A 123,622-nucleotide genomic window follows, 5' to 3' on the forward strand; every position below is an offset into this window, starting at 1 on the left:
ATGCAATGGAAACTTGCCTGGGAATTTTGGACACCAGCACATCCAGCAGAGGCAGTTGGCTTTACTTAATTAAAATGATCGTTGTGCTGAGATACCTAATTAGATTCAGGCACCTGTAGCCAAACAAGCACAGTACTGTGCCTTGGCTCTGGTGGCAGTGCTGCTGCTCTCCCTCCTGGCACCGTGTCAGATGGATGCTCTGCTTCCCTGGGCCTCTGCACCTGCTGGGCCCTTCTCAGGGCAGCCCTGCAGAGCAATTTTCCAGCAGGGACAAAAATGAACTTGACCTTTTGCGTGCAGCTTTCAGCCAAAGTGCTCGAGAGTCTGGGTAATCGAGAAAGATCCTCAGTCACCACCCTGGCAGCAAACACTCAGAGGCCACTGAGACAGCCCTGGCAGGGCCATGGGTTTCAGGGAAGTTGGGGTTTTAAACCCCCCAGGCCCGAGGCGGGAGGCTGGAGAGGTTGGATTCGTGAGATGTGTGCCTTGTTGGAAATGCTCAGCTGCACAAACATCTCCGGGCTGTGAGGAGCTGGGCTGGGCAGTGCTGGGAGCTGGGCCAACACTCCTGCTCCTGGGGTGGACAGGGCTCTGAGGTGGCCCCGTGCAGGCCCTGGGCTTGGTGTCCCTGCCTGCCACCACAGTGCAGAGCTCCCTTCTGCCCCAGCAGCAGCTCCCAAGCTGCCTGTGCAGCCCTGGCATTGCACACAGAGCCCCCCAGCACTGTGCTGCACCCTGCAGAGCCTCCTGAGCTGGGACAGGGTCTGCAGGGCCTGCCTGGGGTGGCTGAGCTCAGCCAGCTCTGTCAGGCCACGTGTGGGAGCTGGCTGGACTCAGGACCAGCAGATTGCCAGGTGCTGACACACAGCTTTATCTTCCAATTGATCCAGAGGTAGAGGGAGCCGGGAGTTAATGAAGCTGGCTGTGGATTTAGACAGGTGAGGATTGCTTGTGTTCCCTTAATGGGCATGAATCACCAGAGATGGCTTCCCCTGCCTTGCTGCTGGAATGCAAAGGGCTCCTGCAGCCCCACAGCCCCTCATGAGGTGCAACAAGGCCATGATGGCAGCTTGGGCCAGGCAGCTGCTGCCAGGGGGACATCCCCACCTCTGGGATTCTGCACAGAGAGCACAATTTTGGGTGCTGGGACAGAGAGGGGCACCCCTGAGCTGCTGGAACAATCTCATGTGTCACCACGTCCTGAATTTCACTCCAGCCCACCCATCTGTCATGGCTTGGCTGCAAGACAGAGCCGTGAATGAGTGATCTTCCCACACAGAGCAGAGCGGGAACAGACGGGAATCCACCCTGCGCTTCCAAAGTGGAGGTTTTGATTACCACAGAGCACAATAACTGACAAGCTCCTTGTGGAGTAATTATTGTTGTGAAAGTAAAACCAGCAGCGCCTGCCTTCGCACGTGCTGCGAGCGCTGCTGTGTCAGCACGAGGAGCTGCTCCAGGAGGGGATGTCTGACACAAGGAGGCCTGTGGGGAGGAGCAGCTCCAAGAGGGGATGTCTGACACAGGAGCATTTCCAGGAGGGGATGTCTGACACAACGAGGGCCTGAGGGGAGGAGGAGATCCAAGACCAGGATGTCTGACATGAGGAGGCTTTTGGGGAGGAGCAGCTCCAAGAGGGAATGTCTGACACGAGGAGGGGAGGAGCTGCTCCAGGAGGGGATGTCTGACACAAGGAGAGGAGGAGCAGCTCCAAGAGGGGATGTCTGACACAAGGAGGGGAGGAGCAGCTCCAGGAGGGGATGTCTGACACGAGGAGCAGCTCCAAGAGGGCATGTCTGACACAAGGAGGGCTGTCGAGGCCCTGGAGGGGCTTCTCCTAAGTTACACCCCATTGGCTCCTTCCTCTGTTCCTATGCCTGAACATAGGTGTTCCTGAGGCTCTCCCTCCCTTTCCCTGATTGGGCCTCACCTTGATACTGCCTGGAGACCAAGGTCAGCCAGGAGGCCCCTGGGGGAGAGAGCAGGACCTTGGAGGAGAGTGTGTGTGGGAGAGGAGAACATCTCACCACGCAGCTGAATTAAACAACTATGGATATTATGCAAAAGCCTTTTTTGCTTCTTTACCTTGGACTTTATAGCAGCAATTCAAGCTGCTGCAACAGAGGGCCTTTGGGGAGGAGGCACACGGGGCTAATGGGACAGGGAAGCGTGGCCACGGAGCGCTGGAGCCTTGGTGTCCGCAGGGCGTGTGAGCTCCTCCGGGAACGCAGCCAGGACGTGGCAGGGCTCCAGCAGGAGATCCTGTACGTCATGGTAATGGGCCTGTGTCTTACAACTGCACTGTGTGGGACTGGCTGAGCTGTGTCCTTCCCGGGGCTGGGAGCTGATCCATGTCCCTGCTGGAAGCCTCTGACAGCGCAGTGATGCTCACAAGTGTCAGAACCCAGGACATTGCTCTGGCTGCCCTGGATGGCTCCAGACCCTGGCAAGGGGCTCAGAGACCTTGGCACGGAGTCACAAACACCTGTGCCTTTGATTTTAACTCATGGAAACAATTACCAACTTTGTGTGAGGATTTACAAGCCACATGAGTTTGAGTAGAATGAGAGTGAATTTGTCACAGGGTGAAAAAGTAGAATTTTGGGGATTTAGAATGGGGGTTCAAGGGGCAAGATGGAAGAATCTGGGCATGTCCTGTCCTTCTTCTCCTTCTTCTTGTCCTCCATCTTCTGCTGTGATGGTGACACTTCTGGATTAGTTTAGAGTAGAGACAGACTGTCTAACATAGGTGATAGGTATTGGAAAATTATTGTAAATAAAGCACACGTAGTTCTTAGTATAAAAAGCCAACACCACCCCAAGGGCAGGGACTGTGCCACAACCCGACCTGCTGGACAGATCTCAGCAGGTCAGAGAAAGAATGGAACAGATAAGAGAAAATAAACAGCCTTGAGAACCAGAGCTGAGGAACCTCGACTTCTCCTTCGGTCCCAGGGCTGGGAACAAAAGAGACTTTTTAACACCTTGGGGATCATCTCAACCACAGAAAGCTGAGAACAAGCCCTGCTGCTGCAGCAGTGCACGGGGAGGCTGCAGGAGACAGGCATGCGGTTTGCTCCACGTGCCCAGCCCTCTCCTTCCTGTCAGATGCACAAATTGGAGTTATTGCCACAGTATTTCCTGGGCTTCTTTGAGCCAGAAGCACATCAGTACTTATTTTGTTTAATTTACGCTTAGTTTCCTGCACGGAGCTTCTTGCAGTTCTACGCCCAAAAATATGTTCGGAGGAAAAGGTCATCTCTTCAGGGCCCAGCACTCTATAAAGCCCACAGTAAGGGAATATAATAGAGCAGATAGAGCAAAATTGGTTTCTCTGTTGCTGAAAACCCCGCAGGTCACTGGCTTGTTTGCCAGGCTCTGAGTAAATAATTTCTTTCAATTTCAAGTGCTTCCCAAAGTACTTCCCAGGGGGTGCCCAGCACCTCCCTTGCCCAGCTCAGAGCTGCAGGGTGCAAAAGCCTCGCTCCCAGGTCTGACAGTAGGATATAACTGGCTTTGGAAATCGTATTTGACCTTCCTTGCTCGCAGAGGCTTTGCTAGTGGCAAAGTGATATTTCTGTGGGGGAGAACACCCTCTTCATTACTTGGTGAGCAGCTCACTCACTCACTGCTACTGCTTGGGTAGTACCAGGCAATTCTGGAACCAGTTCTTGTCCAAGTCCATTCCATTTCAGAGCAAATCAAACCCTGGCTGTTTTCTACCAATTGTGTTTCTGGCATGTGAGGAGCAGAGGCATTTCCAAACAGAGATCTTCCCCTTGAATGCCAATGAGCACTGGGTTTCACAGAGCCACCAGAGACCTTCCCAGAAGGTTTGACATACTGGGCTTTCTTGAAAGGGGTGGGGAGAGATTTTCCTTTTCCTCTCCTAGCTTGGGCATCCTTTTCAGACCAGCAGTGGGTAGGATGGCTCCCAACTCCCTGGCACACCCAAGGACACCTTGCCTTTCCCAAGAAAAAGAAGCTGGTCCATGCTCCAGTGGCTGCCAAGCTGGGGAGGGCTGTACAGGGAAGCTGGCAGGAGCCTGGGTGCTTGGGGGAAAAACTGTCTGTCAGGCTGGGTCCTGTCTCCTGAGAGTCTGGGTACAACCTTGAACTTGTATTCAGGAAGCATCCAAACACGGATGTGTTATCAGACAACTTCCCTCCCTGAACTCATCTGCAGAAATTAATTTCAAGTAGCATTCTGGAAAAAAAGAAATTCTTACTGTTGCAGTAACCAGAGATGTGTTTAAAAAAATAAAATCCCTATTTCACATTGAATGGAGCACTTGATTCCACTCATAAGCAAACACGTTGGTAAGCACTGCAGAACAAACCCATTCTCATTTAAATTTAGCTTGATTTCTAAATGAAACATTTCTAATAGATCACTGGAGCCTTTCAGAATTGTTTCTATTTAACATTATGACTTAGCAACTACCACATTTGGTGAAAGGAAAAACACTTTGCCAAATGTACAGTCATTCAGGCGAGCCTGGAATGGGGAACAGCCTCTGAACAGATGGCCGTGTTTTCTGAGCCTTGTTTGGGCCCACTGACACTGAGGTTGAGCTGTTGTCCTGGATGTTTCTCCCAGGCATGGAAAAGTCCCAGTCTTTCTCTGCATCCATTGGAGGCTGGGTGATGTTTGGCAAGACGTGCAGGCAGGGGACCAGTCATCGTGGGGAGGGCTTTAAACCTCTTCCCCATTTCTCCCCCTGCCTCCCACACCCATAAATTATTCACTTCATTGCAGAGATCTCATGAATTATTGATCTCAAATTTGGTGTCTCCTAGCAACATGTTTACTTATTCCATTGCCATCCTTGTCCATCTCCTGGACACACGGGATGCCTCTGGCCCCTCTCCAGTGGCTGCCCTCCCTCCCCTGCCCCAAGCCAGGTGTCCCAGCATGGCTGAGCCCCTCTCTCTGCCTCTGCAGGGGAAGACTTTGCTTGAGGCTCTGAGATTAAACTCTCTTCAAAACCTATGGGCTTTGTGCCATTCCAGGAAGGGTCAGTGCTCCACAGGGGATGCTCCTGCCTGTCTTGATCTGGATCCACTGCTCCAAAGCTGCTCCCAGAGCCCAGGTCACTGTGTTTGAGTCTGGAAGTTGCCTCTGGGAGTTTCCTGCCTCTTGAAAAACAGGGAAAGGAGGATCAAGGAAAACAAACCAGCAGGGTTCAATTTTTTCTAATAGTGTAGCTGGAAGGGGGGAAAAGACACCAAAATCACCTCTGTCTTTTAGCAAACTCTTTTGTTTGGTCATTTGCCTGGGCAAGCAGATGAGAAGGAGCCTTGCAGCATCTCCCAGCCACAGAGTCCCCCAGTACCTCCATCCCTGCAGCCTGCATGGCCACTGCTGAAAAACCTGCCTGCAGATGGATGGCTGTGCAGGTGGGCAGCAGCTGGATGCTGTGGAGCTGAGCAGCAGCTGGATGCTGTGCTGGTGGGCAGCAGCTGGATTGCTGTGCAGGTAGGCAACAGCTGGATGCTGTGCAGGTGGGCAGCAGCTGGATGGCTGTGCAGGTGGGCAGCAGCTGGATGGTTGTGCAGGTGGCAGCAGCTGGATGCTGTGGAGCTGAGCAGCAGCTGGATGCTGTGAAGGTGGGCAGCAGCTGGATGCTGTGCAGGTGGGCTTTGCAGGTGGGCTTTGCAGCTGGATGCTGTGCTGGTGGGCAGCAGCTGGATGCTGGGCAGGTGGGCAGCAGCTGGAGCCACCTCTGGCAGCTCCTGGGAGCCACCTCTGCACCCAGCTGTGGGGGTTCCTGAGGAGGCAGGGTGAGCACTGCAGGATGGAGCAGGCTCCCTGCTGAGTGCTGCTTCAAGCCATGCCTGGTTAGGCAGCTCCTTGGCACAGTTTTCTGCCTGCAGGCACCTCGCTCATGTGAGTGGGATCCAAGTTTATTGGGGCTGTCCCCGTGCCACACAGGACTGGTGGCCACTGAGCAAAGGGAACCTCACATCCCCATCCACTGATCCTTTGTAGTTCCCCTCTGAGCTTCCCTGGGCTTGAAGTTAGGCTTGGCTTTGGGGCTGGCATGGCTCTGCAGGGTGTACTGGCAGCAAATCTTTCCTTCCAGCTCCTGCTGGAGCAATCCCACACTGCTGGTACCTGACAGGACCCCCAGTGCCTGTGTTAAGAAGGGGCTGGTGCAGCCCCATGCTACAATCTCCTCTAAAATGCCACCTTCTCTCATGCATAATTCAGAGGTTCCTCTAAAAATAAAGTTCCTCAGGCAGCCTGTGAATCAATTTGCCTCCTGATCAGGGAGAGGTGAGGAGCTCTCTGTCCCTGGGCCCGCTTGCTCGAGGGCTGGCCGAGGTCCCAGCGCTGCACTCGGGGAGCAGAAACCCTCCTGGCCCCGGGCAGGCTCACAGGCACTGCTGGGAGGGGGCATTGCTGCCTCTGCCCTTCTCTTCAGCAGGGAGAGCAGCCCATGGCAAACACACAGTGACCCTTTTTATTTCTGGCCAGGCTGTGCTGTCCTGCCCGTGACAGCAGTGACAGCAACGCCCTGGGGGCTCCAGGGGACCCTGTCGTGCACAGCAGGAGCAGCAGAGGCTGTTTGCTAACAAGGCAGCAGCAACGAGATGGCTGCACTGGGCTGTTACACATTGAGTTATGCACACAAATGCCTGCTGCCAAATCGAGGGCTGTGCAAGGTAGAACACAGGACACCTGCCCATGGGAAAGTGTTCTGAGTGAGATGCACCACCCCCAGCACAAGGTTTAATAGCCCTAGATCAGTTTTAACCAAAAAGGAAATCCCAGCCTTCCTCCCATGCCTCCAGCTCCCCTGAGACAGTTTGATGGTGTTCTACTTTCCTGAACCCAGGAATGCACCTAGGTCCTAACCTGCAGCTAGTGGTGATCATTATTCATGTTTAGTGACGCTCAGTGTAACACTTAAAACACCAGAGAACTCTGTTCCCTCTCGTTTGGTTGGGGTTTTTTAGCATGCTGGCAACCCAGAGGTTATTGCTAGAAATCCTTTTCTGATCAATGGACTGATAAAGACCTTCCTTATGCTGTCAATTATGGCAATTACGTTTCCCTCTGCCTAGGAAGAGGTCCCTGCCAGTTTGCCTGTGAATCTGCAGCAATGGCAGGGGTTTCCATGGCTGGGAGGGACAGGTGGGCAGCAGAGAGGATGCCAGTTCTCCTTTGGTTTATGGCCTTGCTGGCAAATCCCAGGAAGAGCGGAGCATGACCAAAGCAGCCCAGCAGCGCTGCTCTGCTCTTTGGCCCTGGCTGTTTCCACCCTGAGCAGCCAAGAATGGGGGCATTGCTCAGGAGTAGGAAAATGATGGGCAGCAGACACAAAGCCCTTTGCATTTTCTGCCAGTCTGTTAGTCACTTCCTGATTTCCCAGAATAGCAAGCAATAGTTCTTTGCACTGGCATGGCAATAATGAATAGGTCTGGAGGGACTCTGTGCTCTGCTTGGGCAAGGTTGCTACCCTGAGATCCTCTGAGTAAAGCACTCTACTGCATGTGCCAGCATGTCCCAGGGCCAGCCCAGGAGGCTGTGCTGGGGAGGGAGGCAAGGGCAGGACAGGTCAAATCCCTGCATTTGGACATGCTGCCTCCTTTCCTGTGGTGGCTACAGCAGCCCTGGGCCCAGCACAGGGTGCAGGGAGTGCTGAGCATCTGCATGGCTCTGAAATCTTAGCAAGTCATTGAAAAGAACCCTGTCCAGAGACTTGCACACCTCCTGTGGATCCTGTGGGGCAGGACTGTGGGGATGGATCCTGTGACAGGCAGGGCTGTGGGAATGGCTGCTGCAGACTAACAGATCAGGGGACTGCAAATGTAGATGGGAAAGCACAAGGGGACTATGTAGACAATGACTCTTAATTTAAAATATTGTTTCCAGACTGTGGCTATTGGTGTGGGACTTCTCCTCCTGACACTTTTGAAGCTGACCTCATCTCATTTTTCCTGTTTTACTCTGATCTAACACCCTGGGAGACAGTGGGGTGAGCCAGGGTCTCGCTGGAGGTCAGGGGTCTCCTTGCTCAGCCTAATCTTGGGTCCAGAGCCCCCCAGTGTGGCCTCAGGGAGGCTGGGCAGTGGCTGAGATACATCACGTTGGACAGGAAATCAATACCCAGTTTTAAGATACTTTTCTATTGCTGTTGATTGCTGTATATTATATTAAGAGCCCTTGAGGGCTCTGTCTTGGAAACAGTGCTCTTTAATATCTTTATCAATGGCAGAGCCAGTGAGATGGAGAGCACCTCAGTGAGTTTGCAGATGACACAAAGCCAAGCAGTGCATGACTCAACAAAAGGAAGGAACTCCATCCAGGGGCACCTGGACAATCCTGAGGGGAGGGACAGGAGACACTGAGGTGTGGGAGAGTGTCCAGCAAAGGGCAACAGGCCTGGGGAAGGCTCTGGAGCATAAGTGTGAGCAGGAGTGACTGAGGAGGTTTTTTGGCCTGGAGAAAAGGAGGCTCAGGCGGGAAACCTATCACTCTCTACACACTCTTGAAAGGAGGTTGTAGCCAAGTGAGGTCAGGCTTTTCTCTCAGGTAATAAGTGACAGGACAAAAGGAAATGGCCTCAAGTTGTGCCAGAGGAGGCTTAGACTGGACACAATAAAAAATTCCTTCCCTGGTTGTCAAGCATTGGAAATAGGCTACCTAGGGAAGCAGGAATTCTTCCTCATCTCCTGACCTTCTCTGTTAGCCAAAATAATGCCTCTTGCTTTGCAGCTACTGGTTTCAGCATGGAAAACGTGTAACTGAACTGGAGACAGCTGCTGGGGTGTGCAGAGAGCCTGAAAGAGTTACTGCAGGACAGCCACAGCTGTGTGTACCTGGCTGTGCTCCAGCCACAGAGCAGGCAGCACCTTCCCTGCTTGCACTGCCATGGCCACAGGAGAGGAGACCAGACAGCAGGGCTGCAACACAGGGAAAGGAGGGAGGTGGGAGATGTACAGGTTCAGCTCACCATCTGGGACATGAAGATATTGAAGAGCATCCCTGGGTCCTTGGATGGTGCCAGGGTGGCCAGAGCTCCAAGTTTTTCCTTCCCCAGGATCAAAAGCACAAACCTTGTTGGGGTCCAGCATGATTGAAAACCAGAGAAGTTTCCAAGCTTTCTGCACCAGATAAGGAAGCAAAGCCCTTGGCTGTAGAGCAAAGAGACAAAAGCCAGGGTCCTTGGAGTGCTGGGTCATGAGGCAGCTGTTTGCTCCTTTATAATCTCAGCAAAGCAGGCACCTGATAGGGATGGCAGAGCACAAGGGCCTGGCTCAGATGCCAGGGGGCTCTGCAAGCAGGAGCACTGCAGCACCCTTGAGGGCTCTTTCATCTCAGGAACAGCAGGACTTGCCTTTTGCTGTATCTTTCCACATAATTACTGAGCCCTGCTGGCTGAAGCACTGTCAGGATCCCTCCCTGCAGCTCTCTCTGCACCTCTGAGGGGATGGGCAGCAAGGGCTAAATGCCAGAGCACTCAGATTGAGCTCACCTGGGGGAGGAAACAGCAGGTTGAGGTCTCCACAGGCCATCAGCCCCCACAGCCAGGAGGGGAAGGCAAGCTGTGGCTCACACAGGCTCTGGGCTGCACCTCTGCTCTCTCCAGCGAGACACAGCGTGGGCCAGGCCAGCACCTGACACTGGTTCCCATGTTTTATCTCCTGTGAAACAGGTGGAGAGGGGGAAATCCTGGGCCCAGCCCCTCCCCATGTGTGTGCTGGCTGAGAAGGAGGCTGTTTGTGCAAGCCCAGCTCCCTGCAGAGTGATTTGGGCAGGTCTGGTGAGACACTCTCCCTTTGCTCAGAGCCTCCTTTGGGCCTTTCTGAGCTGCAGACAAAGCCATCCCCTGTCTCAGGAGAGCATCTCTGCCACCCTGGGAACGTGCAGAGCATCCCAAGAGCCTGCCCTGGCAGCACACAGCTCTGCTGGCTGTGCCTGCAGGGTGAGCAGCGTGTTCTCCCAGCCTGGACACGCTCAGCCAGCGCTGGGCAGGGGCACCTGCACTCCTGGGCTGGGTCAGACCCAGCTGGCACCAAACAGGCTCATTTGGCCACTGGTGGGGTTCTCTGGGAGCACCACCTGCCTTGCAGTGCACTGTTGCCTTGCACAGGAGTTGTGTTTGCTCTGGCACCTGATGCTGCCAGTGACAGAGAGGCTGTGGATGCTGCAGCATTCCCACATCTGCCCCTCTGCAGCCCTTCATCAATTTACCTTGGGGATATTTGTTTTAGCAGGATGACCCATTGAGCACGTTCTGATGTCTCCTGCTGAAGTGCCAGGTTTAACATTTCCCTTTAACCAGGACAGATTGTTACAAATTCCCATTGTCAGCACTGTGCAATAAACCACTTTTACCTCGTGCTGGGAGAAGCCAGCGAGGCCTCACCGGCACCAGCCTGGTGTTAAAGCTGGGGCAGAGCTGGAAGCAGCTGATGGTGGCTGCCCAGCCCTGGGCACAAAGGCTGAGCCCCCGGGAGGGAGCTGGGGCTGCCAGGAATGGGACAGGGCTGTCACAGCTGCCAGGGTGCTGTGAGTGCCACACAAACAACCCTGGCACCCCCTGAGAGTGAACAGGGGGCAGAGGCCAAACTCCCCTTTGCCTCCTGCTCCAAAGAACCAGGGGAAGGCACAACAGTGAGCACCAAACTCTCTGGGGGTGGCAGCCCTGCCAGGCTCTGCTGCCTCCCCACATGCTGAAGGTGTCCTGACCTGCAGCTCCCGTCAGAGCAAAGTCACCTTTTGATGTCCCTTTCAAATCCTGGTGGTGAGAAATGGCACAAGGTACCTCAGGACCCCAAAGGAAGCTTGGCGTGATATATTTATTATTCCCATAAAAGTGAATTTCTCAGGTTTATTGCCAGATGGCTCCTTTGATAAGAACCTGTTTGTTCACTGGGGTGGTCAGATCTGTGTCACTTCATACCCTGGGACAGAGAATGAGCTCTGCAGCAGCACTAATGCCATTATATCAGTTTGCCTGACCCTAGCAGCCACAGGGTGTGTTTGCTGTTTAAGAAGAGGTTTTTAATGTACTTTGCATGCTTTAGCATCATTAATGGCTTAATGAACAAGGCTAAGAATGACTTTTGAGCTGGATAGAGGCTTCCATACAGATGTTTAGCACCCTCCATGGGACTGAAAAGATGATTTCCCTTTCCCTTGAGGCGAGCTGGGAGAGGAGGAGATGCACAGTGTGAAAGGAGCTGGAGATGTGCTGCTGTGTCAGCAGCACTGGTGGGTCCTGGCTGTCCCCAGGAGAAATCTGCAGCTGATGGACCCCAGAACAGCAGGCTGCTGCTGCTCCAGGGAGGCACCAGGGATGGGGTTGCTGCCTTCTGGGAGGGAGAGGGAGAAAGGAAGAGATGTGGGGGTCCAGCAGGAGAAAAAATGCAGGAGACACAGCCTGGGACCGAGGGGCTGGGGAGAGCAGCTCTGGTGGCTTCAGGTCCTGCTGGAAGAGCACTTGGATAAAGCTGCATGCTCTGCACCAAGGCAGCTTCTGGAGCATTGAACCATTGACATCTGGCACAGCTGGCCACGGGCTGTGATCCAGAGCCACGGGCTGTGACCCAGAGCTGGGCAGGTTGGTGGCCCAGCAGCCATGGACTGTGAACCAGACCCAGCAGGTTGGGGTGGCCCAGACCCAGCAGGTTGGTGGCCCTGCAGCCATGGACTGTGACCCAGACCCACCAGGTTGGTGACCAGACCCAGCAGGTTGGTGGCCCTGCAGCCTGGGCTGTGACCAGACCCTCCAGGTTGGTGGCCCTGCAGCCTGGGCTGTGACCCTGACCAGACCCTCCAGGTTGGTGGCCCTGCAGCCTGGGCTGTGACCAGACCCTCCAGGTTGGTGGCCCTGCAGCCTGGGCTGTGACCCTGACCAGACCCTCCAGGTTGGTGGCCCTGCAGCCTGGGCTGTGACCAGACCCTCCAGGTTGGTGGCCCTGCTGCCTGGGCTGTGACCAGACCCAGCAGGTTGGTGGCCCTGCTGCCTGGGCTGTGACCAGACCCTCCAGGTTGGTGGCCCTGCAGCCTGGGCTGTGACCAGACCCTCCAGGTTGGTGGCCCTGCAGCCTGGGCTGTGACCAGACCCAGCAGGTTGGTGGCCCTGCAGCCTGGGCTGTGACCAGACCCTCCAGGTTGGTGGCCCTGCAGCCTGGGCTGTGACCAGACCCAGCAGGTTGGTGGCCCTGCAGCCTGGGCTGTGACCAGACCCTCCAGGTTGGTGGCCCTGCAGCCTGGGCTGTCCTGTCCCTGCCAGAGCCCTCCAGGCGCATCTGTGAGCTCTGTCCCTGCAGAGCCTGCAGCTCCTGGCTGGGCTGTGGGCCCTGGGGTGCCCAGGGCTGTTCTGCCCCCAGGGAGGGCTCAGCTGTCTCTGCCTGCAAGCACAGGATGCTGCTGCCAGCCCTGCTGCCTGTGGGATCCTTTCCTCATGCAGTGAGGGAGAGGAGGAACCAGGCACTGCAAGGATTCTCCCCTCCATACATTTGGCTGCTCACTGACACTGGCTCAAACACAAGAAGCACATCAATGAGGAGCAGCAGTTGCAGGCAGGCTCTCAGGAAAGCCTTTCATCCCCAAAGTGGGCCTGGCTGCATGGCTGCAGGCTCAGAGAGAAGCAGTTCTGCCCTGGACACACAGGAAGAAGCAGAACAAGAAGGCTGTGGATATACTGGAGCCAGCCCAGTGGAGGCCAGCAAGACTTTGAGGTGGACTGAGAAGAGATGACGAGAGGCCAAGACCACCAGAAGGCCTGGGGGGTGCTGCTGCTGCCTGGAACTGCAAATTGGGAGGGTTATTGAGGGAACAGATGAGTGCCACACAAAGAAATTCAGAGTAAAGCTTTCCAAGGAAAAGACCCAAAGGAAACGAGTGCTTTCCATCATCTCTGCATCTCTGTGCTTTCTCCTGCCCCTCCTGAGCTGGCAGAGTATCTCACAGGGATTTTTGCTTCTACCCCTGCTGGTGCAATCTCTTTCCCTTTGAACAGCACTCCCAGCAGCCATCAGTGGGAAGGTGAGTTATGTGTGCCTTGTGAAGCTGCCAGCTGGAGCTGCAATGAACTTTACTTGCACCATCAATCTTGTGCCCGACCCCTCTCTCACCCACGGCTTGGTACAGCTTCTCTATTGCCAGAAAGAGTGGAAGGGAAGAGGCAGCACTTTGTCCTGCTCAGGAACAAGCAGCTCACAGCCTCCAGCTGGTACCTGGTGAGCACAGGTGAGCCCTAAGCCCCTCTTGGAGGCTTATCCCTCTAAAAATATCCCACTGGTGATTCAACAGGGCATTGATCATGCAGGCTTTTGTTAATGACCGAGGACTGTGCTGATCAGCCAGGTAGCAAATACAGTGTAATTCTTCTAAAGTGCTGTGCAGCTGGGGATGAAGGCACTGTCAGGATGCAGGGGAATTATGAGTGCTCATGAGGAGTTTAATGCTGTGCACAAATGGACTGGTGAGATCTTTGGATGAATAAAAAGGAAAAAGCTGAGGAGAGATAAGGCTGGTATTGGCATTTACTGATCTGCCTACACATCTAAAAGCACAGGTAGGAAAACCCAGAGAGCTCAAAGAAGGGTCATTTCTAAAAGCCACTTTACAGGGAGAAACCTAATGGTTTCAACCCATTTAGTTTGTCCTGAAGATTGAGAGGGTTTGCACAGAGTTTTGTAAAAATCTGTGTGAGGAGATTATACTTCCAAGTCTATTTATTTAAAGCCTTGTTTATATACAGGCCTTTTAAAGCAGGCAAAGCCATAAAAAAGATTAAGGACAGGATGCCCTAATGTTTTTTATGCAGGGAGTGTAATTGACCCTCAGATGTTCCACCACAACTCCAATCAAGCTGTTTCATCGTGTGGCATTTCAAAGACAGATTTTGATGACTCTTCAAAGAGCCAGGGTGTAGCTGGAACAAACTGTCTGGAACAGGCTGGAAATGGTGCTCTGGGCTGCTCTGAGCAGTGTCTTGTGCATGGGGTCTCTTGGTGCCTTTGCATGGAACAAGATGGGTGGTGGGGACTGTCCCCACACCCTGCCAAGGAGGGGCTCATGGCACAGCAGCCTCCAGATGAGTGCTGAGGAGGAGGAGGTGCTGATGGCCCAGGAGAGGCACCAGCAGGACAGCCACCCCTGCACCTGAGCCCACAGGACATGGGGAGAGCACAGGGGAGGGCACAGCTCTGCTCCTCTCCCCCCTTGCCTCCTGCTCCCTTTATTTTCCCCTGCCTTGTTGCCAGGTAACTCTGTTTGCCCAGCATGGAAGGACTCTGTTTTCAGAAGAATTCCAAACCAAAGCCTTTTTTCTTCAAACATAAGAAATTATTAAAATGATTAATCAGAAACTTTGCTTGGTTTTTAGGTTTAGATTTTTTTTATGCAACTACAGGCAGCAGGAAAAAAAAATAAAACAAAAAAAAAATCACCAAAGAAGGAATAAGCTTAAAAACTTTTGAGTACAAACCTGAAGAGATCTGTTTGCTGCTCTTGGCTAACCTCTTAAAATTAAATCTGACTTTGAGGTTTCAAAGCTGTCATAGGTGTGGTAGCACTTGAGCCAAGCAGAGAGTGAGCCCTTGATGTGGCATATGAGGGGAGAGTCCTGACCATGAGCTGATTTTACCTCAAGCACAACCCTCTGCTGCTGCTCCTCCTGCATCATTTGCAAACTCCCAGAGGTTCTCTATGTTTTGTACACAAAACCAGGGAAAGCTTCAATTTCTCTCTCCTTTCATGGCCTGCTCATGGGTCTTAGTGCAGGCTGAAAGTCAGCTTGAAAAATGTGCATCAAGTCAGAGCTGCCAGTGCTTCCTGAGGGAGCAGGTCACCTCTGTCACCTCTGTCACCTCTCTGCATGCTGCCTTCAGGGACCTGGGCTTCCCCCAGCAGCTTTTCCTTTCCCCAGTGCAGCCCAGATTTATCTCTTATCTCCATCTAAATGCGAGGGATTTCTCTCCTGGCTGCCACAGCCCCATCAGAAGCAGATGTTATATCACAACACAGCCTGTGAGACTCTAATCAGACACCTAACAGGAAATGTTTAGAATAATGAGCTGAGAAAATCTCTGAAACTCATTCCCTGTGGCAGAGGGAAAGCTGGAGGGAGGAGAGTTTGCTGTGGTCCAGGGAAGTGCTGTATTTCTCCAAAAGAGAGATGTGAGGCTGCCCCAAGCCTATCTGCAGACTGTTACTTAGCAGGCACTAAATCAGGTGCAATGAGCATGACAGGATTTTTCACAAGGCAGTGGGTCACTTACCAGCTTGCCTTGGGGAGTATAAATAAGAGCATGGAGGGAAGAGTCCATAAATAACAGCAAAGAATTCAGAAGCTGCAGAGACACAGCTTTGTGCCCTAACTCAGAGCATCATCCCAATGTCCAGGTGACCCCCCTGAGCTTTGGGGTACACCCTCCTCATCCTCCTCATGTTCTGCCTCTGCTCCTGCTGCCTTGGAGCTGCTCCCTGCCCAATCCCACCAGCAGGCACTGCCCAGGATCCATCAAAGAGCTGCCTGCTGAGAGATGCAGCCTCCTTGAGGTCATGCAAACTGGACAGAAATACATCATGCATGGGTTTAGACAGAGCTGCTTCTTCCCCAGGACATTTTAAAGCCTCCCTTTGACTGTCTGGGCCTTGGGCTGGCTCAGACAGGCCTGGTTTGCTGGCTCACCCCAGCTGCAGGTGCTTTCCTTGATGTTCACAGCAGTCCTTGCTTTTCCCCACCCACCTGCTGCTCGGGCTTCATCTTCTGCCTCCAAGGCCAACCAGAAGAGCATTGCACTGAGGAGATGTGTGTGATTTATTGCACCTCCTGCCGGAAGGGAAGCACCAAGGGGAAGCATGATTGACATTGGTGCACATAACTCACAAAATCTTTTCATCCTGCTGCTGATATCAGCAGCTCTCTGCTCCCAAATTCCTTGCAGAGGCTCTCCATGGGATGACTTCTCCCGTGTATGGCATGCCTGAACTGCAACCAGCTCCACCAAATTAATAGCTGAGTAAAATGAGAGGGAAATTTTTTTCTCAATGCCTAATGCTTCACAGTGCTGGGTTTGATCCCCTCCAGTGGGGGAAGGACAGGGGCCAGGTGAGCCAGCATTCCCCTCCATTCTCCCTGCTCTCCTGGCTAGACAGGGATTTCAATCCCTCCTTCCCCTGGGATCTGCTCCTTTGAACAGCTGCCCTGGCTTTGTGCTGCTGCCCAATCATGCTTGATTAGTTCCTGAAAATCCAGAGCATTATTTCCATTGCCATTTATTACAGCCACTGAGACGTAAACTCAGGAGGAAGGGAGCGAGTGGATACTGCAGGTAAAGGTTTTCAGAAGGCAGAGGAAAAAAGGCAAGAAAATTAAACCTTTGCCATCTAATAGCTCAGAAAAGCTCATTGTGAGGTAGTGCTGTTGAGGAGCCATGCCAGCCTGAAGAGAAATTAGCAAGGACACTGCTGGGAGGCAATCCTGAAGGGAAGAAATGGCAGGGCAGAGCAGAAGAGGGGGGCAGGAGCAGCAGGGCACAGCAGTGGGGGTCCTGAAAGGGCTGGCAGGAGCAGAAGAGCTGATTGCACCTGGACTGGGTTCAGCTGCTGCCTCAGCTCCTGTGGGATGCACTGCCCTTTGCACCTCCTTGGAGAGAGGATGAGAGGAAATGCACTGCTGGATATTGGAAATCAATGCTTCTGCTGCTCTTTAGAGCATTGCTGCCAGGTGCCATGTGCCAGCTCCATGGGACAAAACAGAGCAAAACGTGCCAAGAGTTGAAGCCCCAGAGTGCCCACCTGGGAGCACGTGCCCATCCCAGAAGCAGCATCCCACCTTGGCAGCATCATTTTTATCACTGCATGGATAGAGCAGCAGGAGCAATCCTTCAGTGGGAGGAGGAGGCACTGCTCTGGCACTTGGTTAAATTCAAACTGAAACCAGCCTGTGGGTGGTTGCTTGAATCCTTGCCAGTGGAGAAGAAGGTGGAAAAAAATAAAATTATTGCTTTGCAAATGACCTTTTTCTCTTGGGTTTATCTATATTCTTGATGCTATTCTTGATCAGCCAGAAAAAGGACAAAATGAAAGGAAAATTTGTTTAATTAAAATGTGTCTGAAAAAGAAAATGTAACGATAGTGTAAATGTCCAGCACAACTCATTTTGCAAAGCAGGAGGTGAATGGTCCCTCTGCAGTCCCTGTAAAAACTCCAGAAAAGGAGAGACACCTGTATGAGGGAATCCCAGGAACAGATTGAGCCTATTTTGGCTGCTTTGCAAGTGAGTCATGTCTGTGTGAGAGAGAAAATCTGCCTGGGACACCATGGGAACCTTGTGGCTGTGCATTTCCAGCAGCCATCAGCTGGGCCATGCTGGCCATCCCACTGGGGCCAGAAAAGGAATTCCCTGCCCCAAATTCATTCTTTCCACAGGGTCCAGCCAGGCAGGACAAGGGCTGAAGCGTGCTGATTGCTTTATGCCAACAGATTTATGCAGCAAAGAACTGTGGGGGTTCTGCTCAATAACGAGCACACAGGAGAAAAATAATTTTTTAAAAAAGCTATGAATTTTAAATTATTTGTGATTGAAGCACTGAGCTCCTTGTGCCAGGCTGGATCTTCAGGCAGGCACAGCTGTGACAGGCAGGTCCCTTGCTCCTTCAGCAGCAGCAGAGGCCAGGGAGGAGGAGTGTCCTGCAGGAGGGATGTGTTCTGCTGGTTTGGGCAGAACCAGCCCCAGTGCAGCAGGTTTAAGCACAGGGCTCTGTGCTGCAGATCACAGTCACATAATGCATGAAAGGGCAGAGGAATGTGAGGGTGAAAACTCTCCAGGCACCAAGAACAGAGCTGCAGGGGTCCTGCTGGAAGGGTTGGGTTACAGGATGGGGTGGCAGATGCTGAGGCTTTCAGGACTGACTGAGAATGAGCCACGTGGCAACCAAGCAGCTTGGAGGATGTGTGAGCTGCACAAGGTCCTGGCACATCACCCTTCCCCTGCCACAGAGAGCCATGGGGAGAAACAACCATGGAAACAGAGCCAGGGAGGAGGGAGAGGGACGGAGCCAGCAAGTGTTCCCAACATTCCCCAAAAGCTACAGCGAGGCTCAGCTGAAGTGAAGCAGGACATGTGACGAGGATGGAGATGCCAGTGGAGCAAGCTGGGATGCTCAGGGGGCCACCAGCGCGTGTCAGTGACACACCTGCAGTGCCCCTGTGGCCTGAGCCAGCCCTGGGTGCCAGGGGCCCGGGTCAGGGTGCCAGCCTGCACAGGGAGGCTGCTCAGTGCTGCGCAGAGCCCAGGTGGGACGAGGGCTGTGTGCCCGTGCTGCTGGGCACGGTGCCCTCTGCCAGGGAACTCACTCAGGGCTGGCAGGGAGGAATTGCCAGCGGCCTGCAGCACCCTGGGGCTGCTCAGGGTTCTCCATGGAGGCAGAAATCTTCTGAGCTGTCTTCCTGAAGGGTGAGGGGAGTGAAGAGAGCGGCCAGAGCCTGCCATGGCAACAGGGCTGGCACTGTGGGCTCCGAGGTGGGTGATGAATTGAACTGAGCTCCAGCCCCACGGGAGAAGCTGCTCTGCCTCATAGGAGATGAGCCTTGACACGGGGCTCTGACCAGGCCAGGCAAACCAGCACAGCCAGAAATGCAATCAGAGATGGTCCTGCTGGTGTCAGCCCCTCACCCAGGAGGCTGCCAAAGGCTCAGGGGCTTGGAAAGCCCAGGGTAACACCGTGTCTGGGTGGGCTTGGAAAGCCCAGGGTAACACCATGTCTGGGTGGGCTTGGAAAGCCCAGGGTAACACTGTGTCTGGGTGGGCTGGGTCCAATCCAGCCAGCTATGGACCCCAGCCCACACGGTCTTACACAGACAAAAGCAAAAGATCGGGAGCACTCTCCTCCACATGGGAATGGGTGTCCTCTGTTTATTGACTTGAGAACCACCAGAGGGGAAAACCCCGCATGGAAAAGAGCCCTGATGGCTCACGGAAGGAGATTTTTATACCTGGGGATGGGGGGCGGAGGAGGAGGGCCACAAGCAATGGGAGGGGCGGGGGGAAGGACTGACCTGGGAAGAGACCACCAGGGATGACACTGAGAAGGGGAGAAGGGGAAGAAGAAGAAGAAGAAGAAGAAGAAGAAGAAGAAGAAGAAGAAGAAGAAGAAGAAGAAGAAGAAGACAAAGAAGAAGATGACAACAAAGATGAAGACAATGAAGAAGACAACAAAGACGAAGAAGAAGACAAAGAAGAAGAAGAAGATGAAGAAGATGAAGAAAACTAAGATGATGAAGACGACGAAGACAACGATGATGAAAACGAAGAAAATGAAGACAATGAAGACAAAGAAGAAGGCAAAGAAGAAGAAGAAGACGAAGAAGAAGATGAAGAAGAAGAAGACAACCGTGAGGTTATGAGACATAAACTTTAAGGAGTTTAGGGATTTTAGAGGAGCTGAGGTTTTAGTTAGAGATAAGCTTTATTGGAGTGAATCAAAATAAATGGCTAGGCCTTGATGGAGTTAAGAGTCAGTAGTTAACTAATAATTGATAGCTTGTCAACATAATGTTTGGTTAGCTGGGTTTATAATGAAGAATATAGAAATAAATAGCTTTAAATGATAAATGGCTTCTAGGAACATGAGATGATTGTAGGCATCCTCTGTTCTGAAACCAATCGAAGATGGGGAATGGGAGTTCTACCAAGGGTTCATTTGTCACATTTGCATTGAAAAGGTAGAAAGGTCAGAACGAGGAAGACTTAATTTATTTCCTCATTTTGGGACCCCTCCCCATGAAAGGGACCACTGACTCATTTTGAGGAACAAGCTACGCATGCTTAACAGCTTTTGAACTAATTACCATGGGAAGTGGGGAATGGGATGTACCAAAGTTATGAATATGCATTTGTATTTTGGCTATTCAATACTTGTGTGGATAAAAGGACTCTGTAATCACCTGGAAATCACAGTGTGTATTTGGGAATTATCCCCAAATAAACACCCACTTTCTAATTTTAAACTGTTAGAGAGTCTTTGTCTGTCACAGTTGGATATCGGTACTAGATCAATATCCATATTTTTAATAAATCGGTTTTGGGATACAAACCGTGTGAACAGTGCAAATTACCAAAACACCCAGTGCAAACAATTAAATAACTATTTAGTGCAATATAGCACCAGGGGATTGCAGTGCCCGGGCTCACAGGGCTGCAGGGCAAGGTGGGCAGCCCAGGCTGTGGGCAGAGTGGTGGCTGGCAGGGTGATGGGTGCAGGGTGATGGGTGGCAGGGTCATGGCTGGCAGGATGGTGGCTGGCAGGGTGATGGGTGGCACTGGGATGGCTGGCACCAGCGCCAGCACCCACAGCCCCCAGCACGAGGCTTCCCCAGGTTTGGAGCCTGGCAGCACAGATGGCTCCACAGCTACAGCCAACACTCATTTATTCTGAAAGCTGAGCTCAGACCCTCTGTGGATAACCCAGATAACATCTCAAGGCCTGGGAAGGGCCAAGGCTGATTTCCATGCTCCTCTGTAAATTTAGTAACTCGAAGTTAATGACAGCAAACAGGCTCAAACCATGAACAGCGGCATGTGCATGACAGGTCTCTCTTCCCTCTGCAGAAGCAGAAGCCTCTTGTGGCTGAAATATTGCCTGAAAGGAGATTTTCTGTGGTTGAAGGGATTTGCATTTGGGGCTGTGCTTGGGGAAGCAGCTCAGAGCTCCCCAGGCTGCCCCTCTGGCCTTTGGGATTTGGTGGGGAGGGGGTTCTGCTGCCAGCAGCACCCAGGGGATGCCCCATGAGGGCTCAGAGGTGTTCTCTGCCAAAGAACAGAGCCCTGGAGTTAAGAACACACCGAATAATTCATAGGAAGAAATTAATTATTAAATACCTTCTCATTATTGCCACCCTAATTAGAGATCGTTAATTTCATACCTACAAGGTGCTGTAGTGCTCTTGCTGAATCATATTTCCCCCTCAGTCTGAGGGTTTCAACATGTCTACAGTGCTGGAAGGTAAAAGCAAAGCTGGGGGAGCCAGGGCAGGAACCTCAGGGGCCATTTCACCATTCACTCTGCAGTAAAACCAGTAGTTTCAAAAATGCCTTTTCCCCAAACCCCAGGCAGTTTCCAACACCTCAAATCACCTTTCTGTGCACAACTGCAATATATTATACCAGAAAGAGCACTTTGGAAGCCAGTGGGTCAGTCTGCAGGACACGGATCTGTTTGTGGGAAGCCAAAGTTTGTCCAAAGGCTCTAGAGGTGGCTGGGTACCCCTGGGAGCATCCAGGCTGCCCTGATGCCTGCTCAGCCCTGCCAGGGGGGCTGAGCCTCTGGGACCCCAGCATCAGCCAGCATCTCCTAGGAGTGCTGCTGATGGGCTCCACGTGGGTCCCTGCTGCTGGGAGCAGGAAGGATCATTCTGGGGAAGTGGCAGTTTTGCCTGATTTGTGTGAGTTTCCTTGTGCTTTTATGGCAGCCCATAAAATGGATCATCTGTCTTAAAAGAGATGGGCAGGTAATCAACAGCTGAGCTGATCTCTGCCTCTGGCCCTGCTGCAGCCTGGGGAGCCCAGGAGCTCCCAGGGGAGGCTCCAGGTCCTGGGCTCCATCTGGGCCCTGGCACTGCTGCATTTTCCACCAGCAGGCTGAGGGACCTGGGGGCTTCTCAGGGAAAGTGCCTGGGTGGGGGGAAATGCTCCTTTCTCCTCAGGAGAGCAGCAGACAGCCACAACTCTATTTTCAGTGGAGGTTTCCAAGGCACTTGTTTACCAGCACTGCCAACAGAAGCTGTTATCACATTGGCACTGCTGACAGCTCTGTCTGCAGCTGATTTTCCAGGGGAAGCACCTCAAAAGTGCTGGAGGCAGTGTGGAAGTGAGACAGCAGCTGCATGCACTTGAAACCCATAAATCAGCACCTGAGCAAAGGGATGCTGCTCTCCTTATCCTTGCTGGACAAAAGCTGTCCCTGGGGGTGCCCCTGGGGTGCTGCCTGCTCTGGGGCAGTGCCTGGCACCTGGATCCTCCCCAGCCATCAGCAGGGCTGGGTGTCAGGGGTGGCCAGGGCCATGATCATCCCCACTGAGCGTCTCCTGTCACATCAGCTGGATCCAAACCTGAGCTCCCTGCCACACCTGTGATGTGCAGGCTCTGGAGCAGCCCTCCTGGAGGCTGTGCTGTTCTCTCTGCCCTGTTTCTCACAGCTAGTCATTAAATAATTACCTGGCAAGTCAATTTGGCCTGCCTGGATCCATTTATTTACTGCACAGCCGTCCTGATGATTTCTCCCAGGCCCACGGGCTGTGAAGAGCTGCTGCCAGGCACTGATGCAAGAGCTGGCACCCTCAGGGTCTACACCAGGAGACACTGAGCTGCTGTGGCAGAGCAGAAAGCAGCACCCACCCTCTCTGTGCCCTTTTGCAGGGTGGCATCTGTGCAGGAGCCTTGTCCTGTCCTCCAGCTGCTGTTTCTGCCAGCAGCCCCGTCCTGGCTGCCTGCAGCCACATCTGGGCACACTGGGGTGCTGGCATGGGGCATCCAGCCCTGCCCTGCCCGGGGCCTCCATCCCTGCAGGGTGGCCAGGACACCCAGGGGACACTCGTCCTGCAGAAAGGGACACCTGTCCTGCAGAAAGGGACACTCCTCCTGCAGAAAGGGACACTTCTGCAGAAAGGGACACTCATCCTGCAGAAAGGAGCACTTCTCCTGCAGAAAGGGCCACCTGTCCTGCAGAAAGGGACACTTCTCCTGCAGAAAGGGCCACCTGTCCTGCAGAAAGGGCCACCTGTCCTGCAGAAAGGGACACTTCTCCTGCAGATAGGGACACTTGTCCTGCAGAAAGGGACACTTGTCCTGCAGAAGGGGACATTCCTCCTGCAGAAAGGGACGCACACTGTGGGGACAGGAGGGATCCTGGCACTTTTCTGGGTGTGAGCTCCCACTCAGCCTTGTCTCAGCAGCCCTGGCAGCACGGTGCAGGAGGCAGCTCAGGAGCATCCTGTGAAGATTCCAGCCTTGCGTCAGTCTCCCATCAATTTCCTGGAGTAATGAAGAGGTAATTAAATTTTGCAGTGGAAGGGAAGCTTCTCCAATGGCGAGAGCATATTGTAGCTGCCGAGCTCATCAGGGGAAATGCTGGGCTCCAAATTAAATGCATTTACTGTTTCATGTACCCTCACTTACAATCGTTGTAATGAATCTGGGAATTAATTGTTTGCCCATTTAAAACAAGTCCCCTCTTGCACTGAGCCGTGCTCCCCTCCTCCCAGCCCTCCGCAATTTGATATTTCAGTTAGAAAACAAATTGACATTCATTGGAAAATCAATCTTTTCATTGTTTAACTCTCATTTCTCTGGGGAACGTGTGGGAGTGGAATTACATCCTCTGATATGAGCCCTTCCTGAATGCCTGATTGGGGCTGGGGAGCAGGGAGGCTGCGAGCCCCCAGGAGCAGCAGGACCCGCTCTGGGCTCTGGGGACCCATCCCTGGTGCTGCTGCCTGAGGAGGGGCAGCCCAGGCCCCAGAGCACCAGCCTGTTGCCTTGGTAATGAGCCCAATAATAGAGCCTGTCACTATCAGCTGGGAGAAAATGGCAAGTGTGTTGTGGTGTTGTGAGGTCCCCAGGACGAGGTGAGAGATGAGAATCTGACTCCATGTTCTCAGAAGGCTGGTTTATTATTTTATGATATTCTATTGAAAGGAAATGATGGTCTAAGACTATACTAAAGAAAGAGAAAGGAGGCATCAGAAGGTTAGACAAGAATGATAATAAAAATCCATGACAGACTCAGAGTCCAACACAGCTGATGGTGATTGGTCATTAATTAAAACAATTCACATGCTGGGTAAACAATTCTCCAAATCACATTCCAGGGCAGCAAAACACAGAGAAGCTGAGGCTTCTCATCCTGTCTGGAGAAGAAATCCTGGCAAAGGGATTTTTCAGAAAACACCACAGTGCCAGAAGTGCTTGTTGTGCCGGGGGACACGGCATCAAGGAGTGCGAAGAGCAGCAAAGACACACACAAAGACACACACCACCTTGTATGTGTCTGGGCTGGGGGGGAAGAACAACCAGAATTTTGTGCCAGTCTGAGAGGAGCTGCTGCCACCAGGGTGCCCAGGGTGCCCTCCCAGCCGTGCCAGCCTCCCCTTTGCAGGAGGACACGGCAGTGCCCGCCCTGGGCTCCACTGTCTCCTGGTCAGTGGGCACTTTCTGAGCACCCCAGCAGCTGGCCTGGCAGGGATCCCTCTTCTTCCCATGGAGACACTTGCTGCTGGAATAAACTGCTGTTTTTATGGGTAATGTTGGTTGTCTTTTACGCTTACTGCCAGAAAATGAATAGCCACTTTTATGCAAAAAGGTTTTACTGCGGTATCAGAAAGTGCTAATGAATACACAGAACCCAATTGAGGGGTACCCCAGAGCCAAAATGCCTGGACAGAGATTTACAGTAAAACGAGTGGCAGGCAAAGATAAAAGCCTGCAACCAAAGTGGGTCATATAATTAATACTGGGGACAATAAATTCCTGAAAAATTGAGCTGTCAGTCCCTTCCATCCAGAGGCCCAGCTCCATTTCAAAGCTAAATAAACTGTAGTCCCAAGGAGTTAATGCAGCAGACAAACCCCACAGCTAAAGCAGCTTCTGCATTCACAAGGGACAAAGTTTCCTCTCCCAGAGCTGCACTGTCTGAAGGGGACCTCCAAGGAAGCCAAAGAGGGATTCTCCATCAGGGACTGTAGTCATAGGAGGAGGAGTAAAGGGCTCAAACTGAACCAGGAAAAATTTAGGTGAGATAGAGGAAAAAAAATCTTGACTGTGAGGATGGTGAGGCACTGGAAAATGTTGCCCTGAGAAATTGTGGGTGTCCCATCCCTGGAAGTGTTCAGGGCTAGGTTGGATGGGGCTTGTAGCAGCCTGGGATAGTGGAAGGTGTCCCTGCCATGGCAGGGGGGCTGGAATGAGATGATCTTTCAGGCCCTTTCCAATCCAAACTGGTCCATGGTTCTGCTTCAAGGGACTGCCTGGGAGCCACCCCACGGCCACCCAGGGCACCCAGTGCTGGCACTGGGGGGAACCAGCCCATATCCAGGTCCTGCTGAGGGTCCAGGAGGGAAGACTAAAGGTGCCCAGTGTTTCAGGTGCAATCCTGCTGCTGGCCCCACATCCAGCCTGCCCCTCTCCCCTCCAGCCCTGCTGTGCCTTTGGCACAGGGAGCAGGGCCAGTGGTGCTGTGAAAGACAGCTCTGCAGCCCCATAATCACATCCCCTCCCTTTTCTCATATTCTCACTTAGCAACACCATATGAGCATCTTTGTCAGCTGCATATTAGGAACCATTCATCATAAAAAATTCAGGGCTATGAAAATAAAGTGACCTCTCCGAGGGCTTCAATTACACTGGAAGGTAATTGTGTCTTCCCCAGGCCTCCATCAGGGTGTTTGGGAGTCCTCAGGAACAATTTATGTATTTATTACAGTTTAAGCATCCTTAGCCCTCAGCTCTTCCCAGTAATGAAAATATATAGTGCAGAACGCAGCAGATATAGACCGAGCCAGTGTAAAATGTCTCAGCCATGGAGAGAGGTGCCTGTAACCCCCAGCACCCCCACAGCTGCTCCCCCAGCACCCCCACAGGGCACAAAGAGGCAGCAGGACAAGGGCAATCACAGCAATGGGTCAGGTGCTGAACCATCCACTCTGGGGCTGGCACCACGGCAAGGCAGAAAGCCTTTCCCAGGGAAAAAATACACATTCATTATTGCTCCTGGCACTAAAGGTTGCTTGGAATTGGGGCAGAAAGGCAAAGCAGGCTTTATTTCTTTGTGGGGTGGGTTGGTTTCTTTCTCCAAAGGCTTTTTTTGCAGCCAAGGAGCAGGGACCAGCAGCAGAGGCTGGGGGCAGGTTCAGCTCGTGGCACACCAGGAGCAGGGCTGGGCTGGGGCTCTTTGTGCCTGGGGGTTCCTCTGAGCTTCCCTCCCCTCTGAGGTGCCACAGGTGAGCTGGGCTGAGCTGTTCCCATGGGAGCTGGTGGCTCTGGCACAGACACCACCAAAGGAGAGGAGATGCTGTGAAAAACGAGGTCATTCAGGTCCTCCCCTGCCAATCCTGGCCTTGAAGGGAGCTGAGCAGGTTGGCAGCAAAAGTCACCTGAAGGGCCCAAGCTTTCATTCCCCTTCAGCTCTGAGGAGCAGCTCTGCTTGGACCTGCACAGCCAAAATCTGTGCTGAAGATGCAACAGGAAAAAAAAAAAAATAAAAAAAGAGCCTTCTAAGATGCCACTGGAAAAAGCAAGACAAAAAGGGAATTTCTTTTTTCTTGTCGGAAAGACACCGAGTCCTACACCTTGGATGAGAAAGAGATGATTTAACAAGAAAAAGATGTCACTAAATCCCTGGGCTATAAATCATTCTTCTCACAGCCTTGCAGCAAAAACACTTAACAGGCCTGCTGAGCAACGGGGGCGCAGGAGCCCGTGTGGGGATTGCATCTGATCCAGGATAAACGGGCACACGGGCCCAGCCACTTGTTTTATGGCTGTAGGAGAGTTATACAGCACCTGGGAAATGTTTCCTGCTCCTGCTGAGTTGCAGGCTAACGTCATGGAGAGGATGCAGCTGGCAATGGATGAGCCTGCAAGATCCAAGGGCTGCACACCGGGCAGCCTGGGGGGATGGTGTTGCAATAAAACCTTGTGATCGTTCACGCACGTGGCTTCATCTGGCAATTTACAATTTATTTAAATTTCTGGCAAGTAGAAAGAAAGAAGGGCAAAATGTCTGCTGCGTTAAAGCAGAAATTGGTGCCAGCAGCCTCCCACCCACAGTGTCTGGGTTGTGATGCCATGGGGAAACCTCCTCTGGGCATGTGTGTGACCAAGGTGAGTGTCAGGAGAACTTCCAGAGGCTTCAGATGGACAAATCCTGATACAGAAACCATTAAGCCAGATGCAAGAGGATGCTCTGTGGCTGCATTGATTTAATTGCTGAAGAAGAGGTAATTGCTTGGGGAGTAGTGCCTGTGATCCGATTATAGTCAGGAGGAGCAGAGGGCAGCCCCAGCCAGCAATAGAGCCTCTCACTGCTTCAAAAATGCTGAAATAAATCAGGGGAAATTACCAGCAAAACTGACTGGGTGGAAAAAAACAATAACTAAACGGCTGTGAATGGAAAGTGAAAGAGCTCTTTAAGCAGTGTTGTAGAAACAGTGAAGGGAACAATTTAGCCAGAAGTTAGGCTGACAGCTGCTAGAAATCAGAAAATAATAGCTGGGAAACGAGAAAGGGAAAGGTGTCTGGAGAAGATGGCACGAGAAGCACAGGAAATTGGGATGAGAAGCAAAGCAATAACAAAATGTTCACTGTTAGTGGAGATGCCACTGTTCCAAGGAGGCGAATTTAAACAGAGCGAAGAAAAAGACACAGGATCCTCCTGTGGGCAGGAAAGGCTGGCAGTGTGCAAGAGGCAGGCAGGTGTGATTGAAAGAAGGAGGACATGCATTTATACCAGCTGAAGGTGATGGATGCTCTCTCTTCTATTTTCACCACAGAGGCATATTTAAAATTGGCTGACCTACCTAGCTGCCTGTCTGGAGCTGCAGCGCTGCCCAGGTCACTCCTGGCCCAGGTTCAGCTGCTGAACCAGGCTGGAGCTGCTTTCCACTGCCTGGAGCACATGGAAGGGGATGGAAGCAGAGGGGCTGGGACACCAACCATGGTGGGTGGCAGTGAGCACAGTGCCCAAGCCCTGGTGATGCCACCCTCCCCCTGCCCCTGCTCCCCACAGGTCCTGTGCAGGCCTGATGGCCCAGGTGGGGAGAAGGGGCACCGTGTGCCCACCAGTGCCTGTGAACTGGGTCAGAGAGGGCCAAGCTGGGAGCTGAGAAGATCCCACCAGAGTGCCAGCTATGGTCCTGATGCTGCTCCCTGGAACTGGGCTCTCCTGCTGCTTCAAGTCCCCACAAAGGCAGCTTCCACTCCTGGCTGCAGTAGGCAACATCTGCCTGGGGAGAGCCCAGCTGGTGCAGGTGAGGAGCCACATCCCTGGGGATGGCTGTTTGGGAGCAGCACTGCTCACCCACTCTCCTGCCAGCAGTTCTGCTCTTTTGAGGGACAGCACCATTGTGGTGAGTGACTGCTCAGCATCCCACTGCCCCTTCTGCCCGGCAGAAAGCATCACAGACCCCTCTGCCCCAACTTCCAGGTTCTCATAACCACCAGCAGGCAGATCTGCTGCCTATCCCCAGGCATTTGGAGAACTGCTGGTGTGGCTGGGGACATCCCCTCCTCTGCTCTCCGTTGGACCAGAACAACTTCATCGTGCTTTACTTTTGGTTCAAATCTTTCCACTGGTGATCCCAAGGAGAGCAGCCGTGAGTTAATGAGGGGTCTCTGTTTTCCTGAACTCTGAAAGTGCCCCAGCAGTGAAGGTGTAATTATTGAGAGCTGGACATTAACCTCCATATGAGCCTGGTCTCGCTGCCTTTCATTCCTTTGGTTTTATTGATCCTCCTTCCTTGACTTGCTCTTGCTTCCTCTCTTTTGAAGACTTAGAAATAAATGGGCAGCTCAAAGGAAGCACACATTGCTGCTGTAATGAAAAAGAATAGCAGTGCAGTGCTCTGACTTTGTGGCTGCTCTCTGGGGCCCTGGTTACGTTTGTTTCCATCCGAGCACCATTTCCGCACAAACAAGATTGCGTTAGCCTTCATTCTGACCTGGCTGCAATTCCTACCAGAGAGCTGTTCCAGCTCAGAAATGGGCAGATTTGCTCTTCAGGCCAATGAAAACAAGCCTGCAAGGTTGAAAAGAAGATGTCAAAATCAGGCACTAAAGATCACTTAAAATGATAACAGTTGTACTTGAAGCAAAAAATCATATACAAAGCTTTCATCTGGCAATTTTCATCCTCAGGCAGCATAGTGCTTTACAACAGAGTTCGCTGTCAGCAGCCCTGTTTGTAAAGATGAGCAGAAATATGGCTTTTGCTTTCTTTGCTGTGTGTCTCTGCCCCAGACCAGCTTGTTAACCAGGCTCAAAGGCTTTCCTGCCCCCCCAGGACGTGTCAGTGCCCACCTGCCTGAGCAAAGACATCCCAGTGACGGCACCACAGGGGTTTGCCCTTGCCTGATTGCCTCAATCCTCCTTTTTCCTTTTGTCCTCCCACTGAATCAAGAGAGCTGGCTCTGATTGGAGAGGGGGTAATGTCGGAACTCAGTGCATCCCTCCAGGTGTCCAGAGTTGCTGGGACCCTGCCGGGGGGCTCAGAGACCCTGGCATGCTGCCCAGAGCACCTGGGGATCTGATTTTGACCCTTGGAGCAAGCTGCCAGCTTTGTATGAGGACCTGAAAGTCACACAGGTTTGAATGGTGTAATAACAAAATGATCACAGGGTGAAAACGTAGATTTTAGGATTTTTGGTATGGTGGTTATGGGGACAAGATGGAGGAATCTGGGCGTGTCCAGCCTTCCTTCTTCTTGGTCTCCATTTTCTGCAGTGATGTTGGCACTTTGGGATTGGTTTAGAGTAGAAGTGCACTGTCTAACATTGGTGATAGGTATTGGGAATTAAGTGTAAATATGTTATACATAGTTTGTAGTACAAAAAGACAACACAGAGTGCCTGTGGCTGCCCCGTTGAGCAGACCTAGGCAGGGAAGAGAGAAAATTTTATAGATAAGAATTAATAAACAACCTCAAGACTGAAAAGTGAAGAGCCCAGACTCGTTCTTCAGCTGCTCAGGCCGAGGCTGAGACATCCTGCATATCTCAGGGCAACAATTATCAACAGCAACCTGAGAAGGTAACACAGCTGCTTGGCTCCTGTTGGCTCATCCTCGTGCTGCAGAGGTGGCTGGAGCCACCCAAACATGTCCTGAACCCCCAGCTCCTCAGCTGGGTGGCTTCCAGGCCCTCTCCCCTGTGTCTGAGCTGAACCTCGTGCTCATTTCGATGGGGAGGGTTTCCTCAGCTGCTGGACGTGGGTGGATTTTTCCCAGGGAGCCCATTGGCACCCTGGCACCTGCCCACTGCTTTTCCTCATTCCTCCTTGATTCTGCAGAGTATCTGGTGCACCAGAGATGCTGCTGAGATGGATTTGATCTAACCCTGAGGCTGGCCAAGGGGAGAGAGGCTGCACCTTTGGCTGGGCTCGTGCTGGGCTTCCCCTCTTCACCTCCTCTGTGCTGGAGGAATGCTGGCACCGCAGGGTTTGCTGCCAGAAAAGCTCAGCAAGGAAATCACTCCTGCAGGAAGTTTAATTGCAGCCATTAAGCCTTTAATCTAGCTGCGGTGTGCGTCTCTGAATGGTGATGCCATCCCTGAAATGCAGGCACACAGCCTCCTCAGCGCCCTGTTTACAGCTATTTTTAGTGACCCAGAAGCAGGTAGCTCCACACTTGACCAGAAAATTAATTTTAAAAAATTAATAGCTCACACACACATAGAGACACACAAGCAAAGCTCTCTATGCTTGGAGAATCTCCTCCCCCAGCCCACAGTGCCAGGACTGTGAGTGCTCTTTGTTCCTGTGCTGACCCTGGGACACAGAGCCCCCACCCTGCTGTAGCCCCTCCACAGGCACACGGGGACAGGGCAGAGGCCCCTGCTCTTGTGCAAACCCAGGGCAGAAAAGGGAATATTCCTGTGTCTGCTCTGGCGTGCCCTCACCCCTAGGGCAGCACTGACTCTGACCCTCATCCATGGAGAAAGTTTCCCAGACTTCAAGGTAGACTGGAACCCACAAAAGTGTGCAATAGATCATAGAGAATAGTGTAGGTGTATCACTTGGTGAGAAATTTAGGGTTTGGGATTTTCAGTGTGTTGTGGATGGAAGCAGATGGAGGGGACAGGGTGTCGTCCTGGGTTTCCTCTTTATGCTTCTTCTTCCTTCTTCTTCATGGGTTTGGGTGGCATTTTGTAATTGGGCAGAAAAGTCTGCATTGAGGGCTCTTTGGGATCAGTTACTGGGTTAAAAGGGAAAATAATCCAGGCGTCAGCTCTTAATTGGATAGTTTAGTCTTAGGAGACCTTGGAACAAGAGATTGTTGGCCATTTTGTGCCTTGCTGCTCAACTCATGGTTGTGAGACTGTTTTACTGATAAGAAATAATAAACATCTGAATATGAACATGAACCACTGTCACTGTGATATTTTCTGAAAAATCCCTTCACCAGGATTTCTTCTCCTGGCAAGATGAGAAGCCTCAGCTTCTCCATGTTTTGCTGCTCTGGAATGTGATTTGGAGAATTGTTTACCCAGCATGTGAATTGTTTTTAATTAATGACCAATCCCAGTCCAGCTGTCAGACTCTCTGGTCAGTCACGGGTTTTTATTATCATTCCTTTCTAGCTTTCTGATGTCTCCTTTCTCTTTCTTTAGTATAGCTTTAATATATCATTTATTTTAATATATAAATAATAAATTAATAAAATAATAAACCAGCCTTCTGAGAACTTGGAAACCAGCACGCTCTCTCTCAGCACTGCAGGCCAGCCCAGCCTGACCCTCCTGCTGCCCCTGTGTTGTGCCTGTGCCCCCAGCCCCTCCTTGCTGTCCCCTCACCCTCCCCACAGTTGCCCCAAGCTGCCCCTGGATGCTGCCATTGATCCCAGAGCTCAGGAGGTGTCAGAACCCAGGACATTCCTCTGGCTGCCCTGGAGGGCTCCAGACTCTGGCAGGGGGCTCAGAGGCCCTGGAACGGAGTCACAAACACCTGTGCCTTTGATTTTAGCCCATGGAAACAATTAGCAAATTTGTGTGAGGATTTACAAGCCACAAGGGTTTGAGTAGAATGATAGTGAATTTGTCACAGGGTGAAAAAGTAGAATTTTGGGGTTTTTAGAATAGGGGCTCAGCAGCCAAGATGGAGAGATTTGGTCATGCCTTGTCCTTCCTCTTTTTTTCTTCTTGTTCTCCATCTTCTGGGTGATGGTGGCACTTTTGGATTGGTTTAGAGTAGAAATACTCTGTCTAACATAGGTGATAGGTACTGGAAAATTATTGTAAATAAAGTACACGTAGTTCTTAGTATAAAAAACTAACACAGCTCCAGGGGTGGTCAGTGTGCCACAGATCGACTTGCCAGACAGATCTCAGCAGGTCAGAGAAAGAATGTTAGAGATAACAGAGAATAAACAACCTTGAAAAGCAGAGCTGAGGAATCCTGACTCCTCCTTTGATCTCAGGGCTGGGAAAAAGAGACTCTCTAACACCTCAGGTTTATCCTGACCACAGAGAGCCCGAGAAGGAGGAACACACCACGTGCTCCAGGCCCTCACGTTGGTGATGCTGGAAGGTTCTGGAAAAGGAGGAGCAGTGTGACCTCCCTGGGGGCTGGGCAAGGGCAGGGTGGTGCCATCAGGGCCTTGTCCACCGGGGCCACAACTGCCCTGCAGGTCCCTTCCTGTGGCTCCTTGAGGGCTCCATGCACAAGGACAGGGTGGTGCCATCAGGGCCTTGTCCACCAGTGCCACAACTGCCCTGCAGGTCCCTTCCTGTGGCTCCTTGAGGGCTCCATGCACAAGGACAGAGTGGTGCCATCAGGGCCTTGTCCACCAGTGCCACAACTGCCCTGCAGGTCCCTTCCTGTGGCTCCTTGAGGGCTCCATGCACAAGGAAAGGCCCAGGAGATGCCAGCAGAGCCTGTGGGGATGTGTGGCAGCAATGGAGCTTGCCCACAAGAGGAGAGGCTGTCAGAGACACACCAGCTCCCAAGGCTCCCCTCCTTTGTGAGGCACAAAAATCTCCTTTGGTCTTTGTCCAGCCACACCTAAATGAGCTGTCCTGTGAGAAAACTGACGCTTGGAACTTTTAGACAAGCGTGGACAAAGTGGGGTACCCCCCAAAAGGCTGCTTTCAATAGAGACTTCATTTCATCTGGATGTCTTATTCCAGCAAAATCTTATCTGCAAGTTTCAGGGCTGCCTGAGAAATCTTGCTGCCTCACCAGGGAAAAGGATATTTAAAAAGGATTAAATCTGACAGACTTATACCAAAAGTGGATTTTTAAGACATAAGCTAAGACTCGAGACGGAAAGGTTAGTGGGCTGTTGATAATGCATCTGCATTTAAGCTAATACAAGTGAATTTCTAGTTGGTTCTGGGCAGGCTGGGTGTGATGGGCTGTGCTGGGGGCTCAGGTGCTGAGGAGGGCAGGCAGGTGCTGGGAAGAGAGGGGATCACAGACTTTGAGCACAGACTGCCCAGGGGCTGCTGAGGTCCTGGCAGGGCAGCAGCACACATTGCAGGGCTGGTGAAAGCAGGCACTGAGGTTGGTGTATGGAATGGACACCCCACCAGCAGGACAAGTTCTGACCAAATCTGAAGCATAACAGGACACCAGAGAGCCCAATTCTCCTTCCAGATGGGAGTCTCATCACCCCTCCCCTCACCTGTGCATCAGGCTTGGCTCACCCCACAGCTATGAAATAACTCAAATCAATCAAACACATCCTCTCCTTGGCCATTAAGGCTTGCTCCAATTAGCTCCAGCTTTAAAGCAGAGAGAGCGGGATATAAATTCTGCCTCACAAAGCTCCCACCTACATTTCTCTCCTAATGTTGAAATGACATTTCCGCCCACTGGAAAGAGGACCTTGGGAAAGACTCTCTGGATAGTTCATTTGCTGGAAAATAGAACTGACAGCCCAATTAATCTCACAGCCTGTGACTTTTAAGCCAGGGCTGTGGGTGTGGGTGCTCTGGGATGAGAACAGGAGAGGCTGGATAAATATCACTGTAATGATGCTGCTGTCCTGGAGACCTCCAGCCTCTCCTGGTGCTCTGCCCCATGGTCTGTGTGGCTGCCAGGATGTGTCCCTGTGGCACAGCTGGCATGGAGCTGGCTGTGGCACAGAGACCCAAGCTGCTGAGCTGTTGTGCTGTGCCCCAGAGGCACCACTGCTGCCAGCCAAAGCCACTGTCCCCACCCAGAGCCCAGGGCCAGCACAAAAAGAGCCCCAAAACCAAAGTGCTTTGCTCCCATTTCCCTTCCCAGTGCTCCCAGGAGCTCCTCAGGCAGCCCTGGCAGCTGCAGACACACAGAGCCCTGGGCAGTACCTGGGCAGGGCTCCCACCTGGCTCAGCCCCACCAAGGGAGCCACCAGGGCTGTCCCTGCCCAGGGCCAGGCTCCAGCACAGCTCTGAGTGCCAGCCTGGGTTTAGGGCACAGCTGGCACCACCTGCCTGGCCCCAGAGCAGGCACTGAGGGCTCTGCAGGCAGCAGGACCTGCCTGTGACCTGCCCAGGAACCAGCCAGCCCTGCAGCTCCCACACAAATTACAGGATCAGCCTCACAGTCCATTCAGAGCACTAAGTACCCATTTCCTTGTGTTGCTCTTGCTATTCTTATTACTATTTATTATTACTACTATTATTATTATTATCATCATCTTCTTCTCGGCAGGCAGCACCTCAGGCTGCCAGGTTCTGTTGTGGCAGCAGCTCAATTCCCCTGTGCCTCCTGCATGGAATCCTTGCCATAAAAGAGGCATTTGTGGGGAATGACTTTCCTCAGCTCCAGCCCTTCCCTGCTGCCTTGTTCTGGCTGCTGTCCCCTGATCTGCACACTGAACACGTCACACTGTCACCCCCAGCCTTGGTCCCCAGGCAGCATCAGTGGGATTCAATCCCAGCTCTGCTCATTGCCTTTCTCCCCAGAGCCAGCTGGAATGACCTGTTGTGGTGTCCCTCGGTCCCCTGCAGCCACAGGTGTCCCCTGTCACACCCTGCCTGTCACACACACCCTGTCACACACACCCTGACTGTCACACCTGACTGTCACACCTGCCTGTCACACACACACCCTGCCTGTCACAACCTGCCTGTCACAACCTGCCTGTCACACACACCCTGTCACACACCCTGGTGTCACACCTGCCTGTCACACCTGCCTGTCACACACACCCTGCCTGTCACACACCTGCCTGTCACACACACCCTGTCACACCCTGCCTGTCACACCTGCCTGTCACACAAACCCTGCCTGTCACACCTGCCTGTCACACACACCCTGTCACACACACCCTGACTGTCACACACACCCTGTCACACACACCCTGTCACACCTGCCTGTCACACACACCCTGCCTGTCACACACCTGCCTGTCACACCTGCCTGTCACACCTGCCTGTCACACCTACCCTGTCACACACACCCTGACTGTCACACACACCCTGTCACACTTGCCTGTCACACCTGCCTGTCACACACACCCTGTCACACACCCTGTCACACACACCCTGTCACACACACCCTGTCACACCTGTCTGTCACACACACCCTGCCTGTCACACCTGCCTGTCACACCCTGGCTCTGCTGCCACCCCAGCAGGTTCCCAGGGGACACCTGGAGCCCTGCAGGTTCCAGACACTGAGATGTCACTTTGGTGCTCCAGCACTTAGGGAACAGAGCAGAATTAATGTTCTGACAGAGCTGGTGTGCTAAAATATGATACAAGTTAGGCCATAACTCACCTGACCTTGCATTTCACATAATTTCTAGTGACATTTGTTATGAATAAATAGCCTGTCATGTGTCTGTGTTCTGGGGCAGCTGCTGCAGAGCACAGGGAGGTGTAAACACCTCCCTCAGGGTTTACCTGGGCTGGGGTTCCCTGCTGCTATCATTTCCCATTCAGCAAGGGACAAAGCGCCAAAGGGACAGGAGCCCCCGTGCTTTGGGATGGCTGGGAAGCTCTGCCTGGGGCTGGGGCTGTTCCTGCACTCCCAGCTCACTCCTGGCTGCTGGGGAATCTGCCCATTGCCATGGAAACCGTGCTGACATCAGGCACTGCCAACGTTGTTCCAGTGACTAATTGCTTCAGGAGCGGTGAGCCAAATTGCTGAAACCATTCCCAGAACCCAGGATCTGCATTTAACACCAGGCACATGCCAAAGAGTGTCCCTCACCTGCAGGGACGCTGGGCAGGGCTGTGGGAGCACAGCTGGGCACAGAGGGGCTGTTAATTCCTAATTTTCTGTGCTTCTTGAGAGCTGTTTTGTACCTATTTAAGCTGCCTGGGTAGTGCCAGACTCCAGCTCAGGGGTTCTCCTGTTTTCCCTGCTCACAGGCTCTGTGGTTGTTGCTGCTGCTGACAGCAGCTCCCTGGTCTTTTTCTCTCTTGTTTTCCTCCTTTGGTGCCTTATTCCTCTCTGTGGCTCCTCGGGGTTGGAGGCTCACAGGATGAGGATCCCCCTCCTGGACAGTGCAGATTTCCAGCGCTCAATGGCCATTCCTGTGCTGCCTGCGCCATCGGAGGCTGCACACATGGCAATGCCTCCTTGTCCCATCCTTCATGGGAGCTGCTCCCTGTGCTCCCACTCCAGAGCCCTGCCCAGAGCCCCTCCAGGCAGGGCAGCTGTGCCTGTGCAGCTGGAAGGGAGCAGCAGCCCCACAGCCACACCAAAAGCTGATGCCTCACTGGCCTGCCCCTCCCAGTGCTCAAGGGTGGTGCAGGAACCATTGCTGCCTCTGGCAGAGTCAGAAATGGGGGCAGAGACCCCTCCTGGCTGCTGAGAGCCCCTTCCAGCCCAGCCTGGAGCTCTGCCAGGGATCCAGGGGCATCCACAGCTGCTCTGGGCACCCTGTGCCAGGGCCTCACCACCCTCAGATTGAACAATTCCTTCCTGACATCTAATTACACCTGCTCTCTTTCAGTTTGAAGCCATTCCCTCATCAGATGTCCCTCTCTCTGTTTTCTGTGAGTGCTGGAGGGTTGCTGGAAGCTTCAGGTGCTGGAGAGGCACCTGCACAGCCAGCAGTGAAGGCAGGCAGGGTCTGGGTGCTGCTCATCCCAGCACTCCATAGCTGGACAGCATCCACCAGACTGCAGAACAAGGCAGAGCTCCAGCAGGAAGGCACTCAGGGGCTTGGCCTTCCAATGGTTTCATTTTGAAATAACAAAGAGCAGAAAAAGCCCCAGTCAGAGACCTCTCACAGGGCAGGAGAGTGAAACTCCTGCCCTTGGCACACAGCCTGTGGGCTGCTTTCCTCTGGATCTACTGGATCCTGCAGCCAATCTGATGGGAAAAACACCCCAAACCCCAACCAGGCCAGCTCTGCATGTTTATTCACTTAAATATTTTAAATCCCTTCTTTAAGGATATGTGATGGGTTATTGCATCAGCAATTTATAACCCTGCCTCTCTACAGCATCCTGACTGTTTATGGCTCTGTGTTATTTACTGCCTGACACTGAAATAAGAAACATTATGCGAATTTGTTCAGGAGTTATTTGGGCACCCCAGAGGCGGGGGGCAGGCAGTGGCACAGCTGTGGTGGACAGAAACCTCAGTGCCCAGCCTGCAGCACCATGCCTGCCTGCATCCCTGCCTGCATCCCTGCCTGCATCCCTGCATCCTTCACTGTATCCCTGCATCTGTCCCTGCATCCATCCCTGCACCCCTGCATTCCTGCATCCATGCCTGCATTCCTGCCTGTATCCATCCCTGCATTCCTGCATCCCTGCATCCATCCCTGCATCCCTGCATCCATCCCTGCCTGAATCCCTGCATCCCTGCCTGCATCCCTGCCTGCATCCCTGCCTGCATCCATCCCTGCCTGCATCCCTGACCCCTGCCTGCATCCTTCCCTGCATCCCTGCATGCATCTCTGCCTGCATCCATCCCTGCATCCCTGCCTGCATCCCTGCATCCATCCCTGCATCCCTGCCTGCATCCCTGCATCCCTGCCTGCATCCCTGCATTCCTGCCTCCATCCCTGCCTCCATCCCTGCCTCCATCCCTGCCTGCATCCATGCCTGCATCCATGCCTGCATCCATCCCTGCCTGCATCCCAGCCTGCATCCATCCCAGCCTGCATCCATCTCAGCCTGCATCCCTGCCTGCATCCATCCCTGCATCCATCCCTGCCTGCATCCCTGCCTGCATCCATCCCAGCCTGCATCCATCTCAGCCTGCATCCCTGCCTGCATCCATCCCTGCCTGCACCCCTGCCCTGATCCCTCCCCGCCTCCTCCTGAGCCCTCCGCATCATCATCCCCTCAGTGAGTGGCAGACACTGATGGCACCCGTGCGGCTCCGGGGAGCGTTAATTACGTTAATTGCGTTAATTACGTGGGGCCGAGGCTGTGCCGAGCCCGCGGTGACACCGAGCTGGCAGCGCTCGGGAATTGGGAATTATTCCAGCGCGCTCCCGCAGGGCTCAGCAGCCGCACTCACACCTCGCCATCCATCCCCAATGCCAGGCCCTCCTACGGTGATCAGTCAAGAACAAACCGGCCTTTTACTTTTATTTTCACCGTCAGACAAAAAATACTAACATTTCTTTTTTTATTATTTTTCCTTTATATTATTTTTTCTTTTTTCCCTTTCCTTCCAGACAGAGAAGCGCGCCTTCCCGCCCTGGACAGACACACGGCTCTCCCTGGGCAGGACAGACACACGGCTCTCCCTGGGCAGGACAGACACACGGCTCTCCCTGGGCTGGACAGACACACGGCTCTCCCTGGGCAGGACAGACACACGGCTCTCCCTGGGCAGGACAGACACACGGCTCTCCCTGGGCTGGACAGACACACGGCTGTCCCCAAAGGGCAGGACAGACACACGGCTCTCCCCTTCCTGGACAGACACACGGCTCTCCCCAAAGGGCAGGACAGACACACGGCTCTCCCCGGGCTGGACAGACAGACGTCTCTCCCATTCCGGACAGACACACGTCTCTCCCATTCCGGACAGACACACGGCTCTCCCATTCCGGACAGACACACGGCTCTCCCCAAAGGGCAGGACAGACACACGGCTCTCCCCTTCCGGACAGACACACGGTTCTCCCATTCCGGACAGACACACGGCTCTCCCCAAAGGGCAGGACAGACACACGGCCCTGCCCGAGCTCTGGCTCATTAACGCGCTCATTTCGGCCGCTGTCCCCGCAGCGCCCATTAACACACACGAGAGAGAGCCCGAGGTGAGAGCTGCACTAATCCAATGTGCTATTAAGATCCTAATCCATTTCATTAGCCCATTTCATCTGACACTCAGCGAGGCTCAGAGATGCTCTGTGGAACGGGGCTGAAGGCGCACGGCCTGTCCTGCGGAAAAATAATCCTTTTTATGGCACCCGTAATTCCCTTTTATCTTGTGTTGGTTTGTTTCTGGAGCTGAAGGGATGCGCGGCTCCGGCAGAGATGCCAGGGATTTTCCCTGCGTGTGTGAATGTGTCAGCACACAGTGTCAGCCTGGCAGGGATCGGGGCAGCAGCAATTGCCAAAAATAAAATGAAAACAAACCAAACCAAAACAAAAAAAAACAACAACAAAAACCTAGCTGAAATCCAGGCTACCTGATTATTTGATTACATATTTCCAGACTGCATTTTGGGGGTGTTATCTGGATGACCCTCCATCAAATATTTTGGAGGCTGAGATGACTAAAAGCTTCAGGTCTAGCTGAAATAATTCCTAATTTCTCTCCGGCTTTCAATGCCAGCCACGTGAGGTGTGGGGGTGCACAGAGGGGCGGGGTGAGGATGAAATGCAGATTGCTGGGCTGAACCTCCCAGTTCCCTGCACACATCCCCTGCCTCCTGCTCCAGACAATGCACACGAACACGGGGCTGGGTGATCCTGCCCGGGGGCTCTGCACGGCCCTGGGAACTCTGAGTGTCAGGAAAGGTCCTCAGTTTTATCAGATAAGCAGGGCTTCCTTATCAAATAAGCATCCCTAAAGGTTTGTTCTTCCCACACAAAACCACGCTTGAAATGGCGTTAAAACGTGATAGTATTAAAGAAATATTTCATGAAACAATAACTTTGTGGGTATAATATTCGTCTCGAGGAGTGGATGGTGGCAGTTCTTCAGAAACAGCTGAGGAAAATTCCTCCATATCACACAGAACCACAGAATCACAGAATAATGAGGTTGGAAGAGACCTCTAAGACTATCGAGTCCAACCTATGCCCTAACACCTCAACTATAGCACCAAGTGCCATGTCCAGGCTTTTTTTAAACACATCCAGAGATGGTGATTCTACCCCCTCCCTGGGAAGAGCATTCCAGTGCTTCATTATTCTTTTGGTGAAGAATTTTTTCCTAATATCCAACCTATCCCTTCCCTGATGTAGCTGCAGACTTTGTCCTCTGGTTCTGTCAGTGCTGCCCAGTGGAAGAGACCGACCCCACCTGTCTGCAGCCTCTTTTCAGGAGCAATAAGGTCACCTCTGAGCCTCCTTTTCTCCAGGTTAAACAGCCCCAGCTCCTTCAAAAGCTCCTCACAGGGTTTGTGTTCCCAGCCCCTCACCAGCCTTGTTGCCCTCCCCTGGATGTGCTCAAGCATCTCAACATCATTCCCAAACTGAGGGCTCCTGCTGGCACCCAGGCTGGCAGGGGAGTGCAGCCCCTGTGCCACCCTCCAGCAGCCACAGCTGGGCTCCCATGCCCAGGGACTGGCACAGCACAGGAGGCACAGCCTGGTGACATCCCCTGGCCAGGCCCTGTCCCCACAGCCAGAGGGGACAATGGAGGGGATGAGTGGCAGTCACAGCATCTCCCACAGCAGGACTCTGAGGGGGACACGGCTCCTTTTGATAATTCATTAGCACACAGAGTCCCTGCAGCCAAAACAGCAAAATCCCTGTTCCTTGCTCTGTTCTAACCCACTTTTTCAGGACAATTTCTGAGCAACTGATGGGGAAAGAAAAAAAAACCCCAAACTTTAAAAAAGCATCTTTACTCTTAGCAATTCAATGCCATCTGCTCCCTCAGCATTGCCCAGGGCATTTGCCTCCGCCTGAGCAGCCAGGGGATGGAAGCTGGCTCCCACCTGTGCCCACCCCGGGCTGCCACAGGCACTGCTGTGCTCTGCAGGGTTCCTGGCAGGGAAACAGAGCTCAGAGCCTGGTGAGAAAATGGGGCTGAGAGAGAGGGGAAATGCAGGGCACTGCTGCTGGGCAGGGAGCTGCCAGGGCCCCCAGACCCTGCACTGCTGGGCTGCAAGGCTGGCACAGGGGATGCCCCCAGAGGCTCCTCAGGGCAGGCTCAGTATTTAATGCCCACATTTAAACACTCACAGCTTGGGTGCCTCAGGGGTATCTCTGGGAATCTCTGCCCAGGGTTTCTCCTGAAGGGGATGGGAGAGAGCTGGTTTAAAAGCACCATCATCTCCAAAGAAAATAAACCAGAGGGGAGAGAGGAATCCCTGCTGTGGGAGCATAGCTCAGTGCCACCCCTGTCCCTGCACTGCAGCACGGCCCTGGCTGGGGCAGCTCTTGCACAAAGCGTTCTCCAACCACTCTGGGGCTGGGATCTCCTCCCCAGCCCGGGGAGCTTGTCCCTGTCCCTATCCCTGTCCCTGTCCCCCTCCCTGTCCCCATCCCTGTCCCCATCCCCATCCCTGTCCCCAGGGGCACAGCAGGGCAGTGCATCCCCCCAGGGCTGGCTGTCCCCACAGTGATGGATGGCCCCTGGGGGTGGCACTGTCCCTCCCCACTGCCCTCCCCACCCCTCCATCCCACCATGGCTTTGCCTCCCCAGCAGGACCCAGCTCCGTGCTCACCCGTGTCCAGCCCAGGCTGGGACCCCAACCATGTCAATGAAAGCTCCTCCTGCCTTAGCAACCTGAATTACAGCATGATATACAGGCCTATTAAAGGCTGATTTCTAGAACAAATGCTGCCCCCGTGGCTAATCAGAAGAATATTTCCTTCATTGAGAGCCAAAATTAATATTGCTGTTTGGCAGCTGCAACGATGCCAAGCAAATATCTCGCAGTTGAGCTTTATTGTTATGATGCCTTTGATTGCTGGCCTTGGCCTCGAGAGGGTAGCAACAGAAATGGGGGAATACAAATGGAAACCTCTCCAAGCCTGAAATAAATGCATGCCCTGGAGCTGCAGGGGAGCTGCAGGGTTTAACAGGAGCCATCAGTGAGCACAGCACAGGCTGGCATGCTGCTCTGGCCCCTGTGGTGGCACCCAGCAGGCAGGACAGACACACAGCCTTGGCCAGGACATCTGCCCAGCCCCTAGGCTGCCTCACTGGGGATTTACAATGTGTTTTCATTTTTAAAAGGGGTTTGGGAAGCGAGAAGGCACTGTGTCAACACCATGAGAGCTAGCATTAATCAAGGGTGATAGCATGGTCTCCTTGCCAGTGGTTAGCATTAAAAAATACATATTAGCATTTTTAATATTAATCAGTGTAAACAAGAAAGATACTTCTATAAAAATTAATTGGAAAGCTCCTTTCCTTAGAGGACACTGATGAATTAATATCACACCTCAGGGCTGCACAGCATTCTTCCAGAGTGAGCCTCCTCAGGCTCCTGCTTCTCCCACCCTCACACAATGAGCCAAGGCTCATCCCCCTGGCTCAGGGGGTCACAGGCCAGCTTGTGCCACCACAGGATGAACACCAGAGCCACAGAGCCCCTGCTCAGCCCAAGGATCTGCCATGTCATCCATGGTGCAGCCTGGCAAAGCCATTCCAGGGCCTGCCAGAGGCACTGGTTGCTGTGTCTACAGAGAACACACAGCCTTCCCTTCCACCCCTCCCTGCCAGGGGCCACAGCAGCAGGAAGGAGCCTCAGGCTGGGTGTCTTGGTTTGGACAGACAGGCAGGAGCCTCCCCTGAAATGGAGAATGTAAAGCCTCCCCACCCCTCTGAATTGCTATAAATTTTAAATTAAGGGGCTTTCAGGCAAAAAATATGGGAGCAGGAAATAACAGTTCTTTAACAGGGAAGGAAAAAAATAAAAGGATAAAATAAACAGTGCAGTACACTAGAAAAACACTGACAGAGTCAGAACCCAGCCTGACACCCTGTGGGTCAGGGTGTTGGTGGCAGTCCCATTGGAATTGTGGCTGCAGCCCTCCTGCAGTGTCAGGGGTGGTTCTGCTGGAGCAGGGATCCTGTAGAGAAGGATGTATTCTTCCTCTGAAGATCCAGTGGAAGGAGAGATAGCTGATGTTCCTCTGGGGAATCCAGTGGAGAAACCCGTGCTGGTGTCTCAAAAACCTCTGGATTATATCTGGGTAGCAATGCTTGAAACCTCAGATTGTATCCAGGCAGGAATGTTTGAAACCTCAGATTGTATCCAGGTAGAAATCCTTGGCTCCTCCCTCTGGGCTCACATCTCCCAATGGGATGCTGTAGTTCTTATCAGCCATGCAGTCACATTCAATAGCTGTTATCAGCAATGTCCCCTCCCGAGGGAGGTGTGAATGTGGTCACTCAAAGAGAGAGATAAGGCAAACTGCCCACTTGTCAAAAGGGAATCTGCCATACAGATGGGAATGGAAAACATCTTGCATGGCAATCTTCAACACTGGGACACAGCAGCTCCCACCCACACTGCAGCCAGCCTGGCCCTACAAGGAGCCCTCATGGAACAGCACCCCAATAAAACCCCTGCCCCTGCCCTCCCACAGCCACATCTGCCATGCCCTGTGTCCTCCTGGCACCCCTTGGCTCAGGGCCCACGAGAGCTGCAAGTGCCACAGGGAGGACAAGAGGCTGGGAGGATTAAGCAAAGTCCTCGACTTAGCCCTGCCAAGTGCTGGAGATTTTGCCAGCTGAGCAGTTGGAATGGCAGGGAACACCAGCTTTTCCCTTGGATTTGTGTTTGTAACATCAAGGGTGTTTGGTGGCTCCTGCAGTGTAAGAGCCTGAATGAGGGATGTGGGACTGCAGGGGCTCTCCAAAATGCAGTTTATTCCATCCAAGGTGTTACAGCAGGACAGAGCCTGTGCCCACAGCTGTCAGCTCCAGCTGCAGGCAGCCCTGCAGACCCTTTGGTTTAGGTTACAATGCATTATATACTTTTATTTGCTTAATACAGAAGAACCAATCTATACCTTAACTTTTATCTGTAGCCTATCATAACTACTATAATTACCATATTCATGTTACTGTTCTCCAGTCACTAAAAGTTAGTACATTACAGTTTAAACTAGAAGTTGTTTTTCAGTTTTCTTGCAGTGCAAAATTCTGAGACCTTTTTTCTACTTGCAACTTTGCTGCCTTGTTTGCCTGTGCTCTCTTTCTGCTTGGTAAAAACATCTTCTTGTTTGGGGTGGGTTTATCCTTTGCTCTGAGCCATAAAAACCCCTTCTAACTAACACACCCTTTGCCTCCTTGGTTATACAGCAAGACTGGCTCAGCAATTCTTTTCTTCTATATCAAAACTTGCTTCCATTTCTATTCCTTCTTTAGGTTCTACATTCAAAAATCTTTCTGCTAAGCACACATATCTGTGAGACTTTCTTGTCAAACTTTCAACCTTCCCAGGACGAGCCCAGGGCTGGCACAGCCCTGCTCATGCCCCACTCCCTGCCCTGCTCCACTGAGCCCTGGGCTCTCCCCAGAGGATTCTCAGCTGGGGGCTGCTGCAGGGCAAAGCAGCATCCTGTGAAGCAGCCAGGCTGATTTAATGGGCTCAGATGGGAGAAAGGAGCATTAGCAGGGCCTGAGAGCCTGCTCTGACTCCACCCCAGTAAATCCCTTGCTGCTGCTCTCTGATGTAGGCAGCCATGCTCAAACATTTCCTAGCCGCGCTTGATGCTGAATGAAAGCAGGAGCCACCAGGAGAGCTCAGCTTCTCCCAGGCCAGGCTGATGGGGGGCCCTGCCTGTCCCCCCACTCCTGCTGACCCTCCCAGTGCCCAGGGAACCACGGGGGTGCCCTTCCCCAGCTGCTGCCATTCCCTTTGCTCAGCTTCAGTGTCTGCCTGCACCTCAGCTCTGGGCAAGGCAGGGGCTCTCCAGCCCTTCAGAGGGAAGCAAACCAGCAGGAACAGATGCAGACCCCAGGATTCCCACTGGGAAATGAGCTGGCACAGCTGCCAGTGAAGGTGACAGCAGTGCAGTGAAGGTGACAGCTCCTTGGCTGAGGGGGACAAGGTCACCTCACGGCTGGCAGGTGATGGTGGGGCTGGCAGAGCCATTTGTGAGCACAAATTTACACCATTTGTGAGCACAAATCCCATCAGAGACAGAAGCTGAGGCCAGGCCAGACATGGCCAGGCTGGGCCAGGAGCTTTCCTGGGTGACTGGATGCTCACACCTTTGCTGTCCCTGCCTCCCAATTCAGAGCAGCAGAGGAACAGAACACTTCAGGGAGAGGAGCAGGGCTCTGGCCATGATGGCTGGGACACGGGCTGTGTGTGGAGGGGCTGCAAGGACAAGGACCTTCCCAGCCTAGAGGTGAGACACCAGAAACCAGGGCTTGGCTGTGAGCCGAGGAGCAGCAGCCCTGCCAGACTGCTCCATAGGAGCTGTTGGCTCCAGGAGGTGAAGCAGGAGGGTGAAAGACCCCAGGCTCTCGTTGGAAGGGGCTGGGGGTCAGAGGAGAGGGAGCAGAGCACCAGGCATGTGTTCACTCCCACAGAGCAGCACCTCGCTGCCACACACATGCTCACACCAAATGCCAGCAGCTCATCCTCCAGCAGGGGCTGGGGGAGGAATCCCACAGGGAGCCCAAAGCACTCCAGGCTGCTCACAGCAGCTCTTATTTGGAGCACAGGTTGCTTTAAGCCCTTATTTTCCAGCAGGCTCAGTGCTGTCGGTGGCTGCGGGTGCCTTCCCAAAGGGATCCTCCTGTTTTGGCTGCCAGCTCAGCCAGGCTCAGTTATTTGGGGAGGAACATTTGCTCAGTTATTCGGGGAGGAACATTTCCAGCAACACAGCGTGAGCCAGAGTTATCAGCCAATAATTTATGGCCAATTCCATTTTCCTAGCAAGATGCTTGGAAAGCAAGCCCTAGTTCCAGCAGAACAATGGGTTAAACGGTGCTCTCCTACAAACACCTCCATGCTCCCCATCACAGCCTGAACAACTCCTGTAAAAACTTCTCTTAAGGCTCTGCTGGAAAACAATCCATCAGCAGTCTCAGGGTTTAGCTGGTCACAGTGACCCCAAGGTGTGTCAGAAAGTCTCTTTTCCCAGCCCGGTGGTCAAAGGAGTCAGAGCTCTTCAGTTCTTGTTCTCAAGGTTGTTTATTGTTTCTTATCTATAAAATTCTCATCTATAAAATTCTTTCTTTGGCCTGCTGAGGTCCGCTCAGCAGGACAGACAGAGGCACTCTGACCACCCTCAGGGCAGTGTTATCTTTTTATACTAAAAACTACATGTACAATATTTACCATAACTTCCCAATACCTATCACCTATGTTAGACAGTGAGCTTCTACTCTAAACCAATCTGAAAGTGCCAACATCACAGCGGAAGATGGAGGCCAGGAAGAAGCAGGAGAAAGGCTGGACATGCCCAGATTCCTCCATCTTGCCCTCTGAACCCCCATTCTGAAAACCCCAAAAATCTATTTTTCACTCCATGACAAACTATTATTCTACTTATACTGTTGTGGCTTGCAGATCCTCATATAAGGTTGGTAACTTTCTCCATGGGTCATAATCAAAGTCACAGGTGCCTTGGGCTCTGTGCCAGGGTCTCTGAGCCCCCTGGCAGGGTCCTGGCAATCTGGGGCAGCCAGAGGGATGTCCTGAGTTCCATCAAGCAGTGTGGGTTTGAGCACTGCAGCATCATCTCAGCATCCCAGCCTGTCTGCAGTGAAGCACCAGCAGAGCATGAAGCCAAGGCCAGGTGCTCCCAGCCCAGGAGGAGCAGCTGTGATGGGGCTCCACATGGACAGGCTGTGCTGTCACCTGTCACCAGGTGAACGTGGGACAGCTCTGCCCTGCCTGACCCTCGCCAGGGGTACCTGACAAGCACATGCAGCACCTCTGCCAGGTGCTGATTTAAATCTGCTCTCCTGCTTTTCCAGCACAGGCTCCTCGCTTTCCCAGAATCACTTAGCTCCCAGCTGGATCCAAACCCAAACTCCTCCCTTCAGGATTCACCTACAAAGCAGAAAGCAAACCAAACCACTGCTGCCCACCCCAAATGCTTGGACAGCATCACCCCCAGCTTCCCCCACCACCTGAGTCCAACAGTGAGACACTCACACAGCTTCCCCAGCCCACACCCTCCTGCTCTCCTGTGCCCCACTCCATCAACAATTCCAGGGCAGACTCCTGCTTCCACAGGAAATGTACAACCAGCATGGTGGGATGGCAAAGGGCAAACCTCCCGACAGCTTCTGGCTTTGCTTTCAGCCTGTGGGGGGGTGTTTACAACACTCTACACCTTCTGTGAAGTAATGCTTAACATTTCAGAAGCATGCAGGAGCCCATGGGTGGCATGAACTGCTTGAGTCACGCTCCTCCTGTCACAGCATCTGCCACAGAGGAACCAGACACGTGGGTGCTGCCTGTCCTGCTCTCCCAGGGCAGCCATTCCCCCTCCTGCAGCATCCTCAGCTGCTGGCACAGCACCAGGCCCCAGGCACTGACAGGAAAACACCACAAATTCCACGGTGACCCTGTGAGGTGACAAACACCTATTTGCTCCTAGGTTACACCACATTTAGTGTAACTGTGGTCACTCTGTTCACTTTCCTGCCCTCACTGCAGCTGGTGTTAATCCAGGGATGTTTTCTTAGGCTTTTACGTGGTGTTTGTCACTCATCAGCTCCCAGCAGTACTGGAGAGACAGCTGATGGCTCACCAAGCTCATGAGGACTGCAGAGCTGTATTCCAGATGCATGGATATGCCTCAAAAGCTGTGACCAGTCACCAGGGCATAACCAGAGCTCAGCCCCTGTGTGCCCAGCTCCTGGGGAGGCGCTGTGATTTTTAAAAAGAAAAATGATCCTCCAAAACTCTGTGTGGGAGAGCACCAAGCCCTCAGAGCATCTTGTGCACTCTGTGCTGAAAAAGAGGCAAAGGAAGGAGAGGCTGCAATATTTTATCTGAAACCACTGCCAGCTCAGAACAGACTGCTGACCTTCACCAGGGCCTGCAGAGTAGCTGCTCTGGTTCAAGCTAATTGGTACCTGAACCAAAAGGCAGGGTAGAATTGTCACTGTCACATTTTCTGAAAAATCTCTTTGCCCAGCACTTTGCTTCTGGGAAGCTGAGAAGCCTCAGAGAAAAAGGAAAACAATAATTATCTGATTTGCTTCTCTTGTGTTTTGCTGCTTTGGAATGTGGTCTGGACATTGTTTATCAAGAGGTGATTTTTCCATTGGTTTAATGTGAATTGTTTTTACTCATTGGCCAATTACAGACCAGCTGTGTTGAGGCTCTGGAGAGAGTCATGAGTTTTCATTATTATCTTTTAGCCTTCTGTCTGTATCCTTTCTGTATTCTTTAGTATAGTTTAGTACATTATATTCTTTAACATAACACAGCTGTCTGAGAACATGGAGTCAGATTCATCATTCATCATGTCATTCTGACATGGAGTCAGATTCATCATTCCTCCCAACGACAGGGGACCCCAAAAATCCCACACAGAGTGGGGGCCAGCAGATCCTAACAAGACCCACAGCACAGCAGCCCAGGGGAAAGGTGAGAACCTCGGAGCTACCTCAGGTGCAGCAATCCTGACGGACACTCCAGGACAGGCAGCTCCAGCTCTCCTGACAGCTCCCACGGGGCCACTCCAGCACAGTGGCTTGTGCCATGCAGGTCAGCGCCAGTCACTGTGCGTTGTCTTACATATTACAACAGTTCTATTAAAGTTATGGTGCAACATTGTCTTATATATTACAAGAGTTCTATTATCATTATGTTGCAAGGATTCCATAGCCTCAGAGTTGCATACCTCCTCAAAGTTTCTCGCAGTCACCTCCTCTAAGCACTGACTGTTCCTGGTCCTTGCAGCAGCCATCTGATTCCAGTTCTCACCAATCCACTCTTTTATGCCTCTTGTTCTTATTTTATCCTTTTGTTCTTACAGGTGTTGCCTGTTATCATCAGGCCTGCTCCTAATCTTTAGCAATAGGGTCCAGCTGCAACTCGTTGGGGGATAAGATTACATTCTACATTACCCATACTGTGTCCTCCTACAGCTGTGGGCACTTCTGCACATCACACACACACTGAGCACTGCCTTTCTCACCCTGAGATAAAACCACTTCTCCAGGGTGAAGCAGGGGCAAGGTGCTGCCAGCTGCAGTCCCTGCTGAAGGGGCCCTTGGCTGGACAGAGGCACAGGGCATTCAGTGTGTGGTGAAAGAGGGCTGACCCCAGGAAATGTCACTCCCAAGGGACTCCTGTCAGGGTCAGGGCACAGCAGATAATAGATCCTGGTATTCAGCACTGAGCCAGCCCTGAGAAGCCACAGCAGGCCATGGGCTGGAGCTGCACTTGAATCTGAGGGCTCTTGCCACGCTCAAGAATATTTGCCCACTCTTCTCTGCTGAGTATCCCAGGAGAAGGAAAGATCTTTTGAGGGCAATGTTTTAAGCCTAAATGTGATGCAGTATGAAAATTTCCTTGTATAAAAGCTAAAGGAGGATATAAAATACTCAAAGAGAGAGAGACTGGTGCTGGCACTCTTGTTAGTTCTGGGATATACTGCTTCACTCCCATTCATTAATAATTTTCTGTGAAATCTGTCTAAATGAGCGCTCTCATGCATTAAATGTCAGCAGTCCTGGAGCCAACACCTGCCCAAAGTTGTACCAGCCTGAAACAGGTGCCCTGCACCTCCAGAGATGCTTTGGAAAGCAGAGTGGTGTGCACTGGCTTTTCAAAGCCATGGAGATTCTTCCAGGAGCAGCAGCCTGGAGCCACCTGCACCAGACAGGGACCTTGCCAGCCCCACAGGGAGTTCCTGCTCCAGGACTGTGTCACTCCCAGTGCCAGCAGGAGCCCTGGCTGTGACTGACAGCCTTGCACAGCACACACAAACACCCTGCTCCCACGGGCTGCTTCCCCAGACAAACCAAATCCCACTGCTCACAGCAATTCACAAATGAAAAGCAGACAGGCTTCTTTAAATATTATTTATTCCTCAGAGTGTACAACTAGAACATAAAAATATTCCTTGGTGAAAGCAAAGCAGAAAAGGGTAGGAAATTAAGGCCAAAGGAAAAGCATTTCAACTGTTCCAAGGGAAGAAGCCTTCAGAGACAGAACCTGGAGACTCCTCAAGTGTGGAAGTTAGGGTTGTATTTCTGTACCACAGAAACTTCCTATAGCAGGCCCAGAAGTTATCCATCTCACTGTGACTCAGGAGCTGATGGAATGGTTTCTAGTTTGTTCTCTTTGAGAACCCAATTACTTCAAGTGCATCACACCAGTAAATGAAATCAGCGCAGTGCTTTATTTATTATTAGGCATTTGTTTTTCTTTATTGTGACTACATTACAGCTGCCACAAATACTCCGAGCAGCTGAATTAAAACAACACACTCTTGAATATTTCCAATCTCTCTAAGCCTTGATATTTTTCATGTTCTCCAATACTTGGATTTTTCTGACTAATGAACTCTTCCAGTTGCTGGGAAATATTGAATGCAATTAGTACTTCAATGCACAGCCTCAGTGTACACCGTGCCTCGCAGCTGAGCACTGTAAAGAGCCCAGGGCTTGGCAGAAGAACCAGAAATCCAGAAGATAAAAGGGAGATTTATGCACACTCCCACCAAGGCCTAATGCAGGATTTAATTGTCAGGGTTAGCAACAAAGGGGCTGCAGAGAGAGCACTGGGGTTGTGGCCCCAGCACAAGTCACAAAGCAGTAACAAGTTATGATTCCCAGGCTGCAGAATTAAAAATTCCATTTGGTTCCTCAGCTCACACACCCCCGTGCCAGGCTGCACAATGTGACCAAGCCACTCTATTCCTTTGCCTCTCCCAGCCCAGGTTTCTCTCTTCAGGGCGAGATACAAATCACTCCCTCCAAGCCCTCTGCAATGCCATCCAGCCTGGTCCTGCACTGCTGCTGCAGCTGCTGCAGCTCTCTCTGCAGGCTGGCCTCCCTCAGCTGCAGCTCTCTGATCACCTCTGCAGCCCTGAGAGCTGCAGCAGCCTCCTTGGACACACACTGACCAGAGGCCACTTTGCTGGCAGGCTGTTTGTTCCTCAGCACCAGCCTGCACAAACCATGCATTCTGGTTCTCTGTGGAGCACAGAGGGATGTGAGACCCCTCAGTTTCAGTTCAGTGCTTTCCTGTGCTTTTCTAGCAGTGGCAGAGAACCTCTCCTTCTGCAGCTCTTCTCTTGCTGCCACCTGTAGAGGGAAGAAAAAGAACAGGAAGGGAAGAGTAGGGTACATTTGTGTGAAAGAAATCCTCCCCCAGCAAACAACACCAAACATCACGTTTGGACTGGGATGTACCAAAAAGAGGAGCCAGCTGTGAGTGTGGCAGAGCAAAGAGGATGAAGCTGAGTTGTGCTTTCAGCCAGGCAGCAGCCCCAGGACCCAGAGTCACTTCTTGCACATTCCCAGTCCAGCAGCCCCTCCAGTGATGAATTACACACAAGGGGTGTGCATGCTTCCCTCTCTCTGGGGAGAGGCTGGGGTGGCTCCAGAGCAAAAAGGGAGAGCCAGCAGAGCCACCTGCATCCCTGCTGTGCTCTGAGCCACCAGGTTCTCATGACATATCAACTGCCTCGTGAACAGCAGCATTATTTTGGCTTGCAAATGTTTCCTTGCACTTGGCAATGCTGAAAAGTAGGGGTGACAACTGTAAGCAAGCAATTCCTTAATTCTCAGTTCTCATTATGGGATAACAATTAGGAAAAGGAAAATAATGGAGCAGAGTCAAACAGAGGCCAAGACCAAAATGAGTACCAGGCAGCACACTTTCACTGAAGACAAGTCCCAATAAAATAAAAGCTTCTCTTGTGACAGCATCACAGTCTGGATTATAAAAGCAATTGTATATACTGGGATTTTTCCAAAGCATTTGATTTAATGTTCTCCAACAATTTGATTTTAAGAACTTGCAAGATGGTAATTGCCTTGCCAATTTTACTCGTGGATTAAATATGAATTCAGTGACTCATCTCAAAATGCACTTGTCAGTGGAGAAACATCTGTAAAAGAGGCACCCTGCTAAGGCCTTCAGGGAAATGGCTCTTGGCCCAATGGGATTTTCTGTTTCTGCTATGGCACAAAGCTGCCAAATCAACTCAGTCAAAAAGCAGCAAAGTTTCCCCAAAGCGATGCTGCCTCTGCAACCTGCACAAATCCCAGAGCTCTCCTGAGACTTGTGCACAGTTCTGAAGTTTCTGCCTCAAAAACCACAGGGAAACGAGAGCAGGAGTCACAGGCAGGGCATCCAGTGACCCACAGCCCACAGAACAAACCTCAGAATATGATACTTAGAGAGGTCAAAATATTCCATTCATGGAGACAGACACACAGTTTGTTTTACTTCCTAAAAGGAAGTGGGGGAAAAAAAGTGATAAAGATCAGACTTTGCTGACAAAGCCATAAGAAGATCAAAATTGGAGTTAAGATATTCAGCTTCAGAGTAAGACACTGTTTCCTACTGTGAGGATAATGCACCACGAAATGCTTCAGTGCAGCTCCAGGGACAAAGCCTTTGGCCAAAGCTCAGCTCAGGTCAAGCTCAGTGCTAATGATACCCCTTCCAGCCCTGAAATTGCTCTGCAACCCCTCCCCTTCCAGCCTGTGGGTGAAGCTGAACAACTCCTTGGGGTTTGAAATCTGCAGATCTGCATTAAGATATCTGTGCCTCAGACAGCACGGCTCTGACAAGTTGCCTGTAAAGCCAGGGATGTTTTGGCAGCTCTCTGAAGCACCAGAGATCAGGCAGAGCTCAAAGCAGCCCCAGCTGCAAGGACAAGGGTCCTGAGGTAGTGAAGCACCTGCAGCATTTCCCCTGTGGAGCTGCAGCTGCTCAGGGTCAGAGAAGAAAAGGAATTTTATCCCCCAGATCAGGGGGAAGGTTTTATTACTGAAACAAGCTGAGAAGGGGATGGCATGCAGGGGATCAGTGTGCACTGTCTGACAGTGAAACCCTGCAGGTGTGACAGCTGCTGTCACAGCTAAATTCTTCCAGACACCAACTTCATCCCACATCTTCCTGCAGAATATCTTCAGGAGTTTTGCAGCCAAGTAATTAATCCTCTCCATAGTCTTCTGATGAGTTATTCTCACCCCTCAGCCCCGGCTTAAAGAAGATTAAGAAAATCAATCAAATCAGAAAAGGAGTAAATTTCTCTGAATTTTTACTAAGACATTAAAGGCTTTATCAATGCAGAACCATCTGTTAAAGGAGACCTCTGTTGATTAAGGCATTTGAACAGAGAATTGAAGCTGAGAGAAGTCTATCTTTGTCCTTGTCCAAGAACCAGGGGTCCCTCTTTATCATAATCCCCAAGGAATCCCAGGGACATCTCTCGCTGTTGCCTGTAAGAATAACTGAGGTGCAATCCTCTAACACCACTTCTGAAGGAACCACACTGAAAAAATAAATTCAGTGTTATTTGGTCTCCCCGCAGCCAATGAATAAATGGAAAATGATGTTTGCACAAAGTGGATTTAACACTGGAATCCAGGATGGGAAAAATTTCCCATCAGTTACAAACAACAACATCACTCAGCAAACAGAGCCCACAAGATGTTATTTATTTTTCACATTAAACTCCAGCAGAAGCACAGTAAGGCTGTATAAAAGCATTCTTAATGAAACATAGGTTTTCATACTCTCCACTAGTCAAAACTGAAGAATTTTATTATCCATTAAGCAAGGCACATGATGGAGGAGCAGCATGCTCTTCTGAGCACTGAGTGCATCCAGCTCTGACCCACAGCAGCAGCAGGGATGGGAATTACTCAGGCAAGCAGGAGCAGTTCTAAGGACAAGGACAGCAGCCCTAGAGCCAGGGAACAGAAGTGTAACAGCACCTGCACCCAAGCATCAGAAGGATGTTGCACATGCTAGCTTCTACAAAGAGGACCAGTGTTTCCTGAGATAAATTATTTAAGAGGGGAAATTTAAGAGGGCAAATCTTTAAAATTATCAATATTAAATAACATAAGTTCAGCAAAGCACTATTTATTTCCTATCAGCACAATCTGGAACTGCAAAGCCAACTCCAGTTCTGTTCTTGGAAGGCTCTGCAAACATATGCATGGCCACAGATACTCTTGTTGCAGTTTATAGATTTCAACTGCTAAAAATCTCCGAGGGTTACCTTCAAGCAATATCCTTTACTCTTCACACCCTAAATGCTTGTGAAAATACTCAATAATCTCCTCCTGTATGGTTAATTGATGCTCTTTAACAGCTTGCTGTCTCCCATTAGTCAGCACACAATGATTATTCTACTCTGCAAAACAATCTCAATAGACCACTTTGTATTAAACAAACATACTGTAAAAGATTAGGAGCCTCAGCATTTTGTGCCTGCCCGTTTCCATCCCACAGCTCTGCCTTTCAGCCTCAATCTACCAGCTGGAATTTGAATTCCCAATTAGGTGCGTGGAGCTGTCTGAAAACCGCTGCACATCCTCTCCAAATAAATACAACAACATGATAATCATCTTTTCACTTGCACAGAGCCATCCTCATCCCAAAGGGACCCGGTGCACTTGGAGAAATTCCACTGCAAACACAGAGGGAATCAGCTGATGGAGAATCAGCATCTCCACCCTGACACACATCCTGCTCTGCAGTGCCTTGGCCTCTCCCTCCCCAGCTCTTCATTTCATGGCTGCTCTTTGGCACACGACAATGGCCAAACTGCCCTCAGTGTCCCAGATGCTCTCCTTTAGATAACTTCAATCTTCAAAAGGTATTAGGAACTAAAAACTAACAGGAAAACTGTAATAATTTAGATGTTCTAAGAAGAAGCCAACAGACCAGTGGAGTTGCAGGGAGCAGTGCTGCATCTGGGAGCAGACTGAGCAGGGACCACAGTGACAGCCAGCCTGGGCTGTGCTCCCCAGAGCTGCCAGGGTGCTAAGGGCTGCAGTGTGCATGGGCACAGCTCCTGCTGGCATGCCCACAAGCAGGAATGTGCACAGGAATCAGCACTGTAATCAAACAGACCTCTGCAACATGGGCTGAGGGTGGGCACACAGCTGGTGGCACGGTGGCACCAAGGGCAGGACATCCAGCAGCTGTGGGAAGGACTGACCACCTCCCTGGGACACCACTGGGATGCTGCCTTCACAAAGCACCCAGGCTGATCTGACTGAGGAAAATGGCCAAAGCAGAAAAGGATGGGCCAGTACAGAGCTGGAAAGGGGACCAGCCAAAGGGGAGGCACATCCAGACACCAGGCTGAGCAGGCAGCTTGGCCAATCCACCCTGCTGGATTAACTCCTGCACCAATGCACAGGAGAGGCTTTGAGCCTGCAAACACCCACACACATGATTAACTCCTCCAGCACCTCCTCAGCACAGCCTGCTCTGAAATGTCTCCTACCCAAAGGCAGCTGGCTGGATGAAGAGAACAGCCAGTACTATCTCACCTGTTTTCAGTCCTGGGCATCCTCTGGCTTTGAATAAATCTTGTAACAATGACTTCAGTGGGCAAGTCATGGCAAAGGTAACATTGCATATTTTGACTGAGCTGCCTTCCAGTTTCTTTGCATGTTGCACAGCTTTCAGGCCACAACAGTGTTACCCACATTCACCTCTCCTGACCATGTCACAATGTGCCCTGTGGACAGCCCCAGCTCTCCTGCTAGTGAAGCTCTGCTTCCATCTCTTGCTTGGATGCCCCCCACACTCAGCTCACCTGATCCCTCCCAAAAGGAGACCTTCCAGCCCTCAGCTCCCTCACATTTGGCTGCACCTTTCTGGTAAAGAGCTTCCCAGAGCTCTGTGTTTCATTCCACAGGGTCTGAAATGAGGCTGACCTCTCTCCCATTTTTAATAACTCACTAATAAAAAAATGCGGTAAAAATTACACACAAATTATTTGTTTTTCTGCTGAAAAGAAAGCTGAATGTGAATTTATTCGGAGAGAATGTAACCAACACGCAAGACATCCCAAAGAGATGCTGAGAGATCTGGATAACCACATCATGTTCCTTAAATCATTCCCAGTAATGGCCTAGCTGAAGTGACAATCTCCCAAATGCTGGAAGTCAACATCTCAGCTTGTTGAAACCTCACATGGCAACCTGAAAGCCTCACAGTTGCACCCTTGAAGGAAGCCACTAGATAGAGATGCAGGTTTAAAAAGCAGCAGCAAGGAAAGGTCCAAACATCCATTTCCAGGAGCAGGAGGGGGAATTATAGGAGCATTTCCATTTTTTGATTGTATTGCTGCCAGCTTCAATGAAGGAATAGCAAAAAAAATGGCTGGAATTTCTTTTGAAGGGGATGATAAAGACCAGAATCATGTCATTACTTTTAAATCACAATCCCTTCACATTATTCTAGGAGTTCTGCAGAAACATCTATAACAGTATTGTTCAGAAAAAACACACTGCACAAGCCTAGGAATGGCACATTTTCTGTCTCCAGTCCTATCTGTCCACTCCTCCTCTCACATTTCCCTTATGAACAGGGAGAAGACCCCATATGCATAGAGGATGAAATACAAATTATCCTTGCCAAGCTGCACAGATACTACAGACTGTGATGACTGCTTTTGCCAGAAAACACAATGAGCCTGCTTTGTGCTCCCAGACACAAGGAACAAACAGAAAAATCTCAGATCTTGTCTTTTGGGGTTGAGGAGTGAAAGGAAATTAGGAAATATAAACAGACACAATATCCAAGCCAACAAGTCAGGCTCCTTTGCCATCCAGGGCATAATAACCCAACACATTTCATAAGCTCTGAAAACACCAAACAGCATCTGACTTGCAGAATTTTGTATTCCTGAAGGCTGCTCATTTCCAAGTTTTATTTTAAACCCATCATGCCTAAGAAGGTCCCTGTGCCTGGGCAGCTGAAAAGGATGGAGTGAAATATTCCATGCTGGGCAATACAAGATCAATGAAGGGTCAGAGTGCAGGAACAGAGAGCTGCCAGGCCAGCCAGTGCCCTCTCCATCCACCCTGGCTGCAAACAGCTCCACAGCATATCACAACATCTCCAGCAATGGCTTCACCAGCCTGGAGAGCTGCCCAGGGCTCTCAGCCTCCCTGCAAACTGAGCAGACTCTCATTCAACAGACAAGAATCAATTTTAGATAAAGATCTGCAAGTGAGGAATGAAAGCAGGATAAGCATGGAGATATCACTGGGATGGAGCAGAAATCCTGACAGCTGGGCACTGGAAACCAGGAATGGCAAATTAACACTGCTTCAGGAGCTCTCCCTTTCCAGAGTGGAACCCAAATCAGTCCAGGGGCTGAGCCTTACAGGCACTTGTCTTTAATCAGTACAAACACCTCATAAAGGATTATTATTTATACCTTGTGCTGCCCTACAGTTTAGTGGTTTTTCCCTACCACCCCCCAAGAAATGCCTTGCAGAGCTGCAATCCCAGCTGACAGTCTATCTGGGATACAGAAAACAGGATACAGGAAAAAGGATAAACAAGGATTTGCAGACTACTTTTAAGAAAGTCTTGCTTGTAAGCACTTACAAACCAGCACCAAGTACAAAAGAAATGAGCAAAAGGAAAGAATAAGCTGAAGTATCAATAACACAGTAGGGGGAAGAGCAGAGTCCCCTCTAAGTCCAGGAGAAATACCAGTAGATATGAACAGAAAGCAGAATATAACCAAAAGAGCCAGAGGGATGCCACAACTCCCACCCACCAGCCCTTTGTGCTCCTGTCCAAGGATTTCCTCACTGTCCAACATGCATTCTGTACCTTGCTGCACAGAGTGGCCATGAAGGCAGAACCCAAAGGGGATGCTCAAGCACAGTTTGTCTCAAATGTCATCAGAGATAGCAGGAAATGAACATGCCAGCACTGCTTCTCTCTGTACAGAACAAAAATCAATAACCCAGGAGGGCCTGTGTGACCCCAAAGCCATAAAAACAAAGCTTTTTTCACACATAAATAGGGTGAGGGCTTTAGCCTCCTTTATCAATAAAAAATAATTTGGTGGGGGCACCAGTTTCTTTTAACAAAAATGTTTGGTTTGGTTTTTTTTTTAACAATGATGGTTGAGAGTATGACAAATGCTTTCCTTCCTTAGCTGCAGACAGTGACCCATTCAGGCTCAGAGGAGCAGAGAAAGGCACGATTTCAAGGGATGCTGTGAATGCATAATTGATGGAAAATCAAATCCTGCAGCTCCTACTGCTGGGAAAAGTAATAGAGCAGGAGGGACAGGACCCTGCAGAGCCCATGAAATTCAGACTTTTGCTGAGAAGGAAAATCAGACCCCCAACTTTTAGAAAATAATCTAAAGGCATTTGCTGCTTGTATACAAAAGCCCACAAGTTTAAAGCAAAAGCAATATCTGAAATCAGCTGTTCTGGAAACACCACAACACTGAGTAAGCAGGTGTTCTACTATAAAAAACACCTTACCCTAATTTCAAATTCATGTCTTATAGGAACTTGCCCAAATGTAATTCCAAGCCTGTAAGGAAGTTACAGAGTTAGTACTGCAGCTCTATAAACCTTGTCTCATTGAATCAAGCTTCTCTGCTGTCAGCTTTCAAGGGTTTTAATTTTCAGCTGCAATTTCTACACATTCAAGACTAACCAGTTTAAAAAGCTAGAAACCATCGCTTTCTATTTTAATAGCTGAAGACTTCCCACACTGTCCTGCCTAAATGAGGTTTCTTTCTTCTTGTGAGAGCATTGATTGTACACAAAGAGACTTTAAATAGCCCATTTAATGCCAGTTTTCATGCACTGGAGGATTAAAGTCATAATAAAGTGTTTGAATAGTCTAATCTATCACAAAGCACAGGCTCCAGTCTCTCACCTGGTAATTTCTGCAATGTTCTGCTACATTTTGGTAAACTAGAAACGTATAGCTTTGGGTTTCTAAACACAGACTCCAGCAGATTAAAATACTGCCCTATCACTGCACCACCCCAGCAGTGAAATGCAGTTATGGTTCAAAACACACCCCTTTCCAGCAAGCTCCACCTCAGCCACTGGCTCTGCTCATACCATGCTCCATCCAAAGCCTAACACCCTCAAAATTCCACTTCTGCCCAGGAATTTGCAAAACACGGTCCAGCTATGAACTTTGCCTTGGTTGAATTACACTTTTCTCACTTCTCAAGAAGCCAGACCAAATTCATTCCTTTACTGCCTTTCCATTAATCCTTTCCAACCTTTCAGCCATTTCCCAGCTGTGATGGTGGTGTAAGTGGTGCCAGCACATTTCATTAAACTCTGAATTGTGATCTCTATCTTATCTGTCCTTCAGTGACCAGTGGCAGATAGCAACACTTAGCTGCCAATAACCTAACAACTTTTCCATGACCCATTACCCTCTATTTCCAAAGGCCATAAAATGGAAAGGTTTGCATGTAACCAAAATCAAACTGACCTGAGGTGCAGGAATTGGTACTTCTTTCTAAACCCAAGACCAGCAACAGGAAGAAACTGCAATTATGTCTTTTGGCTTAATAATTACAGCAGCTAAAGCAAAACCTCACCTTAATATAATCACTAATTTTTAACATTGTTTTTAGTTCAGCATGAGGAAAAATCTCAGTCCTTTGGAACTAGTGGTGAATAAATGAAAGGGGTGATCCCAAAGTAACATTAACAGGGGCATTATTTGTCCCATAAACTATGAAGATATTTTAGAAGGGCTGTAAAGCTGAGCTATAGCAACTGACAGAAGATGTAATTATATAAGCAGCTGCATTCCAAATTTTGCTGGGATCTGCAATTTCCTGCAATTAGGGAGGAATCTGGAATGTATGCATCTCCAATCTTATGCATTTTGAAGCAAGACATTCACCATCAGAATGCTGGCTCCTGGTGCACCTATTGTCATTCCAAACATGGGAATGCCAGGGAGAAGCTGGTTACCTATCTTACCTAGGAACAGATCTGATAACTAAAAATACAATTTTAATACCCAGAACACCCTTAGCTGCATCTGAGGAGAAGAGCTGGCACTGCTGCTCCCTGCTTCAATTAAACATCACATACTGCTGAGCACTTCCAAAGCCTTCAGATCCACACTGTTCTCTCCAAAGGAAAGGTGGTGAGGAAGCACAGCAATGGGAAGCCAGATGCTAATTAAACCATTTGACTCAGATAATTTCATAACAGGGAGTGACCTGATCTTGTCAGGATGGGTAACAGATTTTTCTTGGGGTTTGCTTGGCTTGTTTTGGGAGCTTTTCACTTTGGTTTTTCTTTAAGATAATCCAATGGCTCTGTACTTAAGACTCAAGTCTCTAAACTGGAGTCAGAAAAGTTAATTTAGCTTAAGGTAAAGGATCCAGGATTAAGGAAAGACAACAACATTACTATTTTTCAGGGTCTTTACCAGAATGCCCCCCCAAATATCAACACAAGGCACACAGCTGATAAAAAGCCCTGCCTGTGTGCTCAGCCTGCAAAGAGCTGCAGCACAGGCAGAGCCCAGGGGAGATGAATCCTCTGGGAGCAGCTGAGCTCTGTGAGAGCTCTGTGAGCCCGCGTGGCACAGCTGCCCAAGCTCTCCCCTGCTCTGGATCTGCAGAGAGCCCTGGGATGGATCCCTGGGGCCAGAGCTGAGGCAAACAGCCCAGACTCAGCCAAGCTGAGAGCCCCATACACCCACCCCTCTCCCACAGAGCCACAGAAAGGTGTCCTGCCTCAGGGGAGACCTCCTCACTCTCCAAAACTCCCCAAAAGGAGGTGGTGCCAGGGGGGAGCAGCCTCTTCTCCCAGGGAAGAAGCAGTAGACAAAAGAAGATGGCCTCAAGCTGTGCCAGGGGAGGTCTAGATTGGGTATCAGGAAAAATTTCTTCCCTAAAAAGGTTGGCAAATGCTGGAACAGGCTGCCCAGGGAAATGGCTGAGTCACCATCCCCAAGGAATTTAAAAAGACATGTAGATGTGGCACTAAGTGACATAGTTTAGTGTTGGATTTGTCAGTGCTGGCTTTGACTCCATGATCTTGGCAGTTTTTTCCAATGTAAATGATTCTGTAATTCCGTGATTCTATTCCATAATATTTTCTGTACTCTCAGTTTCTGATTTTTTGGCGTATGTACTTTGCTTCCCAGTGGTTAACTTTTGAGGAGAGCAACTGAAAACAAAGGAAAAAACCAAACAGGAGTCAAAAATGTAATTATATTACTGCAGCAACTCTGCAGATCCAGACAACGACAGGTCTTAAAATAATAAATGGTCTTCAAAGAAATTTCTGCACCACCTTGCTCACCTGAAGAGGATGCCAGCACAAAGAGAGCAGACACAAAACTTCAGCAAGAGCATCCAAGCTGAGCAGAATCCCTGTGCTCTGGAGGCAGGAGCTCACCTAAAGCTCCTCAGCTGCTTCCCAAGCTGGGCATGCCTGTCACTGGGACAGCCTCTGCCCTGAGAACTGGCACAGCCCCAAGCAGCATCAGCAAACCTGCACACTCCTCACCAGCCACTGCCAGGAGACACAGTCCAGGCTTGTGAAAGTCCCATGTCCCACACAATTCTGAATGCACACAACAGGAAATAAGAGGAAAAAAACAAAAAACAAAACAAAAAAAACCCCCAACAAAACAAAAACAAAAAACCAAAAAAAACCAAAAAAAAAAACCAAAAAAAAAACCAAAAAAACCCCCCACCCAACTATTTTCTTCTTCAAATTAGAAATCTCGAGCATTTTACAGTAATTTAAAAAGTTCCATTCTACCATTCCAGCCTTTCAAAATGCATTTCTTTTTCACTACAGTTTTATCTCTAGACTTTCCCAAACTCTTGAATTCTATTAGAAGATCACAGAAATTAAAGTAGGAATAGGCACATACTTAAAATATATGATATGAAAACCAGAATATGTCAGTGTAAGTAATTTAGACACTTGCAAAAAGGCTGCTGTGCTACTCTGAAAAAGACCCTGACAACTACAAATTACAAAGGAAGGCAACAGACAAGGATTGCTTTGGATAATAAATTGCTCACTTACTTTTCAATTTGTTCTACCAAACTTTTATCTTGGGCAGCAGAGACAAACACTGATGATAGATCATCTCAGATCCAAGTGGCCTGCAGAGGCTTGGAGGGTCCCACTTTGCTTTTAGAACACTTTTATCACTGCACAGCATGGAAGTAGCCACTTCAGAAAGAGTGCTGCTTGTGCCCTGCACTTGTCTGAATCATCCTGCTTTGAGAGAACAGGATGTGAAACTTGAAATCCAAGCAATGGGGTCCTTGTAAGGACAGCCAACAAAAGCAATGTTCCTACAAAGTACTCCTAAAATACCCAGATGAGAGGAAGGTATTACCACCTAGTCATACAAATTTTCAGAAAAGGGTTCTTCTTACCCAAGAATTACAAACAAAAACAAAGCCCAAAAAAACCACCATGACTTATAGGGAATTTGTTCATCCCCAAACTGGTTTTGTTCCCAGTTAGAAAATACACCCTTGTCCCTTCCAGGGGCGCTGCAGAACCTCCCCCAGCAGCCAGCCCTGCAGCTCCTATCCCAGCTTTTGGGATCCAGAGCAGTGAAGGTCATTCCAGCAGCACAGCCTACCCACAGCCATGGCACAAGGAAAAGAACTTCAACTCCAGGTGGAGATTTTCTACAGAAAACACTTCCAGAGGTTCGGTGCATATTTTCTAAAGCCGCTGCTCTCACAGTGCATCCACGGGGTCTGTTACCTCCCAGTCTGAGGGTGAGCAGCAGCTGCAGGTGGATGTGAGGCTGCCTGGATGGCCCCTGGGACTCCTACAGCAGCCAAAGGCCAGGTCCTACAGCCAGCCTGCAAAGGGAGACAATCAAACAGCTCTCAGGGCTGAGAGAGCCACTAAATTGCAGGGAAATGGTGAGCTTGGAGCTCAGAAGAGTACTAAGGCTTTATTTAGATGCATTTCTGGCTGGAGAGAAGATATGTGACAACACTAAATTACAGATGTACTTTTATGTCAGCTCTTCCCCAAGCACAAGGGACAAAGACACAAACAAGGTGGATGCTTTCTTCTCTTATGATCAAGTACCCTTGATTTCAGGCAGGCAACTGAGAGAACAAGGCCAAGGTTTCAAGAACAAAGGAAACAAGAGTTAAGCTTTGAATGCCTGGATGCAAAGAATCCTTCTAAAAGCACCTCTGTGAACTCAGCAAAAACAAAACCCCAAAACAAACCCCAGCAGCGCTGCGAGGCACTCGGTGACCCCTGCTGCTGCTGGCAGAGGGCAGCCCACCCCCACAGCCTGCCTGGAGCTGCAAAGGCAGCCTGGGGCCTCCTGCAAGTTCCTGCCCCCAAACCCACCCTAAAGGGGCAGTGAAACACCCTGACAGAGCTCCAGGTGGAGCTGGCTACAATGAGCCCCTGCCTGGGGTTTAACCCAGCCTCTGCCAGCCAGAATTAGCTGTGACCCCCCCAAATGCTGCCCTTGTGTGCTCTTGTGGCTCTTTTGTACAAGACAAAATCCAGTAACTCTGGTTTCTGGTGCCTCAAATCCCACCCATCAGCATTGAAGCTTTTCAAAAAATAGCAGTGCTGGGGGCTGTGCTTCCATATCTTGTGCATCTGAGCCCTGCAGACATTCCAAGCCTTCATCCTTGTTTTATTGTGTGCTTTAGCTGTGGGAGCCTAAGTGCTATACTTATTTCTTAAAAATGCACTAAAACATTTACAGTGGCTACAAAACAGTGGCTTCTCTCATTGCAATGGGGTTTTTTACACTGTATCATTAAATAAAGCTCATCTGAAATTTACTGGAGTATAATTCTTCAGCTGCATTTATTACATGTTTCATTGCCTTGGTCAGTAGCCAACCTCTTCATAAATAATGCAAGTAAAATATTAACCCTGGTTATTTATTATACTTTAACTGATCCTGTCACCTGAGCAAACATTCTGCATTTTGGCAAGGAAGGGAAAGCTTTTGGGAAGCAAGAAAAACTTTCACCCACTTTGCTTCCTTCAAACCCCAGAGTTCTGCACACAGGCCAGGAGACAGCACTCGAGTTTTTCATGATCCCCTCCTCCCCAAGGAGCTGCAGTCTTTTAGCCTACATAAGCCCCATGAAAAATGTCAGGCTAGGTAATTTATTTCCAGTTATGGTTTTTGTGTGTGTTTGAAATCAGTTTGCTGATTTAGCCACTGGTACACAGAGTGCCTCTGTGGCTCGCACTCAGAGCTCGTCACTCTGTCAGCAATCTGCACAAAAAGTTGCATCTGCAAATGAAGAAAAAACACTTCTCTTTCCAACCCTTGTTATGCTGCAAGCTCAACGTTGACTATTCAAGCCTGGCAAGCAAGAGTCCTTCAAACAATCTTCCAGCTCTGCTTCTGTACAGTAACTTTTCACATGCACCCCCAGCCCTAAACCAGGCCAATTGGGACTTCAGGTCTAAAGCAGATCTTAGACCCTGCTGTCAAAGGAGATCCAGGTGCACAGGTGTGATTCCCTTTCTCCTTCCATCAGGAGAGAGAGCACTCTGCCTTCCACCTGGATCTCTGCAGGCACCTAGCACAGACAAGCAGCCTCAGATCTCCTGCCAGGAATATTGATGAGTGAGGAACAAGCCAATGCAAGGAAATCCAAGAGCAAAGAGCAAATGTAAAGATCAGTATTTACTCCCTACTGTTTACAGCAGCTTCATGTTTTCTAATGGCCAAATCTGCTAGAGCCACAGCAATTCCACCAGCAGCAGATTTAATCCTACATTTAACTAAGAGCTGCACATAAGAGCCAGCAGACGTGTCCCTCGCTGCCGTCCCCCTGTCTGTGCCCCCACTGCTGCCTTTGATGGATGTTTGGGTTGATCTCTGTGGGTTCCCCCCTGCCCAGGCATCTGGGCCCAGCCAACCATGCCCTTCCCAAAGCTGCTCTTGTGGTCTTGCTACTTCTTCAATTCCTTCTCGCATGAGGAGCTCCACTGACAGCTGCTCAGGGCTCCAGATGGAGCTTCGCAAATACAAAGTGGAGCACAGAAACGCTCTGGGAGCAGGAAAGGGAATGTGCTGACTGAGGAAATCCACCAGCACTGAGCCATTCCCCAGCACTCCTCCACTTCCTGCACCCCAGACAGCATGGGTAATTAACTGCTCACTACACTAACATCTTCATGTTAGCAAAAAGCCCAGAGAACCAGAATCGACAGCAGCAACAGCAAAGATGAAATGGGAACAGCCTGCTCACAGAAAAATAACAGAAAAAACCCCCCACACCAAAAAAAGGTGATTTTGACAAGCCTCAGAGAGTTCTTCAGTGAGAGCTCAGCTGCAGCTTTGCCACAAATCCCTGGTTTAAGGCAGGGGAAACACAACCCAGCCCTGCAGCAGTGCAGGAAGGAACTCAGCCCAGGGAGCCAGCCCAGGTGCCCCTCACCATTCCCATGCTGCAGACAGCAACAAGATTTATCTTCTCCTAGCAGTGGCTACTAGGGACCCACAGCTCCTCAACCCCTCTACAATCATTATGAGGCATAAAGAAAAACTTTGGAACTGCATTTTTCTGAGTTGATAAAATTCAACTAAGTCTTGGTAAGAGAAACAAAAAAAAACCCCAACCACAAAGAGAAGTAAGATCAGGTTCCAGCATCAGCTCCTGGAGCTGCTTCCCTACTCTAAATATTGAAGCCTTAAATCAAAATGAATCAAAAACCATTTAGTCTTTTATAAATGTAAGAACCTTAGAAGAAAGGTCTCTCCTTTGCAGACTCTACAAGGTCTCTGTGCTGCAATGAGCTGGCAATGGCAAAACATTTATGTGAACCACAGAACTCCTGGGATGGACTGAAAGTGCCTCTGTGTTTCACCTGACTGGGCGCCCCTGGCCACTCCTGCCACCCCTGCATCCCACCCTGTCCTCAGGAGGAGAAAACAAAACATCCCTGTCCTGTCCAGCCCCTCCCCAGCCCACGGAGAATTCAAAGGGCAGCCCTGCATCCTCCCATCCCTACCCAGGACACAGCTGCTAGGGTTTGGGAAGGCTGAATCCATGGAGATGGATCAGGAGAAAAATAGAGAGACAAAATATAGGTTCCAGTGGCCTCCCACTGTGACTATGGAGGTCTGGTCCAGGTCAGGGCTGCAGTCTCACCTGGCTGCTCAGACACACCACCAGCCAAGCAAGCACAGCCACCAGAACTTGTGGGTGGAATTCTGCAGTGGAAAGAGCCCGTTCTAGCTCAGATTAATGGCTCCAAGCCTTCCTGCTCTGTGCCTCAGAGATGTATGCATGAGCAAGCTCCATCCCACCATCCCAAAGGAGCCTTGCTTCTAAATGCAGGAGAACACAGAGGCTCCCAGCATACAATATCCCAAGTCTCAGCAAAAGCTGGGAATGGTACCAGCATTTATGTGACAAAAACTGAAATAATTACCACTTGGAGTCAACCACTCTGCATTTCAGCTTGTGGATGCCAAATGTATTAACACAGACTGAAATCCAATCCTCCCCTCTAATAGAGGAGCAGGTAACAGAATATTCAGAAAGGACAAAGCAAACAAACAAGTTCTCTTCTGGGATTAGGAGATTTCATCTCTTAGAGTTAAATTTGTTTATGAGAGAAGAAATGTTCTTAAAGCTTAACCATTTCCCTCCCCTTTTTGTTCATTTCCAGATCCCCAAAATGTCACCAAAGAAATGATTATTTGCCCAGTACTGCACAGAAAAGGGCAAAGCTAACAGAAAGAAAGCCCCATATTCAGATCACACCTCTGTCATATGCCTTTTCTCCTCCAAGGCACTCAACACTGCTGCCTAGAGATGGGTATCAGTTAAAATGTCCTATTAATCAGGGTTTCACAAATCACCCAAATCCCATGGCAGCATTCAAATGTCTTCTAGTGAACGTCCCTGAAAGGTTAAATCATTTCAGAGTCATTCCAAGCACATAACCAAAGAAACAGCTGGGGGTAGGCAGAAACAAACAAAAGAAAACAAGAAAATGAAGAATTTTATTATAAAAAAAAAGAAGTAATGTAATTTTCTTAATTTTAAGAGACTTAAGATTGATAGTTTTAACTACCAGAATCACAGTGTGCAAGTGATCAAACTTCCAACAAATAGATTCATTCCCCCTGAAACCACATCCTGAATCATAAATCACATTCAGTGGTGCAAACCAGGCATAATGGCACAGCAATGACTTTAACCCATCTGAAGCACCTCTGCACAGTCCAAAATAAATAGATTAATCAACTTCAGGCTTTCCTAAATGAAGGACACTTCAACAGGTTTTCAAGGCCAAACCATAGTCTTGGAGCAGGTGGAGTAATTTCCTCTAGGTTCACCCACATGAAAACCAAGGAGCATCAGAAGAACATAAAAAATGCTTCCTCCTGCTCCATTGTGATGCACTCAGCATTCTCTCCTCTTCTTATGCAAGGAGCCCAGTAAGTTTCCTCAGAGAAACCTTTCACAACTCAGGTCATCTCTGCATCCCCTCCCTGCTCCTTTCCAGCTCAAACACCTTTTATTTTAATTTATGAATGGGACCACCACCACATCACATTCCAGAAAGAGAGGGGAATGTTTCAAGTTTTGCTTTTTTTCTGCTTTCCTAACAGTTTTAGGATCCAGTTTAGTGTTTCTGACCACTGACCCTTCCACAGAGCTCACTCACGTGCCACGACAATCCAAAGAAACACGTGTAAAATTACAATGCTTCCTTCAGATGTGTTAGCCTGGATTTATCTCCATGCACTTTTTCTGATGTTTTACCACTTCCCTACTCGGCACAGGGACCCTCAACAATCCTTTGCTGCTGCTTCTAGGGATTCAGCCCCACAGTCCACAGGGAACTTCTTTGCCTCAGCTAGCTAAACTAACTAAAGCAAAGAAGAGCTCTGTCCCGCTGTCTGTCCATCCACAGACACCACAGTACAGGAGCAGGAATGTGGAGGAGTGAGAGCAGTGTCTGAAAACAAACTGCTGCTTCTTCACTCTTTGGAAAAAGTCCTCAACCTCTTCACTCTTTGAAACAAGTCTTAAAGGTGCAAAACTTATTATTCAGCATAAAGAGAACAGATGATTTGGGATAAAAGCATCATATAGTCAACCCAGGACACAGGGCCTGCATCAAATGCCATTTGCAAATGGCACCAATGCAGCCACTCCTGCCCACATGCTCACCGGTCCCTGCAGAGAGTTCCAGCAGATCCCAGCCACCATTCCTCCCTCAGGAACTCAGCAGATCCCAGCCATCATTCCTCCCTCAGGAACTCAGCAGATCCCAGCCACCATTCCCCTCTGCAGGAACTCAGCAGATCCCAGCCATCATTCCCCCCTCAGGAACTCAGCAGATCCCAGCCAGCATTCCTCCCTCAGGAACTCAGCAGATCCCAGCCATCATTCCCCTCTGCAGGAACTCAGCAGATCCCAGCCAGCATTCCCCTCTGCAGGAACTCAGCAGATCCCAGCCAGCATTCCTCCCTCAGGAACTCAGCAGATCCCAGCCAGCATTCCTCCCTCAGGAACTCAGCAGATCCCAGCCACCATTCCCCTCTGCAGGAACTCAGCAGATCTCAGCCATCATTCCCCTCTGCAGGAACTCAGCAGATCCCAGCCAGCATTCCTCCCTCAGGAACTCAGCAGATCCCAGCCAGCATTCCTCCCTCAGGAACTCAGCAGATCCCAGCCAGCATTCCTCCCTCAGGAACTCAGCAGATCCCAGCCATCATTTTCCCCTCAGGAACTCAGCAGATCCCAGCCACCATTCCTCCCTCAGGAACTCAGCAGATCCCAGCCACCATTCCTCCCTCAGGAACTCAGCAGATCCCAGCCATCATTCCTCCCTCAGGAACTCAGCAAATCCCAGCCATCATTCCCCTCTGCAGGAACTCAGCAGATCCCAGCCATCATTCCCCTCTGCAGGAACTCAGCAGATCCCAGCCATCATTCCCCTCTGCAGGAACTCAGCAGATCCCAGCCATCATTCCCCCTGCAGGAATTGTGCTGTCTCTCCCCCTGCCCATGACATTTCAGCACTCAATTCTGCTGCTCAGAACAGTTCCTACCCAGTGCCCTGGCACAGACATCAGCCCTACTGGCAACAACAAACACAAACACTCTGTGGATTATCAGGTTCTTTGTCAAGTACAAGGTAGTGGACATAAGAGCTGTAATAAACTGTGCTGGCCCTCAGCTGGGCATGCCTGTAGGAGCCAAGATAATTTCCAGATGTCTCAGTACTGCAAGATACAAAGTGAGTGATAATGGCTTCAGCTACTGCTGTGCCTTCTCTTTGTTTGATTAAAAAATAATATAGAAGGAAAGATTTGATAAGCTCATTTCTCCAGGGAAAAGAAAGGGTCAGAAACGTGCACTTGATAGAGGAGCCTGCATTCAGCAGGCATCCTGGCTGTGGGAAAAAAGGACAGACCACAGAAAGAAAGCATCACAAAAGCAGCAGCACTATGCAAAGCAAGGCTTGATATAAAGTGGATTGATGGAGAGTCATCTGACCCCAAGCATTCCAAAAAATGCTGTCATGTAGCATTACAAAACAATTCTGTTTCAGGGCATATGCAGAAGAGAAGGCATTTGTGGTAAACCAGCCTTTTAACAACACACTTAAGATGCACTCCATTTATCACAGTCACAAACTCATATGACATCCAGAGAATCTCAGAAACACCGGAACGAGACCAACCATTATTCAAATCCAATCAGTGCATCTACTTCAAAGAAGAAATCATCAGTTAAATCTTTCTGGACTTAAACCCTGAATTTAATTATTAAAAAAAACAAAAATCAGTGTGATATTATGTAACACCTATATATATTGTAACATATAAGAGAAGTCAGAGCATATCTTGCTTTAGAAATCATGCACTGGAAATTTTATTTTTAGAATTCAAGGTCTGAGTGGTCCCACAACAGTCATGTCCATTTTGCCCAGGAACAAGCAAATCTGATGATTCTAGAGATCTGCCTAGTCCAGTATCCCATCACTGACAGTGAGTGACAGCAAGTGCCCAGAGAAGGCTCTGAGACAAATGTAAATACATGGATATGCTTCCTCAGGATATTCCCCCAGCCTGCAATGATTTGTTCTCCCACTAACTCATAAGGTTGCAATTTGTATCTGCATATTTTATAGTCTTTGATGGATTCAACTCCCAAGAACGTGTACAGCAGATTTCAAACCCATGTACAATGCTTATACCCACAGTGCCCTGTGGGAAGAAGTTTTGTACTCTGTGTGAAGCAGCAGCTCCTGGTGCCCTCCCTGTCCCACTGATCCTAATTAGCTCCTTATGCTTAAGGTGGAAGAGAGCAATTAGCTCTGCACACACTTTTCCCACTCCAGCCACCTTTTGAACTCTTGGGCAGATACTTTTTGATCTGACAACCTGCCATTTTCCATTGTGTCAGCTGATCTGCAATCCTGTCTACCAACACCCCAATCTAAAACCACACACTCCCCTCTGTCCTGAAAAGAAAAAAAAATCAAATACTCTGGGCTAAAAAAACCCTCTCCTGAGTTAAGACAGACACAAAGTGGTGATACAGCAATTTTATTACTGCTCTGTCATCCCAACAGTTTCTTTTACTTTTTCTCCACCCACAGGTATTGTGGATTCTCTGGCAGCCTTCTCTCCCCTTACTGCCTGGAAAGAATCACTAGTTTTTTATGCCTGCATCTTCATTGTTCTCCTTGTGCCAGGATGTTGGTACTCAGATTCACCTTCCACGCCTACATTACCTAAACCTCCTTTATTTATGCCCCACCACTGCTCTGGGTGCTTCCCAGTGTCTCCCCATCCTTGTACATCAAATACCAGGCACCCTTCCTTCATATCACCTGCTTTCCTCCACAGCCAGCCTCCCACAGCCAGGCTGTTCTGCCATCAAATCTTGGGCTCAGTCTCTTCCCTCACTTCACAGGTTTCAAATTCCTCTTCTTCCTTCCCCATCAGACATTTCAAAGACTCCTAATTCAATGAAAGATGACAAGCCCTGGCCTCTTTCCCTGTAAATACTTCATTTTCTCACTGTGACCATCAGCACTGCTTTCAGCCTGCTGCATCCATCCCCTCTGGGGGCTGCCATGACTCCTCCTCTTTTCTTTCTCTTTTCTCCTCTGCAGTGCCTGTGCTTTGAAGCCTGCCCTTCCAGGAGAACACTGGGTTTTTTTTGTCCTCTCTTTGTGTTTGTAGGAGCACTGGGCAGGCTGTGGGCACAAAGCCCCAGGGATCTGCAGCCCTAGCACTGTGACTGCAGCAAGGGTGGCACAGAGCAGCCACAGGGCCCTGTCCTTGGACAGGCCATGGACAGAGAGCTGAAAAGTGCAGGATTAAACCATCTGCAGGGATGATGAGCAGCACCCCAGCCCTTACCTTCTCCCACCAGGCAGCCTTTCTCTGAGCCACGAGCTGATGCAGCTGCTCCTGCAGAGCCAGCAGGTCCCTGGATAACCTGTCCATTTGCCCAGCCAGCCTGGCAGCCCAAGGGCAGCAGGAGGTCACCTCTGGCAGCCTTCTTTTCTCCACATCAGCATCCTGGGACTCACACATATTTCCCTCCTCAGCCATGTCATCCAACACAGTTTCCTAAACAAAAAACAATAAAAGTTACTTTTCAGCAGGAGCTAAAATGGTTCCCCCCATCCTTGTGGTAATTCTTAGCTAGGAATTCACTGCTGCCATCTCAATCTACAGTTGCTCCACAATTTCAGAGTTATTTTAAGAGAGAACCCCCTCAGTTCACTACAACATATTTCCAAGTTAACAGAAAACTTATGTTGCTAACCTAGCTTATTTTAGAAAGCACTGCACAGTCAGCTACTCTGCACTGCACTAAAGCATAAAGTAACACTCCTGAGATGGAGGTGATCAGCACTGCAGCAGCTCTAGACATGCCCTTCCTCTCAAATTCTGAGCTTGGATGCACTCCTAGGGCTTTTGGTAACAAAGTGATGAGCAGGGAGGTACATGTTCACACTGTTCAGGACAGCCCCCATTCTAACACCCACAGGGTCACTTGTGCCCATGGAAAACTCCACAAGCTGAGAAACACCCAGGGATCCCTGCTCCAGACTGGTCAGGAGCTGACAGCTCTGCTTGACCATGGCCATCGAGCTGGTTTGATAATTAACTGTGCAATTGCCTTCCAAGGTAGCAACTGCTATTTCAAATACTCAAGGTGGAAAAAAAAACCCACAGAAAAACCCAAAAGCATTTAAACAAAACATTCAGAGCCCATCTATACACTCTGGTGCACAGACTGTGCAGAAACACACATTTTTCAAGCCTGAATAGCACAGCATAACTAAAGGACATAGGCCTCACTCACAGAATATCAAATATTTATTTCCATACTGTTATCAAGAAGACATTCAATAGGAGAGGTCACAATCTCTTTTAAGGACATAATTTGCATCCAAAATTATCTTTAGCAACTGAAGGGGTAATTTAGAAACACTGGCAGGAAATTCAGCAGTTGAGCAGCGTGGTCTGTACACGAGCAAGGAAAAGCCAAGTGCATCATTAGAGCACAGCAGCAGCACTGCTGGAGGAGATGTCAGAGAGCCAAAGCCACCAATGTCACACTGCTCAAGTCAAGCACCGTGTCACAAACCATAACCACAAGTCCCAGGGAGAGAAGAGTGCTGACTGTAATGCTGACATGCAGGTGAGGCACTTGAAGTTAAACACAGACAAACAGGAGGGGAAGTCCCAGATGAGAGCAGCAACAAAGATCAAAAGCTGGAATGTATGGTCTACAAGGACACATAAAGACATCAAAATTTCAGCTTAGCCTAGAAACAGGGACTGGGAAGGCAGTGACATGCTAACAACCTTCACTTATATAAAAGATTGCTATAAAGAGGACGGGAAATTTTATTTTTTTCTCCTCTTTCTCTCAGAAGGTAGGTTAAAAACTGGCTTAATTCAGAGCAAGAGATTCTTAGACTCATGCAAGAAAAAGCTTCATAAGACAGCTAAGAATGGCACAGGACACCCTGCAGAAGCTCCTTTCTAGGCAAGCACTGGTGCTGGGAGTTGGCACAAAGCAGCACCATGGCCCAGCTCCTGAGAACACAGACGTGGCAGGGACATGGACAGGATAACAACCTGCAAAGAGATAAAGCAAAGGCCTTTGGCTGTTTGGGGTTCTTCTGTTTATGCCTTATTTTGTACTTGATTAAATGACAGAATTGTAAAGTAACATTAACATTCAGACAATGTTCTCAGGCACGTGGTGGGATTTTTGGGCTGTCTTGTGCAGGGCCAGGAGTTGGACTCAGTGGATCCCTTCCAGCTGAGGATATTCTGTGATTACTGCAGTTCATGCCATGCTCTGTGCAAGAACCACCCCATCCATCAGACCAGCAAAGCAAAACACAAGTTTGGTACAAAGAGAAAACTAGTGTCTTTTCCAGGCACACCTCATCCCCATACATCCCACTGCACACAGGAACAACCACCATCAGCAGAGAAACAAAAGAAAAAGGCAAATTCACCATCCAGCACACTGAGTAGCTTAAAAAGATGCTGCTGGTCAGTTTTCAAGTATTTCTTTAGAACTTAACTCCAAGAATCAGGCTAAAACTCTTCAACACGTCAAAGGCAAATGTTTTGGTGGATACACAGAAATAATTGCAGTTATATTTTCCCCCTGGGAGCCAGGCCTGTGCTAATGTTGATGCTTTCCAAAAAACCCTAAGATGGTAAACATGTAAAGCAAAAACCATTAGAGAACTAATGGAAATTGGAAGTACTCTTCCAGACAGGTGAGGCAATTTCACACTGCCCTTTGCCCTGCTTTAAGTGTAGAAAAAGGCACATGGGCAATTAGCAGTCAGCTCAACTGATTCTCAAAATTCTGTAAGCTCATAGAGCTAATGTGGTGTGCTAAAGAATTATTTCAGCAACACTGAATGGGCAAAAGTGGTAGAGAGAAGTGAGATGGATGGCATCGTTTGCACTCACTTGAGAAATCCTAAGATGCACAGAGAAAGGGTTATTGATTTTCTTATGATCATTCAACACAGTTCAAGGGGAAATCAGCAATGTCAACACACTATTTGGCTGGGGAAAAATGAAGTTGTTTTCAATATCATCTGCCAGCAAATTTAGTTGTTCTCAAGACTGCAATAAAGCTTAGAGGCCCTCTTCTGAAAAGCCATTTAATTTTACAAAAATGTGCAACTGCTATGTTTAAAAACTGTTAAAAAACATGAAGATCAGACCTTTTCATTTGTGTTAACTATATGAAATTCTGCCATTCTGCCCTGCAATTCCTCAACTTAGCTGGGTGAGTCCCACTGAAGAAAACAGGAATGAAAGAGAACTCTGGAGTTTACCTCCTCAGGTCCTGACTGGAGGGCAGGTGGTGCCACAGTGACAAGCTGACCCTCCCAGAAGTCCCAAACCCAGCTGTCCCCTGATAACAATGCAAGGGGTAAAACAGAACTATAAATCTATAAAACTTTTCTGAACATCTATACATGATATCTGTCTGTTAATTACGAGAGTCAATCAGTACATTACTCATCTATCACAGAACTATGAAAACATTCCTTACTTTACCAAGGTTTTTTTTTTCCTTTCTCTCAAGTGCTGTTGAACAGATAGTTTGCAACATTTAATTTTGTGGGACTTCAGGGCCTTTGGGATTAGCCAGCTATGGGAAAGTCAAAAACGATGTTCCCCTCAAAATCAGTTTGATTTGTTACCATCCACTGCCAGTAAACTGGTTCCAGTTGCTTCCATTCCAGAAAGGCTTCCAGCTGCGTGGTCTCAGACTCCAGGAGCTGCAACAGCTACAGGAGAGGAGACAAAAGAGAGGAAATCAGGTAACCTTGGCCTCTTGAGGACTGCATGAAATGTGTGCTCAGCCTGAAAAAGGTATAAAAAGAGTGTGGGTGGTACATGGGACAACACTGGGTGGCTTTACAAGAACATTTTAAAAACAGATGGGGAAAGGTGAAGTAAAACACTGCTCCCCGTAGCACTGATTTAACCCTCACCCCAAATGTACCAACTTCATCAGCCTTTCCACACATAAATGTGTTTCCTATTGTTTTGAGGGAACAAAGAGACACAGTTCTGATAGACATGCTTAGTGAATGACCAGCTTCAAACCTTCTACACTTCTTGCCCACCAAAATAAGCAGTTTCTCCTAAAGTATTTTTCCCTGTCCATCCCTTCACTCTGAAACAGCATAGAAGAACTCCCTGTAAAATGTTATGTATTTCATAAATTGTACCATCTGCTGCATGAGGAATCCCTCCCTTTGTCTGAGAGCACTCAAAGGAGAGATACTGCATTATAGGTACACCAATTATAATTTTTTCACAAATATATGCATGATACACATGTATGCACACACATATACAGTGAAGGAGACATTCCAAGACTAAATATTTACATATCAGTAAAAAAAAAGCTCTTGTAAAGAATAGTAAGGTGAACAAATTTGCCATAAGTCAGAGCTCACCAGCTTTAACAATTTTGGTCCTGACCATACTTTTGAAATGAACAATTTTAACACCAATCTGACACCAAGGGCAACTTTTTAAGATGACCACAAAGAGTGTAGGGCCTTGAGGAGAATGATAAAGACCAGACCAGTACCAGCTAAATCCATTTTATAGATTACATTTTATACAGACAACTATCTTCTACTAGCTTTGTTTGCTTTAGTTACCTAGTACATAACATAATTTAAGTAAGTACAAAGCATGAGTTGAGTTTGCAATTTTATTATGCAGATATTACTTGAAGATAATGGAACCAAAGAAAGGAAACCACTTTGCAAGAGTAACTGCTGGAAATTGTATGCAGTTTGCCCTAAAACACTGCTGGATCCAAAATACAATTATTACACATTTGCTCACACACCAGACACTTGGCATTACGCTTAATGATTCTGCCAGTTTCAAGCTCAGCTGGGATATAAAAGGTGGAAGAACGGCTTTCTGTCTCCTTTGTTCTTTTCTCCTTTTTTTTTTCCCATAGGTACATCTACAGCACAAATGGCTTACATTATGGAATCTGAGGCTTGCAAGAAAACCCAGCCAAAAAGTTGATTAAATATTCAGGCAACAGCGAAGTTACTTGACTTTAAAGTAGCTCTGTAATGTGGTCACGAGCTGTGTGTGATTGCAGTATGAATACTCTATTGCAGCTGAAGAGGGCTGAAGGTTGGGATGGGGAGTTTTTCATTCTGAGCCTTCAAAAAAAGAGTGATCTTAATAAAAACACAGTCATCATCTTTATTCTCACCAGAATGTTAGAAGCACCATATGCCACATGCTTTCACAGCACAACTGAAAGGATATGGTTCTGAAACTTCACCAAACCTCTACAGGATCTGCTGCAGTTAACTGACCTTAAAAACAATCAAAGCTTCCCCAGCACTCTCCTAATCTCAAACCCTTTGGGATCTTTTGCATTTGGGTGCTGTTGTTGCCTTTTTTTTTAACTGCTTCATTAGTTATACAAAAGTCGACTCACCCATCTGACTAACCCACTTACAGCAAACTCACCTTTCACTCAGGTATTAACACCCTCAGAAACAGCAGGCCAGCACTGTGTGCTGGAAAGCTTGAGCCATAAATCAGTAATGGGATGACTCCAGCAGTCCTTGGAGGACAGTTTCCAGCAGAGCTGCAATACACCGTGGCAGCCTCAGGCAGGCCTGCAATAGCCAACATTTGAGTTTCCACCCTGAGGGACTTTAGGCACTGCTCCTGAATGCCAATATCCTCTGCCATCCTTTTTTTACAGGCCTTGCAAGGCTTTGATGTTATTGCAGCATGGAGAATAAAGCAGAACGCAATAAAAAAATAATGTACTACGAATATCCTTGAGATACCTTAGCAAAAATCACAAAAACAAATAAATGTTCAAGGTTGGGAAGGGACAACGGATTGTATGTCCATGTGCCCAGAATTTGGTCACAAAGACAGGGTCCACATGCCCCAGGGGTGACAGGCTTTCACTCAGACATGCCTACACTTAGGAATGAACATTTCTGTCAGGCAGCTTCCTTCCCCCAAGCTCGTCCTTTGCACGAGCTTCTCATGAGCATTTTGTGTTCTTTAACAAACTCTGCTTTTTGAGACTTTGAGGCCACAACTGTCCATGTTTTCTTAGGTCACACATCCCAGAGCTGGCATTTCAGAAACCAAAGCCCAAACTGTGCCTCTGCATCCTGCCCAAACACGGCACCACTTCTTGGTCATTAACCCCCCAAACACAGCATCACTCCTTGTTCATTTACCCCCAATTACAGCACCACTTCTTGTTCATTTACCCCCAAACACAGCATCATTTCTTGTTCACTTACTCCCCCAACACAGCACCGCTTCTTGTTCATTTACCCCCCAAACACAGCACCACTGCTGGGTCATTTACACCCCCAATTACAGCACCACTCCTTGTTCATTTACCCCCACAATTACAGCACCTCTTCTTGTTCATTTACCCTCCAAACACAGCACAATTTCTTGTTCATTTACCCCCCAAACACAGCACCACTCCTTGTTCACTTACCCCCCAAACACAGCACCACTTCTTGGTCATTTACCCCCCACCAAACACAGCACCACTTCTTGGTCATTTACCCCACAAACACAGCACCACTTCTTGGTTATTTAGCCCCAAACACAGCACCACTCCTTGGTCATTTACCCCCCCAAACAAAGCACCACTTCTTGGTCATTTACCCTCCCAACTACAGCACCACTCCTTGTTCATTTACCCCCCAAACACAGCACCACTCCTTGTTCATTTACCCCCCCCAATTACAGCACCACTCCTTGTTCATTTACCCCCCAAACAGAGCACCACTTCTTGGTCATTTACCCCCCAAACACAGCACCACTCCTTGTTCATTTACCCATGGTGGTTTACAACACCACTTCTTGGTCATTTACTACCTACAGGAGTTCACACACATGCCAGGAGCAGTTCCACCTCTGATGCTACACCAACCTCTCAAAACATAAAACAAACACCCAAGCTGTAACTAAAGCTGCCAGCCCATTTTCAGTGAACTGAGGACCTGATGTCACACCTCCTAATGAAATTTAAAGACTGAAGCCTGTAGAAGAGCATCAATTTTGTTTCATGAAGAAAAGCAAAGCAGTGAGTCAAAAAAAGTGCCTCACGTGGGTATCTAAGTGATACTTAAGGATAATGCCTGAAAATTGTGTTTCCCTCTACACAAAATTAAGACAACCAAATCCATTTCCCTCATTCTTCTGGAGGAAGTTATTGCTCTAAAATATTTACACTGACTGAAAAAGTAACGACAAATTCAAATTGCTAATCTCTGTGGAGAGGCAATTCCATAATGAATGCTGAGAGCACAAGCTTTGCAGGAACAACTTCCTTGAGCCTTTCTAAAGAAACCACCCCTGGTGCAAGCAACAGCTTTGCTACAGAGGGTGAAGTGTGCCTGGCTGAGCTGGCTCAGAGCAGGCTGCCAGGAAACCCCAGTGTGATGCAGAAGGATGCTAACTCTGTGAAGAGCATGCCTTGCTTCCTCCAGCACGTGGCTGTGACTTCCAAAGCCAAACATGCAGCCCTCAGCACAGATCACAGACCTCAGGAAACAGGGGGAGCTTCAGGAGCAGAAGGTGACAAGAACAATGAAGTGGTTTTGGATACTCTGCACACAGCCCTGTAATGTGCTCCCTCCTTGAGCAGGGAGGTTGGACAAGGTACCTCCAGAGGTCCTTTCCAACCCTGCCCATCCCAAGAGGCCAAAGCTGAATCTTCCTCAGCATCCCCAAGTGTAATTCGTATGTTGTTTAAACATATTTGCAATTATTTCTTCTGTAGAGATATTAATCTCTTTCATATTATTTACCACCATATTAGAAAAATCATTAGTGCCTGTAGACTGTTATGGAAATCAATATTTCATAAATTTGCAGCATAATGCACCCTTTTCACAGGCTCAGTTCCAGAGAGCTCCCCGCAACAAGTATTTAATCTCTGATGCCCACAGCTCATAATTCAACATCCATAGCACTGGCAAAACTATTTTTAATCAAAAATTGCCCTGCCTAAATGTTCAGAAAATCATTTTATTGTTAGACAGACAAAAAAATGGTCTTTCAGCAATAAATTCTGTTTCTTGGCTCAGAGACAAAACACTGCTAATTCATCACTGTTCATATATGTCTGTAGACAGAAAAATTGCACTGGACTCCTGAGCCCTGCAAACCTCACCCAAATGCCATCATCTCTGGAGAATTACTCAAGGCTTGAGACAGGCTTGGCTTAGCAAGAAAGCTTGTATGGGGAAGCTACATAGACTATTCAATAACTGTTTAATAGGGAAGGACTTTATTCCATGTGCAGTTGGGTAATCTGAATTCCAGTTCTGAATATCTCACAGGCACAGGAGAGAAGCTAAGTGGAGAAGTCCATTCCAAAAAAATGCAAAAAGGGGTAAACATTCATGGAAGTTATACCATTTATGGTACCAGAAATAAACCATAACTGGGATTAAAGCTTTAGAGACCCAACCAAGCATCAGATGAAACAGAAAGAATTCAACACATTTTCTCCTCTACCAATACAAAACTACCTTAACTGAAAAAACCTGCAAACCTTGACAATTTAGAGTCTCTTAGCAAGCAGGTTTTCAGGTTTAAATTTGGTTTTAAATGGCCCACACAACCCAAATTGAACTTTGGCACGGCTAAGTTTCACCAAAAGAAACTGAGCAAATCTCAGTATCACAGCCATCTCAGGCTGGGACAAACAAACACCACTGTAGGTGGACACACTCAGTGTTCCAAGTTTCAGCTCCACACTGTGATTTTCCAGAAGCAAAGCCGGTTTAAGACATTGCCACATATCCCTTGAAGGCTAAAACAAAAATAAATAGGCCTGAAAACTAGAAAGTCACGCTAGAGTAGTGTGAAATACAAGCAGCTGAAGAGCACAAACCCACGGAACAACAAGAAGCCTCTAGGCACAAGGCCAGTAAAGACCTTCTCTAATTTCTCTGCCTGTGGAATACCACTGAAAGCCAAGACAGAGCAGGAGGAGCAGTGCAGCCCAAGCACCACGAGGCAGCGGATCTGAAAGGCTCTTGGAGGACAGAAGTGGATCAGAAGCAGGACTTCAATCTTTTGCAGAAGACACAATACATAAAATACAAAACAGTTTTGGGTGCCTGAGTATAATTCCAGATGCCTGGATATGTGCAAAATCTCCAACACTTAAACCAAAATATGGGACATTTAAACCCACCAACACCAGTATCACACCACCACAGCTCAAACTCCAGTTGAGCCATCTCAGAAAGCAGGAAATCAAACCACTAGTTAAAAACTTAAATGGCAAAGACCATCATTATAAAATGCAACTGCTATTTGTGGAGGGATTCAGAAAACAGCTGTTTAAAATGCAACTGAGAGAAAATGTTATTTAAAACAAACAGAATGAGGCATTTGGCAGATAAAAATTGTATTACAGTTTTCACATTGATAGGCAGTGAACTGGGATGTATCAATGACATTCATTTGCAGAGGAATGGGTCAATGAAGGGACCACTTGGCATTTTCCCCATGGAAACCTATTAAAACGTGGGGAAAATACCAGGAAAAAGAAGCCTGAAGTTTTACACTTCAACAGCCAAGATCAATAATGGAAGAATGAAAAAGGTACTTATTTTCTTCCCTAAAGGTACCAATGACTTTGGGTGCCTAACCTGGCATCCCTGAAAAGCCAAATTTTCAGGCAGTACCAAGTACCTGTAGCTCAGTTAAAGCACATCCAGTAGGTACCAAAAATCACAATTTACTTTAGAGGAATCTCAGCTAGAGGATTTCAAAGAAAAACATCAAATTGTATCACAGTACTGCCCGACAGCTGTTATTATTGTACTGCCAACCAAAACCCCCATGCAGCTGATGTCAAAAAAAGACCATTATTCTTCTGCTTTTATTCAGACTGTTTCTGTACACAGAACAAAGCATTATCTATCCATACTCATTTTTTTCCTTCCCTCCCCCATATACTTGCCCATTTCCCAGTATATATATATATATAAATTATATATTAATTTAGTTAAATTATAATATATATATATATATATATATATATATATAAAATTTAACAGGCCACAGACAATTAATTTAAAAATGTGTTCAAGATGTGGATTAGTCTAAGATTGCCACTTGATATGAGTACAGTTTCTTGCAGCCTAGCTCTTTGACAAGCCATCATCGACTGTTTGTGCATGCAGGTATTTTCACACATTTTAAAATGTGTTACTGACTAGAGAAACTACTAATTTAAAGTCTGCTAGAGTTCTTCATGTCAATTAATTTCTCTTGCTAGTCTCTTTCATACTCCTTTAAATTAAGCAACAAACTTTAAAAAGAACCACAAATCCAAATCTCTCGCAAAACATGAGTAACAGCTGATTTTATAACTCTATTTTCCTTGGCTATTTAAAAAAAACCAAAAATATCTGCCAGGAGAGCTGAGTTAACATTATGGGCCAATTGCACAAAAAGTTTAATTTTACAAGGCTGTAAAACCAGCTCTAGCAGTCTCCTCACAATCTGAGCTGCATTCTCACACCCAGAAAAGCAGCACAGTTCAGTTCAGCTTTCCAGCAGCAGTTCAGCTGTGGCCAGAGCCATTGCAATATATGAATTTAACTGTGGCCTGCTTCTTTAACGAGCAGTGAGGCTGGAGAGAGGAGTGGTCCTGTCCTCCTTGACTTTCTGCATGGGTTAAATGGCCCCAGTTAGGGATCACAAGATCATCATAGTTCTGGGGGCACTTCAGGATCAGCCCTCATCAATAGCTGCACTTTGGCACAAAAGAAGAGTGAGAAGCTTCTTTCCTGTCAGAAGCTGATAACTCATTTCCCTTTGGCATGAAAACAACAGGGTAGACTCCTCAAGCAGCTCTGCCCTTTCTAGTGACTACTGTGAGCTTCAAGGCACAATTCGAGAAATGAGTCAGGAGTTTTGAAGCTCCTCACCCAAACTTTTTTCCCCTGATACTGAATTTGCTCCTTCAGGGTCCAATACCCCAGATAAGATCCACTAGGCTGCACCAGCAAGATCCTTTCTGACTCCATCACCAAAAACTACCAGCAAGTAAGACACTCTCACTCTGAGACTCCTCTGCCAGAAAGGCACGAGGCAGCACAGCACGACCAGGGGATTTGGATGTGGATACAGGACACTCCTCTCACCACACCAGCTTCAGCTGCTCATGGCAGTTCCATCTTCAGCTTACAGGCATCAGGGATGATGCTGCTCCAACCTTTGCTGTAGCACATGGGACCACAGTGCCTGCCTGTCCTCCCTGTGCTGACCCAGAGCATCCCCTGAGCTAGACACTTGCTCCCCCCCCCGGGTTTGCCAGCACTTCCACCAGGAAAAGAACAAAAAAATGGAATGAAAAAAAGTGATGACAAAATACCTCAGCCTTGTCTCTCCAGCTTATTAATTCCAGCTGCATTGTCTCAGGTGGAATTACATTCTAGTATATCACTGTCATTGTCACTGTCACAGCATTCAAATTATGTTAAGTATGGCATAAAACAAGCAAAAGCACAGAAGCAGCAGTGAAGCTCAGTACCATTCCATCAGTTCTGCTGCTGGCAGTCACAACCACGTGTTCACACCAGTGCAGTATGGATATCCTGTGCTTCATGTGCCTCAGAGACACCTTCCTTTCCAGTGCTGGAGGAGTCTAACATATTGCTGCTACATAGTCCAACAATTTATGGAGTCTGTGATAAACCACTGCATCATTTTTCAAGGTCCAAGAACTCTATAAGCTTGGTCAGTAAAATGTGCTAAGCAATAACTCATCCCCAAAAAAATGGTGATGGCAACTACAGAACTGCAGCTCTATTAACTCCTTTCTTTTTGTATGGATAAGTTTAGCTGAAAGCAATATTAGTGACAAATTGCAGCCTGGGGATATTTTCAGATCAAGGTAATAATGCTATGAGGTAGAATGATTTGCTTTAGTGTTGCTATATAATGCTGCCAGCTCCCTCCAACTGGACACTAACTGCAGCCAGAGGCCACCTTGCTTAAAAAAATATCTAAAGAAATATTTTAGCACTAAACCTGTCTGGAGTAATAAAAAAAAAAAGAAACTCAGAGCATCCTTCCCAAGAAGGGGCAGTAGGAAAGTGAAATTGGGTAAAAAGTTCAACAACTAAGAGATTGATGGCTGATGATAAGCCAGTGCCTGGGAGCTGAGGGAGCTGGTTCCATGCCAGCACTGCTGAACCACACAGCTGGGAAGGAACCTCTGGAGGTCTCTAATCCTGGAGGTCTCTAATCCAGTCTGCTGCTCAAAGCAAGGTGCTCAGGGCTCTGCCCAGCAAGTCCAGGACACCATCAGCACAGATGTCACCCCTTCTGCAGGATCTGGTTCCAGAGTTTGATCAATTCACAGCAATTTTTTCCTGTTTTACCTGGCCAGAATTTCTCATGTTCCAACTTGTGCCTGCTGCCTCTTCTCCTGTCACAGAGCACCTCTGAGAAGGGCTTGGTCCATGCTCCAGCTCTGACCACTTCAGAGAGCTTACTGGATTTGTTCCTGGTCTTTGTGCTGGGACAGGGACACTGAGCACTCAGGCTGGCAGGGGGGCAGCATTCCTGCACTGCCCTGCCAGGGATGGGCAGAGGGGCAGGATTCCTGCCTTGGCCTCACAGGAATGTGGCAGAGGGGCAGGATTCCTGCCTTGGCCTGCCAGGGATGGGCAGAGGGGCAGGGTGGGCAGAGGGGCAGGATTCCTGCCTTGCAATCACAGGGATGTGCAGAGGGGCAGGATTCCTGCATTGCCCTGCCAGGGATGGGCAGAGGGGCAGGATTCCTGCCTTGCAATCACAGGGATGGGCAGAGGGGCAGGATTCCTGCATTGTCCTGCCAGGGATGGGCAGAGGGGCAGGATTCCTGCCCTGCAATCACAAGGATGGGCAGAGGGGCAGGATTCCTGCCTTGCCCTGCCAGGGATGGGCAGAGGGGCAGGATTCCTGCATTGTCCTGCCAGGGATGGGCAGAGGGGCAGGATTCCTGCCTTGCAATCACAAGGATGGGCAGAGGGGCAGGATTCCTGCCTTGCCCTGCCAGGGATGGGCAGAGGGGCAGCATTCCTGCCTTGCCCTCCCAGCGTTCCAGCTGGCAGTGCTCAGGATGCTGTCACTGCTGACTCCTGAGCCCCCAGCTACTGGTAAAGGGTACTGACCACCAGCTGAGCCCAGAGGGACCCCACAAACAGCCAGACACCAATCTGAGCTCAGTGGCCCAAACAATTTCCCACTGCTCCCTTATGCACACCCCTGTAACCAATCTGGCCACAAGGATGTTGGGATTTTCCTTCAGTGCTACACAAACACAGGCTCATTCTCTGGGCCTCCTGCCTTCCTCAAGGCTCCTTAATGACCTGTCCCTGCCTCCTCCTGGGATGGGACACTCCACCAGCAGCAGGATGCAAGGCACTGCAGAGGTGGAAAGTGCCTGTCCCAGAGCAGGTGGAACTGAACCAGCTGGGAACAGCAGGCATCAGAGGAGCAGAAACCATCTGATGCCACAGCCAGCTGCAGGGAAAGAGAATTGTTTTGATCATATTCATCTTTTGAGATTTAGAGCAGTTTAGCTCCTGCAGAGGATTCTTTCTTCCTACAGCATGAGGAAGAGTCATTTATACATTTCTTCACTCTCCCTCAATTAACTCTCCTTTCTCCTGTCAAGCCTGAACTTCCACTCTGACCTCCACCTTTCCATGGCTCTGGAAAGTGCTTGTCCATTTTCCAGACAGGATCTGGAAGCCAAGCCTCCCTGCTTCTGGAGGGTGAGTAAAACCAGCAGCAGCAGCACCACAGGGATGAACAAGGAACTCAGGAGAGAATTCCTCACCCAAGACAGCTGGTCCACTGCCTGCCCCAAGAGGAGACCACACAAAGTATTCAAAGGCAAGTCATTTATATTAAACTTATTTTCAGCCTTCCCTTCTAAAATCAACTTCAGTCTGCCTTAGACACTCCCAATATAAATTATCTCACACAATCTGACTGCTCTTGCTTCCACAGTGCACAGCAGGGCAGAGATTTTCAAGCCCTCCCTTTCTTAAGAAGGATCAGGAACTTGGCTACAAGCAGACACTGCCTAAAAGCAGCTTTGAAGCCATTTGACCTCTAATTCTTCCTGAATTTACACGGATGACAAGGCTGGAATCTGTTCTGCCTCAGTTTTGCAAATGAGTACCCAGATCCACTGTTTCCAAGAGGTTTTAATAACTCCTACAGCAAACCATGTTTTATGTTAAAATGTCAGGAAAGGAACTGAAAACCATTTGCCCACAGCATTTCGGAAGGAAAATGACATGGCAGCCTACCCTCTCCTCCTGTAAAGTGAATCATTATAAAAGGCAGGAAAAATATTCTTTGTTCCTGCCATGTAGCACAGGGTGGGCAGCACAGGCTGTCACTGACAGCTCCTTTGCTTTCTTAGCACTTACTCTTGCCTTGCAGTGAAATGTGAGGGAGAAAAATGATTTCTAAATTGCCCAGCATTCTTTGGATTTCTGCTTTAAATTGTTTTCTCAGTAGCCACTCTCCCATTCTGCAGGAAATACAGAACAACCACCAAATCACCTCTTGTAAAACAGCACCCACTGCTGCTCCAGGAAGGGTGGGGAGGGTTCCCAGGCACACAGGCAGAAGGAACAAAATCCACCAGAGCTGTTTCCAACCCCAACAACCTTCAGTGCACCAAGCTTCAAACCAACAGAGCCTTCTCACAGAAAAGCAATGAGTAGTAACTATCCTGAATTTTAAAGGGGATCAAAGCAGTCCCACTAGGAAGACAGAGCACTTCAAGGGATTGTGTTGAGCATCTTCACACACATGTAAATGTGGATTTCCAACAGAGCTTCCCCTTCCTGGGGGCTCTGCAACTCCACCCATCCCAGCACAGCAAAGTCACCATGACATTTTCTGAAATATCCCTTTGCCAGGATTTTTCTCCTGAGAAGCCTCAGAAAAGAAATGTAAACAATAATTATCTGATTGCTTGGAATGTGCTCTGGAGGTTGCTCACCAACAGGTGCATCTTTGATTGGTTCCATGTGAATTGTTTTTAATTAATGGCCAATCCCAGCCCAGCTGTGTCAGACTCTCTGGTCAGTAATGAGTTTTTATTATTCATTCTTGTTTAGCCCTTCTGATGTCTCCTTTCTCTTTCTTTAGTATAGTTTTAGAATAGAATAGAATAGAATAGAATAGAATAGAATAGAATAGAATAGAATAGAATAGAATAATAAATCAGCCTTCTGAGAACTTGGGAGTCAATTCTCATCTCTCACCTCATCCTGGGGACCCTCACAACAACACCACAGCACAGCAATTCTGGTGCACAGCAGCACAGCAGCCATTCTGCTCCTGACATGACACCACCAAAACACCAGAGACAGCTGGAGAGAGAGAATAAACCTTTCAACCACCAGAAGCCAGGGATGTTTAAAGCCCATTCTTCCTCCACCATCCATCTGGGTGATGGCAGGGCACCAAGGGGAAAGCAGCAGTCCAGGAGTCTCTGGCAGGGTCAGAAAAGGGCTGCCCACACACCTGACCCTGCTCACCACAGAGCAGCATCAAGGGTACACTTCATATTAAACCCATCCTTTCAACCTCCTGAGCAACCACCATCACAATTCCAGCACTCTGGATCATTCAGCTCCCTCAAGCTTTCTTGTGTGAGGCTCCAGGCCTCCTGCATTTAGGTGCTGGAGCCCCATATATAATGCAATGCATCATCAGATCTGCTCTCCTCTGCAATATTAATGCCAGCTCCCATGTTATTTCTCACCAGCCTGACTACCATGCATGTAAAATGTCTAAAGTAACTGTTGTTGGAAGAGCAACACAAAACATTAAGTCATTTAACAGGGGGAAAAAAGCATTGCCTTTCACTGGCAGTGCTGCTCAGAGCACATGGCAGGAAGCGTGTTTTACACCTCTAATGCACAGCCCAGCAGGATAAATGCTAAAGTTGGAAACTCTAGCATTCAAAGTTAAAAAGTGCCAGAATTCAAGCTGCCTGAACAACACCAATTTGACCCTCCCATGTGTATAAGGTCTAGCATTATGCAACCAAAATGTTTCCCTTCATAATCTGTCTCACCAAGGGCACAGATTGGCTGGTGCTCACTCCACATGCTATTCCTTTTCCTTTCCAATGGCATATTATTCTGTTTGTTCTTCAGAGGGAAACCACAGCCTTATTTGTCACACATCATTCAAATCCCATTCTAAAGGCAGAATTTTTATCTTGAAGATAAACAAGTTATCTTCCCTAATGACCCATGTGAGACAAGATAATAGCGTCGCTGCTGGGCCGCAAATGGGAAATGAAAACAAGGAGATGTAAGTAAAATGCTTCCATTGCTTTTGGATGCCTTAACTGAGACTTCCAAGACATGATTTTCAGGAAATTTAGGAGTTACTATAAAGCATTTCATGGATACATCTACCCAGCACAGCTCAACAATTGCAACCCTGTGCTCAGCCCTCCATGATGTTGGGTTTCTTTGCTCCTGAGGTATTGAAAAGTATTCCCAGCCCCACGACGGAAGAAGTGGAGGTTCCTCAGTTCTGCTTTTCAAGGTTGTTTATTCACTCTGATCTGTTCCATTCTCTCTCTGACCTGCTGAGATCTGTCCAGCAGGTCGGGTTGTGGCACAGTCCCTGCCCTTGGGGCGGTGTTAGCTTCTAAGAACTACATGTGCTTTATTTACAATAATTTTCCAGTACCTATCACCTATGTTAGACAGTCTGTCTCTACTCTAAACCAATCCAGAAGTGTCACCATCACAGCAGAAGATGGAGGACAAGAAGAAGGAGAAGAAGGACAGGACACGCCCAGATTCTTCCATCTTGCCCCTTGAACCCCCATTCTAAATCCCCAAAATTCTACTTTTTCACCCTGTGACAAATTCACTATCATTCTGCTCAAGTCCTTGTGGCTTGTAACTCCTCACACAAAGTTGGTAATTGTTCCCATGGGCTAAAATCAAAGGCACAGGTGTTTGTGACTCCGTGCCAAGGTCTCTGAGCCCCCTGCCAGGGTCTGGAATCACCCAGGGCAGCCAGAGGAATGTCCTGGGTCCTGACGCCATGGAAAGTTTAGTTAACCTGAGAATCCAAAGGCACAGGAGTCTGGCAGCACTCCAGGACAGAGGAGAACTGCCCCAGCTGCTGAGGCTTCCTTCCTCTCCCAAAGGTTCTCCCACCCTTCCTCACCTTCATCAAGGCCTTCTTTCAGCACAGCAGTGAACACAAACAGGCATTTCTCCTGCCCTCTGAACACACCATGGCTCCTAATAAGCACACCTCACACTCCAAAACTGTGCTCCCCTTCAGATCACTGCTAACTTTGATGGTTTTAGAAAGACACTTTTGAAAACTCCTCCTGCAGCATCAGGGGGAGGTTGAACACTCAGAGCATCACAGGAGGGGGATGACATTTCCTGCAAGAGGGTGACATCTCAGACTCCCACAAGGAGCAACACACCGAGCCAAGGCTTTAGACAGATCCTCCCCATTCATAGAGCAGCATCAAGGGTAATTTCCCTGTCCTAATTTCCCTCTCCAATCTCAGTCTTCCTGTTTATATTCAGCCCCTCATGCCTCACTTGGTTTCTTCTCACCCCTATCATCTGAATTCTTTCACATCAGAGCTACCCTGCTTCCAAAATGCCTCATTCAGGCTCCCTGTCCATGTGCCTCTCCCAGCTCCTGACTTCACTGGACAAGGGCCAGAGCAAAAAGGTTCTTCACTCTTCATCCTATTCCTCCCCAGAGTCCTGCTCCAGCTCCCAACACAGCCCACATTCCCTGTGTCCTTCAATGAATAATGTTGGAATGGCTTAGTAAAAGCAAGTTAATGACAGGAAGAGAGGAAAACACTTTAAAAGGACAAAGCATTTGCTATTTTTATTCCAAGTGTCCTAGTGAGCATAATTATGCAAATTCAAAAAACTTGTCATAATTGACCTTTTCAAAACATGTGTGTCCATGGGCCTAACATACAATTCTTTGGTGAACCTTGAAATTTATTAAAGGTCAGCAGCTCTAAAACTTAATTTCATTTAATCATTGAAGAACTTATTTAACATGCAGCCATCACTAATCATCAAGGAAAAACAAACTTGCTTAGAAACAGGTAAAAATTTTGATGCATTGGACCAGCAAAACCTGTAGCTTTAAAAAGCTATAAAAGAAAATTTTTAAAATGTTGTTGCTACAGAACCTAGCAGTTTAGTTGTTGTTCTGAAAATTTAACAATGCCAAAATCCAAGGGTTCAGGTCCATCTGAAGCCCTGAAAGGAGATCTGGTAAACAGTCAGAAGTCACTACTGATTCAAACTAAGTTAATTCCAGCAGTTTATAGAGTAAGTCTAAAATCTCATTGTGTTTAGATTCTCCAGGGCTTGGCTGTCTCTTCTGAGCTACTGCTCCAAGAACTGTCCCAGACCTTTGTGCTCCTTTGGGGAAAACTGTTCTCCACCCTTAGAATTTCATTTGCAGCAACACAGTCTCTGCCCACCTTGGAAACTGGTTCTTTGTGAGGAAAGCTCACCCAGAGCCTGGCACAACTCCTGGTAAAATGAAACTCCAGGAACATTTCTGAGACATCAGGACTGGCCAAGGAGGGATTTTGGACAGAACAGGCCCAAAAAGAAAACCAAACCAGGAAAACCTCAGGTTTTCACAAACACTCACAAGCCCCAGTGCAGCTACTCTTATGCTATCTTATTTTTTATGCAGGAGCCAATTGAGAAATTTCAGGTTGGTTTTTTTTTTCTTCTAGGAAAGTAAAACACAATTTCACTTTACAAATAGACAAAGCTGTCCTTAATTAGACCAGGAGCTACAACACAAAATACTGATCCCAGCCAAGGACAGAAAGGACAGAACTATGGCTTTTACCAAGGGAATGAAACAATGAACACATAAACAGCTGAGGGCCAGACCAAACAGAATTAGTTGCGAGAGCACCACAGAAGATCATGAATCTATGACAATTTATACCAGTGAAGGCAGCTTGCCCTTGAAGCTCAAGGACATTTTTTTCACTAAACACCAAACCTTTTTTCTGGAATTTACATGCAGTACAAGCCCTCATTTCCTGCCTTAAATCTTCTGCCCAGCAGCATCACAGCCTATAGAATGAATGTCATTTTTTCCCATTGGTATCTACACTCTGAGAAATGTGTTGCTTGAACTGCTTCTTGTACAACAGATGGAAGGACATTCTAAAATATCAGATGGCTCTCTAACAGGCTCTTTGAAATTCAAATAAGGTTACATATCCTTCACCTCACCATACAAGACCACAACAGGGCTGATTACAGAAATACCAGCACAGGTCTGTGTCAAATCAATACCGTGACACGGTGTCAAGCTTATCAGAGGGGCTGAACTGTTTATTTTCATTTGGCACCTGCCTACAGTGCCTGTTACCACCAGGAACATTCCAGGAAGCCCCAGGCAGCCAACACAAGGACACCAAATATAGCCTGGGACACAGCAGCTGGAACTGTCCTGCCACAGTTATTCCATTTTCATCCAAGGGGATGAACAACCTGGGGTCCATTTCTGGAGATAATGCAGCAGCACAGTGATTGCTCAGCAGCCAGACAAACACCTTGTGTTAGCTGACAGGGCTGATTTGGCAGCTCTGCCCCCACACACGTTCCAGGAGGTGGTGCTGTCCCTTGGATGCACTGAAATCCCTGCTTTGTCTCTTTGGCAGAGAAAAACTGCAGCAGATAAGGGGCACTTTATGCAAGTGCAGAGCCCATGACACCAACTGAAGACTTAACTTTTTGATGAAAAAGTAACTGTAAAATGCACATTCAACATTTCTGAGAATTCCAAGACTGTCAGCTCCTCATGCTTCCAACGTGAGTGCACTTGCTCTGGCAAGAACAGCAGCTCTGTAGTACTTTGCATGAATTCAAACCACGGCCTATTACTCACAGAGAATAAACCTGTTGTGTCACCCATCTGTAACAGCCATCTGGGACAGATGTTTTAAATGGAAACTGCAACGAGATTTAGGCTTCCCTGACAACCTACCTTACATCTTGATCAGTTATCCCTCAAATGACCCAATAAGAAATTATGGATGCCACCTGACTGAAGGAAGCAATACAGATACTTCACACTGGTGTCCTTTCCTGATAAATCACCAGCCCAGAAAGCAGATCAGTACTGTGCCTGCACATCCTACCCCATCCCACCCAATCCCTGCTGCTTGGAGAGCTAAAGCTCACTTGAATCTTTTATGGGCATGGAATTGACCATACATTATGTATGCAAAGTCAGACAGACTATTTGTTTACTCCCATTTACTTGCTACCAAGAACCTTAGCTTCTTATGCCAAATAAATCACCTTTAAAACATGTTAATGATCAACAAACATAAACATTCTTCATAAAATTCTGAAACAAAATTATTAGCTATTCACATCCAAGTTCTATAAATTTCACTGCATGTCCATCTGGCAGACATCTGCATTATTTATTTGCTGTCACACTCAGTAAATTGATTTACTGGCATTTAAAGGTGTCATCTTTACTCATTACAATTTCAGTGATCACTCCAGCGCTGCCAACATTGCACCAATGACCTGAGTTTCAACTTCTAATCTCTCCTAAGATTGAATTCCACATACAAAGCAGTATGTGAAGAGACAGAGGAAACTGAAGGACTAAGGTGCTTTGATTTAAAGTTCATTGATCTCTATACAGTAACAATAGGGTGAGAAAGTTAATTTAATGACTCAAGTGCAACACACACTTTTCTGAGCCCAAGGTAAACTTCAGAACTGGCAACACTGCTGTGCAGAGTTAATACAGGTGGACTTGATAGACAAGAAAGAGGAATGAGACCATTGGAAAGGATTACTGCCCTGGAAAGTTTGGGGCAGATGTGGTCACATCACCTGTGTGCTCTCCCAGTTGTGCTTCCCAGCTCTATCAGCAGCAGTGCCAGAGACCAGAACTCCATTCGTGCCCTGGAGATATTTCAGGCTGGCAAACAGCCCCCTGCCTCACCCCAGCTGCTGGGGGAGCCATTTGAACACAAGCAGTATCCATCAGCTTGGAAAATGCATCAGAACACAAGAGACTCAGGGTGCTCTGGACTAAGTGATAAGTGCAGGAGATTTCCACAAGAAGATGCAATGACCCCCCCCTTAGCTCCCTAACTTGTGTGGTCCAGCACAAGCTCAGGCCCACAGCTCCAAAACCATCCCCACTGACCAAGGAGCTTCTGAGCTTCCAGTGGAAACTGAGCTCCAGCTGAAATAACAGCACCTCCCCTCCTGTGCCAGCCCCAGGCAGCACAGGAACCAAACTCTGCAGAGACCTGCAGCTCACAGCCACACACATGCACACAACCACAGCCAAACCACAGGAGAAGCTGGAGTTTGATCATGCCTCACTAGAGAAAAACATAATTAAAACCATTAGGTTTGGAAGACTTCCAGCCCTATGAATCTGACAAAGACATTTATGATGATAGAGGAATAATAATGTCCAGTAAAATCCCTGTACATAAAAGCACTAAAAGTGTTTTACAGTCAAAAATCCAAGGAAAGAACATTTTAAGTAAGTTAATATGCATCTTCTATAGAAAAGGAGCAGCGTGACTTTTACATTTCATAAAGTGAAGCTTGACTTCACAGCTGTCTGTATCCTATCACACTTTTCCTGTCAGACTAAACATCTCTTGTTTTGATGCAAACAGAGCAACTTCTCTCGCAGGGTATTTTTGATTAAAATGAACTTGAGGCTTAAAAAAGAAGAGTCCAAGTCCCTTCTGTGATAGCAAATTTCTGATGCTGCAATCCACTTTGCACTGCTGGGCTTTGAAGGATGCCCAGGACGAGAAGGAATTCATAACCCTCTCCACCAAGAGGGCTGCATTATAGTAAAGCTTACTGACTCTTTATTCATCCATGCAGCAGGTTCTTACTTGAGGTAACATTAAGAGAAATGTCTCATTTACTTGAAAAGACAAAAAACCAATTTCACAGTTGTTGGAGAAAACATTTGGTGGAGTGCTGCCATCTGCACCAATATTTGAAAACCAAGGCATTCAAACACTCATAATTTACTTAATCTTAGCAAGATATTTGAAAATTAGAGGCTTTTTATTACATTTTCCAACCAAAGCAGGATCACTTTGCATATGGAGTATTAGATCCATCTGGAAAAGAGACACTCAAAACAACAATGCCTTTTCAAGCCCATACCACCTTGCTGCACCAGGCTCTTCATACATGCTGAGTATGTGACTTCCAGAAGCTGCTCTTAGGAAACAAGGGTAAGGGGAGACAAAATCAACAAAGAATGTTCAAATGGTGGCCATAACAATTATAAGGCTCTCAAAAGCATCTATACTCAAGTGTTGGGATGACTTCCTGCAATTTCTCCTGTTTATTTTAAAATCAGGCTCAAGGGAGCAGCTTACAACACCTTTCTTGAATAGGTCTGAGAGCTTTAAGAGGTTAAGAATTTCACAGCTGATTATACTGACAAATAATTCCAATTTTGGATCAGCCCGAGCAATAAGGGACATAAGAAAGGAATTTCCAACACACATGCACTGGAGCTGAAGCTGTTTGGGACTGCACCTGTCAGAGCCCAGAAACTGGAGACAGACTGTGGCCACCTGTAGTTTATTTAAAGAAAACATCTTCTGTCACCCTGCCTCTCAGTCATCACCCTGGTTTTGTTTCACGTATTTGCTGTTTAAGCCTGGGAGAGGTGGAATGAAGACTTTGTTCATTTTAATTAAACAACACAGCTGCCCACTAAACCTTCTTGACTACAGCACTCTACCTAACCACAATGCTCACCACACAGAAAAAACTCCTTCCACTTCATCCTGAGCCTGCCCTGAACAGAACACCTGGAGCAGGCATCCAGGAAAGGGAGCAGAATGCAAGGAAAAGCTCCTGCACTGATTCATTACCAAAGCAGTCAAAACCAAATACCAAGAGTACCATTAAGCTTCATTGCAACAGATCAGTGACACACTCAGAGTAAGGCTTTGGGGAAAAAGGTCATTGCAAAGTCCCTCTGCAGAGCTGGAAGTTTCTAATACCAGCCTGCCAGACCTTTACAGGCATTTGCTAAGATCTGGAAGACCACAGACTTCAGAGCAAGGTGCTGCTGTGTGCTCTGAGCTGCTGATTCAACCACAGGAGGGGCACTGTGAAGCACAAGTGAAAAAGAAATCTCAAGCTGACTTAAGGCCACTTGCTCCAGAAAAACAGTAGTTTTCCAGGAAAATGCTCTAAACAGATGAATCTTACCAAGAGGCTGGATATGAACTGTTCATGCAAGAAATACTCAGCAATGAAAGATTAACGTGCACTTTACTTTAGGGGCTTTGAACATAAAACTATCCTCCCACCTTCAAATCTACTTTCCTGAATTTCTTTGTGCAGAATATTTGCAATGCCCACTTTCATTCTTAAGCAAACAGCAGAAAGAATATCTCCTTTGAGCAAACAGGTGTGGACAGACTGCAGAAATTTGCCAAATATTGATTTTGTTAGAGATGAGCTTGAAATTTCCATCTTGTTTCAGTTTCATACTGAATGAACTTTTAGAAAGTGATTTTTTAAAACAAATGTATTATACTGCATTAAAAGAAGCGAATTAAACTAGTTCAGATAATGAACTGACTCACCAATGATAATTGAGTAATTGAGAGCAGTAGGAATTTATCCTTCAGGGTAAAAACAGTACACTGGGGAAAATGATGTTTTCCTAAGAGGTTCTGTCTTGCTCAGGCAGGGCCACAGGCAGACACTGTGCCTGACTGTGGTTACTGCAGGATACAGGAAGTCGGCCAACTTATCTGGAGTGTTTTATTCTACAAGCTTTTTCTCCTGTGGCACTTCCAGTCAGGTCTCTTCCCACTTCTTGTCCATCAGCTTTTATAAAACTTACCCTGATACCTTTTGGCTTATGTTCTATCAAACCAAATTTGGTGAATACAAATAAGTGAAGAAACTGAAAATTCAATATATAAGCCCTTATTTCTGCTGGAAACTAAGTTTAAAAAAATGTTAAAAGGAATGCAGTCTTCACAATGTTTGTGTAAAGCATACTGAGCATCCAAGAATTACAGGAGAAGCATTACCTGCTTGTAGTTCTCTGGATGTCTAATGAGATCTGCTTCTGTGACAGAGAAATGTCCAAGGTTCTGGTCCATGTGGGAGCCACTGGTGAATGAATGGATCTGGAACAGATTGATTTAAAAGACAGTTGTCAGTGCAAGGAGCAGATCATCAAGGTCATTAACTACCACCCAACAGCTGTGTGGGTTGGCAGGGTGATGTGACCAGTGCTCACAAAGCCTTTCCTGTGGACATGGACAAGCGTGAGTGCCACCACCAACAGAATGGAGAGGAGGAGCAGGCACCACAACACTTCACAAAATGGTGCATCTGGCAGCACTGCCAGAACCACAGGCAGGAATTGCAACCACTGCTGCCACAGGAAAACTGAAGGTTTCTCTCTTTATCCTGTCTTGAATTTTTTTTCCTTACAGCACACACGGCTGGGTGCATGGCATGAGAGGAGACACCATTTACACAGAGAGCAGCAGTCTGAACTGAGCTAAAGTATACTCTCAGAATAATTTTTATTTCTTTCTTTTAAGTAGAAAATGCTACCTAGTTACAGTAAGGTTCTCTTTTGCTGCTCTATACTGTTGGCTTTTGCTTACCAAGACCTTGTCCCAGCTGCACTGGTGATAGGATCATCAATTACTTGATGAAGAAGCTTCCGAAGTTAGTCAAGGGAACAATAAAAAGCAATTCCTCCTATTCAGAGCTGATCCCTTTGTAACTGTAATAACTGCAGCTGCCAAACAAGATAGCAGTGCACATTTGTCAGACAATCACTCATATTTCATTAATATTTCTGCCAGAAGACAGAGAATGTTTCCTGCTTTTCTTCCTTTATTCTAATACGAACTTTATCACACACTTGGGTATTGACAACTATTTTAAAGTTGACAGGCACTGGGTAATTATCAACCCTTCCATGAAACTTCAGAATATTTTAGCATTCCTTTCCCAAAACTCACTGCTGGTGACAACCATCTGTCACATGTGCAGAGCTATGCGAGTTTAAAAATAAAAGAGCACCTCCCTACACAATGTTCTTCCTTTCCACTGCCACTCCTCTCTCCCTGCTGCATTCTTGTGTAATTCTGGCTGCCAAACCCTTGGGCCCCGGCCCCAGCAGGGAATTTCAGCCCCTTCTCCAAGGCAGGTGGCAGCAGCATCCCTGGGTAAAGCCCAAAGCAAACACAGGAAAGCTGTAACAACAGAGGAGTAGGGTGCTCCCCTGAGACCACACTGGATGGATACCCAAATAATCCAGTATTTATATTTTTGCTGTCTAAATGATGGCTAACAGAAGATAAACAAGGCTTAAAGAGGGAAAGAGCACCAAAGCAGAAGCAGAGGGGAGAGGGTGAGAGGCAGAACATGCCCAGCTGTTGCTCCTGGGCACTGGAATCCCCTGAGGTGGAGGCAGCTCTGATTTAACCTCACACTAACCTTTGCAAGGGAGCACAGGCACAGCCCCCACACTCAGCACCAATCCTGAATGCCCTTGAGCTCACTCAAGCTGCTCTCCCTGCAGGGTGCCAAATTCACCTAGAGAAGATGAAAAGGGGGCTTGCTCATGGTTCACACACGTTTGCATGAGAGGAAAAAATTCTAATTCTACTGCATTAAAGAATATGCTTCTGAGATCTAATGGCAAATTCACCTTAGGGGAAAAAAGCAAAGATTTTCATACCAAATAGACAAAAAATATATAAATATATAAATAAACAAGGTAGCAATTCCCAGAGCAATGTGGTAGATTTTTCATGTCAAGCTACAGATGCATCTAACAATTGCAGTTTAGCTCACTCATAAATTACTGACAATGAGGTAATTACCCAGCACCAGTCCCTGCCCTCTATTATTCAGAGATCAAGACTTTGTCCTTGTCCTTTACTCTTTCTACCTCAGATACACAGATACAACCCATTCAATCTACTCCACTACATATTATTTTATACTGTTAACAGATAAATTATTTTATATTTTAATACCTTAGAGAGGCACAAGAAACCACTCCATTTGTAGGTAGTAATTCCCAGTGCTGCTCTGCATTCTTACTAACAATACAACTCTTGCTCTTAGTTTCCAAGCAGACTGAAACTATTTTTGTTGCTTTACCATGATCTGAAAATTCCAGTTATGTTAAACTCTTCTTCTATCATTGAGAATTCCATCTAACATTATTTTATTCTTACTAACCCATATGCACAGCTCACAATCAGATATCCACCTCCTTAAAAAAAAATCTCTGAGCCTGATCTAACCCTCACTACTTCCGGATGGAAAATATCCCCAGGATATCCAAACTCACCTGTTCCTCTGTTTTTTATAACATGCCAACTGTGGCACAGTGCATTTAAGCAAGCCCCCTAAAAATGAAAGTTTTAAACTATACAGGTTCCTTCCTGTTTTGCTGAAACCGTGCAAGGCTTCTTATTGACATTTTCTAAGGCAAAATGGCAACTCAAAGACTAAATAAAAACAACTGCTCTCTGCTATGAATTCAAGAGGGATCAAAACTCAGGCAGACAGATTCTTCTGGCATTTGACAGAAAGAAGAAAGAGAACAGAAGGAACCAAGAGATGTGCCTGAACACAGTAATTTATTCTCCACGTTCCCATGCATTTGAAGGCACACCAGGTAAATATGTACCACTGAGAATTTCCAGGGAATTAGAATGGTATTACTACATTATACTTTCAAAGCAAGCCAACCTGTCCATGTTGAGAAGCCATTAAAATGTTATTCAACAGCTCATTGCCTCAGGCTGCAAACCTCCTCAGAAACTGAGAGGTGAAGATTTCCCTCAGGAAGTCTCCCTCCTACAGCAGGACATGTGTGCTTCTGTGAGCTTCAACATGCCTGGTGGGAGCTGAAGTCACTGAACAGCAGCACAGAGGAACAGCCAGGCAGGCCACCTAACAAGCAACTCCCAGCACAGGAGCAGCTGTAGCTCCAGGGAGGTTTCCCTCTCTTGGGGACTGCACACCTTCAGCCCATCAACCTCAGGTGGCTGCAGGCAGGATGGAGTAGACAGAGGGCACGGCAATACTCATACTAAAAAATGCAGAGTGGAAGGAAGGGCAGTCATCTTCTGAGTAAGAACATTTTTTCCAGCTGTGTGGTGTTCTTCTCAGAAAGGCCCAAATAGAGAAAATGGCATTTTAGAGCTTGTGTGAGTCACAGAATGAAATCTGCAGAAGTGTCGCCATCAGTTGACAAAAATTCTAGCTCCTGATGAGCAGTAAATAAGATTGTTCCACAGCTGAGACACATAACCTGCTACGTTATTAAACAGAGAGAGTAAAAGCCTAATTATCATTTTGTACAGAAAGCCCTCTGTAAATCTGCCAACATAATTAAAAAACATAACACTCATTAGCCTTTTGCATACTGTGTTTGTGGTTTATTAGAGGAAAGCAGCAACTCATATAGAGGTCATACTGGGTCAGTTCAGTCTTCTAACACATAGAAGAGTTTAAAAGTTTTGAAATTAATGCAGTGGTAAAAGCAATTTCTCTAGAAAGAGTCAGGAAATATCAATTATTGTTTATACAGCTGTTAAATTGTGCAAGTATCTTATATTTTGTTACCCTAAATGCTAACATTAATGTGGCACTGTAATGATGTCCTTCCAAAGCCACATTTACCTTTCCATTCTCCTGCTTTTAATTCAAACTAAAGTATAAATCAGAGCACTGCACTTTATTACAGCTCTGAACAGAACTCCCACAGCTGCACACATAATGCCAGTGTGGGTTCACATGTGGAGGAGCTGGGCTCAGTTCCATCCTCCTTTGTGCACCCCCATGGTGGCACTCTGACTGTGACAATCACCACTGCTGCCTTCAGCTTCACCCAGCAGTGACAGCTGGAGAAGGCAGTAATGACAGCTTTGGGAAACTGGATGAACAGAGACACACACCTCCCTCCTGCTTATTCCTACAGATTCTGGAAATCATGGTCCAGGGACCTGCAGCATAACTAACCTGCCTCTTGCAGTTGTCTGACTGTCCTAACTTTAGCACACATTTGTCGCAGACATCTTTTTTTGCACTAAAAACCTTTCTTAGGATTTTTCTTCCTGAGAAGCTGAGAGGCTTCAGGAACAAAATGTAAACATTGATTATCTGCTGCTGTGGAATGCAACAGGTGCATCTGTGATTGGCCCATCTTGGATGTTTGTAATTAATGGCCAACCACAGCCCAGTTAGCTTGGACTCTCTGTCCGAGACACAAACCTTTATTATTCATTCCTTTCTATTCTTAGCTTAGCTAGCCTTCTGAGATGAAACTTTTCCTTCTATTCTTTTTAGTATAGTTTTAATGTAATATATATATATATCATAAAATAATAAATCAAGCCTTCTGAACATGGAGTCAACATTCTCATCTCTTCCCTCACCTGAAAACCCCTGTGAACACCATCACACACATTCTGCCTTAGCCAAAAGGGGGCAAAAAAAGTCCAAGTTTATTTCAAAGTGCAACTTCCACAGGAGGGTCATCATCTCTCATCTCCCCTGCCAACAAGTTTTTAGCATGTTGCCCCATCAGCACATCTCTCCATTAGCTCAGAGGCTCATTTGGACTGCTGAGAATATCTCTGTTTGTACTCAAGCCCCAGGTCTGACCTGCTCTTAATTCTTCCTCAGCCTCATTAACTGCAGGCTGAGGCACTGGAGCTGCCTAATGATTTGTTACTGTCAAGTCTCACATAAATCAGAGCACTGATGATGAGTTATGGAGGCCTTTGCCTCACCTACTGGAAAAACCAGCATACCTTAAATAGAGGTAGTTTATCGTGGGGGGGGGGAGATGCCAATCATTCCATGTGACATTCAGCTCTCCCAGCCCCAGCAGGGTCTGTGATCACAGTGCACAAAGCCAAGGGCTGCACGGGCACTTAGAGGGAATTGCCCCCTTTGTTCCCACACCAGGGAAGCACATCAGCAGTGGTCAGTGAGAAGCAAAAGGTTATTTTGGATGCTGCACACACTCACTAGGGTTGTCTATCAGACATCTGCCCTAGCAACTAGCTCATGGAAAGAACAAAATGTAACTTCATTATAGCTTTTAGCACTGCTGTCAGACACAGGATTAAAACCAAGAAAGCATCTTCATTCAAAGGTGAAGATGGTTCTGACAACTTTTTGATGTATACTTTGGGAAGAAATTTCCCCAAACCATTTTTAGTCTCAAAAAAAGGTTTTCTCTGAAGGTTTTGAGTACAGTAATAGCTGTCTCCATTTAAGTTATTTAAAGAGATATAAATGGAAAAGGGGAACCTAGGGAAAGCAATACATAATAACTTTTAGGACTATCTTAAGAACTTAAGAATTTTTTAATTTGTTTCTGGAGTCACCACCGCTGTTGACTTTGGGACTGAAAGCTGGTTCCATCCTAAACAGATATAATGCTCCCAGATATCTGTGATTAGACAGGCATCTAAACACTCATAAATGGGAAGATAACTGGAACCTTAGCAGTGTAGGGACCATTACTGATTCCTGATTTAAAAGCAGGTAAATTTTGGGTTCTGCTGAGATGTCCCCTGGTACTTTGGAGAGAGATTTTGCATTTTATTTTGCTATTACTTTCAATATTTATGCTTAACATTTTGAATCCACATTTCCCGTGAACTTGTAGTTCTGCATTGCTACTTCTTGTCTGGGGAGCCAGAATGCTCTGTCTTGTTTCTACCAGGCATTTTCTGAGAAAAACAGCAGCAGCCTTTGGTTGCAGAAGTGACTAGTGTGCCAACCTGCAAAAGAGACTTTTATACAATTACAGCCTTACCAACACTGAACATGCTACATTTTCTAATGGTTCTGCCACACTGGGGAAAGACAGAGGTGCTTATATTCAGAGTGATTCACTCTCACCTACAGAAAATGCAGAACTAGCAAACAAGAATAATTTGTACATTTAGCTCTAGCTGACAAGGCTTTTAAATAATCAACTATGTCATGGTGAGTTAGAAGAATCATTTACCTTGTGCAAAAGTTTGCATTGCTCCTGGTGCTGAGCGTGCAAACTGCACCACTGCAACCTCAGCCTCCCGTGCAACCACTGCAGGTACCGAACATCCACTCTGCCTTCAGGTCCTGCTTCACCTGGGCCTTCCTGGCTCTCAGGCACATCATCTTCACACTGAAAGCAGGAAAGGATACCAGACTGGTTTAATTAGTTTCAATATTTTCAAGTCATCCATCAGTGAACATACAAGATATTCAGGCCAAAGAAGAAAATCACCCTAAAATGAAGTCAATTCCAGCAGCACAGAAAAATTACAACACAGGACTGGGAACTGCCTAAACAAGTAGAGAAGTGTGGAATACATATCAGCTTCTCAGCTGTGATGTGGTGAGCTGTCTCCCCTCCCATCTTTCATTTTCCATACCCAGGAAGACACAGTGTTCCTGAGACAGCAAGCATGTTTTTTACCCAGATGGGAAAAACTGTATTTTGACTGCATTCTAATATGTCAAAGAACATAAATAAGATTTAGCTCCTGCAGTGTCTTCCTGAGACCCCATTTTGTAAATCAATAACTTATACAGGGACAAAATCATGGGCCTGTGCTTGCCCAGCTATTTTCTTTCCTCCATCCAGCATTTCCTGTCTGGCAGGATTGAGGAAAAGAAAAAATCCTGCAGCTGGCAGAGACCAGGACTCCACAGAGGCACTCCCAGCTACAGCTGTATCATCTGTCTTGCTTGTTTTGCCTTTTTCCAGAGTAATTTGGAAGGAAGAACAGAGAAGCCAAGAGTTTCCATTTGTTCATCTTGTCCCACTTTCCTTCTGCTGCAGATGAAAACCCAACACCAGCCAACACCTTCATCTTCTGCATGAAATTCCTGCAGCACATTTGTTGTATCTCTTCCCCAGGAACACGGGGAATTCCACCTCCCCCAGCCCCCTGCACAAAGACATCATTCACATGTACAGACAGATCTCTCCGTTTGCAGCTCAGACTCCTGCAGATTGCAAATTAAGAGGGGAAGAAGACATGGGTAGTTTTACCTCTGATGCCAGTAATGCCATTTAAAGTAGAGCTTTCCATTTCATGCAGTCTATAGGAATTACACACAAATAACACAACCCATCATTCCAAACATTTTTACCACAACATGTCATTAGAAGTAGAAATAACACAGAACTGCAAAGATTTGGTTATTCAGAATGGATGTTTGCCATTCTGAAAGTGTCTCCCAGTTCTTAGACTCTCAAGACATTTCTTTTAATTAGAAATTTTAAAAGCCTATTTGAAACATGACTGTTTGCAAGAAAACACTTAGGCAGATATTTGGACCCACAGACCTTGATGGTATTTAAGCATATGTGCTTCCCTGCTTCACAGATTTCCACGTTCAGGAAAATCTTCAAAAGATCCAGTTGGCAGGCAAAGCTTGGATGTAGTTCCAATTTGGATCCTAAACTAACAATGCAAACTGTAAAATGAAGATATTTAATCTTGCCTAAAATGAAGATTTCAACAGAAGTGTGTCTACAACCATGATCAAATAACCCCTAACACTTGTTTTAACCTAAATATCTCCAGCTGACAGGGCCTCTATTACAATGAGTGTCCCTATTATTCATAAGCACAAAAATGCTTTTCTGGTCACATACCAAACTGTATCAGTATTACAGGTCTGTTCCCTTTTGCTCTGTGGCTCAGATGAACAAATGCTATAAATCACAGAGGTGCAGGGCTGGAAAAGGGCTTCTACTTTAAAGGCACAGATTCATCTTTAACAAAAAAAAAAAAAAAAAAAAAAAAAAAAAAAAAAAAAAAAAGAGGAAAAAAAAGAAAAAAGAGTTTGTGTCAACTCCAACATCCCTCTTCTTCCTCTGCTCCTTTGTCTCCAGGCTCCCAAACCAAGGCACTGTGTCCTAGGACACTGCAGCCCAAGCCAAGTAGCTCCATGTAAGAGGCTGAATGAGGGATGTGGGACTCCAGGGGCTCTCCAAAATGCAGTTTATTACATCCAAGAGGTCACAGAAGTCCAGGGTTATGGGTGACAGAGCTGTGCCTACAGCTGTCAGCTCCAGCTGCAGGCAGGCCTGGAGACCCTTTGGTTTTGGTCACATTGCATTATATAATATTGCTTTTCTTTGCTGAGCATCTTAATACAGAAGAACCAATCTATACCTTAACTATTACCTATAGCCTATCATAACTGCTATAATTACCATATTCATGTTACTGTTCTCCAAGCACTAAAAGTTAGTACATTACAGTTTAAGCTAGATGTTTTTCAGTTTTCTTGCAATGGAAAATTCTGAGACCTTTTTTCTACTTGCAACATTGGCAGGCTTGTTTGCCTGTGCTTTCTGCTTGGTAAAAACATCTTCTTGTTTGGGGTGGGTTTATCCTTTTCTCTAAGCCATAAAAACCCCTTGTAACTAACACACCCTTTGCCTCCTTGGTTATCCAGTAAGGCTGGCTCAGCAATTCTTTTCTTCTATATCAAAACTTGCTTTCATTTCTATTCCTTCTTCAGATTTTGCATTCAAAAATCTTTCTGCCAAGCATCCATATCTGTGAGACCTTCTTGTCAAACTTTCATCCTTCCCAACACCTCCACAGTTCAGATGTTTTGCCCCAGCCAGGAAGGTTTCAGGACCAGGACACCATGCAGATATGATCCCCAAGCTGCCCATTAGCATGGTAGCTAAGCAGCTGGATATTAGTCATGGCAACAGAGAAAACCCACGTGTAAAGAACATTAAAACACCTCACATAAGCAGCTAGAAAGCCACAAGGCCAAAGACAGACTTGGGAATCCCAGATTAAAATCTGCAGTGTCCATAATTTACAGTCCTACTCCAACTTCCCTGGTTAGAGGTTTCAGAACAGCACAAATACTGCTCTCCTGGGGATTTATTTCAGGAAGGAATGGCATTAGACTCGATTGCTTTGGCAGTACAGTGACAAACAGCAGCAGAGCTAATTTTATTGTAGCAACCTGCCTTATTAATATTAAAATAAGGAAGCCAGCCAATCCATTTTTAACGGGATCTCTCCATTATTTATTTCACAAACTGCACAAAAAATTTACTTTTGCTATGAAATACTTAGCCCGGCATAAAGTAAACAAGGTGTAAAAAAAAAAAAGGTCTTGCATATTATACTGTGACCTCAATTTCCAGTCCCATCTTTACAATCTAAGACTATTTACTGCTCTCCCAGGGGGTGAAAAATCACAAAACACTGCCCCAAGCTACAGGCTTTGCTTTGAGTATCAATGTGAATTTATCTAACCTATGCAGCAGCCCAGGTACACACCTACACTCACTCTGAGATACAGAAGTGCATATTTTTTTAGTCCAGTTCACAGAGAGAGCAGCCAAGGCAACTACCCAGGGACCCCAATGGCCTTCCCACACTTGGGATGCTCCACACCACTTCTGGAAGAGATCATTCCATAGCCACTTCCCAGAGAATCATTTTGCTTGCAAACTGTTTGCTGCAATTAATGCTTCTCTCTGATTCCATTTCAGAGAAGGGACGAGCCTGGATCAGCTCGAGGAATTGGTGCCACAGCCCTGCAGTTCAAAAGCCACATGAGCAAACATCAATGCCCTCCTCATCACCACACTGGGGCTTGTCCCATCACTGTGATACCTGAGCTGGGCTGGTCAAACTGGGAGGTGTGGACCTGCCAGAGCACCCCTGAGCAGTGTAACTTAGGAAAACTGATTAAGCAGAAGATAGAATGAAGCTCCTCATTTCACTCCCACCATAACTCACCCCAAAGGAGCTTTCTATGCTAAAAGCTCCAAGCACTGCTGTTAGAATTTTTCAGTATCCACTCATTGGCAAGACTAAGAAAAGCAAGCACAAGCCTGATCAAAGTGACAAGCATATATTTACACGAGCTCCCTCCAAGCCAGTTTCTGAACTATCACCCTGCCCACACTCCAGCAGAACCACCTCTCCTGTGGTAAAAGAGCCAGGAGAAACAAACAGCTAAGCCCCAGAACAAATACACCATCCAAGATACCACCCATCCCCATCCCAGCTAAGGTAGCTCACAAACTACAAAACCTACCCCAAGCTCACAAATACACCTCTGGCTTAGCCAGACCTAAACGTGGTTTATGTCCCAAAAGCATATATTTAACAATTTTTGCAAGGCAGCCTAGAATTCAGTCTTTAACACACAAATTTTGCCCTAAACATTCCATTCCAATCTATTTCAAGTCAAATTATAAAAAAAAAAAAAGTTGTCAGATCATTCCCAAAAAGTGTGAATTGGCTTGTGGTTAGACAATGCAGCAAGTGCATTAAAAAAACCCCAACACTGCCAAAGTCCTCCTGGCAGAATTGTTCTGAGCAGACAAGTCAGAGTCATGAAATACAGTGAACTGAAAAAAGCCATCAGATATGAAAGTGCTCAGAGGAAAAGAATAAGGGGTGGGAGAAAGGAGAGTGTGAAAAAGACATGGTGCTTTATCAATTTTCAGCCACATTCCATACATCTGAGGAAACAACTTGCAAGCAATGTGCTTAGAGAGAAATTAAAGATTAAGAAGTTTCAACTTCAACAGCAGAAATGAAGCTGTTCTTTTTTGGTTTGAAATACAAAGCAATCCCATGTTATCAGAAATCAGAGAGCAGGTGTACCAACAGTGGACGGAGATAAATTAAACAAGTACTTCATCACATAAATACTTCATCAAAGAACAACACAGGCACCAGTGTGTTTACAGACATATGAGAAGGGAGCATTTTTTCCACTGCTTGCTCTATTTGAGGATTTTAGTGACTTGGTATGGAATAGATTTTGCTCTGCTCATACATTTTGATTTACTAAAACTCCAAAAACTGATTTAATGAAAAATTCCTTGCAGATCCAGCGATATGCCATTAGCAGGACTGCAGAGGAAACACTCTGCTGTGCAAATTCATCTAGACTTTCTACACTATTCCTACTGATATAGGAATCTTTCAGGCTTATAAATCCTTACCTTAATAAATTCACTGTGCTCTGAGCAGGCACTGGAATAGAAAGGGCCTGCACTGCTGTAAAACACAGCCATGGCAGGGCTGGCTCCCCCAGAGATGCTCTTTTCTGACTGTGAGCTGCCACCTGTCGGCCCAGGACAGAGTCCAGCTCATCCCCACCGAGCTCTGCCTTTCCCCAGGCATCTTCCAAATCCCTCCAAGCACCAGCTCTCTGCCTCCACACCTGGACAACCAGCAAACCATCTGCTGCTCACACTAGCCATGGAGAAACAAGCCTGCTGGAACATGGATAAGATGTTTCACCCATGGATAGATGCACTAGGTCAACTCCCTGACACTAATCCTTGAGCAGAGCAACACAAAGCAATTGCCAGCTGAAGCCTCCAGTGCCCATTCCCAGCCCACAGGACTGACTCCAGGTCTAGACAGAAAATATTTACTCACCCACCACTCAGATCTTAACTACTCTCAGCCCACAGCCTGGTATCACAAAGGTGGGTAGGAGCACATTTAGATCCTCACTGCAGGGCTCAGGAAAGGCAAGGCAGTCACATAAATCAAGCCAATAAAGTGTTTCTGCAGCTTTTACTGAGTGCTCGTTCCGAGCCACTCATAATTCAGACATTGGTTTTGATGTGACATAACATATGTTCACTTCTGTAATTACACATCTTTAAACAGAACACAGTTTTTGGTTGGTTTTTTTTCCTAATTAAACACCATAGCCAGAAATAACAGCATCAGACATGCTTTCTTAATTAATACAGCCATATATCTATCTGCAGGAGGGAAAATGTGAAAAGGAACAATCTGAGCAGATGAATGCAAAAGGGACAGCACTATTTTCATTAATAGCACCATAAACAACACTAAATGAATTTCCTCATAGACAAGACAGGATCCAGATTAGATTTATGCAGGGAAAGATAGATGGTGTAAAAACCCATTCCCAAATGGTGCACATACCAATTAAATCTCCAGATATTTGCATAGAATGTCAGTTTTCCACAAACATGAGTGTTCTCAACATTGAAGTTACGCTCATATCGCATTCAGCAATTAAAATTAAAAAAAAGTGAAGTCCTGTGTTTCCTCAAGGCCTTTTAGCTTTTAAATTTCTATGCCTCTTGTAAGAATTACTACTCACAACAGCACTCCCAAGAGCTTACTCTTGGCAAAGAGTGAAAAAGAGAAGGTGCTGAGGGAAGACAGAAAATGTGAACATAGCTCTTACCCATGCCTGCCTTGTTCAAACAAGCCTCTCTGGCAGTAGCCACGGGCCTGAGGCACTAGAGCACATCAGTCCTTTATCCCATCCCTCCCCACTCATTTGGGAGGCTGTTTAAGAGCTCTGCAATACAGCAAAAGCACGAGGCCTTTCAATGAGCTCGGCAGTGCTGCCTAATCTTTGGAGCTGCAAGGTTTTAAAAAAGAATGTTAAAATCCCAATGCTCACTGCATTATATATTCAGACAGAACATGGAAACTCAACATCCTAAGACCAACACGTGACAGGGCAGACCTTAACTGGGAGAACGTTCGGCAAGGCTCATGAAATGCAACACAATAATGCCTTGCACTGCTTTTTTCCCCCTGCCTGCAGCTGTAGTTCCCCTTGCCCATGGCCATTTGCTCCATGGTGGCAAGAGAGGAGCCCCTGGAGACAGAAAGATGCAGCTCCCTGCAGCAACAGCACACCTGGAGCTAGGGGAACACAGGGAACAGCACCTGCCCTCCAGGAGAGAGGAGACAGAGCTCTGGGTAAGGGCCTGCCATGCCCCTCTCCACATTCCTGAAGGAAAACTCCTCCTGAGGGAAAAGTGCTTTATTTCAGAGGATTCCCTCAACCTCAGACCCAGGTTGCTGACAGTGGGACACCACAAACAGATGCTGACATTTAACTCCAAAGGCTGCAAAGATAATCAGAACGTACCAAAGGCACTGGCTGCTCCCTGGCACTGGAGGGCAGGAGAGGCACTGAAACGTCTCAAAATCCCTCCTGTTTCCCCAACAGCCTGGGAAGGAGCTCCCTGTGCTGGATTTCAGCAAGTACCAGTGTGATCATGGTAAACCTTCCTAGCAGCACACTAGTCCTCAGCATTTGCTCCTCACACAGCTCAAGGGCCTGTCTGCTGAACCCCATCCAGAACACGTCAGCTGTAATGTCAAGCTCAAGAAATTCTGCAATTCAGACATTACCAGAGACACAGCAGATTCAATAAATTATAAGCCTTTCTGATCAGTTCAGACTTGTCTTTTACAGTGTTTTACTTTGACATGCTGTCTAGAAAAAAAAAAAAAAAAACACTTCTTAATTGTGCATTCACTGTGTCAAGCAAAGACAAATGTTGGTAACTGCACATCTTCCAGTGTAGCACAGGAAGAAGGCACCATGACAAGTTCAAAGTATGCTACAACAGACTTGTCAGCCACACTGAGGTGAGGAAAATTCTGCAGGAGAAACCTCAGGGATGCTGCACCCTCTGCTCAGGTTTAGCAGATGGCTTATAAAAAAGGAGTGTTCCTTAGCAGCTACTGAATCCAGCAACAGTAATAGCAGAAAAAGGGCAAAAACATAAATGGTGAGAGTTACTAGGAAGACAGGAGGACAAAGAGAATAGAAGTGTAAGCTGAGGGAATAAGGGAGGAAAACCAAAAAATGAAAGCTGACAGACTAATATAGCCCATAAAGATCTGGAAAGTAATTATGCCTCTGAGTCAGAATCAATAAGGTTAATAAAATTCCCTCCTCTGTCCTCACTGGAATTGATGAAGACATGGAAAAAATGCAGAAAACTACTTTTCACTGAAACTAGTGCCCAAGGTTTCCTGGTTTTCTACTAGGTGGAGCATCGAGCTGGGCTGCTACTTTAACACTTTCCTCAATAACATGGTTTATGAAACAGCAGTGACTGTCAGGTTTTCTGTGAAAGGAAGGCATTGCAACAAGATTAGACCAAGCATAAGCCTTACACGGTACTGGAAATAGCCAGTGAGCCAAACTCGACCATGACAAACAAAAGATTAATCAAATTGCAAACCTAAGGGTCAGAAGACATGTTTATCTTCATTTTTGCCCACCAGAAGTAATTAAACTGAATTCATTTTGGCATGCTGGAGACACATGCAGGAATTCCAAGCACAAGAGACATAATAGCTCTATTTGTTTGATTACTACAAATTCACAAAAGGGGAGGGGCATCCAATTTCATTCAGAGGCCCAGAAGCAGACAGGGGGAATTAGTGGAAAAAAGAACCAGTGTTTGTACAACATCTCCTGATGATCATGAGGGATATAACATCACTACACCCATTTAAAAAGCTCAACAGCCTCCACACATAATCAAATTACAGGGCACACAGATTAATTTCAGCTGTAGAAATAAAAGAAGCACAGGCAGTATTCCTGCCTGGAAACAGGAAGAATATTGTGCTCACAAATTACTGCTATTACCTGGCCAAACCGTCACAGATTTGGAGAAAGCTGGGGCGGTATCATTGAAATTTAAAATGCGAGGTAAATAAGAATTAGTCAAATATTGAATGTGCTAAAAAGGGAAGTTTATATCAATTATATCCTTCTCAGAGAGAATGAGAACTCCCCAGGTGTGCCTCCCAAGTTCAGCGAAGGAAACAGCTTCAACTACAGGTTTTCAGCTGTGTCTTGTACACTTGGATTTGTTCTGTGTGAATAAGAATCAATAAATGGCATTTGAGAATAATGTGCCAGTACATGATCACCAAAGCAGCAGCAGACGTTGAGACATCACAGCAGTAAATATCTGAGATGGAAATTCACAAGGGGTGTCAAAAGCCTTTGAAAACCTTGTCCATCAATTACTGGCCCAGTGCTTTAATGCAATTAATGGGCGAGAATTCCCAAGCAGACACTTCAGTGCATCGATGTGAGCCTCCAATTCAGATTGTTCTTAAGTCTTTATAGATCTAACAGAGTTTGTGATTACTTCTTCTAAAGAGTTGGCCAGTGCAAGGTTTGAACTTTCACTTACTGCCTCTGGAGTCACCAACCTGCTGACAGATGAGCACAGTAAATTCAGAGAACCTGAATAAAGTTTATCATGGATTATGGATCCCAGTTTATCATAGATTATGGGTCCCCTCCTCCTTCTCCTGCTCAGCAACACAGTTTGCTCCTTTAGCTGTTTCCCCTCCCAGTTTATAAATTCACATGGCCAGGGAAGGACCTGCCACAGGCCCCAGGATCCTGGTTCAGCAGACACTGCAGCTCTGCCCTGCCAAAAACCACGAGCTGGAGGCGCCCTGAAGGGACCTCTTACCTAACACACAAAAGCAGCCAACCCCAAGAACCACCCCAGGCCACCAACCATGCCTGTCCTTGCCACAACTACCTCACAGTGAGTTAGTTCTGACTACATTAGCACTACCTCTTACCACCTTTCATCATCTCTGAGTTTATCATTTCAGGAATCACTTAAACTCTTGGTTCTGAAAACGTAAATACATGCAAAAGTCAGCTTGTGGAAGCTTTTCCCAGCTCAGGTTCAAAAGATTAAGAATTCCATGCAGAGCTTGAGCTCCTTGTCCATCATGTGTCACGAATACCCTTGTACCTCTGAAAATCCTTTAGAGCTGATGGAAGTGTTCAATTTGCAGGGAAAGAAAACAGTGTTGCTAAGGAACTGCAAAGGAAAAAAGGCCAGAGTGTGGTAGCCTGAAATGAAATTATTTAAATTAATTGGCCGTTGATATGTTGGGTATTTGGCACATTATCAGCAATTCAGCAGGCTTTGTTTCAAACTTGGGCTGAAAGAACAGTCAGAACATGACTGTACACTTAATTTAGGGATTAGCTCCATTCTCTCTTCTCACACAACAGACCCTGTTCATCTTGGTGGATTTCAGACAAAATTTTAAAAGCAAATCACGTGAATATCGGTTTGAACTAAAGCTATGCATACTCTTACTGAGACTCCTTTCCTTTTAAATGAAGTCAAAGGGTTCTCTCCAAATTTATTCTCACTGGTAGACCAACAGATGTACTTTTCCAGCAAGTACTGGCTTTTACACTTTGCTCATTTTGGCAGAGATCTCAGCCATGCACAGAACTAAATGTATTTCATGGATTTTTGTTTTGCAACATTTTCACTTCAGGAAAATTGTTTGTAATCATTAAAGATTTCATTCAGTGGAAGACTTTTCAAGTTCTTAACTGAGAATTTAATTTCAATTGTTTTAAAGAGCATTCCCTTCTCTTTCTCCTATTTTTTGAGACAGATCTTTCCTGAGTGAAGGTTTTTTCCTCTTCTTTTATCTTTTTCCTTCACTTTACTGAAATAGAAGAGAGTTAAGACTGCAGAGACTGCACGTCTGGTGTGTTAACTTACAAGATGTCAGGTAGCAAAGTGACAACCTCACCCTCCCCCTCTCTTACTGAGATTTTGGGGTTTTATTGCTGAACACTGGCAGATGAGCAGGCTTTGCCACATGAATAAAAATAACAAAAAATAACCAAATAACAACAGCCAGCAAATACCAATATCTAACAGCAATAAAACTTAACACTTCTATGAAACAAACAAGCAGCAGGTTTTCACGAGTGGTTTCCAAGGAGCTGATTCACTGACCAAAATGAGGTGTGTGACCCACCCATCTCCTCCTCACCCACCACTGCCTCCTTGCATCCTTGCCAGTGCATTCCTAGATCTTCATTTGCTTTGCACCTAAAGGCTGAATTTATCGGTTTTGCAATGCCTAGTTGATCAAATAAAAGGTAAGACCTCTCCCTCAAAATTCCATTTGCTTTAACTTTCTTGTGATGGAGAATCACAAAACCCACTAGTTATGCTATAACTATATTCTTTTTTTTCCCTTGTAAATATCTATTTTTATTGGAGCATCAAAACTGCTGGATGAGCACCATACAAGAAATGTTTCCATTAATACAATGAGCTTTACATACACAAGCTAACTCCAACTTCCAGTCTATACAATTTTTGTCTGGTCCATTAAAAAAAATATTCAGACTCTCAAGCCTTTCCAAACACTGTTTGGGACAGTTATGGAGTAAAAACATTTAATATGCATCCCATGCTTTTTGAAAAACATGAGTACAGCAGGTGAGAATTGCAGTGAAAGACACACCAGTATGTGTGGCCATGAGAGATAACATTGTATTACCATAGTTCTTTCATCCCTTTTTGGGAATTGCAAAACTTGAAGCCTTCAGAGAAAATAACACAGGTGCTGCCCCACTCCCTGAATTCATGTCACATTTCACTTGTCACTCTTTTGTAACAGAAATTAAAAAAAAAATTTAACAAAAAAAATTAAAAAAAAAAAAACAAAAAAAAAACCCTGCTACTGCAAATGAAAAACAAGAAAAAGGTAAAAGAGAAGTTGAAAGTAAAAAGTTGTCCAGCAGTGTGTTTTTTCTGAAATCTCAAGGCACCCTTCACATAAGTGGATGGCACTGCCAGTCACAGCTCAGCCTCTTGTGCTCCCTCTTCTGTGCAGCAAATAATTGTAGTGCAGCAAGAGTGGTTCCTTTCCTCAAAATACTTCTTGTAATGTTGTTACAAAAAGGATTCTTTCCCTTGAACTGTTTTCCATTTGTACAAGTGTTTTCTTTCTGAAGACACTGTTTTTATATTGCAGCTTTCCTGCTTTGCTGCCCCCTAAAAAGGCTCCAGAAAACCAGGGGAAAAACATATATAGGTTTAAGAAAGACCACACAGACACCACAAGATAATCAGCAGGTAGGGATTCTGACCTACAAAGTCCTTTGCCAAAAAACTAAGAAATTCTGTGAGCCTATCATCTTGAAGCAGACTGAGCAGTAATTAGTGTCTGACTAGATGATGGCTACTTCAGAACAGATTTTCTATGTACTAACAGCTTTTACTAACAGAAAAAACAACATACTCTAGTGTGTTCTCAAAGGTCATTAGTGACCTCAAGGGCAGGAGCTGCCATTTGAGACCTTGTTGTTTGCAAAAAGTATTATTTGCCTTACCTGCTCTACCCAACAGTGCCAACACAGCCAGCATTCACTGCTAACCTTTTGCCTGCCCTGCAGAACCACTCACAGCTCAGTCTGGGAGCCCAAGACCCAGAAGCAGAGAGACTGAAGAGATTCACTTACCTCCACAGTGGCCTCACCCACACTGGAAATAGAAATCAGGGAATTCAGGCAGGGGAGGGAGTTTGATAAAGAGAAAGAACTGTGGTGGCGTTAAAAGGGGTCCCAGGATGAGGGAAGAGATGAGAATCTTGACTCCATGTTTCAGAAGGCTGATTTATTATTTTATGATATATATTGTATTAAAAGAAAATTATATACTAAAACTATACTAAAGAATAGAAGAAAGGATTTCATCAGAAAGCTAGAAAGGAAAGGAATGGAATGATAATAAAATCTTGTGACTGACCAGAGAGTCTGAGACAGCTGGACTTTGATTGGCCATTAATTAAAAACAACCACATGGACCAATCAAAGATGCACCTGTTGCATTCCACAGCAGCAGATAATTATTGTGTTTCTTTTTCCTGAGGCTTCTCAGCTTCTCAGGAGAAAAAACCCTGGCAAAAGGATTTTTCATAAAGTGCGTCTGTGACAAAGAACCCCTAAGCTTTACACACAGAAAGCTTAGAGAAGGGAAAGGAAACAGACAGCGGCCATTTTTGAAGCTGCAGTCACTTACCTGCCAAGGCACCAGGCCAGCACCCATGACACCCTGCTGGTGACACAGCTGCTGTCACAGGTGACTCGTGCACAGGCTGGGGGGGAGGACACAGCATGCTCACCGTGCACACAGAGGTGTGGTCCCCAGTCTGCACTCTGTTCTGGGCCAGCAGCTGCTCCAGGAGGCCGGGGCAGCGCAGCAGCCAGGAGAAGGCCAGCAGCAGCTCCCGGCTGCCCGTGGAGCCATCGGCCGGCAGCCGCTGCAGCTGGGGCCGCCCGTAGCCGCGGTACCACAGAGCCCACTGCACAAACCTCACCTGGGCACCTGGAGGAGAAAAACACCACAGAGTGACACCCTGCAGCACTGCATGCACCCAGCCAGCCCCACAGCGCTGCCTCCTCAGAGGGCAGCACCTTCACCCAGCCTCAGGAGGGCAGGGGAGACTTGGTCTTTATCAAGCGTCATTGTAGCCTTGAGCTGGAGATAGAAATGGGCTGGATGAGATGCTCGGGCTTTTGTGTGGAATGGCTGAATCTTTATTGTACATAGCTTACTTTTATATGGTGTTAGAAGTACCCTGTTTGAATTTAATTGGATAGCTAATTACTGAAACTCAGTTGATTGGTTGGTAATGGTTAATGTACATGTTGATCAAATTTTTTTCTTTCCAATAGTTTATATTTTTTCATGGACTCACAGGATAGACTTTTTATTTTTGTAGCTGTGAACTCTTTTCTCATAAGAATAGATTGTTATGTAAACTGATTTTTATTTTTATAATTTTTTTTCTCAGGTTAGTTTAGCCAGAATAGTAAGGTTTGAACCATGTTTTATAAGGCTTTTCTTTTATAAGGTTTTATCTATAAGCCACAATCAACAACTGGTGAAGGACAGCAGGGAAAGGATAAAAGCCTTCGTTATACTGCCCCATTCTGATTGCAGGAACTGCTGCTCAGGGAAGAGAAGAAATTCAAAGTTGGGATCAAGACCCAACTTTGAATTTCCAGGAGGTAATGGCCTCCTGGAAATTAACAAAGGCAACTAGCCACCCCCACCACAATGGGACTCCAATTCACCTATTCATTTTTTATGAGTCACCAAGCATGCTATGAATTAGTAAACACTCTGAACAACTCTACTCCTGAACTAAACTGGAATTTAGAGATAGGAGCTTCACAGCCTGCTGCAAATCTCTGAGCGCCAGAGAGCAGAGATAATGCAGCACAGCACATGGGCTATTAAATTCTCAGGAATGCTCTGATCCATATTCCTTCACACCAGCAAATGTTACCTGACAGCTACAAGACAGGCACTGCACGGCTGTAAAATACTGAGGAAACATAGAGAAAGTTATTATTAAAAAAGGTTCTGCCCAATAAACCTTGGCTCTGTACTAAGGCAAAAACAGAATAAAGAACATAATTAAGGGGACAATGAAAACAACACATACTGGCTAAGAACCAACAGCTGTAAAAAGAAGACCTGCTCAGAAAGTTTCTGAAGTTCTCTGAGGGCTACAAGAAGCAAGTGATTAAGGAAGATTCAACCAGGGCAAGACATTTAGACTTCCCACTGGGATTCAGCTTGCACAAAGAAACCAAGGCACTGCAGTGGGGGGAGAGGAAAAGCCTTGGATCAATGACAAGTACCCAGCAGACAAGAACCAGAGGGCAGGAACAAACAGTGGTTTCACACGAGGGCTCTGTGCTAAACAGCTGCTGTTCAAACAACTCAAAATGACACTTAGACAACGTGACAGTGACAGAAAACTTGGTGCTGCTGTGATATTAGTAGTAAAGAATGCAGGCAGATCATGAAGGACTGCAGAACCTTGAGCCTAAGCTTTAAAAAGACAGATAAAAGTATTTTTAGAAAAAATGAAAAATTATGTGCACAAAGAAAGAAATGTTCCTAACTTTACTGACTTACAACATGAGACTGGACCTGGAAGTGCTCTGTGGGCTCAGGAACACCATCTCAGATGGTAAGGTTTTTAATGACAGTATCACAACTGGTTCTGACAGGCATCCAAAGGCAAGCTCAGTGTGAGAAACCTAGCAAGGACACTGAACAGAACACAAGTACCCACTGTGACCCTGTGATTATTTCTTCTCTCCCATTAAGGCTACAGAAAAATTGGAAAGAAATGAAGAGAAAGGACAAGTACAACCACAAGAACAGAACAGCTGCACTGTAAGAAGCGATGAAGTAGGCCAAGAAGAGCAAGAATGGATATGACAAAACTCTTCAAAATCCTGAGTGCTGTGCAATTGGTGAAGAGTGGATGATTTGTTTGCACAACACTCAACACAAGAACTGTGAGCCAACAAAGTTAGCAAGCATGTGAGTCAAAACATGATAAAAGAGATGCTCTTCACACACGCAGCAAAATTCTGAAATTGCTCACTGTGGGACTCCATGGACTCCTAAGAGTCACTCAGGCTCAAGGAGAAACTGGATTCACAGAACAGCAGTTCATGGAAACTTATGAAACACAAACATATCCTCTCTGGATTGCAAAGTCTGAGATGGAAACTGCTGGAGGCTGAAAGAGTATCCCCCATGCCATGAAAGCATCCTTCTAGATTTGCTCTTTTCTTTCCCTTTGACAGCTGTCACAGCTGGGTGGAGCTAGAGGAATCTACAGTTTCATGCAGTTCAGGCATTCCTACAAAGACCTAAATCACTCCATTTGCCCTTTTCACAGACCCTGTAAATGGAACAAGCAGCTTCCCTTCCCCATGTCAGGGTGGCAGAAATGCCTGTGGCTTGCTAAAAATCTTACTGGAGATGTGCTCTCCAATCCTTCAAGCACAGGAGGAGCAAGGAGATATTTCAGATTTTATTTTGATCACTTGTGAACATTCCAACATGAGCAGGATTTTCATGACATCCTTTCCTTTTCTGTGTCCATTTGTCAAGAAAGGAACTGCCATAACAGATAAAGGAAGGAATCCTCCAAAAGGAAGGATGGTCAGTACATGCTTTCCTCCTTTTTCAAAGCAAATAAGCATCACATGCTGCCATCTGCAGTTCAAGGAGCTCCTTAAAAAATCACATATCAAAGTGGAGGAAAGGAGAGCAGGTCAGGTGGTTTTTATTTTCTTTTATCACCATTTCCCTGCTCTGATATATCACTCAGGCCAGATCCACCAAGGCAATTCACCACCTGAATTTCAGGGTTGTTCTGGTCCTTTATCTCCCTCTGCAACATACTGCTGTCACAGGAGAGGGTGCAGCTGGTGTGCCAGGCAGGAATTGGGAATGAGCAGTCAAGGCATGGATCTGAGGCTCAAGGAGCCTTCCTGTAACCTTAGAGAAGTCCCTTAGTTTTCCCCATCTCCAGAGTGCTCAAGTTAAAATGCAAAAGTATAAATGGCAACAAAAGTATAAATGGCAGTTATGTGAGCACCCAGGACCAAGATGGATTCTTCCATAATGTGTGACCAAGAGAGAGGAAAAAACATCACTCAGGTAGAAAAGACACACCAGACACCTCTCTGACATCTTCTCATGGCACTAGGATGGGGAAATTTATATTGAAAGACCTTCACAAGGCTCCCAACTAATCCCCTTCTCCACAGATAGTATTTATAAAACTATATTCAGCAAGTAAGACCAAGCTGGGGATGAACCTCAGGGTTCAGCTCACTTAAAACTATACTCTTCCACTCCTGACAAATATTTTCAGTGATTTACAAGATGATATTCAAATAAGAGCTATGCACTAGGCTGGCAGGCTAAAATGGAAAGGAATTACAAACCAAGTACAAGCAGAGACACAGACACATGACTTCATGCACTCAGACAAGGAACACCTGCACAGGTAGTGGTATTATGGGAAACTACTGCTTCAGAAAAACATTTTCTGTTACTTTTGTCAAACAAACAATCTATTGCAGCTCCACACCTCTTTCCCATGCCATAAAAACTGAACAGCAATCCCAGAAAATAAATGTGTCCTCCGACTATCCAAATGCATTTGGCACTGCTACCTGGTGTGGCTGTCAGGTTGTTAACCGAGTCCATCAGCCTCTGGGAAGAACAAGCAGCATGAAAGCACTAATCATGATTTCATCAGCAAGGTTATGCCCAGAGTATTCACACAGCTTACTCTGACTCTCCACTGTCCAGTGGCCCACTGCTGTGACATGTTTAAGGGGCTGGGTTTTACAGCAAGTTTACATCAAAGTTTACAGTTAAGTGTTTTTCACTGTGGGAAGAAAAAATTCTCACAGAACAAGAAACCAGGAGGCAGCAGCAGCAGAATTTTATAACCACTGACTGGTAGGCTTCAGTGGGATTCCTGAACTAGCCAAAGATCAGTGTTTCCTTTTGAAAAATAAAGGATACAAGATCACTGGAGAATGGCTTCTCTTTTCCAGAAAGCTGTTTCTATGCTCACAGTAACCCCTAGACCAAAGGAGTCTTCACAGCCTTCCTCTGGGATCTGGCAACTGCTGCCCTCCTTATTTTAACCAAGGTAATTAAGAGGTTGTACAAAAGAGCAAAGAAAAGCAAAGCTTGATCTGTGGACTAAGGCACTAGACTTGGATTAGAGGAATCTGTTTAAATTCTCTGTTGTGTAACAAGATCCTACACAAACCTGAGAAAGTTATTTAGTGCCTATGCCCAAGGCTTATTTCATTTGCATTAAATACACAAGAGACCAGAGCTGGGGCAGAGAAGAAAAGCAGTAAAGTATCGATTGTGTTCAGAGCAGACAACCCATTCACTTGCCAAGCAAAAGTAATTAGTGTCATTTGAAAAACAGTACAGCTCTCCAGCCCGAATTTCAGCTTTAATCACCAAGTTGTGACTAAAAAGGTTTCTCAGAAATCAGCTGAGCAGTTCTCAGCAGAACCACACACTGGTACCTCACAGCTGAGGCTGTGTTTGCTGTCCCCAGAGCCAGGAACCTGCCACGAGCACTAGGAAATTCTGTCCCCAAATGCTACAGGCAATCAGTATGGGAGCAGCCAGGCCCCAGTAAGGTTGCAATGTGCAGGACCACATCCACAATGCTGTGGGAGACAGTCAATAAACCGACTTGCCATACACAGCAGACTGTGGATGAGTGGAAAAATAAAGACAGCCAAATGAAAAACAGCAGTCCTGCGAGTAACAGGACTTCCTGCTGAGCTACCAGCTGAACTGTGCTGGTGGTTTTGCTCTGCATTCCACAATGCTGAACCTTTCTTAATTCCATTTACAGAGCCACCAGGCTCACAGCCAACCAGGGGCTCAAGCAGTGCCTGGTTTAGGGTGTTTTGCTTTCAAGGGCACAAGTGAATATTTAATGGAGTTGGTATGAGGAGACCTTGATTCATCACAATACAATTCTCATACAATGAAAAGGCCCTAGATAGACATGTTTCAAGAGAGAAGGTGGGGAGTAGTGGTACATTTAAGAAGTAAATAGTGTTTCTGCTGCTTTGAGAAGCCAATCTGCATTCAGCTCCTCTCTGAAGCAGTGGCCTTGTCCTTAGAGACATTATTCACAGTCCCCCTAAAATAATCACACAAAGTCCATTTCTTGTTTTATCTAGAACTTAAATCCAAAACACTGCCTTCATGGTTCTCACGTTGCAATTCCTGGCTCTGACACAGGACTGGATAGAAAATGACCAACAGACTCATGGTATGAATGGGAATGGGAAAAGAAGGAACCAAAGGAAAGCACTAAATCTACTTCTGTCTTTGCAGATACTGAAAATGCATAACATCACTGCAGAGATTTACCTGCAATAAAATGTCAAAGGGATGCAAGAGCCTGTGGAGCATCCCAGTTTCCAGGACAAAGCACATCAAAGAGCAGCAACCTGCCTCACAGCACGTTTCCTCATCACTAAACCTGAGGTCTGGTAAGTTGGGGACACAGGTGTGCAAAACAGAGCACTCACTACAGGGAGAAAGGAGCCAAAGGTGCTACAAAACCAGTCCCAGGACAGATGGAAACTGCAGTCAGCCAGAATGATGTTATTTACCTATGGCATCAGACTCTGTCCAGCTGCCCCCGTGGATCTGCTTCAGAAGCACATACAGCAGCTTCCAGAAGTCCAGGCTCTGCAAAAGAGAGGGGTGGAAGGGGAGATCAGCAAGAAAAATATCTGCCATATTAATTATTTAGTCTTAATTAGGCAATTAAGCCCATATCTGAACATCACACATGGAACAGCACATCTGCTGACCCAGCCAGCACCATCTGATCAGGCAGGTTCATGTATGTCAATGCTCCTGTTCATGTATGTTCACGTTCCTGCCTGGTGAACACAGAATCTATAGAAAGGAGCACCCAGAAAGAAAAGGGCTAATGTTGTACAGCAACACTCAGCACTCCTACAGAGAGACCCATGTGTGGAGCAGTCCAAAATCTGCTCTGATACAGCCGCATATGGCACAGCTCAGCCGCAGCCAAACAGGCACCTGAACACATCTGACCAGCGCCCAACTCAGAGAGGCACGACAGAATGAGCTGGAACTGGGAATGGTTTCTTGGCTGCACAAGGACAGCATGCTGACAAACTCAAACAGTGATTCTTACGGCTGGAATCTCAGTCAACACTCGTAAAACCCTTAAAATAGCCGAGGAAGGGAGGTACCCTGTGTGCGAGCTGGCAGCCTCGGAGGCAAAGCAGCCAGACCCCAGCTGGGTACGGCAAAGGGCAGCAACCCCAGGCGACACCGAGGAGGTGTCGCAGACCAGGGTGAAACACCAAGTTACAGCCACAGTGAGGCACAGCCCTTCCCAGAGCGGCGAGTTCGCTGAGATTCCCTAACACGTGTCAGCTGGGCGGACAGCGAACCGGGGCCGCACCGAGCCGGGGCCATAGCGAGCCGGGGTCACACCGCGGCCCCTCACGCAGGGCCTGCCCAAGGCTCAGTGCCCGTGGCGCTGCCGTGCAGAGCCGAGTGTGCCTCCGGGCCCCGTCGCACTCGGGGGTCCCGCTGGTCCCCGCTGCCCCGTGCCCCGCAGGGTCTCCGGGCGGAGCGGCCGGCGCTCACCGCCTGCGGCCGATCGAACCTGGCGCGGCGCAGGGTGTCGGGGGCGGGCCGGGCGTGGGGCGGCAGGGCCCGGCACAGCGCCCCGACGGCGGCAGACAGCGCCGGGCCCCGCTGCCGCTGCTCCTCCCGGGGCTGCTGCTGCTGCTCCCGGGACTGCTCCCGCTGCCGCCCGCGCATCACGCCGCTCCCGCCGCCCCGGCTCCAGCGGGAACGCTCTTCCGGGCCGCCCGCCCGCGGCAGCGCCCCCTGGCCGCGGGGAGGGGGCACTGCGGGCGCGCCAGCCCTGCCTCTCGCCCTGGATGTGTCTGCAGCTCCCTGCATGTCCCTGCCTCTCGCCCTGGATGTGTCTGCAGCTCCCTGCACGTCCCTGCATCTCCCTGGATGTGTCTGCAACTCCCGCATCTCCCTGGGTGTGTCTGCATCTCCCTGGGTGTGTCTACAATTCCCTGCATGTCTCTGCACCACCCTGCATCTCCCTGGATCTCTCTGCATCATCCTCCATCTCCTTGGGTGTCCCCGCCTGTCTCTGCACGTCCCTGCACCACCCTGCATGTCCCTGCATCACCCTGCATGTCCCTGCATCGCCCTGGATGTCTCTGCATGTCCCTGCACCACCCTGCATCTCCTTGGATGTCTCTGCATCTCCCTGCGTGTTCCTGCATCATCCTCCATCTCCTTGGATGTCCCTGCAACTCTCTGCATGTCCCTGCATCATCCTCCATCTCCTTGGATGTCCCTGCAACTCTCTGCATGTCCCTGCATTGCCCTGGTTGTCCCTGAAACTCTCTGCATATCTCTGCATCATCCTCCATCTCCTTGGATGTCCCTGCAACTCTCTGCATGTCCCTGCATTGCCCTGGTTGTCCCTGAAACTCTCTGCATATCTCTGCATCATCCTCCATCTCCTTGGATGTCCCTGCAACTCTCTGCATGTCCCTGCATTGCCCTGGTTGTCCCTGCATCTCCCTGGATGTCTCTGCACATCCCTGGATGTCCCCACACCTCCCGGACCGCCGGTGGTCCCGACGCTCCCTCGGCCTGCGCTCATGCCTGGGGGCACAGGACGCTCCCGGGCTGTCACCCACACGTGTCACCCCCACCCCGAGCCATGGACGCGCCTCCTGCCCCGGCAGAAAACACCCGGGAAGCCCTGCGAGCTCCCCCCACCCTTCCTGGCGGACAGAGCTGCTGCAAAAGCCGGCAGAACTATGGCAAAAGCACAGCTCACTGCAGTCCGAACAGCTCGGGGACACGGGGAGCAGCGCTGGGCAGCAGCTCTGCGATGTTCCTGCAATATCCCTGCGATGTTCCTGCGATATCCCTGCGGTATCCCTGCGACATTCCTGCCTGCCTCCTGCTCAGCAGGCCGTGCTGCAGCCAGCCCGGGTCCCCAGGCATTCAACCCCCGACATGAAGTGATCCCAGTTGTTAATCCTCAGGCACCATGGGGGAGGAGAAACGGAGCTGCTCTGTGGGAGAAGCCTGAGCTCCTGAGAGAAGCCTGGCCGTGACCAGGGTTTACAGACCCAGAACCTGGCACGGAGATGGATTCCTGCTGTGGGTTAGCAGAGGGAGCACAGCTGGTCCGTGCCAGGGACACGAGTCTGCTCCGCCAGCGCCGCGGGGATCCTGCCTGTGCCTGGGCATGAGACCTGCTGGAAGCCCCCACTGATGGTTTCTTGGCCAGTTCCCCAGCTCATAGCCCATTTAATGTGCTCACTGTGCATCTAGCGCGATGCCTTTACTTTTTTTTCCACCAGTATCTGAACAACATGAAACAACATGTGAAATTCCTTCCCGCTACGGAGCAGGCTCTTGCAGCCAAATGGCTGCCTGCAATGAGGAGAGAAATCACAGTGGTCCAAAGGGTCCTCCAGCCAACGTGAACTGTGTTTGCACTCCTTCCCTCTGGTTGCTCCTCTCCGGCCTCCCACCCCTGTGCTGGGGAGCACAGCCCTTTCCAGTGCTGAGTCCTGCTTTAGAGCTCTCCCCATCCTGTGGATCCTGGCTCCTGCTCCAGCCAGCCCTGAAAGGACCCCTGGGTGTGAGTTATCCAGGCTTAAGGATTTTTAAAATATCTTCTCTAGCAGCTGTTGTCTCACATCCTCCTTTCCTAATGGCCTGGAAAGCATTTTCCTTATCCCTTGTCCAGTTCTAGCTCAGCAATCTTTATCCACTTCTTTGCTCTCCTTCCTTACAGGCTTGGCATTTCCACATGGTTCCTTGCCTTTGGCTTCCCACAGCCCATAAAGTCGCTTTTTATTGCCCAGAGCCTTATCGAACCGGGACAATCCTGTGCTGTCTTTGGCACCCTTCTTGGCTTCCCATGCCTTGCTGCTATCGGGCGCTGTCTGCTCCCTCCATGACACATCGCTTGTCTATTTTCCCGTCCCTGCTGCAGTCTCCAGGCAGGAGGACCTTCAGCTGCAGCCAATTTCCTGTGTTTTCTTGACCACTCCATAAACCCAGCTCAAAGCTTTCCCTGTCCCCACACACATTCCTCTGTCTAGGCCTTTCCTCCCCAGGGCAGCTGCCGAGACAAGGGCTCTCCCGCATGGCCCGGTGCACACACAGGGAGTGGTTCTGTCCATCACCCCTCCTGTGGGCTCCTGTCCCCCAGCCAACCCCCAGGCCAGCCAACATCACGCTCAGCAGCTGCGATTCACACCGAGAGCCCCGTGCCACCCTCCATCCCGCTGGCCAAACCAGCCCCAGCACAGGGCTGGCGCTATGCTGGCCAGTGTCCCCTTGTGCCATGGCTCCCGCGGCACGCAGCCCCGTGGGCACAGCTGACACAGGACACTGGCGCAGTGCAGGGCTGGCACCAGGCCACGGGAGGCCAGGCAGAGCATCCCAGGCTCCCAGCACCCCAGCAGCACAGAGGGTGCTTGCTGCCGGCCCGCCAGGCCCCACTTATCTGCTCTGCCTGGGCCGTGCTCCAGCGTGGGAGAGGCCCAAAGGAAGGCAATGATTTCCTGCTGCAGACATGGACCCTGTGCTATGGACAGGCGATGGAGGTGACAGTGTGACAGCCCCAGCGTGCTGTGGCGATGGCA

At 47.9% G+C, this 123,622-nt stretch overlaps 1 protein-coding gene across 1 annotated transcript; it reads right to left on the reverse strand.

Annotated features, from left to right (window-relative positions):
- Positions 1-49,766: 49,766 nt before the first annotated feature.
- On the reverse strand, positions 49,767-120,743 carry TEDC1 (tubulin epsilon and delta complex 1). The gene is made up of 8 exons (XM_059478310.1): positions 120,567-120,743; positions 119,549-119,627; positions 113,683-113,885; positions 100,914-101,072; positions 94,936-95,034; positions 74,435-74,521; positions 71,094-71,306; positions 49,767-51,007 (listed from the first exon to the last, which is right to left on the reverse strand). The coding sequence occupies exons 1-8, from the start codon at positions 120,741-120,743 to the stop codon at positions 50,651-50,653; spliced, it is 1,374 nt and encodes a 457-aa protein (XP_059334293.1). The 3' UTR covers positions 49,767-50,650.
- Positions 120,744-123,622: the final 2,879 nt, after the last annotated feature.

The sequence above is a fragment of the Ammospiza nelsoni genome, chromosome 9 (genome assembly GCF_027579445.1).
Source record: "Ammospiza nelsoni isolate bAmmNel1 chromosome 9, bAmmNel1.pri, whole genome shotgun sequence".
Classification (NCBI taxonomy): domain Eukaryota; kingdom Metazoa; phylum Chordata; class Aves; order Passeriformes; family Passerellidae; genus Ammospiza; species Ammospiza nelsoni.

Excerpts from the sequence above, each read along its gene's own strand:
- TEDC1 (XM_059478310.1), bottom strand. The coding sequence starts at position 120,743 with ATGCGCGGGCGGCAGCGGGAGCAGTCCCGGGAGCAGCAGCAGCAGCCC. Across the intron at positions 113,886-119,548 it reads GACAGAGTCTGATGCCATAG|GTGCCCAGGTGAGGTTTGTG; the intron begins GTAAATAACATC and ends TTTCTCCTCCAG. Across the intron at positions 95,035-100,913 it reads AATGCAAACTTTTGCACAAG|ATCCATTCATTCACCAGTGG; the intron begins GTAAATGATTCT and ends AATCTGTTCCAG.